Source organism: Brienomyrus brachyistius, chromosome 15, assembly GCF_023856365.1.
Source record: "Brienomyrus brachyistius isolate T26 chromosome 15, BBRACH_0.4, whole genome shotgun sequence".
Taxonomy (NCBI): Eukaryota; Metazoa; Chordata; class Actinopteri; order Osteoglossiformes; family Mormyridae; genus Brienomyrus; species Brienomyrus brachyistius.
Genome location: NC_064547.1, coordinates 10,620,107 through 10,742,002, shown reverse-complemented (window position 1 = coordinate 10,742,002; position 121,896 = coordinate 10,620,107). Strand labels below are relative to the sequence as shown.

The following is a 121,896-nucleotide window of genomic DNA, read 5'->3' as shown; positions in this document are numbered from 1 at the left end:
TAGATTTCTGTACAGATATTTTCTATCATTTTATTTTTTAAATAAAAAATGTATTTATTAGAATGTTTAACAGTGCCGTAATTTGTTTTACACTTCATTCCTATTTTTATAATTATATTGTATTGTTCTTGTCTTCGCGTTTATATGTGATTGTGCAGTCGCAATGTGAGCAGTTTCCTCGGGGATTAATAATGTCTTCTGATTATGGTTATGATTCAGATTGGGACAGTCCACGATCAAAGTAAAATCTGATGCATTAGTCCATGAGGATAATACTAAACCTCGAGATCATGGGAAAGTGACAGGGGTTATGTCGAGATCACAAGAAAAAAATAAGTCGTGATCTCGAGATAACGAAAAGAAAAAAAAAGTTTTTGCATGTCCTCTACAGACTACCGTATATTTGTGTCTCTAGTACTGCAACTCAGTAAGCATCTCGTTACAATTATAGTATTACAATTATATATTAATAAATTCAATTTTACCAAGATGTTATCATCTCGAAATCATTCTCAGTTGTATCCAGTATACACTTTGTAAATCGGGATAATTGCATAAAACTTTTATGCTGGTGCATAAAATCCATGTGGACAAATTATAATTATTGCAATTATTATGGATATAGTGAGCCTAAGCGCCAGAGGAAGACCTTAACCATTCAGGAGAAGGTAAAACTCTTGGATATGCTTTAGGAAGGAAAGCGATACGCGGACGTCGCTCACGATTATGGCTTGAATGAATCGACGGTACGATACATCAAGAAGGATGAAAAGAATATGAGCCTCCGCATCATTTTCCTTTAGTTAAACAGGAAAGAGGGTGGCAACTCCTCCATCGTTAAGACGGAATCACATACGTATACATTACATATTATTATGTTACTCGTATCCTTAGCCCGACATCCACATATTATATGTGTTGTTTTAATAAGTTTACATGTGTTTAAAGTGTGTGGGAGGCGTATTTTAAGTCTTAAACTATATATATATATACATATACACGGTGGGGGCGGCATGGTGGTGCAGTGGTTAGCACTGTTGCCTCACACCTCTGGGAGCCGGGTTTGAGTCTCCGCCTGGGTCACATGTGTGTGGAGTTTGCATGTTCTCCCCATGTCGTTGTGGGGTACTCCGGTTTCCCCCCACAGTCCAAAAACATGCTGAGGCTAATTGGAGTCGCTAAATTGCCCATAGGTGTGCATGTGTGAGTGAATGGTGTGTGAGTGTGCCCTGCGATGGGCTGTTCCCTGCCTCGTGCCCATTGCTTCCGGGATAGGCTCCGGACCCCCCGCGACCCAATAGGATAAGCGGTTTGGAAAATGGATGGATGGATTTATACGGTGTTTCTATATCGCGGATTTTCACCTATGGGTGTAGTACGCATCTTCCGTGATAGGCGAGGGATCACTGTACTCCCATTTTCCAAGACATATCTGTGTGAGCTTAGTTTTTCAAGCCTGACTCATACGAAAACTAAAAACAGAGACTGAGAGCTGTTGAGGAAGAGCATTGTGTGTGTCTGTCTTCAATTCCTGCCAGAATATCAGCTTTGTGTTCATCCAAACAGGCTCAAGTTTCACACTGAGTGAGTATAAACAAACAGAGAGTATTTTCTTATTACTAGGCTACAGAGTGCCATTTTGTAACATTTTTGGATGGTGGTGTGCTGTGGGATCTTTTCAATGTAAAAAATGTGTCGTCACTCAAAAAAGGTTGAAATACACTGGTGTATAGTCCTTTTTACTTTCTTTTAGTCTCATAAAGTACGAATAAACCTCATGGTGGTACGTTAAATTTGAGTCATCGTGGGTGTTTTGTAGGCCTGTTGCTCTGATGCCAAGGGTGAGTTATTTAATGCTAAACATAAAATAAAGCGTCAGTTTCAATCAACGATACAAGTACACCTGGGGTGTACGCTTTCTTTGCTCCTATATAAAAAAAATACCAAGCAGACCAATCATAGTTCTTGCGGTCTGCATCATTGCGACATTTCTAGTTACATTTCTGGTGAGGTACAAGTCAAGCTACGGCGTGCGCTTCGGATCAGGGTCCACGGCTATGTTTTACTTAACGCCATGAACATTTTGACCATTAAACTACACATTACCTGTGAAAAAATGTTAGTGGTTTTAGTGTTAGCTGAACTAAATTTAACAGAAGCTAACTGGTCCGCTGATAGTTTTCATAGTTTGCAGAAATGTTAGTTCACTAATGAAAAAGTTAGCTCCAATAATTAGCAGTTAGCGTGCCCATCACTGATACCTCAATGAACAATAACATGCTAGAAGCATCACTAAATCAACTATGATTAACCAAATCATGGTATCTGATGTTCTGAATAACAGACCTCCTCTTTACAGGAAATACAGTTACTAAAGAGCAAGACAGATATATCCTTAAGCTTAAATTTAAAAATGAAAACATCAAATTTTACAAACATATTTTGTGTCTCACAGTATTGAATTTGTTACTTCATTGCCCTGAAATTCCTACCAGAAAAGTTTTCACTGCTGTGCAAAATGACCTCCATCTATCTAGTCTATCTATCTAGTCCTGCTTCTCCTAGTAAGTATCACAGTGGCAGTAGACACTATGACATTCTGGGAGATCCCTAGGCCTTCTCAATGTGGGAGATTCCTTCAGGGTGTCGTGGGTCTGACTCTACCCAGTAGGACTTGCCCAGAAAAGCTATATTGGGAGAGGACCAGGGACATCTCATAAGGATGCCACTAACCACTCCAGCAAAAGCTTTTCCATCTGAAAGAGCTTGGATCTTTGGCACCAAACTGTTCGAGTACATATTCTCCTGGTAGAATGAGGCAAAAGAACAAGACTTACAAAGACCAGGACTGCCACCTCCAGCCTAGCATAGTGGACACCTTTCCGGCCACAGCTGCACCTTGTAATTTTGTCTTTGTAAATCGTAAGCAGGAGTGGAGACAAGATGTCCTTTTCAGGAGGCCAACAGTACAATTATACACACAGGGTGGTGGCACTTCATAATAATTGATACTGTTATTAATCCCCATGGGCAAATTCTCCTAACGAATGATCCATTCAGCTGCAGTGTCCCCAGCTTCTTCTGCCATGCATGTTATTTCAGAGACATTAGATGAGCTCATCTTGGATGGAACCTTCAGCCAGGCAATTCTAATTGCTCAGCCAAGGTTTCCTGTCGAATAGTGTTGAATTAGCACACAAATCCTATTCCTCTATGCATCGCTACAGTAGCATAGAGGGAGTCCTCTTACCCATTAGGCAAATCCACAGTCCTCAGTGAGTGTCCTCCCTCTGTCTGAGGGCAAAATTCACAGTCCTCAGCGAGTATCCCCACTGTCTTAATGCAAAATTCACAGTCCTCAGTGAGTCTCCCCACTGTCTTAATGCAAAATTCACAGTCCTCAGTGAGTATCCCCACTCTGTCTGAGGGCTTTGTTCCAGAGCTAAGTATAACAAGTAGGTAAGTATAACTATCCAGTACCATTCCATCTCCAGCATTAACTCAGGCACCTTGCCACCCCGAGAGGTAACTTTCTACATTTCCAAGGCAACTAGCCATTTCCAAGGTTGCAATAACCCGTTTTGGCTGAGTGATGATTTTTGTTTGTTCCTTTTATGAAGGTCTTTGTTCAATCATTAGTCTGTCTGGCCTCTTTGAACAGACCTGCTCTATAGGAGACATTCTACAATGAGCTCAAACTCCAGATGACATAACTATACAGATCAAAGCATCCACCCCCACCCCCCCCACCATGTTAAGGTCACATCCCACAGAGCGGTAAAATTACATTTTTAAATATTTAAACTTACATCACTAAGGAAATACAAGTGTGTTAGAGGTTCTGTGTAGGCAGTATTAAATTCCACCCATGACATTAATGCAATGCTTACTGCAAACAATAACTAAATAAATATGGGTATTTATCAAGTTATAAACTGCCTCTTGAGACACAGTTTATTTTGAAGTGAAAGCACCACAGCTTTGCACTGAAGTTAGTGATTTCTATGAGCGGAAATAAGAGACCTTAGGGTGTGCGTGTGGTGAACCAAGTGTGGTGAGCAGAGGACACCTGCCATCAGAATACCTTATATCTGCATACAGCCCACAAAATAATAAGCAGGAGCCTCCAGTTCTGTAATATACATTTTTAATTGTACTCACAGAAACTATACAATTTAACAAGAGTGTAAAACATTCCCTGCAGAACCCACTGCCAGGAAAGGTATGTGTGAAAGAGGATAGACATGCACATCGGACTCCCAGACTCCTTTGCTAATGCTCAGGGCGTCTGCCTGTGGAGGAAAACAGACAAAATAAATAAGGAAGACAGAACAGAACCACAGTATTTCAAATATGCCAAACAGACTAACACCCTGGGATAAACAATACATAAAATGACATTTTCAATGAAAGGGGGCCTGGATTTAATAAAATCTAGGAAAATGAAGCCATCTTAGCTGGTTCCTATTCTTTAGAGAATATTTCCATATGCGTGTCATTTGTTAAGCATTTATGACAAATTAATTAGCTTGATATGCAGGCCTTATTCTTCGATTGTGTCATTTAGTGTGCAGAATGAATATTATGTGATGGGCCATTATGTATGCTCCTTCCCTCTTCCTAGGAAGGAAATTCAAATTTCAGACTAGGTCTGGGTGATACAATGATAGCGATATGTATCATGATAGACAATTCATCAATAGTAATAAGAAAATTGTTTGAATTTTGTTAGTTCCAAATAAATGCATTATATGCAAACCACTAGAAAAGGCACATAAATATGGCAAGTTGTTTGGATGAACAAACCTCAAGCATGCTTTCTCCCTGGCTCATAAGCAGCCTATTATGTCCCTTGAAAATGGAGCATGTTACGAGTGACAACGCAAGCAGCCAATCATTTAACAGGTGTACTGTTCGCTTGTACCACCTACATTTGACATCTTACTACAGAAACAGCATGGACTGACAAAATCAGTGCAGACAGTGAGAATATTATTGTTTTTTTTTTTTTGAAAGACAAGTTAGCTTGTTAGTATAGCAGTTGTTAGGTTGAAGAAACTTATTAATCATTTATCATTTCTGTATAATCAGCAGTGAGTGTAAATATGTATATACATTATTTTGTTTTCCTCTAGCCTCATACTTCAGATTCAAAACCAGAACTTTCTCTTCTTGCTCTCACCTCCCTATTTTGTGAGACCCCTGCGCCTCCCACTGACTATAAATAAAGGAGCCAAGGGGAACCAACCCTTTGTAGCACATTCTGCTGAGAGTGTGGGTACCCTTGTGCAAGTAAAACTAAGTGTGTTGTCTCGTAATTAAGAGTGTGTGCAGAGTTGGGGTGGAAAGCCTGACGCTTTCTCCAACATATACTGTAGTTTGGTCCTGTGTGCAGAGTTGGGGTGGAAAGCCTGACGCTTTCTCCAACAGCAGTTTTGTGTGTGTGGTTGTTTTTTTTAGTCTGACCGAAATAAATCAGAACCACAGTGTGCAAACTGTATAGGAAAACCATTTTGACCAAGAGGAGGAATACAATCTCGTTTTATTACCTTCGTTCTACCTCAAAGCCGAATTTGATTTAGCATGTTACATTACAGTTTATTTTCTCAATTTGTTTACCGAGTTTTAAAGGCTTTTGTACTCCTTCCTACAGATCTTAGGTTTATATACCTCAAAGATTTCTTTGATTTTCTACATTTACAAAAACACTGTTACACTGGTAGGTAGACCTGTGTGTGTTTGTGTGTGAAAATTAAGTGAAATTTTCAAAGAAATTATAAAATGCATTACACTATGACTAAACCTGTTAGTTTCATTGACTGCATGTACTGTACATTAAATAATCAAAACATCCTGTAACTTGTCGACTAAACTGCATTTTCATCAAGACTAAATTAACATATGCTGTCAAAATTAAGTTTCTGATGAGTTCACTCATGTAAACACTCAACTCTTGAACTGACATCAATACAGTGCATTTTTACTCCTGAGTAAATCCTTTCATAATGAGCTTACCATTTACACACCTGCACAGGAAGCATAATTACCAGCGAAATAAGCACATATGCGGTGATTTGTGGCTACTTCCAATCAAGCAATTTAAATTTTCTTCATGAAACTCAAAAGGTTATTGGTACCTGCCAAATCAAAGCTTCAAACAAAGGAAAGTACTACTATAATACTGAAAATGCTCAATTCATCAAGGACAAAATGCAAGTACACAGAGCTATATATCCAGGCATCTTGTTATGCATCATATCCTTGAATTTCCAGAAGTCATGTAGGAACCTACCATAAAGAAATTCTTTCAGTAAATTCTTTCTGAGGGGTTTAAAATGACACTGGCCACTGGCCAAGGAGAAATAAGAGTTGGCTTCCTTGATAACGCACCTGGCCAAATGAGTTATTCATCAATGTACTCAAACGGCTCTGGGGCCTCTGGCTCCTGTTCTTCCTCCTCAATCTTAGGGCCATGCGCAGACACTGGCTCGACGAGTTCTTCCTCCTCCTCGCTGGTGTCCTTCATGATGATGATACCTCCAGTATAGAGCTGTCACAGACAGGATAACCAAGCAGTTTCTTAAATGTCAATGGCGCTGACTCCACACCAGGTTAGCAGAGTCTAGCCAGCTAGATTTCCAAATGCCGCACACAGATCATTCCGGGTGTTATAACAAGCTGACTGAGCCAATGAGCTATGCTCCACTGACTGAATAAAATTTCAGTTGCTTTTATTTGGGGGTGGGGGGTGGGGGTAAGATAACATTAAACCAACTGGAAATTTTACTATGAGGTAATGGAGAGAACAGTAAAGCTAACAATAAGGATTTCTGTTATTATGATGATTCTGAATCATAATAATTAGGGATGTAACAATAAACGTAATATCGCGATAAAACAAATACCTCGAAACCGTTGTCAGGCTATTCCGACATCAACCAAGATATCACATGGTTATTTCGCTTGTATTAGCTCTGTCTCAACAAAATACTGATTGACTGGAGCTTGTTCATGAATCTTGCACCACCAAGGCTCTTCCACAATAATGGAGGGTAACCACACTCCAGCTACTCTTGCTTTAGTATAGGAAAGCTATAGTCAGCACCAGGTACAGTATAGACTGGTACCATTTAATTGGATGCTTGGCATGTAGAAAGAGAGTGAGAAAACACACATTGGAGCTACTGGTACAGGAGATAGAGAGCCAACATCTGCTAAGAAACAGATGCCAGTGACAGATGACATACAGAGTCCTGCAAGAGGACAACATGCCATCTCGGGTCATGCTTCCAGAAAATTCCTCTGACTACCAGAGGAATGAAATTACACCATGGGAGTGGGGCACTGACTGGATATCGTGTTCTTTTACAGCGGAAGCTTATTTACCAAAAAAGGCAGCAGTTTACTGGACAAAAGCATTCAATATTTTTTTCTGCAAATAGGACAATACACTGACTTCAGCTAAGGTTACTTTGAAGCGATGGCTGGGCCAGAAGCACACAGAAAGAGAGGCAGTGAGCGGACATGAGGAGCAGGGCACCACCGCACCGGTTTGAAGGGCTGGTAGCGGCACGTCTCTGGCATGCTCAGCACTTTCAGCTGGGCTGGCATCACCCTGGCTGGGTTCTCCAGCAGCTGGAAGTTGGCCTCTGGCTCCTTCTTCTTCTCTTTCTCTTTCTCCTTCTCCTCGTCCTTCTTTTCACCCTCCACCGTAGGTTCCTGGAATTGCCGAGCAACAGAGAATCACGTTGGAGGTGGCCTATCAGCTGATTTCAGAAACTGGGGCACTAAATGCTCAAAATTCGTTCCTAATATTCCCTACAGTAAGATCCAGAAAGAGATGGGAAATACACCTAGACACTGCACCTAGACACTGCACCTAGACACTGCACCCAGACACTGCACCTAGACACTGCACCCTTGGCCCGCTTTTGGGCTCAAGTTGGTTGCCTGTTTTTGCTCTGTTAAAAGCACAACTGGTTTTTGCTGCTACACTGCAGTTAACCCCCTGGAGTCGAGTGTGTGGTCAGCGACGTAGTGTACTTTTCGCGTCTATTTCAGTTTATATCTCACTGAAATCTTGATGTAGAATCATGAAAAAAAAAAAGCTGACTAAATCCATAATCTGTCGTCTTTTCAAAACGTCCATTGTCTGAGACAGTTTTTCAAATTAGGTTAAATAGGTAAAAAAGGAAAGCATGTCACCTTTCTTTGTTTTACCTGCATCATGCGTGTAGTGCCGCCCTCACCTGAAGATCGCTATTCGCATTTTAAATAGCCGCATTAGCGCGTATTGAAATTGCATTCATATGGTAATTTGATGAACAACGCAGCAGTGAAACGTGATCCAGATACATCCCCACCAGCGCCATAAAAGGGGGGGAGGAGGGATGTGTCACATATAGCTACACCTAATGATACTTTTTGTGTCAATTTAGCGATTTTTTTTCCTATCAACTGACTGATGTAACAACTAATTTGTTCAATAATGTAATAGAAAAATGTATTACTTCATTAAAAATGCCAATATAAATAAATTCCAAATAAATAAATCAATTCCAATTCAGGAATAAAGGGCTCATAGCAAATGTAGTGAAATTTAACAAAAGTAATGCCGTTCAAGCATCACTGGAGATAAGAAAAACTTGTGCAGCTTGAAATGGATATCAGTCCAAAGAGTCAGATCAGATTTCAGGTTCAGGAGATCGGGTGTAGGTAGAATCCGCTTGTAATAACAAACAAGAACATAGTACAAATATCAGTTTGAATAATACTTGGAAAGAGATTACAAGATATCAGTCTGCTAATATCTTTAATAATCAACATATCGGCATCAGTCTGATGTGTCAATAAATATTCAAAGTTAGCAGCAGAGCAAATACAAATACTAAAATAATGGTTATGACTGACATATGATCAGTCACTTTCCATAATGGACGAGAGATTCCGCCGGCTCACTCTATATTTATATCAGGTGTCAATGTACCCGCCTGTGACATCTTTCTTATCCGTTATTAAATCTGGCCCGTAGATCAATACTTTGTTTTTCACAGAATAAAACATTATGTAAGAACATTCTGCTAAAACACACCGCAAAGACTGGCACATTTCACCTCAGGCATCCCCTGCCCCAAGTTCGGCAAGCAGCTATCAGTTTAGCCAGTTATCGGTATCAGTGAAATTAGACAAAAACAAAATGATTCTTGGTATTAGTTGAAATTTTCACGTGAATGCACAACTACTGTATCGTTTCTTAACATATTCTCAGACTTTCAATGTCTGCAGTCTTTTGAACAAATGGGCGATGTCAACAAACACCACAATAAGTGAAGTACTGGCATAAATTATATCGATATATCGATATACAGTCCCACGAACTGTAGTCGACATTTCTAGAGGATTCCCACCAGGAATTTTATGCTGCTTGGGTACCCAACTAATGAGAGTGGCAGAGGGCCCCCTCAAACTGTACTCACAAATCCAGTGCCCTAACCACTAAATTATATAAATCAAAGCCCATGTAACACCCGCTTTAAATCACAAAGCTCAATCTCCATTCCTCAGACGTAATACGTCACTGTATATCTTTCCAAAACTCGACCATGTACAAAAATCTTTCTCTAAAGGATCGTAATGAAGGATAAACGTGTCCTAGAGCAAGTCAAACCATCATATGGGTTTGCTCAGCTGCCTGAGACTCTCACTTTACCCACCACTTCCATCTTCTCCTCCTCTTTCTCCCTCTTCTCTTTCTCCTTCTTCTTGGCCTTGGCTGTGATGGAGAGGACTGCTGTGGAGACCTGTCAGAAACACGAGGGGGTGAGAGACAGCACTGTGGTGAAATGACTTCTTACTGCAAGCTGGGCTCCAAAACAAAGCTTGTGATCTGGCAGGCTGGGAGAATCACCTTCTCTTTCTCCTTCTCCTTCGGCACCTCCAGCGCGGGGGGGTATGCGAAGGTGGAAGGCTTGCAGTTAGACCTATACTGCACCTTCGGCATCTGTACAGGAGAACCAGGATCTGTCAGTCTGCACAGTCACCATGACTTCGTTCAAAATACTATTTACAGAATTTAATTTTCCGTGCACATCCAAAATGTGTGTGTGTGTATAATGCTACGAAGAATTCCCAGGTTGTGTATAATTGATTTTATTATTTTGCTGCCGGCTATAATGTAGGTGATCTCACCTGTAAATGAGCTACTGGGGAACATCTCAAAAAACATTTAGAGCCGTTCTTGCTCCCTGGAAAGACTAAACGCCGAGACCAGCGGCTGCTTTTTCAATGTTTCTGGCACCTCTCCATTTAACAGGTCATGCCAAACCTCCTGGAGGATGGACACCCAAATCCCAGAATGCATCCCATCAAACCAAACGGGTTCTGCCAAAATTCGGCAGCTGTCTGGTGCGCAGCAATTCTTTAACAAGAGGGAATTGTAGGGTAACTAATCAAATTTTAAATTATGATACCAATAATTATCAAAACAAAATAGAAGAGATAAAACTATTATTTTTCTGCATTTCGTTTGACAATGATGCCCCCACTTTGTCTTATGTTCCAAATTCAGCGTAACCCTTTCCAGCCACTTTTAGTTCCTCTGTTGAATTATATTTAGAGTAAACAGACACAACAGGACCACTGAGGCCCAAACCCAGCCATACCTTCAGGTCTTTGTTGAGCCCAATGATAGCAGTAGGGGTGAACGCCAAGGACAAGAAGTGGGAGAGGGGGAACCAGAACCAGAACTGGGTGAAGACCAGCAGGCCCACCACCGAGGGCATGTGGGTGTGGCCTGTGCGGGACTGCAGGGAGATGGTGACATTGCGGCCGCCTGGACAGAAAAGGGTGGGACAGGATGAGGACACAGGGGAACCCGGGAGGAGCCAGGTCATCAAACCCCCTCACCCCACCTCCAGAAAAGTACCATCAATCCACAATTCGCTTGCTTAATATAAACAAAACTGAAAGGGGGGGGGGGGGGAGAGATGACTTACCTGAACAATGCAATAGCAAAACCATATTGGTTATGGATGGGGGAAATAAGCTCTTTAATCAGTTATTATAGAGACAAAAGGGAGGAGGATGGATTTACAGTAACAAGGAGGTCAAAATGCACTGTTGGCGATGAGAGATAACGGCAGGCAGAAGCTGCCCTGAGACAGGGGTGAGGAGGCACTATGATGGTGCTCAGAGAGGGCTGGGACTTCCAGGGACAGAATCAGAATGGGGGAGGGGTCAGGTCTGACCAGCCAATCCCTTACAAGGAGAGGGTTTGGCTCTCATGGTGCCTCTCTGTTTATCCAGTGTCAAGTTTTGATCTCTATTGCAAAAGGTTTCTAAGGAGTATCCACTGAAAGGAAATCCGCCTTTCCCCTCCCGACCTTAAATCACAAAAGCACTGAGCCAAAGGAAAAGGACATCAAAACATGTGAACTACTGCAGACAATGGCCAATCTTTAACACACTAATTAGTCAATCTGACAAATTTACACCCACTCTCAAATTGCAACTGCAAGGTTACTTTGTTCATTTCGTCCTTAGACGAGGGCACTGACAGCATTTGCAGATTCACACCACCCTTTAAAAAGCAGCAGGGCTTCAACTTGTGCTATTTTAAGATTTCCTTCAGTTCATTAAAAAAAACACAGTTCTATAACAAGAGTGGCTAGATGGTCAGATGAAAAAAAGGTTCAGAATGGTGTACAGGAACAACCTCATCTCACAGTACCAGGAGAATTAAAAAGCAACAATTTGTAATTATCTATTGGTGATAATTGAAAGTTTAAGTAGAACACTATCCAGTAGATCAAACACACTAAAGTACAGACCTTCAGTACACAGACACTGCTGTGTGTACCATGAAACATCAGGATCTCCAAGCTAAACACCTGAAATCTCAATGAGGGCAGATAATTAAGCAGCGCTATAATAATCTGACAAGGATTGCATCTACGTAATTACCACCATAGACTAGGATTAATGGTGATAAAATAGTTCCCATTAAATGCTTAATAGCCTATTATGAGATAGTGGTGAGATTGTCATTGTGCCCCCTGCATTGTGTATGAGTGGCCTTTTAGAACAGTAAACTGCACCAAGCCCTGGGACACATTGGTCATTATCATTTCCATGATGGAACTAGGATTCTATATCATCCTTACATTTGTGAAAAGTACCCAACATACAAGCATATAACCAGCTGTCTAAAGGGGTTTTAAAAAAAAAAAAAAAAAAAAAAAAAAAAAACACACACAATCTGCTTTGGATTAGAATTCTCAGCTATGAAAATATGCAACACACAAGGCATTTCGTGTGATGCCATGTCTGCCACCACTTTCAAAAAGCCTTTTGGCAAGGACAGAGGAATACAATTTCTAAAGTATCCCCACTCATAAAACAGGAGGGATTCGGGGAAAACACCCTTCTACAATGGCAGAAATGCAACCTGTAACAGCCTTTAGAAGTAATTTGTTTAGGACTCATCAGCGAGACCTGTGTGACTACTGCATTGCAGTATCCTGTATAGTGGTCACATGACTGGTGACATGAACAGCCCCTAAAAGTCCACACAGAAGATATGTGCCAGAAAACACAAAGGTAAGGGTGAGATTACAGCAATTAACAGTGACACAGTAACAAACCAAAAATTAACTTGCCTGCATCCAAAATGCCCTGCGCGAGGATAGCCCCGAACTTGGCCATGACATCGTCATGTTTGTCGTTGATGACCTTGGAGTACAGCTGCCGGAACTGGTTGACCTGTGCAGAAAGGGAAGGTTCTGAAAGTTCTCCCTGAACGAGTCCCAGGGAATGCAGATACCTGACGCCAGGCACCTGACGAAGCAACCATCTCAGCTTCCCAAAGAGACTTCACAGAGCCAGAATAGAAATCACAAATACAGACTGACCTAAAGCAGCTACCTGTGTTGGTCTGCTCAAAGAAGCTTCCCACAACTCCACCAAAGCCTTTCAAAGTCAAAAGCTTATTCACCACAGCTAGAGCTGGAGAGAATTTGATTACGACGCCCCCATTCATCAAGGCTGGGGATGTACTGAGAGTGACAATGCACTGTGGTGTTTTGATGACTTGCAGCACTTGAGCATCTTCAGACCTCTGAGCTTCGTTTATGGTGCTAAAGATGTTCTCAAGCATATCTGGTGTCACGGACTGAGCGAGAAGAGTAGCTACTTATTTCAATCGCAATCTTCATTGACTGATGTCACTCACCTTGGGGCAGGTGACTTCAGTCTGCTGGATCATGATAAGAGCCGAGGCTATGAGGGCTCCCTGCCGCACATAATTGACTGGGTCGTTGGTCATGGGCTCCAGGAGGTTTATCGCTTCCTGCAGAGGAATAGCTGATTTGAGTAGAGACACGCGACACCCGAGATGGCAAAATGCTTCGACTGACAGCATGTTTGATGGAGCCCAAAGATCTCTAATCTCCATCACTGCTGAGAGAGTTCTGAGAGAGATGACCTAAATCATTTGCTTACTGCAATTAACTTGAGAGCTTCAGTTATAGACGGAAAAACCACTCACACACAGTCACTGGTCCCCAAGTTAAGAAGCAAGTAAAATAGGGCCAGGGAGTCTGATGAGATTAACACATTGTTCGATAAAAGGTTTGGTTTGGTCTGTTAAACCGCATCCCTTAGATCAATCTACAATAATGACCTATAACAAAAGCATTACTGCAGTTTCCAGCAAAGTTCACTTAAAATTTATGTTTCCTCTGTAAATATCTACCTTGGAAACACTACAAACCCAGGATTTCCCTGTTTCCAAACCACACCAACATTAAATTTGTTATCCAATGTACAAAAAAAAAAAAAGATTATCAGCAAGTCATTCTGTAAATTGTCCTAATTTGAATGCAAATAAAACATTTCTGTAAAAATAAGTAGAGGCCCAGCTGTATAAAGTGGACCTGGCACTTGGCCTGAATTTCTTCAGCCCATGGGCTGGTTTGCCAGTGCTGAGCTATTCTTACATCCCAGACGAGGAAGGTGCTGCAGTCTGGGCTCATGCTGGTAACTCATCAGGCTCATTAACTAACCCGGACCTGGCTGACGACGCCTTCACTTGGCTTAGCGGCACTGTTCCCCTAGAAGCCACAGCAAGGTTGCCCCCCCCGTACCTCAAACCGTACTTATTATAGCTCACCAGATTTATTTTAATTCAATTTATTTTGATATACCGTCCTTGGCAACAGCATGGATGTACTTTGTTGCATGTCTCTGGAACAGCACGAGTGTCTGTTCTTCCTGGTGCCCTCATGACCTGCCAGCTCTCACCTTGTTCCCTGTGCCGGCGCAGCAGATGCCCAGCGCCATGGCCGCACCACAGCGCACGTGCGGGTTGTAGCTCTCCGACAGCAACGAGACCACGCTAGGGCACTGCTCCGGGGTCCTGCCGGGGGTGGGGGAGAGGCATTACTAATCATGCTGACATGGAGCATGTACAGTCAAAATTAATTCACCGGGAACTTGTGATGGGCCAGGCAGAAACGGTAAGGAAGAATTTAGCTGAAATGCGTGTTTAAAGGCTTGCAGAAACAAAGGGCTGGTCAAGAGTGTACCATGTCATCACAGTTCAAACAAGCTTTCATTTGGATACCAGAAGCATGGAAAGCATCACATAACATTCTAAGGTGAGCAGGCATGCAAATGAAATGCAGCCAAGCTGAATCATTTTCATTAATGAGCTGTACTCTGAAATTGGAGGGGGTTCCTACTCTCAGACTACACTGTGGACACGCTTATGCCTCATTATGGAGGTGTAACACAAATGGCACTGTCTCCAATGAAAATAATAATCCCTTCATGCCTCTGCAGTAATAATACTGTGGTTTGCTGCCTCTGTACTCCCCACCTCTAAGCGCGATGAAACCAAAAACACAAGCAGACTGAACCACGGGAAATGAGAAAGAAAAAGAGTACTGCAGCTACATTAACTATTTAATATGCGTGGAGCAGAGTGAAATACTGCCATGCGGTGTTAAGCAGCTTTACAGCATTTTCCATGCATTTTTAATAGCACTGTGCTTTTGACTACTAGAATTTCCAGCTCTAAGGGAAGGGAAAATATATAAACTGATGGCAGCCCTAGAATAAGTGATAAATTAAACAATATTTGAGGAAAAATGCAATGTGAGACATCAGGGGAAGAATTTTTTTTCCCCCAAAACAACCAGGTCCTGGTAATTGCTTTAATGGGAGTTTTTGTACAGTACATTGTCTAAGTGAGCATGCAGACATGCTACCGCACCAGGACGCGTTTCCATCACTGCAGTAATGAGTCAGTCAAAGGAACCCATCTCTCTTGGACACCTGGCAGCGGCAGGCCAGCCCTGAGGATGCTGAGGTTCCTGTCTGTGCCAGCCTTCAAGTTCTTGCCACGTCTCTTTTGATACAACAAAAGAGCCCCAGGCGGCCCAAACTCGGCTCGGAGCCTTTTCGTGAGCCCCAGGCGGCCCAAACTCGGCTCGGAGCCTTTTCGTGAGCCCCCAAACGGTCCAAACTCGGCTCGGAGCCTTTTCGTGAGCCCCCAAACGGTCCAAACTCGGCTCGGAGCCTTTTCGTGAGCCCCAGGCGGCCCAAACTCGGCTCGGAGTCTTTTCGTGAGCCCCAGGCGGCCCAAACTCGGCTCGGAGTCTTTTCGTGAGCCCCAGGCGGCCCAAACTCGGCTCGGAGCCTTTTCGTGAGCCCCAGGCGGCCCAAACTCGGCTCGGAGCCTTTTCGTGAGCCCCCAAACGGTCCAAACTCGGCTCGGAGCCTTTTCGTGAGCCCCCAAACGGTCCAAACTCGGCTCGGAGCCTTTTCGTGAGCCCCAGGCGGCCCAGACTCAGCTCCAAACCCTTTTTAAGCCCTGGAAGCTAGATCTATTTCAAGGCTTTAGTAATATTATTCTGTAGATTTAGATTAATATGAATAATATACTATAAATATAACATAAAAATTATCTACCGCCCCCTCCCCCAACAGTCTTGGGCCACTGAATTATCCAACTGCCATATATGCTCCTTTAAAGGCTTACACACACTCAAACACACACACTCTCACTCACATTCACTTACACACACAAGAACATGCACACAGCATTCCTACCTCACCCAGGAGATAAAACCCTGTCAGAACTAAAGGCCATTTTAATTTATGCCTTAGTTTAAGGTATATGTATACCTTTTTTCATTCATTTTATTTTATTTATTTTTGCATTTAAGAAAGTGTTTTCTTTTAAAAAGCAAAACAAATATGTATATAAATGCACTAAAAGGGTTTAGTTCTTTTGTCAGTTGTATGTAGTTCAATCATTGAAAATGTTCCTAAAACGGAAACCCATGAGTTATTCATTTTAAGAATAGCTACAATTGCTCTTTAATAAGACAGAAGTATTTCTTATCCGATTACTCGATTAATTGATGGAATAATCGATAGAATGCTAGATTACTAAAATAATCGATAGCTGCAGCCCTAATTCTAAATCACACAGAAAGATGTTTCTCGTCAAGTGTGGATATGCAAATGTGAATGAAGGCTAATGCTTTGTACAATCCAAGCAGTAACAGGTGACGTACGATTAGCGACCTGAGGCTAATGCACCTATTAGATTATTGGGACTTTGCTCATGTGAGTTGCAGAGGCACAGATGTTTGCTCAGTGAACCTGGGGATAAAAAGCTAGAATTCAGCCGAAACACTGGCATATACACAATCAGAGGGTTTCAGCTCATACAGAAGGCAGCCAAACCGGGGCTGCAGTGACTGGTCATCGCTACTGGCCTGTGTCTTCACGCACCTTTTTAAATTGTCAAGATAGAGCCTGGGCCTTCAAAGGTCTGACGGACTGAAGCAGCAGTCAATGGGGAAGATGGCACTGTGCTGCTAAGTACCACTTCGTCATTTATTTCTCCTTAGACAATAGCTTGCTGAGCTCGTCGGCGATTCAACACCCAATTAAGGCCTCTCTCTTACTTCTCCATTACAAACACAGGCTGCTCAAATGCACCGAGGCAAAAACACAGATAAATATGAGCCCGTAAATCCTGGAAGTACGGCTTTAAACACAGTGCCGGCACTCGGCTGAAAGCAGTCAGCACACATAAATAGTGATCCTTTGTGAGGTCTGCCATGTAACCATGTTTACCCAATGGAGGCATGAGTTTGGCGTAGTGTCACCCCCTGCTGGCTCAGTTGGAGTCTATCAGGATGTGAAAAGCTTCTGGCTTGAGTGTCTTTCAAAAGTTTAACTGGGGATTTAGTTATTCAGTCACTCAAATGTCAGCCAAAAGCCTGTTGCTTTTAGATGCTGTTTACAAATGAATAGTGACCTATAGCGAAGAACAGTGATTTTGAAGGGTGATTAGATAAGTTACACTTGGGACTAGGGGGCTAAAAATCGCCAACAGGCCAAGCGCAGATATTTCGCTATGCAACATGATATTTTTTCGTAAGAGTGTGTTTGTCAGAGCGAAGCTGCCGGTAAATGGTGATACACAATGAGATGGTGGCCTTAAGATGAGCATGTTCATACTAAACGAATCACATGGGCATCGTTAACGTGAGACTAAATCGAGAGCATACTGAGCAGAAACAAAAAAAAAAAAAAAAAAACTCTTTAAAGCCTGGGAATTTTCATCTTTTTTATGAGGCAGGACACTGCAGCCTTCAGAAAGCACTGCGAGTGTGATCATTTCAAGACTCCCAGACTCATCTACAAATGCTGCCATGTGCCAGGATCGAACAACGAAGCCAAACAGAAGGAAAACAACAGGATAGAGAAACATGATCTGCAGCAATAAGCTCAGAAATTCAGGGAAAGGTCCATTATAAACATAGAGACCCACCAAGACTGCCTAACGGAGCACCAGCGGTGATGGCTGCGCAGGCCAGCTGAAGCCAGTATACCGGCTTCACTGGTCTTTCACTGGGGCCAGGATGAATGGCTACAGCAAAGCAGAGCCCAGACTCTTAAAAGGCACAATTAACTCTCATGCAGTTACACTCCAGTGCGCGCTTACTGTTCTGTTTGGGTTCTGTCCAGGTTCTAGCAGAGTTCACAGCCTGACCAGGATGGGATCTGGACCACGGTAAATGTGATAACTGCTCACACCTAAGGGAGGGACATTATACTGGCATGCCAATTTAAGGCAATCAACTGCTATGAGCAGAACATGTTGATAATGCATTACAGTACAGGAATGAAATGGCATGATTAAAGCACTCACTGCTAACACAGCAAATCAGGACTTTTGATTGCAGCAATGAGTGACACCCGTAACAGTGCTTTCAACTGCACTTACAGCCCATTCTAAATTATTTGCATCCATGTCCTGGAATGAAATTCTCTGAACAAACACGATGCAGTTGGTCTAGTCTAAAGCACAAATAACAGAAACACTGGCCCTTTGTTTCTGCTGATTTCTCCCATGTTCCAGTGCGAAAAACAATCCTACCAGAATGTGTCATGAAGGCCAACCAGCTCTTTGGCTCACTGCGAAAAATGGCACCTCTGGTCAAGATACTTTTACGCTAGACTGAAGAGCTGGAAAATGGAATAGTAAGCAAAGAAAGAGTCAAGAATGACCTCAAGCGTCGACCCGGACATGTGGCACGTTTATAAGTCCTGAATCATTTTTAAATTCTCATGGGGAGGGATTCTCCAGGCCGATTCCACTCAGCTCAGGCTCCTGAACATGGATGTCTGGTCAAGGGCTCCAGCAACTCCAGCATCCGACCTACAGTGAGCTGTTAGGCATGAAAGAAGACACCCGCCGAGGTCCAGTGCTTCTCACCCAGGGACTCCAGCACCATCCATCACCACTGCTCCACTGGCCACGCACAACATAATTAAACATCATTTCACTCTCGGTATCTAGTTATTGCTTTTCTCCAGCAGTAAATGTGAAAGGAGGTAAGTGCAAAAAAGTGAGGCGCCGCAAGCGGCTGCTAAGCATCAGTGTAACTGATCATTCCTCAAAGTGACACAACCGATGCCAGGTCTATGTGAGACGACCAACAAAGCCGAACTACCTCCATACGTAAATCAGCACAGTCTGGGACAGGTGATGTCCACAAATACCCAGTGCTAAATGCAAAGGTAAAAGCAAACCATGTACTCCCTGCCGCGGAAATAAAACAGGGTGCTGCCTTGGCACGTCGCAAGGGCAAACACTGAGGAGTGACGATTAAATCATGAGTAGAAAGAAAGAAAAACGTATATCCCTGTTCAGAGTAACAAAGGCAAGAAAGCATGAATACAGCCCAGCTGAACCTAGGGTATGAGACATCTAAAGGGGTTGCCTATCTCGACCCCGTGACCAAACACCAGCATCCCACAAGGAATTTCGTTTACGTTTCAGCATAAACACTTTTGTTATTTTTTTTTAATTGCTTCCAGTGTATCATGTTTCCACTGTCTGTGCTGAAGGTAACATCCCACACAGATGGAGACCAACCCGAATCAGAAATAATGTCAGGTAAATCCCGACCTTCGAAGAATGCGACGCGAAGAGACTGCTTTGGACTTACAGAGGTCTATAAAAAGCAAAATCTATTCTGAAATTACTCAGTGCATCGTAAAAGATTACTGTTTAAATTAAGCTAATGAAACAGGGTTCTTTTAGTGAGCAACCTAGATGACAGCACTGTTCACTGGGAAATGTACAAACCTGACATCCACTTTTATAAATAGGGCAGGGCAAAAAAGATTCATTTTGTTACTTTGGAAGACCAAATAAGGGTAACTTGGTAAATAATAACAGAGCTAAGGAACAATACAAAATGAACATTTTTGGAATAATAAATAGTAAATTTCCCTATTTTTTGGTTACTATATTTGACAATAATTTATTGTTTTAAGCCAAGTGATGCAGATCTTTGGGTTTCATGAACACTAACAGAGGAGGTCTAGCACTGTAAAATCAGTATAGCAGCATCTTAACGTGGCTGGACACTACTGCAGAGAGGGGAGCAGTAACAAGGCAAATATAAAGAGCAGGTCAGCAATGTCAGAGGGAAATGACCTCCCAGAACCGCAGGCACACATCCAGCTGAAAGGCATTTATCTGCTGTCCCCTCACATGGGCATTCAAGCAAATTCCAGGGAGTGGAGGAATGGGGGGACCCAAGTCAACCAGATGCAAAAAGACAGAGAGCGAGAGAGAGAGAGAGAGAGAGAGAGAGAGAGAGAGAGAGAGAGAGAAGGGGGGAGGGAGGTAGAGAGAGGGAAAAGGACACAGGGGGAGAAACTCAGAAGTTATGAGCGGCGATGACAGAGACTCATCTCAGGATCATCTGAGCTAAAGAGAAAGCCTAGCAAGAGATGCAGAGAACATGGCTCAAAGAGAATTAAGAAATCCAGTGAGAATACGGGGATTGTGAATCAGAATTAAGAAATCTGGTGAGAATACAGGAATCTGGGACAAACAGGATGACGGAGTACTTATCTTTCACTGGGCAAAGAGGGATGCACAGTCTGTGAGAATGGTCTGAACTCCAGATCTATTATATCCTGAAGATGAAGCCTGACCCTGAACTGTGAGCCAGAGGACATCGCAGGTAAGAAAGACTCTTAATTTTACCCTGACACCACATTTAAGCACTATATGGAGGTAAGAAAATGTCATTAACAGCAAGTCGTATTTATAGCCAGATATAAAATGTTTACATCTGCTACATTTTACAGATTCCCACAAGCTAACTGCACTGCGTATTGGTAGCTAGAATTTCACAGTAAACGCCACTAATACCTTTTCAGCAAGGGCAGTTACAGGAGTATGTAAACTGAATCAAAGCACTGAATGGGCATCCTGAAAAATTGTTACATTTGCATTACATCTAATGCACTTCAAATGTGAAGATGCATGGCTACTGCAATAATGCAATGTAATAAAAGCACTAGCTCACTTCCTCATGCTTCAAATCTACAAGGAACAACCCAGCCCCAATAACACAGAGCACAGGGATAACAACGCAATATCCTTACAGACTGCACTAAAAAGTAAATGAGGAGAATCTATTAGTAGATTAAAAATATAGAATTCAGTCCAAAACTCCCAGAGCAAATGAAAGTTAACAAGGCAGCTCATTCAGGTGTCATTTACAACTGGTTTTCATGTTTCACTTCTGCCGTGAGTCAGACACATCAGAGTAAATGTGCAGCAAGCATGATGATTGTGGTGTCCTGTCTCCAGGTCAAGGCGACCGCACAAGCCTGAGCAGCAGGGAAACACACGACTGCCTATGAAGCGAGCCAAGGGACTTGCTTAACTGTGGAAGTACAACGTGCTGACGGATTACAGGCACTTTCAGTCAAGAGCAACACCTGGCTAGAGTATTTCAGCCCACACCCAGGAAATGAACTCCCCGTAAGCAGGACCATCAAAAGTGCCCCCCCCAGCCCCCAACCTGTGGGCCCTGGTGATCATGCTGGCTGTGTCCCCTGAGGAAGCCAGAGCAGAGCCCCTAGTCACACACCAGCTGGCCACAGTGACAGATCCCACCACTAGATGCCCTCGCTGGCACCCGACGCCTCGGGCCTCATTAACGGCTCTGCAGCAGGGGGAGGTGGCGAGTTGCACTGGGCCTCGCTGCTCATCATTGTCGTCATCCTCCCCACCATTGGGGGCAATATTCTGGTCATTCTGGCAGTCTCCTTGGAGAAGAAGCTGCAGAACGCCACTAACTACTTCCTAATGTCGCTGGCGGTGGCTGACCTGCTGGTGGGGCTGCTGGTGATGCCCATCGCCCTGGTCACCGTGCTCTTCAGTAAGTATGTACCGGTGGTCCAGCCACACAGTCAAGACACTTATTTAGGACTGCAGCAGCTACTGGATTACATTAATAATAATTGGTAATAAAAAAATTGTTTGCAGCTTGCTGCATAAATTGCATGACATCGCCTAGTAGCTGATGTGCTAATCCTAGTTCATGCTTGACTTTTCCCTTTGTATTGTAACAGATGGACACAAATAATGTAGTGAAAAGGGTAAACTTCTACGAACAGATTTAAAGCCAGGGCAGTATTTTGGTAATATGGTATACTGTGGTATTTAGAATTCTTGACCACAAAATAAGCCTTCCACCATTCATCAAATTTTAATCACGAAGATTTCAAAATCTGCACCTGCAGACAATCGATCTTCTCAGCTCGACGTCCTGCTAACGAGATAATTATCTGTATGCATGCAATCATGTGCATAAATAAGCATAGCTGCATGCTTTGCATACTGCCTCCCCTGAATCAGAGGATTGTGGGTATCATGGACTGTCACTAGCAGAATATGTATACAAAGGGGGAGAGAGGGGGTCTCCAAATGGAATAAACAGAGCATGATTGCCTTCAATAACCAAATCCCACAATAAAAAGCAGACCTCACTCCCAAGTAGGAACAAGGGAAGGAGTTGATCAAAGATCCCAGCTGTGGTATGCTGGAGACAAGACTGTGAACTCAAAGTTCAAACGAACACTTGTAAATTTCTGCCAAACACACAAAAAAATGAACTGGAAAAAAGTTGCAGAGCAATGCGTCTGGGTGTGTGAGCCTGAGAAAGGCCAGTGCGCATACCATTGTGTGACTCAGGCTCCTCTTACACAGGCAGGTAAATATCAGCCGGACACTCCATGTACATACAGAGGGTCGCTCTCTTTCAGTATAGCAAGCCATCCTGCTCAGCGTCTGGATGAAACTCCCCAGTCTCAAATACAAAAAAAATAAAAAATTCAGCTCAACCTCCGGTCCATCACCAATACCCAAACGAGCCGTTATTCCCACTTATTTAGAATGGACGAGATGTGGCAGTGGTCCATTCATGCAGCCCGTGCATGAACAAAAAGGCCGATTATGTCAGACCTTCGAAATCAAACGCCGCAATTCTGACAGACCAGATGGCCTGAGGCAGGTACAGTGTGCGCCTTTCCTTAAGAGCTTACACTACAGGCCATACAAACTGACCAAAAACTGCACGTACACATGGGAATCCCCGTTCTTCACTAGAGTGAAATCACCATTAGTTTGCAAACCATTTCCACTTATAAGGCCCACAGGGCAAAACTATTGGGTGCACTGTAGAGGATGGATTCAGGAAGTCAATAAACATCACAATTAAACAACCTAACACACCAGCAGGATCACTGAGCTTTTACAAGCAAGCTTTATTTACTTTCCTACAACTCAAGTAGGAGTATATCCGCTGGAAACAAAACACACACAAGACAAGGCCAGAAATCAAGTACATAGAAGGATAGTCCATTCTAATGCAGGACACATACACACAAGCCTAGAGAGACCAACTACCCGAAGTAGATGACTGTGGGAGAAGCTATGAAGGAGGACATGCAGGCTCTACATAGGTAATAGGGGACAGGCTTCCAGTACGCTCGAGACACCCAAGCCGAGAGCACAGAAGACCAGTACGCTGAAGACTCCGACGCCAAGGGTACAGCCAAAGGCCAGTACGCTCGAGACACCCAAGCCGAGAGCACAGCAGACCCTCCTGCCCTGACGTGTTCTACTGGCCAAGTATCTTTATATTCCGCGGATTATGGATTTTATGGACATTTTAAGATGGGCTTCTGGAAAGGGTCATTTGGAAACCCTGTTATGGCTCTACCACAGCCTGCTAACTTGAGAAGGAAGCATTCAGCAAAATAAAATACATGACCACCTTCTCGTGAGTGTAGGAGCCATGACTGATCTGCCATTTACTGCTGAAGTAACACGAGGCTTTGAGAAAAGTCTGCTTTGACTACGAATGAGCTTAAACTAGCACCTACTGGCTTTGTGGCAGAAAGTCCAGTCTGTCAACAAGGACTCATTCACATATCCAAACGCTTCCTCCATGTCATTCTCTACACAACACACACCACATTAACATTCTCGTGGAAAAATAACAGCCCACTTTTGTTGTAATAACTCCTTAAACAACTGTCCCATTGTTTCCCTTAAACCCCCCACTTTCCTGGTACACTTTGCCCAGTAAGAAATAACACCATCATCCATCATTCCTAGCAGCAGAAATAAACTATTTTACATTGTCAGGTTAATATTAATGATGTAAAATTAGAACAGCTAGTAACTTAGAGTGGAATTAGTAACACTTGGCATGATGCCAAGTTTGATCTTTAGAAGCGAGTACGGACTGACAATCTCCTGGACAAATAGGCATTTGACATTTTGTCAAGCTCTTGAGACGTCAGACAGCACAGAGAGGTACGCTGCTGGGAGAGCAACGCGACCTTCTGCAGCAGCTCAGACTGCCCACTTCTGGATTTGAGGGACCGTCTGATATTCCCATTTCTCACCTCTTCCCATATACAAAGCATTCCCGTCACTCTTGTGAGAGACAATCAATGCTCAGCTCTCCTGATCAGCACAATTAAATACTTCAGGTCAGCAATGAAGTGAGTGCTTGCTTGCTTGCCCCAGCTTACTGAAGGAGAGGATCATGACATACAGAAAAATTAAGTACGGACGAGAAGGACAACCAGCGTTCAACAGACGTCAACCAAATTGACTGTTCAGGCAGCCTTTGCTCTTTTGAGTTGGGACAATCGTAAGCCTAAACAGCAACGTCACACTAGTTCACAGTCACTAAATCAAAGGAATCTGACAGAAATATAATTGACCTAAACTCTGCTTATTTCCCCAGCATTACAGTGATTACATCAGTAGGTAATTTCTGTACCAGGTGCCTATGTTTCTCTGTACCGCACGAGTGCTGGTCATTTTTGACCACATGATGAGATGCCAGTGAGGGTCTCACAGGTGCCTCTCTCCCTCCCCCCAACCACCACCACCTCCCTGCCTTGCCATAGACTCTGGCTGGCCCCTCCCAGAGTTCCTCTGCCCCATCTGGCTATTCCTGGACGTGCTGTTCTCCACCGCCTCCATCATGCACCTGTGCGCCATCTCTCTGGACCGCTATGTCGCCATCAAGAGGCCCATCCAGCACAGCCAGTTCAAGTCCAGGGCCAAAGCGATGATGAAAATCGCTGTGGTGTGGCTCATATCAATCGGTGAGTATGTTTGATAAACCAAGCAAACTGTAAGACTGCAATGTCTATATTCAAGACCTTCCCCTAACCTAAGAAACTCCTGAAGCATGTTTTTAGAACCTCCTCAAAACAACATCCATTTTCACCTGGATTCCCCTATTCATGACCTGTCATCATGTACACAACACAGCTAATGGCAGTGATACAGATAAAACGATCAACAACTCATCTCTTAAAATGTGAAACGTCAACTGCAGCAAAATGATTCTATTTTTTTTTTTATAAGAATTAAAGATTTAAAAGCAGTGCAAAAGCTTATCACAGGCTTTGGTGCAGGATTAAAATGAAGGCAGCTTATTTCTACAAAGCATGGCGGCAGAGGCTACGGCACCCCCACCCAGGGAAAGCCTGTAGCTTTATTTTAACCATGTGTTCCCCGACACACAGACACACACACACACACTTTCAGGAAAGTACGAAAAACTTTATAGGTGCTTATTAAAATCCAGCAACACAGTGTCCAAGGTTTCTAATGCTAGAAAAAAGCCAGCAGGGTGCTTTTTTGGTAGTTTGTGGTATGAGTTGCAAACATGTTTATTGTCAATTGGTTATGCAAACAACCAGTCTTCAAACGCAATACAACCATCTTGAAAATGTGTATTTGCAAACTTAAAAAAAATCACAATTAAGAAAAATTAAATAATAAAAAAAACAAGTAGCAATAATGGATGTATGGACAAATGAAGAGACCCAAGTTTTCACTGTCATCTGATTTGAAGAACAGAACAGATTCAACGAGATGACGAGAATTTAATGGCACGATTAAAAAAAAAAATCTGCTATAAGGCCGTGTGATATCAGAAAAAGTTTAAATAGGATTTTGCCATGTGATTTCTTTGTGATATTTATAACGTAAAAAATGAGTTAGTCTAGCCAAAATGAACTATAACCAAACAGAACTTATCTACCTAGTGTCACCAAACTGGTGATGCTGCAAAAGGCTAAGAGCACACGCAAAGCTCATACGAGACATTAAACTGATTTTTTATTTTTTTTTTTACATGCACTAGATAATCTTGAAAAGGCAGCATCATTAAATCTGCATCGCTTGCCAAGTTGTGTTTCTTATGACAGATTAAGAATGTTTTTGCAAAACTTAACCTCCCCCATGTGAGAACTGCATGAAAACATATGTCAATTTTCATCACGCCCAGCTCTATAAAATACTATAATATACTATAATAGGGATTTTTGAATTTATTACAAAATGCTTTATGATGTCATTCTCTGCTAGTAGACAAACGAATGGAAAAACAAACACAAATCAAATACTATCACTGAGCAAAAATGTGTTACCTGGTACAACGGAAAAACCGCTTTGTCTCACACAACCTTCAAAAACAGACCCAAAATGCAGTCTGATTAATACAGCCTGTGAACAGAAGAATATACAAGCTTTTACTAGCTGTCGGCGCACAATGTCTCCTGACCAAGCACTTCACCACACATCACCAGATAAGTGGAAAGTAATTATATTCAGATGAGGACAATGCCAGTAATGAAGTACAAGTTCACTGCATTGTTATGGTTATATTTAATATGGGTCAGGTATTAATGGCCTGTTTACAGTGTTTGACGGTTTTAGGCAGTTATTTTCCAGGGGGAAAACTGCCTTACGAAATTGTTTCAAGAGCTCAGCTGCATCTGAAGCTGTAGCTGTAAGCAAAAAGAAGAGATGACATGGGGTGGTGTGCGGGACAGTGGCTCAGCACGGTGTGCCTGTGACTGGAAGGTCACCAGGTCAAATCCCAAGGGCAGCAGTGTGATTTAAGCTTTGTGCACCCTTAGGTGCCAATTGCTCCTGGGACCGTCTGACCCTGCCTTCTGGTTTGCTGATGGTACCGCCAACCATTTACTTCATCACTGGTTGTATTACACTTCTAAAGCTCACAAGAAGAATGAAGGAACACAAAACCTAGAGACTGAATTGTAGGTGAACACAGACTCCCAAAATAACTGCCAGTGCTACGACGTATAGATAATCATATACTAGTTGCTGTAACTGTGTGTACTGCACAAATCATAAGAGGAATAATGGGATCTGCTCTCTTGCAGGTATAGCAATACCCATCCCCATCATCGGGCTGAGGAACTCCTCTCTTCCAAATAACATCACGTTCAGCGACAGCCATGCGTGCGTGCTCAAGCCCGACAGCTTCCATGACTTCATCGTGTTTGGCTCACTGGCGGCGTTCTTCATACCGCTCACCATCATGATGGTCATCTACCTGCTCACCATCCTCGTGTTGAGAAAGAAAGCCTATCGTCTCAGGGCCAGGGTGTCCCACTGCCTCAGCAGACACACTATCTCCTCCGTCCTCCAGAAGGAGTTACCTAAGGAACCATGGTCAGGGAGGGCAGCGGGGCTGGACAGCCCCTGGAGCAAGCAGACGTCCAGCCATGGGGGCCAGGATATCAGGGACGAGGTGCCTATCCGAAGGATGTCAACCATGGGCAAGAAATCCATGCAGAACCTCAGCACTGAACAGAGGGCCTCTAAGGTCCTGGGGATCGTCTTTTTGCTCTTCGTGGTCATGTGGTGCCCCTTCTTCATCACCAACATCACCTCTGTCCTTTGCCACAGCTGTGACAAGAATGTCGTAGGCAGGCTGATGGAGATCTTCGTCTGGGTGGGCTACGTCTCCTCAGGCATAAACCCCTTGGTCTACACCCTGTTTAACAAAACCTTCCGACAGGCTTTTAGCCGCTACATCACATGTGACTATGGCAGCGCACGCCCCCCCAGGGCGGCCCACCAGAGCCACGGTAAGATCTCCTTCCACTCTTCCGTGGCTGAGAACTCCAAGCTGTTCATGAAGAATGGCATAAACTCGACATACCAGAGCCCACTCCGGCGGCGACCAGTACCCACAGCCCCCTCCCCCACCATCCTGCTGGACACTCTGCCTCTCAAAGAGATCGGCAGCAAAGCAGAAGAACAGGTCAGCTACCTGTAGCTTTCAGAAGGCAATAACAGGATACAAACTGAGCCTTACAGTTCTAGGGAATGGCAAGCAGACGATGGAACAGATTCACCAAGAAATTAAACGATACTAAGAGTATCGTCTCAAGAAACAAATAAAATGTATGCTTTTCCCAGAGGGCACGGTGCCTAGCCAGGGCCCTTTGACAGCAGCTCTATAAGCTCTGGATGTGGATTTATATCACCACAATTAATTCATTTTTCTGGTGTAACCTTCCTGCCTTCCTCAGTGCTCTGGGCAGTGGGTTCAGACACCACAGGAGTAATCCTGACACTAAGGGGGCCTCCGCCAATCTGTAACAGCCTTGCCGGGTTACAAATATCAAATCTATAGAATCAGAGATAAGTGCAAACATGCTTTTACAAATAATGCATATGGTAAAATATACAGCACACAAGATGGTCCAAAAAAATAAAAAAGCATATGTTCTTAGAAGAAAAAATTTAACAAATTGTATAATAATTTCACTTTTATTGTCAACATAAACATCATCTTGGGTTTCCTTGCACTGTATTCAGCAGTGGTCACTGTACCTTATCATAAAAAGTGGCCTCCAAGGGGAGTTTATGGGTTAAGTCAGTTTCAAATTAAGAAATCCAAACAAACTTCCAGACATGTTTACGGAGTCCATGTTTTCAAAGCCAGAACACTGATGTCACACATTACTACTCATGCAAGATGTTCTCCAGTGGTTAGCTAACTGAAGAGGGTGCCCTTCAGCAGACCGACAGCTACGTACAGTACATGGACTACGTCGCAAAGTATGAAGGAGGGAAAATCCTTCAACTAGAACACGATCCAAATAATTACTGCCCATTCAAAATCCATTTCAGAAATTCTGTGCATTTCAGCCATCTATCAATTATATCAGCTTGAGATGTGGTGCTCTGGTTTACTGCACCTAGTTAAATGGGCAATAGGCAGCAGTGATGAAGTGTTTTCCCCAGGCAAAGATTTTTGCCATAATGAACAACCAAAGAATGCGTGATGTGGTTGGCACAAATCACCACAGCTGGAAACGCTGGCCAACAAATGCACCCATGTGTAGAGGAGGAAAATTCAGGCCCATGGGATCTAACCAGCTGAGTAAAGATTCACAATCACAGTGCACTCAACTGGTTGGTTGAAACACAACCTTGGTCTGGATTTGTACTTTCCACCTCTGCCCATGTGGCTACTGGACCATGACCAGTGGTTTTGTCAGGCCACAGAAAGGCAGGTCTGCTAATAGTAGAGAATTCCCCGGAAGACCATTCAGCGCTTCCACACTGAATTAGGCAACACTGGAACTTTTGCTAGGTTACATGAAAACAAGAACGAAAAATAGTGCAGGATTTCATTGGCTCATTCACCTTTTATACAATGTCTCAAAGCCTCAGTCCGTAGCAGCTTTATAGTTCATTATTAAATCTGGCCTACAGCTCGATATTGTTTTCCACAGAATATAAAACAATGTAATGCCATTCCGCTAATCTGCCCTAGCAAGCACTGCAAGTTTCACCAATATCAACCTCCCCCCTGCCTGGCAAATGGCTGAGGGTAGAGGGTCCATCGATAGCGGTGATAGAACATTGGTGCTGGTTAAATTTGCCTTGTTACTTAACCTGTAATAAAAATGAATGAAAGAAATATGAGACCTACAGACAGGAAAGTAAGAGCGCAAAACAGAAGACAACTTTCACGTTTAATTAGAGAGATCGAATTGTCCGAGGGAGAAATACCGAGACAAGCAAAAGAAGGTATTCATTAATGTATTTACTGTACTTCAAATGCACCTGTTCCATTTTTGCGTCACTATTTCTCTCTCTTTTCCCTGCTCTTGTGGTCAACCAATCAACAAAGTTTGTCATCATAAGCCTCACTTCCATTAGTTCCTGGTCAAACAAAACTAAAGAACTAAAAAGAAGAGTAGGAAATGCATCCCAGGAAGTACAATTGGTCAGAGTCCCTGACCACCACAATAACCATAAGGTACACTTAGCAATTACTTAACACTGTTTTCAGTTAGGACTAGACCTGGGCGGTATGACCAAAACTTTACGTCATGGTATTTTTTTTTAAGTTATATCAGTTTCGTGGTATACAACGGTATTTATTTTATTTTAAATTTTTTTATATATAACGACGTTAATTACATTTCACAGGATTTTACAGAACACATTTTTGTTTTACATTTTTGCGTTATTCCCACATTAACTATATTATTTTATTATTAGCCATTATTAGCCAGGATGTTGGTGTTTAAGATGCTTCGCCAGGTTTGACGTGCTACTTCACTTCATCGCCACAACTTTGAATAACAGTTTGCTTAGAAGCTTATCGACATTTTTAGCCTTTCCACACTCATCTGCAAAATACTTCCAAACTTTTTTTTTTTTTTTTTTTTTTTTTACACCAAGTGCTTTCAACTGCAGCATATGCCATGTTCAGCCAACTCGGTATGTGTGTGTTAACCGGCGTGAATGCGTTCAGCAGCTATTGAGGAGGGGAGAGGCTGCACTGTAGTGGAGTTGTGTGAAGTGTGGCGAATGACGCGAAAACCACACTGTTGGTATCATAACAAAAATAAACGGTTTTCGGTATGAACCGGAATACCGCCCAACACTAGGTAGGACGCACCCAAAAATGAAAAATGTTCAGTACATCAATATTTAGCCGCACCAAATAGTTGTGAAAATATCATGGACTACAGTATTTTTACAAATAGAAAGAGTACCCTATAAAAATTATAAGTATAATACATAAATCAATAGTTATCAAGTATTATGCACTGTTTATAATTGTATGGGCTATAATTTTATACGACTGGCAGTGCAGTAGGTTTGTTTGCACCAACATTAGCAAAAACATGTAAAGTGTTGCACTAAGACATCGCTAGGCAATAGGAATTTTTCAGCTGCTACAGTATAATTTTATGGGACCACCGTCAAATATATAGTCCATCATTGACCAAAATGTCCTATTGCGATGTATGACCTACTGAAATCACAGATGATTGCATTGGACAAATCAGAAATTTCTCATTCTGGAGAAAGATTTCATCGGCTCATTCATACTTGGTCTCAAAGCACCTGCCCGAATTCATTCAAAGCACCTGTTTACAATTCATTATTAAATCATTACATTGCTCATATATTTTCCACAGAATAAAAAGGAGATCATTCCACTAATGTGTGCAGCAAGTTTCACTGCTGGTAACCCTCCCTCCTCACAGGTCGCTCAGAGGTTAGCTGTTTATTACAACCAATGATATTAGACAAAAATATATCGATATCGCTATTGGTCAAAATTTCGACATGATTGCACCTCCAACAATATGACCGTTACTGAAAAGGGACTGTCACATCAACTTTGCAAGGGCACAGTGCTGGTTTTTAACAAACTCCAAATGCAAAAAAAATGCTAAAACTTAAACCTTGCCTGCTCTTTATTATAACACCTGTTATTCTGCCCCTATTCCCAGTCACATGGTGCAATGAAGTCCTGTCATTTGTTGAGGCAGCTTAAGGGAATGCAATGGGTCTTCTTGCTAATGGAAACATGGCAGAATCTGTCATTTGAGAGAGAAATTGCTTAGGTGAATGAATTGAGATTGTCTTAAAAGTAATCAAGCAGCCCAACCCAAAAGCCGCCTGTCTGACACCCCAGCCCAGCTCTTCTGAAGGGCTGCTGTTAAGACTTTCTAAACATCACTAAGATTTACAATGGGTTTGTCTTACAGTCGATTGATCACAACAATATCGCATAACCTTTTTTGGGCTTAAAATAGGTCCACTGTTCTTCAGTTTGGCCCGGGATGATGTTTAATACCTTTCTGCAGTCCAGTGTGGGAATTTAGACGGAAAGATGAAGGATGGGATGATATAAACAGCAAAAGGGAACATGAGATGAAGAGGCTAAGCAGAAGCAGAGCATATTTCCATGATAAACTTCCCCGCCACACTCTCACCATTCCATGGAGAGTGGATACAATGTCCTGCCGGAACACAGGCGGTGCATACACTGATCCCTTATCAATAATCCAGTGTGGTCTACTGAGGCAGAAAGCGACAGTCACCCTGCCTTACAGTACGATGGGCAAGCCCCTCTGCCCATATCCATCCACTTTCCACAAAGGTGTATGCAGCATAACACTAAAGCAAGCAATCAGGGAAGGGGACATTCAGGACAGGACACAAGTCATTTAGAGCAGTGTTTCTCAACCTGGTCCTTGCGGATGCCCAGAGAGAGGGAGCAAAAATGTGGACAAGATGGAAAGCCCCAAGGACCGTTTGAGAAGATACAGAAATACAAACACTGGCACCCTATTACACTGGGGGTTACACAGTCATTGCATCACCCCCTATGCCCAGGCATTATATTAAAATAAAGATTCGTAATAATCCCCCAGCATTTGAATGACACACTCACCCAGCATTAAGCACAGAAGAGAAAGCTGAAATGAGACTAGCGTGCCAAGTCCAACTAACAGACGTGTCTGTCGACCCATGAAGAAGCAATCTGCACGATCAGTCAGTTTGAAACACTGGAAGTACCAAGCATAATTACCACAAACCAAATGAAAACACCGGGAAGGTACTAATGTTTTGGTTTTGACACAGGCCAAAACCCAGAAGGGAAAAACCTACTTTCACAAGAAGCATGGAAATGATGTCTGAAGCTGATTTGGAATGTTAAAAACGGAAGATAAAATGAATGATTGGATCTATATGACACTTTCCACACAAATTTGGAAAGTATTCCTAAGCCATGAATGGAATTCTCGCTTTGTGTACACATACTTAGAATTAGCAGCAAAGCATGCCACAGCAGAGGAATCAAAACGCAGAAGCAGCAACCCAGTGGTGGAAAACGGTATGACAGCAGGTGAAATGACCATACCTGAACAAGATAAACCCGATTGACTCCACTGCGGCCCGCCTCACATCGTCATTGACGTCACTCACCTATCCAAAAAGCACACACAGTTAGCACAAAGGCACACACCCGGCAGAAACATATTTGTGGGCATGATCAAAGCTACTCTGCAATGTAATTCTTTCCTAAATATTTGAAAATTATAAATAACAGGAATGCCTGAAAATATTACATTTCCTTTTAAGTAACAGCTAGTAGTACAGCAGTAAAGCCTGAAGCCATTACAACATTTATCAATCTTTGATTAAAGGCACAATTAGTCTTTTGACTGGCCAGTTCATCGCAGTCAGTACATTTACATGCACATTAATTAGTACATTAGTACTACATGTTTACATTAGTACATGTAAACATGTTAACCAGACAGAAATCATACTACGTCGAATTTCTCTTTGTCAGACTAAGAAATCCAGATAAAGCGCTTGGGAGTCGATTTACTCCTGCATGTATACATTCAATAGGACTCAAACTGGCCTACGCGCTCTGTACGGTACTTCAGAGTACGTTTTCTCCTACCGTAAAAACTGTACCGGCGCCAAATGACAACACGAGGCGGGGTATTTTGTACTGAAACATGTAGTGCTAATGCAAAAGCAGCGGAGGTAAACTTTAAACTGATTTTTAAACATGCGGTAAGACTGAACGATGCATGATATTAATACCAACATCACATGCTATGCGAATCCAATTCTTGCATCGCTAGTTAGCTAGATTAAGATCAGGCTTTTTCTTTCCTTCAATTTGATACAGATATTATAGCACAGGGAGTTTAAGTCTTGCAACAACTTTTATACTCTGTCATAGGGAGAGAAAAAAAAAAAAAAAACTTAGCAAGTTTTACAATTTTAATGCTTATTTCTTTTCAAGACTATCTAGCATATGTTTTAAAAAAAGCTTAAAAGTCCATCTCCACTGCTTTTGCATGAGTGTTCCCTGAGACAATTATAATCATTTACATCCTCGCTGTTTAAATCACTCCTAAACAGGTTTGAGAGAAATTTATGTTGAACTCCTTTTTGTATCATAAATACCCCAATACTTGACAAAATCACATTGCAATATCTGAAAAAAAATTGCAATACTGTGCTATTACAGTATATAATACAAAATACTGTATTTCATGTTTCTCTATCCTGATCTTGTATAATTATAAATTTATTATTTTTTTTTTACGTCCGTGACGGAGTCAGACATACTTTGGTCAATAGATCGATTCTGCTCTCATGCATGTATTCTGGGACAAGGCATAAAAGGCACAGGGAAGCTATAACCGTAGATTGCCTTAGCTGTCCATGCAAACGTATTGAGTGACCAGATACAAGCACACAAAGCGATGTAATTGACCTTCAGTCAGATATGCAAGCACTGCCATCTATTGGTGGAAGGAGGAATAAAGACCCATGTGGTACATTTAGCGCCAGCATTTCTCTCCATAGAACAGGCAGTCAAAACACAAGGGGGCCCTAAAAATCAGCCCATGGACAGCTCATGTGTCTTAGTAAGAATGTGCTTTTCCTTTCTGCTGTGGCTTAAGGCTGATTAAAAGCTTATCAGCTTATTTCAAATCCAGGTAAGCTGCCTGCAGCATGAATGCCAAAGTAGTCATAAAATGACATTAACGCAGTAAGACCTAAAAAGTTTAGCCAACGGACAAAAATTTCTAAAAAAAAAAAAATTTTCACCTTCACTGTACATGGCACAGTAAATTATAGATATGAATAATGTTCAGTTTCAGTAAAGTCAGGCATTATCAGTTTCAGAACTGACTTTATGCATTTCAATTACAGAAAAGCATTACAATATTTAGAAACGCTCCAGAGGTCTCTATCCATCTTTAATGAAATAACCGTGATTCTCAGATATCCAGCCCATACTTGCGGATTATTCTGATTGGCTTAGACATCAATTTCATTCAACTTCTTGCTTGTTAAACCACCTAACAGACAGTAGCATGACTCAACATTTAAGGAAAACTTATTTGTAAGGTGAAACAAACATTCCTTCAGGAAATATATGCAGCTGATTTCATCATTGTCACAGATGATATCAGAATTGCCTCATCTGAGAAAACGCATAAAAAAAAATTGGCATATTTGACATTATCATCATTCTAAACAATTCCCCTTTCCCAGAGCCTGTTGATAGGAACAGCAAAGCCCCCGAGGACTCTCTTCTTGGCTGCTGCCCTGCAGATGGCCAGTGTGTGGAGAAGTGCCTGGTGTGACAGGGGTGCGGGGTTGTTAGACTCACAGCTACGTGCAGCAGCCGTCTGATGGCTTTGTTGTTGCCAGAGCCGCAGTACGCCATGGCCACCGTGTACATCCCAGAGCGCCGTAGGATGGGGTCCTGAAAAGGGTGAAGCACATGCTCTGCTGAGTGTCTGCCTATGCACTGGAGGGTGGCTACGGCAACACTCATCATTACAGCCAAACGCTACACCGGCTTAACATTCTAAAATACTAGCAAAGCGAGAAAAGCTTAGTGAGACAAGCAAAGCTTTCTGCGTGTGCAGCACAGTCATGGGAGACCTGTGCTAATATTATTATTACTAGTACTACTGATTACACAGTATACCGCTGCAGACGTCCAGCATGACGACAGGCAGTGTACTGATATATGATGGCATCATTATTAGGTGCTTTCACACAGGATATTTTCTTTGGAACTTTTTCCAGAACCACACCGCAGGAACTCAGCCCGACTGCAGTTCCTCCGAGGCAGTTCTGGAACCCTTTTTTAGTGCCTACACCAAAGTAAGTACTTCCATTCGAACACGAACTACAGGGTAGGCACTTAGAGATAGCTTGAGGACTGGTTGGCTAATTTAGAGGTTGCACGGGAGTGCAGGAAAAATGTAAGAGAGCAGACGTCCAGGAAAAATGTAGAGGCAGACAGTGTACTGTTTATATATATATGGTACAATCATCATCATCATCAAAGAAGCACTGGCAGCCACACCTTGTCCCTGCAGAGGCTCTCGATGAGGGTGTCGGCCTCCTCCATGCGGCCATACATGACCAGTGCAATGCCCACAGCCAGCCCACGCAGGATCTTTTCATGTTGCGTCTCCTGGGCGTAGCCGACCATGTCCTCAATGGCCTGGGCCGACTTGGACCCCAGCATGACCAGGCCCAGGGCGAGTCCAGCCGCCTCGCCTGAAGGGAACAAGCCCGACATGGTCAGTCTACCTGCATCTGCATCACCCACCACGCTGAGGTCCATGTGATAAGAAACTGAGGAGTTTAAGGAATGCCTTCTGCTTTGATTTTATAAAGCTAAAGAGCTTTGAAAAGGTGCTTAATCATAAAATTACTAAAGCAGAAGCATGCAGCTGCAGAACAGATGAGATGCAATCAAATCCAATCCAGCTTTATTTATAAAGCACTTTAAACAACCTGTACAGGACCAAAGTGCTGTAGAGTAAATAAATCAAGAAAAATAGATAAAAGAACATAGCAACATAAAAATAAGAACAAAACACATAACAGATCTATATTAAAACAATATAAAAGAACATAACTAACAGACAAAAAAAAAAAAAAAACATCTCATAAGGTGGCAAAGGCCAGGGTAGAGAGATGGGTTTTCAGAAATGATTTAAAAACAGACAGAGGCCTGTCTAATCTCTGAAGGCAGATCTTTCCACAGTCTGGGAGCTGCTACAGAAAAAGCAGGGTCTCCTGTAAGTTTACGCTTAGCCCTGGGGACATTCAGGAGCAGCTGATTGGCTGACCAGAGAGAGCGGGTGGGTGTACAAGGCAGTAGCAGCTCTGAGAGATGGGATGGGACAAGGCCATGGGTGGCTTTAAAAGCAAACAAAAGAATTTAAAAATAAATCCTAAAAGAAATGGGCAGCCAGTGGAGTGAAGCTAAAATGGGGGAAATGTGCTCAAACTTCCGACTGCCAGTTAAAAGACGAGCGGTAGCATTTTGCACCCTCTGGAGGTAAAGGATAGATGAAGCACTGACCCCTATATAAAGTGCATTACGGCAATCCAGCTGGTTGGTCACAAAGGCATGGATTACAGTCTCAGTGTTGCTGAGAAGGAATTGGCCTTATTTTAGCCAGCTGCCTCGTGATGGGATATTTTGCTAGGAAGCACAGCATATAAACAAAGGAATAAATGAAAAACATGCAGGCTGAGCTTCGCACCTGTCACCGCATCGTCCTGGTAGAGATTGGCCTTCAGAAGGTCATACACATCCTGTCGGGCAGTGCCCAGGGCAGCTAAGCCCAGGCCTAGGGCTCCACCGTGACGGACGATCTGTTGGAAGGGGGATGAAGTGATCACCAAAGCCTAGTTTGCATTCAGGAGGAGTTCAGCTTACTCATGGTGTGGACTCACATCATTGCTGGTGCTCTTAAGTTGGCTGAGGAGGTAGTCAATGATGTCCCCCCCATGGTTGGCATGAATGAGTCCCAGGGCATAGAGACCACCCCCTTCCTGGTAGGCCGAGCCAGGGGAGGTGTCTTTGGGGAGGTACGTGGCCATGAGCTGCAGCGCCTCCTTTTCATGTCCCTGTCCGCAGACACACAAAGGTCATGAGCATTCAAAGTTGACCAATCAGCTGCGAGGTGCTCTTTTAAACGGGTTGTCCTTGCCTTGTGAATGACGCCCAGGCTGGCAGTGGCAGTGAATTTGGCCCAGTTAGTAGCTCTCGCTAGCCACTCTAAATTCTCTCTGTTCGAAAGGGAGAGAAAGGAGCCATTTATAATACTCCCAAAAGAAGAAGAGAGTCATTAACAATACTGAAACACACGCAGTCTCCTGACCTAGAGATACTGACATGTTTCAGCGACAAACCTCAAAGCTGCAGAAAGAGCCGTGTCACCATCGTACCTGAGAAACTGGTCGCTGGTGGTGCCGCTGTGCATGAAGGAGTTTGCGATGACCGTCGCTGTGTGACATACCGAATTCCGCACGGCATCCTACAGCGGTGCGAGACAGTCAGCACTCACGACAGTGACTTGCCGCCTACATCGACACAGAGCAATTTGAATATTCACAGGCACCCGTCTCCCACCTTTGTGTTCTTGAGGATCATGAGATCCGTGTTGTTGTTTCGGATGAGAAACTGCAGATGCAGCTCTATGGCCATTTCCCCGCTGAGGATTTTGATCATCTTCGAATTCTGGTCTTTAGGTTCGTCCTTCTACAGCATGGCAAGAAGGAATAAGGGCTGAGGTTACACTGGGGAACGATACAGGCTACAATCACACATCACAGGCCATGACCGAGAACTTTGTCTCGATATCTAGATACGGAACAAAATGAAATTACATGCAGTTTCATGACCATTTCCTTCAATAAAGCCAGAACTTACACATTTGGAATTTATTTAAAACCAGGAGTTCAAATACATCAAAAACTCCTGCACTTACTTTATCAGCCGCCTTCCCAGCAGGAGAGCTCCCGACCTTCTCTTCAGTTTCCATAGTATCGCTAAGTAACAAAAAATACGAACATTCATATTTCAAAACCAAATCTTGCCTTCGAATTAAAGTCTTCTTGCTTTGTTTCAAAGGTGTTGTTCAGCTCTTGCTCAGATACCAAAATCACTTGCATCTGGTGATTCATTGAAAGCTCTACATAATTGCTTTTTTGTTTTGTTGGCTCCTTGACAGCTGTATGTTTGAAAACTGCTATTTGCCGCACCTGTAAGATGCTTTGTATGAAAGCATCTGTAATATAAGTAAATATGAATCACAAGCATAATAATAAGCAGTGTTCTCAGAATCTAACAGGCCACTCTGCGCAGATCCTCTGTGTAGATCTACACCACCACACATACCACCATCTGTGTACTCACCCGTCTTTGTCATGGGTAACCACGGTACCCGTGTTGGTGGAGCCTGGTACCGAGGGGATGGGGGTCCCCACAGTGCGCAGGTTCTGGATGACGGAGGACAGAAACTGCTGGCTGGCACTCTCGTACAGGTCGAAGCATATCTGATAGGCCATCAACAGGTTGTCCTCCTTAACCAGCTTCTCCAGGATGTCACTGACGGCTTGGGGGTCATCCAGGAATATCAGGCACTGCACAGGATAGGAAGAGAGGTCAGGCACAGTACCACACACAGCCATGTACATAGAAGATGGAAGATAGAACCACAAAACTCACAAAGAAATCCAGGATAAACACCAGCTATTTATAACCTAACATCACGATCTCTACTGGCCTCCACAGGATCTCCATCCTCTCTTTTAAAGCTGTCATAGTACAGCAGCAGAGCTTCATCTTGTACAGCCAAAACATCAGCACCTCCATTCCCCCCCCCAGAAACCCCTGAGCACCCAAGGCAGGTTACCTGACAGACATTGATGAAGTCCGGCTTCTCCAGGTTCATGTAAAGCTTGACCAGCACCCTGAGAACTTCATTGCGAAACTGCTTGTTCTGCATCAGCGACATGCACACCTTCAGGCTGTAGGCCAGGAGGCCGCTGACGTCATTCTGTTCGTCAGGGGAAAACAGCACTATATCAGGTCACGGCGAAGCAAATGTCAAGGCCTACATGAAGATGTACAGCTACCTCCCCAAGAATAAACATACAACAGAGCTGGGGACACAAGGAAAGCAATATCAATAAAAATCATTACTTACAACCCAGCTATCTGGTACAGATGAATAATATAATCATACTCAGATCTTAACAAGAGCGATACAGCATTATCACTAGCTGCTCTCATTTTTTTTATATTATTTATACATTGTGTGTATATATAAATGTTGAATCTGATTTAAAATAAAAATAGGGTTGGTCAAATATCAAATGTGTCCCCCCCCCAAACAGATTCAACATCTGGTAAAAACCCAAAAAACATTTAATATAATCAATTGAATTGCAGCCAGCTAAAAACTATAAATCTGGTCAAAGTGCAAAAACTGCTTACAAATTCTGCCCTGCAAAGATATTAAACACAGATGATAGTAGGGCCCTCAGCAACAGTCTGACCGTATACCCCCACTGTGCCAATATGATAAGTTAAACATAATTACAGAGGTAACCACTTGGCCATGCAGCTAAGAAGTAAATTCTTAAGGATCGGAAATTCCTCAAGATATTCTTACAGACTCCAGAATGGTCTTCTCAAAGATGTCCAAGCGGCGCGTCTCCAGGGCAATACCGATAGCCTGCTTGTACTTATGGTCTCCCAGGCAACGGAGGAACATCTTGTTTACGATGCCCTCAAGCCGCGGGTCAATGTTCTTCTTCTCCTCACCATCCGGCAGTTCTGCGTTCTCCACGCGCAGCTTTGTGTAGTGGTCAATGCATTTGGCTGAAGGCATGTCACAAGGAAGCACATCATTCCCAAAGGAAAATCTAACTATTAGATATTCAGAAAGAACCAATTCTATTCCAGTGCTTAAGTTCAGGAAACTCATTTAAACACTTCAGGAATAAATTAAATCACATGCAAAATGCATTTAATCTGCAAAAGAGAAATGCATTTCAACAATTATCATTTCTATCTTTGCACATCTATCATTCCTGACATTTGCACGCTCACCAATAATTGTTTCCACATATTCTGAATCATCAGTGACATTGAACAGGTCCCCAGCTCCGAGAGCGTAGTTCAGGGACTCCTCAAAAGCCCCAAGATGGTAGAAAACTTTGGAAGCCACCAGAGCAGCAAACTCTCTGCTACGAAATGTCTCATCTTCATACAGGACTTCACTAGAGCCATGAGGAGAGAGAAGGAAAATATGACATTCAAAAGGTACCAAGAGATTTCCAAAACTCAACACGGACACAACATTATATCCTGTTTTTCCAAACTCACACCAGAAAACTGGTGATTAAGATGTCTTTGATACTACCGATTCAGTTCCATTTATGGGCCATAACATATTATTGTATTTTCCTGACATTTTTGCATCTGATCAACTACTTGTACATGTGAAAAAGTATTTATTAATACAGTAACCGACAGCTACAAACTTTTCCTACCCACAAGATCAAAATGGTATGACTCAATTCACAGAAAAATCTTTTAGAAATTTCTCGCTATACTTCTACGATATCAAAATCTGTGTTTTAATAAATATTTACAAATTATTACTTACATTTTATCAACGGATTCCGATATCTCAGCCCAAAAGTCATTGACAATAGAGTTCAATTTGTGCAAGGCAAACTCCTAATGTAAGAGAAAAGACATCGGGTAAGTCATTATTCGTCTCAGGATACATTAACTAAAACTATATAATTCAAGCCTTTACCTTCAGTTGGGGCTCGTCTTCGTCCAACAGAGAAATTATTCCCGCTGCGAAAATAAACGCATAAAAGACGGAAGATGAGCACGGCAAAGCCGTTTTCGATGTTATTTGTGCGGGACCGAACGTAAACACTAACGCTAGGCCTGCTACCATTCAATACGGCCAGCTTCAAGGAACAGACAAAAACATCATGTTTTTCCTGTATCAGTAGAGTATTCCGATTGTTCTGCTTATAATGACACTGTATGAAACTACCCTAAACAATTTCAGAGCAGCTGCCAAAAGTTACCCCCGGTGCAGACAGCATTTGACGGCTTGGCTCTGTGTGCCGATAGCCAAGTGTTTTAGCGGTCGCATACTTGCTGGCTATCATCAAGTTAAAATTACGTTTATTTTGAAGACGGAAAATGTTTTATAAAAGACACCCCGACTATTGTGTTCGTTCACCGTGAGATATACGTCGGGAATTAACGGCAACGCTAACCGGCTAGCTCTGACTCAGCTAAATCAACCAGCACTTCCTCGACCTCCTCCGCCACTAACACAAGCCTGCTCGAAAAAATATATGTACATCTATTTATTGTTCAGCCACTTACCCGCTGAAGTTATCATGTTTGACTCTTATGCCACCTCTGTACTGAGACAAAGGAAACGTCTTCTCTACTGGAAAGAGAAAGCTCTGAAAGCTTAAATTATCACCCCGTGTCAGTAAGCGGCACTACCTCCACTGTTTTTTTTTCTTTCAATAGAAGACCTAGGCATGGACCCATTCTTTGTGCATGGTGTCCAATGTGTTGCCTGACTGTTGAATTAAAACTTCCCAATTTTTAAAAACTGCTACATGTAAATGGTGCTATAATAACTACATATAAATAGAAGATCTAGAGCTAAGCATATTTTTTTGCCATTGTGAATTAAACTCTTATATGCTAATTAGAAATTTTAAACAGGAAATGTGTGAACCTCAACCGAACTATGACTCTTGTAGTTGGAGAAATGGAACAAAAAAAACGACTATACATCAATCGGACTGGAAAGACCGTGGGTGTACTTAGAATAAGATGCTGATGGATGGATGGATGAATGGATCCTCCGTCCGCCCGTCCATCCATCCATCATCAGCTTAGCCTGGTTAAGGTCACGTGGTTGGACCGAATCGCTTTATATGTACTGAAAATGGGCTCAATTTGATTAGAATGGTACATTCTCGAGGAATCTCACCCTTCACAAAATAAGACCAAGGATTCAAATTCATTTAAAAATTATTATTTAAAAAGCACATGCTGGTTGAACAAATACACTGAAACACAAATTTAGGTATAAATGTGAATTTAATACAATTAGAAAAAATATTACTCATAATGTTTGATTGCAATAAAACACCCTATTTTAAAATAAAATTACTGTTAAACAGTTCCATATGTTTTATATAAAATAAATGCTACATCTCAGTTAAATATACATATATTTATCAACTGACTTTTAAATATTTGGTAATAATATGTAAAAGACAGGGCTATATATTGGCCAACAAGAAATACAATAAGAATGAAGATCAGTATTAAGAACTGTATCAAGTGTTAAACTAAATGAATACATTAACTAATGTAATTTAATACCCATATTTAATGTTACTGATTAAACTGTTCAGGACAATTACCTTTAAACATTCCACTCAAGGGATGCATTCAATAATAACAGAAAAAGCATTTATTGTGCAAATCATCTATGGCCTTCAAAACTTTAAAAAGGAGCAGATATTTCGTCCATTTTTGAGAGAAAAACATTGAAGATTAAATACAAATCTAGTGCCATTGAGACACGTGAAAAACAATTATTCACCATTAATAAATTAAATATATAAAATGGTGAATGAGATGCTCCTGCAACCTTGGCTGCTGTTTTTTTTTTTAAATAAAAATATAATTGCATATATATATAAAACTAAGAAACGCAGCAATCAAATTAATTGCCTCAAATCATAGATTTTTCACATATTAAAAACCTGGCTTATACAAATCTGTAATGCACTATGAACAGGATCCAGTGTTACCATCGGTGTTATTTTAAAATGGTGCCTTTAACTGAAGTCTGTTAAGTTGACAAAAGATTTTCTGTGGTTGTAATCATTAAGCACATATATTACACTTCTTTAACAAGACTGGGAAATGTGTGCGTCTTTAAATTCCAAAATATACCATGAAGTTGTTTAATTTTCAGTAATACACAAAAGTCATATCGTTGTTAAAGTTATACATTATTTTCCTAATGATAAATTGATTATAGTATAATTCTTATTCAACATAAACTCATGCAAGCTGTGCAGCCTGGCGCTTTAGGGCATAAGAAATGGACAGTTTGGCTCTGCTATCCGCTCATGTTACAGCCCGCCTGCTGCACGTTGGCTGTGGAGGTCTTCGTCAGGGGTACACACTCTTCCACACAGTCTGCTCCACCTAGAAATTTTAAATAAGAGTTAAAAGATTATTTCCCTGTAACCAAACCAAATGTTTCACACTTTTGGTGACACAGTGGCTAAGCAGGTAGCACTGTCACCAACACTCGTAGAAAGTCCTGAGCTGTGTTTTCACTCCAAATGCTGGATTGAGCCTGTTGGGTAATACTGCTGGGTTGTTTTCAATCCAAATACGCAATCCTGAACCAGCATTTCGGCTGCTGGCCTGACCCAGCTGCTGGGGTGGAGGGGGGTTGATGTTTTAGAGCCAATCCTAGCAATGCAGGGACGACACCAGTTTTTTTCAGTCGGACTTTCACACCTGTACCCATGTTCTCACACATAACATTCAAATATCTTCACTGGAACCACTGGAAAATAAACAGTCAAATAACCTCAAACACCTGATGTGATATAGAGAACTTTTTGCTTTTATTTCACCGTGTAATAATATCTATAATAAAACAATATTGTAATATTTGAATATAAAGGATAACAAAATAAGTGGCAGCTCTGTTGAGAGTTGACAGCAACAGATTCCAAATGCAAATAGCACACTTGAAATGAACAGTAGACCTTTAATCTGCTCCTTGTAAATAAGATATTGAGGGAATGACACACCCCTGGCCATGGAACAGCTGAGCAGCCAATTGTCCCATTACTTTTGGTCACTTAAAAAGTGGGAGGCACATATACAAACTGCTGTAATTCCTACACCGTTCACCTGATTTGTATGTAAATATCCTCAAATTAAAGCTAAAAGTCTGCAGTCATTTCATTTCAAATCCATTGTGGTGGTGTAAAGAGCCAAAAAGATTAGAATTGTGTCGACGGCCCAATATTTATGGACCTGACTGTATATATATAAAATCTCCAACATCAGCACAGAACTCGGACTAGAAGAGCCCCAGTTAGTGCTGACCACCCCTACACCTGGCACAAACTGAGGCAGCCGGCACAGCGCCCTGCACAAACTAACCCAGAATCATAGTTAAATTGCTTAACCCAAGAGGCTGTGTCAAAATAACTTGTCTAATATTTACCTAGTGCTGGGCTGCCAGTTAACCCATGCTGGGTTGTGTTGACCCAAGCAATATATTAGAGTGGACCCTTGTCACATTAGCTTTCACCCACAGTCCAAAGTTAGGCTATCCAGTGTCTATGAATTATCCATATTTAGTGATGGTGTGTATACGCCCTGTCGTGAGCTGGTATCCGATCCTGGGTGAACCTCAGCGTTGTGCCCTGTGCTGCCTGACACTGTATGCAGACCAGCCCCTCCAGAGTAACTGGTTAGAAGATACATGTATAGTTTTCACCTTGCTTCCCGTTAATGGAGGTGCTGGTGGCTGCGTTTCTCTGAACTCCTCTGTGAGACCACGGAAAGCACTGTAACATTTCTGATAAGCCGCTCCCTCTGTTCACAGCATTACCTAAAATCACAATAGGTGTAACAATTAAAGTTTGGAAGCAATCGGTGCTCTGACACATACCTCTACGTTTTATCTGTAGGATTCAATTAACAAATTAGATTAAGATTTTATTTACAACCAAGTAAAGAAAATAGGCTACATGCACATAGACTGTTATAACAGGCTATCAATACAGTAAGTAAACATGAAATGAACTTTAATTTTACTTGAGGTACTTAACCTCTGCGAAGAGATGATTGTAGTGTCCTGCAGACATTTTTTTTTATTGTATGCGTCCCATCTGCCGTATTTGGCACGAAAGGTCCGACCCAGATCGTTTCAGAGGAGTGGCTTCTGAACACTGACCGCATAAGTTGATCCAAAACCGCTATGGATGTACACGTTTCTCTGCTTTGACCTCTTAAGTACACCAATCCTAGCAATGCAGGAACGACACCGGTTTTTTTCAGTCGGACTTTCACATCTTTAAGGATTTCCTTCAAGCAGATCCTGTTTTCTATACAAATGATAAATTCCTGCCTAAAAATAAATATTATTATTGGCGAATCGATGGCCCGATGAATGCCGCGGGGATCGCAGCTCTTGTTAAAAATACCCCGTTTCACTGCCGTTGCTTTTTCGGTGTCCTCTTCATCCCGTTTTGCATTCATTTCCAAACCCTGTGGCCTCTGAGGCTGCATTAACTCGCCCCCTTGGGAAGAATGCAAGGCTTTCGCCCTGGATACATAGTTGCTTGTTGAAGTCCTTTCGAAGGATGTTTGATTTTCTTGGCTTTTATCGCCAGCAGACACGGATCCGTTACTTATATTACTCGCCATGTGATTAAAGTTGTCAGTTGCGTCATCTCGGTACTCAAGGAAGGGAGAATGAAATATATCCTTCACCAATTCCTCAACGAGCTGCGGTGGGTTTCCGTCCTGGGGATTCCAGGACTCGCTTACAAGATGTATCCTCTCTTTACCCCCGATTTCACTTAGAATTTGCTGAAACTCTTCGTCTTCCTGTGACTTACCGGCCATCTCCGATTTCTTACTCTCGGATGTCCAAAAGATTTCGCCTAATTGTGCAAAGACAACCGCACGCCGTGAAACGGTAGATTTATTGCATCGGACGTATCAGATACATATGTATTCTAGACTCGAAAGAAAGCAGTGTATTTAGCAGCCCGAAGTAGTTAACAGTTATTTAGAAACTACAGCGGATCGGTGGGAAACACCAAAGTAAAATAGATTACGGGCGGGGCGAATAGAGATCGGGGCGCTAGAGTCGACTGCTGATTGGTCGACGCATTTTGATTGATAGACGGGTTTGCGAGGTGAGCAAAAAAAAAAAAAGATCCTGTGTTTGCCCTGAGGTTAATGTCTAATATGCAGCAAATAAACAGACAGCGTTTTTGCAACCATATTAATGGAAATCAATGTCAGAGTTTGCCACAAGACTAGCAGCAAATCTGAAAAGCCCATTATTTTACGTATTTTAACACAGAATACAACTACATATACCCAAAATTGTCAGTGTCAGTTAGGTTAATCTAATGGATGCTAACCTCATAACTGACCCATGATATCCTTGAAGGTTAACTTTGACTTTTAGACTCAAGGCAACAGTGTCGATGGGCTCATCCTGTCTGTAGTTGCAATATAATGTTTTCGTAACGTTTGTATAATAGACAATATTTCAAATGTGAAGAATTACTGTCACGACATTCCTGACCAAGATAAGCGGTTAGGAGAATACTATTAAATATGAAAGAAAATCTCTAAAATACTAATCGCTAAAATATTACTATTCACATTAAAACCAGAATTTATATGATATCTTTAGTTAATCAGAGGCTCAGTGGCGTGCCTGACTGCAGCTGTTATAGCCAGGTATCATACTGCCATTCACAGCCATGAGGCGCTACAGAGTGCAGTGTGCCATGGTCCCAGACACTGGGCTCTGCCTTTGACAGCCACTACAAGGCATTGCAGTGTAGTATGCCATGGATCCAGACACCAGGCTCTGCCTTTGACAGCCACTGTGAGGTGCTGTAGTGTAGTATGCCATCGTCCCAGTCACTGGGGTCTGCCTTTGACAGCCACTGCGAGGCACTGCGGTTTAGTGTACCATGGTCCCAGACATCGGGATCTGCCTTTGACAGCCATTACGAAGCAGTGCAATGTAATGTGCCATCATCCCAGACACCAAGCTTTACCTTTGGCAGCCACTGCGAGGCACTGCAGTATAGTGTGCCATGGTCCCAGACACCAGGCTCTGCCTTTGACAGCCACTATAAGGCATTGCAATGCAGTGTGCCATATTCCCAGACACTGGACTCTGCCTTTGACAGCCACTGAGAGATGCTGCAGTGTAGTATGCCATCATCCCAGACACCGGGCTCTGCCTTTGACAGCCACTATAAGGCATTGCAATGCAGTGTGCCATATTCCCAGACACTGGACTCTGCCTTTGACAGCCACTGAGAGATGCTGCAGTGTAGTATGCCATCATCCCAGACACCAGGCTCTGCCTTTGACAGCCACACTTTCAAGTAACCATGCCAGAAGTACATGTCCGACACACACCTGTCCAACAAAATAGTAATGACGTTATTAACTAGGAAACAATCATTTACCTGAATGAAGAAAACATGAAGTTTCCTTCATGAAACAGTCAAGCAGGTATTTAATAACTTCATTATTATTTAGATCATTAAAACAATGAGGAAAGTGACCCCTTTTGAATTCAAGGTCAGTAGGAAGCTGACTAATAAATGGGGAATATTTTTGTTTCTCTTTGAGGCTGTTCCCTCTCTATCATGAAACACCAGCTCTGTGAAAGTCCTTCCTGGTAGCCTGAGGCTGCCACACCCATTTACATTGTGCTCTGAGGGAACTTTGTGTTTATATTAAACTGGCTGTGAATTTTAGTCCCTTTCATTCTCCATCTAAAATACCCAAAACCACTAAGATCCTCAAAAGATAGCATGGTTTGATGATCGATAAATGGATGGATGGAAATATTCATAGACACTGGATGAATTAAAATATTAATATTTCCATTCACTCATTTTTGTTTATAGATAAAGATATTTAACAAACCCATGGTGAGTCCATGTGATCATGCTGATGAGGGTTGTCCTGGTATGATCTCAGTTGAATCAGAATCATTATTCTTTATTGCACGATTGCACAATGAAAAACTGTTTTGCTCACTCCTAATAGCAGCATCAGTAAAGAACAATAAAGACATATGCCAAATGAGAATTACAGAAGCAATAAATAAATTAACAATAAACAATAATAAATTACACAAGACCACAAATTCGGCAAATCCAACATATTTATACTCACATTTCATATAATTTATTTCCACATTTTACTTAACCGCTTATAGTGAACACGTCTGCCTGGGCGAAATTGATCATTCTAATCGGATGATCCTCATAACCGATTTTTTCTTCTTCATGCCTCAGTCTAACGCCAGCCACAAAGCTGAACGAATAAGACTCCCCTTCGTATCCGTGGATGTAAGACAAGGCAAACATCTTAAAGCCCTTCTCTAATTTACTCGTTGGTACTTTGGAAAAGGATTTACAAAAGCAATGTACGATGTTGATCATAAGTTTGGGCACGTCCTGTAAACGGCATGTATAAACCAATGCCATTTTTCACAGACCGGAAATGAGCAAAATGAGTGCTAAATACAGTTATTATTAAAGCCATAAAGTTGTCTGCCTGCTACATTGGAATCTCCACTGAGTAAGTGTTTTTGATGGATTTTATTTAACTTTGTTTGACTCTGGTCCTTAGCTCTAATGTCATACTTCTTCACTTGTATTGTTTGTGAAAAGGTTTACCACGATCAAACAGAGCAGCCACTACATTATCATACATGAACAAGCACCTCACAAAACAAAAACATTTTATTTTTTATAATGAAAACTTTTGAATGGTATTCCTAGTGTGTGGATCAGAGACAAGATCTTGACACCTCATTAACTATAATTTGTTCTGTGAACAGCTCAGATACCACCTTCTCGAAAGTCTTCTGCATAAAATAGAAATGCCATTCAGCGCGACTCCACTAAATTTGGATTACCTGGAGTTCCTTTGTCATCAGGAGCTGTATCTTCTGCAGACCCTGTCTAATCACATTGAAGTACCTCCTGCTATCACCCTGGCTTTGCAAGAGCTCTTCGACCTTGTGAGGGCACATCTGGAACGTCCAGCCCCATGTGTCACACAGGAAGTCACTGCCACCAATGGACGACCCAAGATTTTGATTGAAGAACAACCCACACTGATGGGTGTTTCAAGAAGAACAATCTTAAGAAGAATGAAAGAGTATGAGCTCTGTGTTAGGGACACATATAATTCCATCAGTGATGAGGAATTTGACAATTTGGTTTCTTCTGTCAAGAATGATCTACCAAATGCAGACTACAGGATGGTCAGAGGGAGGCTGCAGTCAATGGGCTACAGGGTTCGGTGGAGAAGAGTTGCAGCCTCCATGCATAGGGTTGATTCCATGGGCATCATATCAAGGTTGTCAAGTCTTGGCTGTGTTGTACGCAGAATGTACTCTGTACCAGGGCCCTTGTCTCTGGTACACGTGGACACAAACCACAAGTTGATCCGGTTTGTATTAACATCAGATTTATTTGAAGTTTGTTCTTCTACAGCCCTGGGTGGATTGGTGTGAGGTGGTGGTGGGGCTTTGGAGAAGATTTCCTGCCGATCAACACTGGCAACTTATATCTATGTGTCATGGAGGTCTCGGGACTCACAGATATTCAGAGACATGGATAGTTTACTGGTGTTTTTCAGCAGGAAATAGTTATTACTACATATTTTCACCCCCCCCCCCCACAGAAACTAGATCTGACTATAGTGGAAAAATCTTTTTTTTTTTATTTGTGAGAACTTGAAAGCCCTTAAATTACTTAAATTACAAAACTTTGAAAAAATATATGTTCATTCACCAACAGTTTCTAATCTGGGGTCTAAAGTGGTCAGGCTTGCAAGTGTATTTGGTTATTTGTCTATCCTAGCCTGTTGCAGTGTATATTTCCTGTATATTTTGCATGTAAAAATGTTGTTTGTTATGTCAGTGCTTAATATCATGTAGTCTTCATAAATTTTGTTTTAACCCGACTTAATGGCTTTCTTCATCTTGGCCAGGGACTGCATTTGGAAAGTAGCCACTTGACTAAAATTGGCACATTTTCAGAAATGCCAGCAACAATACTGATAATGAACACCCCTCTAACTGACTCTCAGTTGGTTTAGAAAAAAGACTTTTTAGAGAAAAGAAAGCCTTCCTTTGGTTTAGCATTTTTCTATTTTTTGTTAGCTGTGCACAACATATCAGAAGAATACATTACAATTAAATTAGTTAAGAAATAACAGATTGCGTATATACAATATTAAGGTGATAACAACAACCCTCACTGTCTCTAGGTGCTGGTTCAGACAGGGCATTCTGCAGCAGGGACACCACCCGTCGTGCAGAATCCTGCAAATCTCCTTATCACAACAGCCCACATAACAGAATAACATTAGTGTATGATTCAGTAGAGCTAGTCCAGGTCTGGAAATTAGTTGGGCCAGATTTTCAAACCAAGAAATTTAGCTGGGCCAGACATTTTCAGCAGCCCAGTAAGCAGCAGGTAATGGCATTTTATATAGATTGGACACTCTCTATGCAATGTGCAATACTTATATAGATGGTAAATGTTTACCTGCTTGCACAGATGGTTGATTAGGTAATTAGTGTAAGTGTGTGTGTGTGTGTGTGTGTGTGTGTGTGTCCAATCGCATGTATGTCCAAGGTCCATAGTAAAAAATATACACTGATCAAGAGATGCCCGAAAGTGGATGAAAGAGGACATTAGTAGGGGTATCACTTAGTGTAATGGATGCAGGAAAATGAGCAGGACTGCAAGCCATATAATGACCCACTGTCCTTATCTAGCTCTTAATATAGTATGCATACAGTGATGTATCTACAATGGACAGCTACTATAAGCAGATAGCACAGCACAGGTGCTTAATCTGTATGCTATTTCCATCCATCCATCCATCCATTGTCCAAACCGTTTATCCTACTGGGTCGCGGGGGGTCCGGAGCCTATCCCAGAATCAATGGGCAGAAGGCAGGGAACAACCCAGGATGGGGGGCCAGCCCATTGCAGCTCACACTCACACACCATTCACTCACACATGCACACCTACGGGCAATTTAGCACCTCCAATTTGTCATGCCCGGCTCGTCCGCTCCTCGTGTGTGCCACGCCCCCTGCCTTCCCACGTGCATTTCCTTGATTGTACCCTGCTGTATCTGCTTACTTTGATTAGTCTTGTCTGGTTTTAAGTCCTGGTCTTACCTGTTAGCGTTGTCTGTCATTGATGTTAGTCGGCGTGCCATGTTCCCGAGTCCTCGTCCTCCCAATAAATCCCCGTTTGCCCTAAGTCTGCCTGCTTGCTTGCCTCTCCGCTCATCACCTTACCCTTGCGCCTCTACCGCCGACGTATATCGTGACAGAATGACAGACCACAAAAGGAAAGGCCCCCGGAGAAGGAGAGGACCGGAGGAGACGATCCGCCTGGGAGCCTGTTCGCTCTCCCGGCTATGGATCGCTTCGGAGGAGAATGAGAGGGAAGTACCCGCTCTACCTCCAGCCAGGAAGCTGACCACACACTACCCCCGATCCCGTGTGGAAGTACTGGCTCTCCAGTGAGGATGAGGACGAGGAGCCCTTCCTCTACCCTTACCCGGAGCCGGAGCCGATTCTTCCACCGTCCGTTTTCACGGACATCGCGCCGCCTCCCGCAACCGCCAGGCGCCAGCGAGGGAGACGGAGGAGAACGGCGATCGCCAGTACGGAGGACCTCCCTCCGTTGCTGCCGGCAGACCCCGCTCCCGTGCGGCCGCCGTTGCCGGCGGACCCCGCTCCCGTGCGGCCGCCGTTGCCGGCGGACCCCGCTCCCGTGCGGCCGCCGTTGCCGGCGGACCCCGCTCCCGTGCGGCCGCCGCCTGCGCAGCCGCCGCCTGCGCAGCCGCCTTCGCAGCCGCCTTCGCTGCCTGCTGCAGCTCCCGGGCCGGCGCCCCCACTGCAGCTGCCTGCTGCAGCTCCCGGGCCGGCGCCCCCACTGCAGCAACCTGCAGCTCCCGGGCCGGCGCCCCCACTGCAGCCACCTGCTGCAGCTCCAGGGCAGGCGCCCCCTCTGCAGCCGCCTGCTGCAGCTCCAGGGCAGGCGCCCCCACTGCAGTCGCCTGCTGCAGCTCCCGGGCCGGCGCCCCCACTGCAGCCACCTCCAGTTCCTGACCGTGCTGCAGCTCCCGGGCAGGCGCCCCCACTGCAGTCGCCTGCTGCAGCTCCCGGGCCGGCGCCCCCACTGCAGCCACCTCCAGTTCCTGACCGCGCTCCAGTTCCTGCAGAGGCACCCCCTCTGCAGCCGCCTGCTGCAGCTCCCGGGCAGGCGCCCCCACTGCAGCCACCTGCTGCAGCTCCAGGGCAGGCGCCCCCACTGCAGCCACCTGCAGCTCCAGGGCAGGCGCCCCCTCTGCAGCCGCCTGCTGCAGCTCCCGGGCCGGCGCCCCCACTGCAGCCACCTCCAGTTCCTGACCGCGCTCCAGTTCCTGACCGCGCTCCAGTTCCTGACCGCGCTCCAGTTCCTGACCGCGCTCCAGTTCCTGACCGCGCTCCAGTTCCTGACCGCGCTCCAGTTCCTGCAGAGGCACCCCCTCTGCAGCCGCCTGCTGCAGCTCCCGGGCAGGTGCCCCCACTGCAGCCACCTGCTGCAGCTCCAGGGCAGGCGCCCCCACTGCAGCCACCTGCAGCTCCAGGGCAGGCGCCCCCTCTGCAGCCGCCTGCTGCAGCTCCCGGGCCGGCGCCCCCACTGCAGCCACCTCCAGTTCCTGACCGTGCTGCAGCTCCCGGGCAGGCGCCCCCACTGCAGTCGCCTGCTGCAGCTCCCGGGCCGGCGCCCCCACTGCAGCCAGCTCCTGTTCCTGACCGCGCTCCTGTTCCTGACCGCGCTCCTGTTCCTGACCGCGCTCCTGTTCCTGTCCAGGCGCCCCCACTGCAGCAACCTGCAGCTCCCGGGCAGGCGCCCCCACTGCAGTCACCTGTAGTTCCAGGGCGGGCGCCCCCACGACAGCGGCTTGCAGCACCTGGGCCGAGGTCCCCACTGCAGCGTCCTGCAGTTTCCGGGCTGATGCCCCCGCGGCCTGACCGTGTTCCTGTCCCGGCGCCACGGCAGCCTGACCGTGTTCCTGTCCCGGCGCCACGGCAGCCTGACCGTGTTCCTGTCCCGGCGCCACGGCAGCCTGACCGTGTTCCTGTCCCGGCGCCACGGCAGCCTGCAGCAGCTCCAGAGGCGCCCCCTCCGCCTGCAGCAGCTCCAGAGGCGCCCCCTCCGCCTGCAGCAGCTCCAGAGGCGCCCCCTCCGCCTGCAGCAGCTCCAGAGGCGCCCCCTCCGCCTGCAGCAGCTCCAGAGGCGCCCCCTCCGCCTGCAGCAGCTCCAGAGGCGCCCCCTCCGCCTGCAGCAGCTCCAGAGGCGTCCCCTCCGACTGCTGCAGCTCCAGTCCCTGTCCTAGTCCCCGAGGTGGTCCCGGACAACTCCATCTTGGCTCCTCCCTCTTCGGAGGTGGAGGAGCTGGAATGGGACCCCTCGGGGACAGAACTCGTAACCCCTTGTCCCTCGCCCCGGCGACTTCGACCCCGAACTAGGGTCGGCCTGTCTGTGTCCCGCAGGGGAAGGGGACACAGACGCAGGGCTGGGGTCCCGCCCGCCCTGCCCCCTGGCTCGCCCTCCCTCGCCTGCGCTCTGGCTCGGCTGGCGCCTGCGGGTCCTGGCCCTCCGGGTCGGCTGTCGCCTGCGGGTCCCCCTCCGAGGCTTCGTCGCCCCGCCTCGCTCCCCTCTCCGGAGCCTGGTCGGTCGCCTGCGGGCTCCCCGACGGCGGCTCCTCGGTTGCCTGCGGGGCCCCTACCTCCGGCCCTCCACCGGACGTCGCCGCCTGCTGCGGCTCCCCCCTCCTCCGGGCCTTCGCCGTGGGCCCCTCCAGCTCCCTCGTCCCCTTCCCCGGTGCTCCCTCCTGCTCCCTCCCTGGCCCCTCCGCGGGTCCCTCGCCCTGCCTCCTCGGCCCCTCCGAGGTCCCCTCCGGCTCCGGCCTCCCGGCCGCCTGCGGCCCCTCCGGCTGCCGCCCGTCGCCCGCTGGGTCTCCCTCGGGCTCCCCTTTGTTCCCCCTCCTTGTCTCCCTATGCCCCTGCCTTTGTCCCGCCTGTCTCTGTCCCTTTTTCTGCTCGTCCCTTCGTCCCGCCCGTCTCTGCTCCTCGTGTTCCTCCTGTCTTTGCTGCCCGTCCTCCTCTGTGCCCTCTGTTCACTCCTGGCCCTTGTGTCCCGCCGGTTCCTTCTGTGTCCCCTCTCTTTCTCTGTCGGTCCGTGTTCCCCGTCCTCTGTCAGGTTTTGTCCCTGGTCCTGTCTTTGTGCCTGTTCTGTCTCTCTGTTTAGTTCCCGGTCTTGTGTTCTTGGTTTTGGGTTTTGTTTTTCAGGTCTTGGTCCCCTCGTCCCGTTCGTCGCCTCCTCCTGGGCGCGCCCGGTGCAGCGCGCCTTTGGGGGGGGGCTCTGTCATGCCCGGCTCGTCCGCTCCTCGTGTGTGCCACGCCCCCTGCCTTCCCACGTGCATTTCCTTGATTGTACCCTGCTGTATCTGCTTACTTTGATTAGTCTTGTCTGGTTTTAAGTCCTGGTCTTACCTGTTAGCGTTGTCTGTCATTGATGTTAGTCGGCGTGCCATGTTCCCGAGTCCTCGTCCTCCCAATAAATCCCCGTTTGCCCTAAGTCTGCCTGCTTGCTTGCCTCTCCGCTCATCACCTTACCCGTGCGCCGCTACCGCCGACGGATATCGTGACACCAATTAGCCTCAGCATGTTTTTGTGCTTTGGAGGGAAACCCCACAATGACATGGGGAGAACATGCAAACTCCACACCCATGTAACCCAGGCGCAGACTCGAACCCGGGTCCCAGAGGTGTGAGGCAACAGTGCTAACCACTGCACCACCATGCCGCCCCCTGTATTCTATTTCATTCTATAAAAAGAAACTTACTGTACTGTACAATAAAATATTTCACCACTGCTTCTTCCTCAGCTCCCACTGTTTGCTATCACATGCATCTTTTGATTTCTTATTGCAATCTGTGCTTTATTTTTTTCGTGAAATGTAAGTGCAGTATCTGTTTATTAAGTGCTGTGGTTTAATATGTACATTATTATTTCAGTACTGTGTATACTGTCCTTAATGTCTTGCCTCTCATATAACTTGAGATACGCCAAAATTGACATGCAACAAGTGGTCCTGGTTCCAAATGCGGAAGTTGATGGATACCTGTACTTTACATGCTGTAGGGTGCTGGGTGTCAGACATTGCAATGCACCTTGCTTTGATTTTGACCCGTTAGATCAGAGGGAGGTAATCTTATCCAGAAAGGGCTGCTGTGTATGATGGTTTTCACTGCAACTCTCTGAACAGCGAACCTAACGGTTATCCCAATACCTTGATCTTGCTAACATATTTAAATGTGTACCTATTCAGGAATAGAGTCGTGAAGGCATTCAGAGGAGGACTGATGATTATCAGAGGGAACAAAGGGGCTGGGTACTTGTCAGTATCCAGTAGAACCACCAGACTCCTACACTGAATTGTTCTGGATGTGGCACAGACACTAATCCCTCTGTATTAGGGCATCCGTCTCCAGTTTGTACTCTTCCAGTTAATAGGTAGATTTTCAGACAGATTTTCGCCCTAGTCCAGTACTCATTGACAGCCTAATACACCGTGTTTCAGTTTCTCTTGATAGTCAATACATGTCACAGGATGTACATTACTCTGATGGGCAGGCCCTCTTACATATGATGGAAACACTACAACAACTTAAGAATAAGGGTCAGAAGAGTGAAATACATATAATGAGTGTGTAGCTCAGCAGACTAAGACTCTGTGGCCGTGATCAGAAGGTCGACGGTTCGTGCTCAGAATTGGCAGAATAGCCACATGTCCACAGGCTTTTGAACAAGACCTGAAAACCCTGGGGGCCTCAAGGTAGCAGTCTCTTCACTGTGACCCCCAAGCTTGTTCTTGCCTTTATGGAGAGTAAGATGGGGCAAATTATTAATCCCATGGGGCTTCAGCAGAAGTAAAAACCAGTACAAGGAAAATAGTTGTTAATTTTAGATACTACCTTCTGCTGGCATTATGAGAATATTCAGATTATCATTTTTCGCCATAATTGCAATTTTAACATTAAATTTATGATTTTTCCCATGGTCCTGTGGCCACTTTATATGGTAATTATTGATGAAAACTTTTTTGGAAAGTGAAACAATATTAAAATTGCTTTATTGCGTAAAAAAAAAACTGTTTTTGTTTAGTAAAATAATGTTTTTTCGCTTTTTATACTGCCGTCTTGTGGCAAATTTAAGTACTGCAGTTTGAAAATAATTAAATGATTTCTTGCCGAAATTGCAATACCTACGTTTGGCCACGAGATGGCAGCAAGAAAAGTTAAACTTTATTTTCCCACGGTCTACTAGCAGCTTTGTGTGGTAATTGTTTGTATTAAAAATACATTGGACCAAGTCAAATTATTTTAATGAAGAATTAACATCAAAAAGCTGCTAGTAGACCGTGGGAAAATAATATTTAACTTTTCTTGCTGCCATCTCGTGGCCAAAAATAGGTACTGCAGTTTGAAAACAAATGATTTATTCCCGAAATTGCAATACCTACTTTTCGCCACGAGATGGCAGCAAGAAAATAGAAAAATTATTTTCCCACGGTCTACTAGCAGCTTTTTGATGTTATTTCTTCATTAAAATAATTTGACTTGGTCCAATGTATTTTTAATACAAACAATTACCACACAAAGCTGCTAATAGACCGTGGGAAAATAATTTTTTACTTTTCTTGCTGCCATCTCGTGGCGAAAAGTAGGTATTGCAATTTCGGGAATAAATCATTTGTTTTCAAACTGCAGTACCTATTTTTGGCCACGAGATGGCAGCAAGAAAAGTTAAAAATTATTTTCCCACGGTCTACTAGCAGCTTTTTGATGTTATTTCTTCATTAAAATAATTTGACTTGGTCCAATGTATTTTTAATACAAACAATTACCACAAAAAGCTGCTAATAGACCGTGGGAAAATAATTTTTAACTTTTCTTGCTGCCATCTCGTGGCGAAAAGTAGGTATTGCAATTTCGGGAATAAATCATTTGTTTTCAAACTGCAGTACCTATTTTTGGCCACGAGATGGCAGCAAGAAAAGTTAAAAATTATTTTCCCACGGTCTATTAGCAGCTTTTTGATGTTATTTCTTCATTAAAATAATTTGACTTGGTCCAATGTATTTTTAATACAAACAATTACCACACAAAGCTGCTAGTAGACCGTGGGAAAATAATTTTTTACTTTTCTTGCTGCCATCTCGTGGCGAAAAGTAGGTATTGCAATTACGGGAATAAATCATTTGTTTTCAAACTGCAGTACCTATTTTTGGCCACGAGATGGCAGCAAGAAAAGTTAAAAATTATTTTCCCACGGTCTATTAGCAGCTTTTTGATGTTATTTCTTCATTAAAATAATTTGACTTGGTCCAATGTATTTTTAATACAAACAATTACCACACAAAGCTGCTAGTAGACCGTGGGAAAATAATTTTTTACTTTTCTTGCTGCCATCTCGTGGCGAAAAGTAGGTATTGCAATTACGGGAATAAATCATTTGTTTTCAAACTGCAGTACCTATTTTTGGCCACGAGATGGCAGCAAGAAAAGTTAAAAATTATTTTCCCACGGTCTATTAGCAGCTTTTTGATGTTATTTCTTCATTAAAATAATTTGACTTGGTCCAATGTATTTTTAATACAAACAATTACCACACAAAGCTGCTAATAGACCGTGGGAAAATATTTTTTAACTTTTCTTGCTGCCATCTCGTGGCGAAAAGTAGGTATTGCAATTTCGGCAAGAAATCATTTAATTATTTTCAAACTGCAGTACTTAAATTTGCCACAAGACGGCAGTATAAAAAGCGAAAAAACATTATTTTACTAAACAAAAACAGTTTTTTTTACGCAATAAAGCAATTTTAATATTGTTTCACTTTCCAAAAAAAGTTTTCATCAATAATTACCATATAAAGCGGCCACAGGACCATGGGAAAAATCATAAATTTAATGTTAAAATTGCAATTATGGGGAAAAATGATAATCTGAATATTCTCATAAGGCCAGCAGAAGGTAGTATCTAAAATTAACAACTATTTTCCTTGTACTGGTTTTTAATTCTGCTGAGGCCCCATGGGATTAATAATTTGCCCCATCTTACTCTCCATAAAGGCAAGAACAAGCTTGGGGGTCACAGTGAAGAGACTGCTACCTTGAGGCCCCCAGGGTTTTCAGGTCTTGTTCAAAAGCCTGTGGACATGTGGCTATTCTGCCAATTCTGAGCACGAACCGTCGACCTTCTGATCACAGCCACAGAGTCTTAGTCTGCTGAGCTACACACTCATTATATGTATTTCACTCTTCTGACCCTTAGTTGTTGTAGTGTTTCCATCATATGTAAGAGGGCCTGCCTATCAGAGTAATGTACATCCTGTGACATGTATTGACTATCAAGAGAAACTGAAACACGGTGTATTAGGCTGTCAATGAGTACTGGACTAGGGCGAAAATCTGTCTGATAATCTACCTATTAACTAGAAGAGTACAAACTGGAGACGGATCCCCTAATACAGAGGGATTAACGTCTGTGCCACATCCAGAACAATTCAGTGTAGGAGTCTGGTGGTTCTACTGGATACTGACAAGTACCCAGCCCCTTTGTTCCCTCTGATAATCATCAGTCCTCCTCTGAATGCCTTTACCACTCTATTCCTGAATAGGTTCACATTTAAATATGCTAGCAAGATCAAGGTATTGGGATAACCGTTAGGTTCGCTGTTCAGAGAGTTGCAGTGAAAACCATCATACACAGCGGCCCTTTCTGGATAAGATTACCTCCTTCTGATCTAACGGGTCAAAATCAAAGCAAGGTGCATTGCAATGTCTGACACCCAGCACACTACAGCATATAAAGTACAGGTATCCATCCATCCATCCATCCATTTTCCAAACCGCTTATCCTATTGGGTCGCGGGGGGTCCGGAGCCTATCCCGGAATCAATGGGCACGAGGCAGGGAACAACCCAGGATGGGGGGCCAGCCCATCGCAGGGCACACTCACACACCATTCACTCACACATGCACACCTACGGGCAATTCAGCAACTCCAATTAGCCTCAGCATGTTGTTGGACTGTGGGGGGAAACCGGAGTACATGGAGGAAACCCCACGACGACACGGGGAGAACATGCAAACTCCGCACACATGTGACCCAGGCGGAGACTCGAACCCGGGTCCCAGAGGTGTGAGGCAACAGTGCTAACCACTGCACCACCATGCCGCCCAGGTATCCATTGACTTCTGCATTTGGAACCAGGACCACTTGTTGCATGTCAATTTTGGCGTATCTCAAGTTATATGAGAGGCAAGACATTAAGGACAGTATACACAGTACTGAATAATAATGTACATATTAAACCACAGCACTTAATAAACAGATACTGCACTTACATTTCACGAAAAAAATAAAGCACAGATTGCAATAAGAAATTAAAAGATGCATGTGATAGCAAACAGTGGAAGCTGAGGAAGAAGCAGTGGTGAAATACTTTTTTGTACAGTACAGTAAGTTTCTTTTTATAGAATGAAATAGCATACAGGGGGCGGCATGGTGGTGCAGTGGTTAGCACTGTTGCCTCACACCTCTGGGACCCGGGTTCGAGTCTGCGCCTGGGTTACATGGGTGTGGAGTTTGCATGTTCTCCCCATGTCGTCGTGGGGTTTACTCCGGTTTCCCCCCACAGTCCAAAAACATGCTGAGGCTAATTGGAGGTGCTAAATTGCCCATAGGTGTGCATGTGTGAGTGAATGGTGTGTGAGTGTGAGCTGCGATGGGCTGGCCCCCCATCCTGGGTTGTTCCCTGCCTCATGCCCATTGATTCCGGGATAGGCTCCGGACCCCCTGCGACCCAGTAGAATAAGCGGTTTGGACAATGGATGGATGGATGGAAATAGCATACAGATTAAGCACCTGTGCTGTGCTATCTGCTTATAGTAGCTGTCCATTGTAGATACATCACTGTATGCATACTATATTAAGAGCTAGATAAGGACAGTGGGTCATTATATGGCTTGCAGTCCTGCTCATTTTCCTGCACCCGTTACACTAAGTGATACCCCCACTAATGTCCTCTTTCATCCACTTTCGGGCATCTCTTGATCAGTGTATATTTTTTACTATGGACCTTGGACATACATGTGATTGGACCCACACACACACACACACACACACTTACACTAATTACCTAATCAACCATCTGTGCAAGCAAGTAAACATGTACCATCTATATAAGTATTGCACATTGCATAGAGAGTGTCCAATCTATATTAAAGGTCACTCAAAAGAAGTCAGACTTCAGTAAAGACTGTAAATTTCTCAGCCATAACATAAGCCGTAAATAATTACCAAATGAGTCATCCCATTTCGGAAACATTTATTGATATTCTTTCATAACACACAGACATGAGTTTTTTTTTTCAACTGTCAGCATCCGATCCAAATGGGATTCCCATTTCCTTTCTGTGGGATCCAACAGAACACGGGCTGGCCATCAGTCAACATGCCTTCAACTGTGCAGGACAGGACCCAGTCCAGGCCAAACCTCACGGTGCTGGTGTTGATAAAAAAATGTAAGGAACATGCAGTTGCAGCTCACACACAAACACAGTCCACAGCATCCAGAAAAAGGTCAGGCCTTTTTCTTCTTTAGCTGACTCCGCCCAGACCGCGCCCCCTTCTGGGCGCCTCACACTATGCCTTTGAACTGGCCCTGCAGCTTGGCCCGTTCCCTGTTTCCCAATGCAAGTCATAAGATTCACCCGTAAATGATATTTTGAATCGGAACAATATTTATTACTATTGTTTAGATTAAATATATAACTGTTTAATGATTGAATATAACTTGATATTGTTGTTTGTGTTGTTTAGTTTGAGGTTCTAGTTTCTGTCTTTATCCGCTTTCGTTTCAGTAGGCAGCTGGTTCATCCCAGGCTCAGGGTCTCTCTGCTCTTCATCAAACCCACACCCCCAGTTTGGGAGCACCCTCTCCTTCTCCTCCCCCCACGGCTGTGACCGTTACTCCTTCTTGAGGAGTAACCGCTCCGTACCCTATCCCAGCCCCTATACCCACAGGAGTGCATCACCCAGTGAGCAGCCGCCCTGCCTGTCCCCTCACACAAGCGCACACTGAAATCATGGTCCTAAGCTCTCTGTGTGGGTCACCACGATAGTACATCACACCGACGATTACCCTCTGACTGAATCAGAATCAGCTTTATTTGGCCAAGTATGTTCACACATATTGGGAATAGTCAGACATTTAATCAAAACAATTAAGACAAGACATAAACATACAGGTCTGTTGATATGCGACGTATATAACCTCTGCATTGACAGCACTGCTTCAGTTATCGATTGAAGAGCAAATTTCCAAAACTCACTCAGTCCGATAGCCTAAAGTAATAAGTCATAATCCTATTCATACGTTGCAGTAATGGGAATGAAATCTCACTCAGTGTTTATGTAATCGAGCGATGGAATTTTGTGAAATTTCCAAAAGTCCACAGAAATCTACTGAAAAACATTCCTGCGGACTGAGTTTTTGATATTTGCTTTTCAATTAACACAATTTTCTTCAATCTGAGGTTTAACAGAATTCAGCCATATGCTGTTCAAAAAAAACTCCACAGAACAAAAACAGAAAGGACTTTACATCGGTCTGAAATGAAAGTTGACACAGGCTACAGCAGTGAACAAACCAATCAATGTATTAAAGTTAGGCATTAAGTAACTGGAGGCAACAGAAGGAATACTTCGAAGACCTCCTCAATCCCACCGACACGCCTTCCGATATGGAAGCAGAGTGTGGGGACTTGAGGGTGGACTCGCCTATTTCTGGGGCGGAGGTCACTGAGGTGGTCAAAAAGCTTCTCGGTGGCCGGGCCCCGGGGGTGGATGAGATTCGCCCGGAGTTCCTCAAGGCTCTGGATGCTGTGGTGCTGTCCTGGCTGACACGCATCTGCGGCATCGCGTGGACATCGGGTGCAGTGCCTCTGGACTGGCAGACCGGGGTGGTGGTCCCCCTCTTTAAGAAGGGGGACCGGAGGGTGCGCTCCAACTATAGGGGGATCACACTCCCCAGCCTCCCTGGTAAGGTCTATTCGGGGGTCCTGGAGAGGAGGGTCCGCTGGATTGTCGAACCTCGGATTCAGGAGGAGCAGTGTGGTTTTCGCCCTGGCCGTGGAACAGTGGACCAGCTCTATACTCTCAGCAGGGTTTTGGAGGGTTCATGGGAGTTTGCCCAACTAGTCTACATGTGTTTTGTGGACTTGGAGAAGGCATTTGACCGTGTCCCTTGGGGGGTCCTGTGGGGAGTGCTCCGGGAGTATGGGGTTCCGGGCCCCCTTTTAAGGGCGGTTCGGTCCCTGTATGACCGGCGCCAGAGCCTGGTCCGCATGGGCGGCAATAAGTCGGACTCGTTTCCGGTGAGGGTTGGACTCCGTCAGGGCTGCCCTTTGTCACCGATTCTGTTCATAGTTTTAATGGACAGAATTTCTAGGCGCAGCCAGGGCGTTGAGGGTGTCCGGTTCGGTGACCTCAGGATTAGGTCTCTGCTTTTTGCGGATGATGTGGTTCTGCTGGCTTCATCAGACCGTGACCTTCGGCTCTCACTGGGACAGTTCGCAGCCGAGTGTGAAGCGGCTGGGATGAGAATCAGCACCTCCAAATCCGAGACTATGGTCCTCAGCCGGAAAAGGGTAGAATGCTCTCTCCGGGTTGGGGATGTTACAATGGCATTTTAAGCATAAACAGAGCCTCAAAGTAAAGAAATTATTAATTATTATTGAAAATAATAATATTCTGATTATCGATATCGACTGATATGAATATTTATAATGCGGTAACATTTTTGGCCATATCGCCCAGTTGTATAGGAAATGCAACATATGTATCTGCAGTAACACACAGGGGCTATTTACAATATTCTCTCTATGCTCAGTGCAGTTACTGAGCTCCACTATGTGGATCCATCTCGCTAATGCTATACTGCCCCCTCCCAGAGGTCGACTGTCCCTGCAACCACCACACCCAGTCCTCTGCCATACCCTCCAACATGTTGCCATGGACTAATGGCAGCCGCCAGTGCTTGCTTTCTGAGGACAGCTTACGTGTGGTTCAGTTGGGGACTGTTGGCAGAGCCAGACTGCTAGTGGGTGCTGGGTGGCCAGTAGGCTCTGGTGATACAGATCCCCCCAGGCCTTGGCCCTTCTTCTTCTGCGGCTTTGTGGGGACCTGTTGCTGACCACCAGCAGCATGCCTCCTTGCTGTTTCCTCTGCTGGTCTGCAACTCCAGTGACCTCGGTAGCTGCTGGTCCCACTCACCCATTGCCCTGCCAGTTCACTGTGCTCCTGGGTCAGCTGTGCCTCCAAAGCACCAACATGTCTCTTCGCGGCTGAACTGCGCTGCCTCATGGCTGCGGAACACAGCCTCCGCTGCCTCAATCAGACGCATCTGCCGGTCGCGTTGCACTCCCAGCTGGCCAGCTCTTCATGCAGTCGCTCCCGGTCCCGCTGGCTCCACCGCCACTTTGAGCTCACGGCAGGAGCAGCTTCAGGACATACTGCACAGGATGTGGGTCCTGGCAGGCTGGCATTAGGGCACGCTGCATGGATCCGGGGCTTTTTTTGGACATATGGAAATTCTTTACAAAGAAGCGGAAAGTAAGTCAAAATTTCTCCACAGGACAGCTTTTTTTCCAATGGAAATATTAGTGCAGTTAGCTGGCTAGTCAATGTTAGGAGATGTATCAGCTAGCTTAATGTTAGCTATCATTACATCCAAACCCAGTAGCCTACCATATTGTAATGCCTAGAATGAGGCCAAGTCCGCTCTGAATGAGGACTTATTTTTCAGTCTCTAAAATAGTAAGTCAAGTAGGTTTTATTGTCATTTCAACCATACACACAGTATATAGAGAAATGAGATACCGTTCCTCCAGGACCATGGTGCCACACAGAGCAGGACAAAGACAGAGCAACATCATAGTGCAGACAGGACAGCATAGCAGTACAGATTGACAAGACAGACAGGACAACATACAGTGCCAGTTAACAGTGGTAACATTCTGGATACAGTATTTGTTACTGTATGGTAGCAGCGAAGGTTGTTTGTGCAAAAATGCTGTACAAAAATGCCGTGGTATAATAAATAACAATAAATATTATCTACAGATGTACAGATGTGTATGTGTGTGTGTGTGGGGGGATTGTGTCCAGTTCCAGTTGAGGAGTCTGATGACCTGAGGGAAGAAGCTGTTCCCCGTTCTGGCAGTGGAGGTCCGTCTGCTACGGAACCTTTTGCCAGACAGGAGGAGGGAGAAGAGTGTGTGTGAGGGGTATGAGGGGTCATCCACAATGCTGGTGGCTTTGCGGATGCTGCATGTGGTGTAGATGTCCGTAATAGAGGGGAGAGAGACCCCAATGATCTTCTCGGCCGTCCTCACAATCCTCTGTAGGGTCCGAGACGCTGAAATTCCCGTACCAGGCTGTGATGCAGCCACAGAGAATGCTCTCTATGGTCCCTCTATAAAACATGGTGAGGATTGGGGGTGGAAGGTGCGCTCTCCTCAGTCTCCGCAGGAAGTAGAGACGCTGCTGGGCCTTCTTGGCAGTAATTGAATTAAGTGACTTTTGTAGGTAAAATGAGTTGTTTAACAACCTGTTAAAATACACCAGGATGCAAGCAATGGCATCTAATTCATTAAAACAATTCTGGGGGAGGGTCCCCAGACCCCCCGCCAGTATGTTCCCCCACATTCAAAATGCTTATAATGCCCCTGTCTAACACACAGACATGAGCAAACACAGACACACCACTATTTACAACAAATAACACTAAACACTACACCAGACATTACTATACAGACAACAACGGCACAACAAACGCTAAGTATATTCCATTATTTACTTTATTATTATTATTATTATTATTATTATTATTATTACTTTATGTACACCCGATGTATCCCGCCAGCGTTACAATATGTATAAACACGAGCGGCAGGTTGGAGCGCATTTTAGTTTGGCTATAATGTAATCATGAATAATGTCCCTAACGGCGGACTGTATTTTGTTTCTGGTCCGACCATAATACATGTCGCGCGTGTCCGGAAGTGACGTTGCTTCTTCTGAGCGCTGCTAGCTAACGTGGAATCTGGCGAGTGTTAACGGGCGGATTTCAAACAGTCATCTCATTTCGAAAACAAAAAAATAAGTAAATATATAAAAATAACAACAATCCTCCGTAGAGAAGACCGTAAATGGTGCTAGTAAGTATGCAGCAGTTAGTATTTTTGTGCAGATAATTCTGTAAGTAGTGCTCTTCCCACTTATGCTACTAGTTATATACCAGCATTATTACACTAGCTGGGCGGCAGTAATTTTAATCAGTCACCAGCTAATAAAGGAAGGCGACTGTCGTGCAGTTTCGTGCGGTGTGTTTTATTGGTAGTTTCGGAATTATTCTTTTAAAAACCCGCGTCTATGTAGTAATACTTCGCTTGCAAGCTACTGGATGACTGGTAGATTTTCATTGCACCGTACCTCGCAACAGGTAAAAGTTATTGTTGCTTCAGTATAAAATTAATAGTACCGATGACTGTGTCATTTAAAACGTTTTATATGGGAATCGCTCTGAATTTTCTGTTTTAAGAAAAATGTGACACTGCTCGTGTTTTCGTTTTAGGACACTTTCTCTGTTATGAGACTGACCAAACTTTTAAAGGCTGACGATGGATCGGGATCTGCTGCGGCAGTCGCTATCATATCATGGTCAAAGCCTTTTTTCCCTTATGAAATGTGAGCAAAATGAAAATCCCGATTTCAAATCAATTGTGGCAGATTTGTCCAAGGCTCCAAACCCAAGGTATTTATACCCCCTTTATGCCATGAGTAAAACAGGGCAGCTTCAGACCCATATCACTGGCTTGCTGTTTTATGTTGTCAATTTGTTTGAAAATTGTCTAAATATTTGTTTTTAAGTGTATTAATTCTAGTTTTAAAGGTGTTCCTGATGTTCTTTGCACTAGATACAAACATTTAAACTTAATCAAATGTAATGCATATATAATACTGAACATACGTTTTGCAGTGAAAATGGGGAGTCAGGGAGGTTGGGTTACCCAGAAAGATAGCCCTGGGAAGGAAGCTGAGCAGGTGCTGTGTGATTTTGACTCTAAAGAAGCTGACCAGATGCTGGCCTGGATGGGAGGCGTCCGAGACGGCTTTTCTTGTCGTCCTTTGTGCAGTAGATTTGAAAATGTTTGCAGCTTTTAAACCCAGTCACCCCTCTTACTTGCTGTACTTTTTGTTGATTTTCTTTAAGTAGTTCAGCTTTTTTTATACACAGTTTGGTTTTCTCTTCTTTTTTTTTCTCTGTATGAGCAGATGAACTGTTTTCCCATCCAGGGTGTAGCTGTCCTATCTACAGATTACCTCCATTGGTTCTTTTCACTGGCGTGCAGGAACCAGCCGTACATGACCCGTACTGTGAAGAGAACCTAGTTAGTGTGATTCCAGCTCACTTAGATTTTTCTGCTGCAGAAGAGTTGGCTCAGTAAAGGTTTTGAAGTTGGAAATTCCAAGTTCCATGTTGGAAATTTCAACTGAGACGCCCTACGAGTCGGAGGAACGTTTACAATCCCACTTTCAGAATACATGATGGCTGTGCCCTGCAACAGAAGTGAAAGCTGTAGTTGCACACTGTTTATAAGCACTTGTCTTATTTGTGTTTCGTTAAATTTGTTGTCCACACAGTGTTGTCCAACCGCAGTCTATGGGCATGTTGCTCTGGTGTTTGTATGCACAAAATACAGCGTAATGCACTAACTAGTATTGCTAACAACGTCTGGCCATGAACCTGGCAAGAACTAGTATTGCCTAATTGCTTTCCAACTAATGGTAGTGAAACGCAGTTAACTTGTGTGAGACGTCATACCCAGCTCCAACTTCCGACCTTTGAGGTAAATGGAAGACAGTGTTACTATGTGCTCGTTTCCACTAGTACATTTGTGAGAATAACCATGTTAACATCAAATGTTAGTGGAATCCATTAGCTTGCGTAAATTTGCATTACAAATCCACTCCATTCAACTGTTTTGTTGTCCTTTTTCAGGTATGAGGCTGGTAACTTGCACGTTCCGAGCAATTGAGAGTACATCATGATGTGTGATACTACATGTAATGAATAATTAGTTTTTTTCTTGTCGCTGTGCATTTCAGCCAATCAGATGGTGGTTATGCAGCCAGCTTGATTTAGTCATACTTTCAGTCCTGCTAGTAAGAAGGGCAATGCCATTTTGGGTGCAGGTCGGGTACGGCTTGCATAATTTACAGTGGAAAACTATCGCTTTGCAGTTCAGATTGGTTCTTGGTGGCAGTGGAAAAACCCAAAATAATGGTCAGAAGACTGTTGATATGCAGTTGATGGAATGCATTATTACATGTTCTCTGCGTTTTTTCACAGGAAAGAAAAAAAGACATGTAGCAATGCAGTTGAACAGTTTATCTCAAGGAAGGCAGACCTCCTGTTTGCACCTTCCTGGAAGTCATGTGAACCACCCGAGCAGGAGTGGCAGGAGGAGACAGATGGTAGTGCTTTCATTTTCGTTTGACCACAGGCTGTTGGTATCCCATTTTGCACAACATTTAATGTGTATTCATGTTACAGAGCCCTATGCCATCATGCCCCCGCTTGAGCAGTTCATGGGTATCGATTTTGAGGAGAGGAGGGACTTGTTCTACAGAGATGTTGAGCGTGGTGATGCCGTGATTGGCCGGATCAATGCCATACGGGATTTCGGTTTCTTCATCACTTTGTTATGTCTGGCTGGAGGGCTGGAGAGGGACATCGAGGATCTGGAGCTGACGGTAGGTTGCTGGGTCTCGGGGGCGGAGGGGGGACACTGCTGGGAGGTTTCTCACCCTATAGTATAATCCTTTTTGTTCCTTTTCCCTACCTCAGGCCCTGTGCCCCATACGAGATGTGCCGTCTAACGGGAATCACGATGACCCACTCTCCTACTACCAAGTGGGAGACCTGATTCGAGGTGACTGTTTGAAACCAGTGCTGCGAGTTGAACAGGCCTGTTTTATAAAAAGCACTGGAGGTATGAATGACATTTGCACGCTGTTATTTGTTTTAGCCGGGGTGAAGGACATCGACCGCTACCAAGGGAAGCTGACCGTTTCTCTGCAGCCATCCTCTCTCTCCCAGAGCTTGGTGAAACTGAAACTGGGGGTCATCAGCAGAGAGGACCTGCCGTTGCATTACTGGTATGAATGTAATCTCTCTATGAAATCGTATCAATGCCCCTGGTTTGTGAGAAGCGGAGCCATTGTGTATTGTGGACCATGTGTAAGTTTTGATATTTCTTGCAGTCGTGGGTTAAAGGTAGCCAGCAGTGCATCCGAGACCTATGAGAAGGTTTTGGGGGACTCGCTGGGCTTCTCCAATCCTACCAATGTGGAGTTCCTCTTGGGAAAACTGGGAATTAATGAAACCCAACCCCCTTCATTAATGAGGGGCCTGCAGTGGTAAGGGCCGTCTTTACATATCATTTGTAGTTGTAGACTAATCCTGCCGGCTGAAACTGGTTTCCACACTCCACTCTTTTCAGCAAACATTTTTCCGAGGAGGATTATGGGACGTCTATCCGGAAGAAGCAGTCTGCATCTTGGGCATTAAAATGGTGAGTGGGTCCTTCAGAAATATCGTAATCTAGATTTTAAGTTAAAAGCAGCTCTCAGCAGTTGAAAGCTAAAATGTGCTTCTCTTTTACTGAAAAAGAACCATCAATTGATGTAAAATGTTTGTTCCAGTGTGAAGATCGGGGTCGACCACTTCAAGGCAGGCCGGCATGTAGAAGCTATGAATGAATACAACAAGGCCTTGGAGATAGACGCGGACAATGTGGAAGCTCTGGTGGCACGAGGTGCCCTGTATGTGTCCATCAGTGAAGGAGACGTGATATAACTTTTATCTGTCTCCTGGATACATTTTTCTCTGTCATTGTCTATGTTGGGTGGAAATTGTGGTGTTACTTTTTTTTTTATTCCCTTGTATTCTGTATTTAGGCAGCAATTGTGTGATGCAACACAAAGATATAAGCATGATGTTTTCTCCATTTGCAGGTATGCAACAAAGGGTAGTTTGGTGAAGGCGATGGATGACTTTGAGCTGGCGCTGAAAAGCTGTCCGACCCACCGAAATGCAAAAAAGTATTTGTGCCAGACCCTGGTCGAACGAGGCGGCCAGTGAGTCTTAAAGCTTCTTAGTGTCTTCTGCAGTGTGCCGTCACCCATCAGCGCTCAGTAGGGCTGGGAAACTCCTTTTTAGTTTCACTCATGAGCTCAAAATCTATGTAAATCTGCAGGAATTGGCAGCCAATTATAGTTTCTTAAATGAGCTGAACAAAACAGCAGCAGCAAAAAAAAAAAATCTAAATTGTGATCAGGATTTTTGTGTTCGATGACCTTTCTTTGACTGTGAGGAGACTAGCTCTGCTGTGAACTCTACATGCCTTGGTCTGTCCCGTATTCTGCCAGGCTAGAGGAGGAGGAGAAGCTCGTGACAGCAGAAGGCCTCTACAGGAAGGCGTTGGTGTTGGATGAGACCTTCAAGGAGGCAGAGGAAGCCTTGAAGAAACTTGAGGTGCACATCCAGGTGAGCCATTCTACCCCATTAACAGGGTTTGGGTTTGAGTGCATGTCACCTCGTGTATGACCTTTGACCTGTAAGCCATAGTCAGGGATATACGTAACGGCAACGCAAGTACGCTGTTGATGCATAAAGCGATACGCCAGCAATTTCTTGTAGCAATGCAAAAGCGTACTTCTGTGCATCTGTTATGTCATGAACTTGCAATGCATTTTAATCTTTATATGACTGTGTACTTTATCTGCAATATAAAAGTTAAAATGCCTGGTAATTTCTTGTCATAACAGCATAAATGCACATAAAGTAAGTGCTTTTGCTATGCTACAACAAGAAATGTCTGTGCATATTGCTTTATGCAGTGCTAGTGTACTTGCATACCTATGTGCATACTATCAGACATACTATTGTAGGCTCTGTGGTTGTTAATTTGGTTTAGTTTAATATCAGTGGTTGTTCATTGTTTTTGTTTAAGAATGACAATGTTTATTTGATTTTACATTTCCCCATTGTGATGGATAAGTGCTTCATACATTAGCACTTTATATTTTTCTTTACACTTTGCATCTTACAATTTCAAGAAACGCATAATATTGGTTTACCTTTTTATTGATTATTTCTAGCCATCAGGACTTCTGTCACATGTAGCATATGTGAAGTTGCTATCCCTGTAATACTGATAAAGCGTTTTCCTTGTGTACACATTGCTGTGATTTGGGACCCTGCTTCTTGGCCGCACTGGGTTGCTGTGAATTGCTGTCTCCCTACCTGAAAATACGCCCGGAAACAAACTGCAACGGGACTTGTAATGGTTTGTATTTCGAACTTGGTCTTCACGTGGTAACTATGATTTCTCCTTCAACTGGGTAACACTTCTGTGGTTGTGTTTTCGCTTTTGATTTATGATTGGGTAAAATCACTACGCTAACCATAAATATCATGTGAATGATGGTTTTCTGTGAATGACTTCCTTTCCACCCGACGCTGACGATTCCTTGCATGACGCTAATCGCCTTGCCGATCAATTTGAAACTGGCTGCGATTTTTTTAACGTCACAATTGCCCTGCATTAAAGAAATCACTGAAAGTGAAAGAAGAGGAAGCTGCGAAAGAACAGGAAAAGTCAAAAAATGTGGAGACAAGTGCAGAAAAATTGCGTAAGATCTTAAAAGAAGAAAAAAGGTAAATAGCTAATCGGGTCCGTGCTAATGGAGATGGCGGTTTTTGTCCCACGGGGGGTTTGACCTGTTAGATTCCTGCTCTAAAGTAAGTGAGCATTTCCTACCCTGTCAGCTTGCTTTACAGAAACTCATGAGTGAGGGAAGTGCATGGAGAGAGGTCAGGCCACTGGGAATGTTTCACCTTTCAGCAGTTCCACTCCAAACCTCACACGTTGTTTACACAAACTAGCTTGAGATGCCTTCCCTTATTGTTATGAAGTCTAACTTATCTGTTTTCGGATGTGGTATGCTATCATTACTCAGATCAGTTTTTAGCTGTACATCTGTATCTGACTTATGTACCCATAAGTCAACCAAGTTTTGAATTTAGCTTTTTTCCTCTGTCTTGCTTGGTTTGGTGGTTAGGTATACTCCGGTAGGTTTAAATGTGGTCTGCTTATATCAGCTGTATGGTATCTGTTTCACTAGAATGAAAAAAAGGAGGAGGAGATCATCCTCATCCTCAACGTCCTCATCTTCCACCTCCTCATCTACATCCAGTGACTCGTCTTCCAGCCACAGGAAGTCCAAGAAGAAGAAGAAGCGCAAGCGCAGGCGCTCCCAGCACAGCCAAAAGAAACGCCACCGGAGGGTGTCCTCCTGCGAGCAGAGCGTCGACAGTAAGGAGGAATGGTACCCGGCTCCGGCCAATACCTCCGCCTCTTTCATGAACCAAAAGCAGGAGATGGTTAAGTTGCTAGATGATCAGGATTGGCAGGCAGGCCACAGTAGGTCTCGTGTCAAGAGCAGAAGGTCGCGAGCTTCCGTGTCGTCATCTTCTGAGGTTTTGGATGACGGCAGAGGTAGGTTTGAAGATGACCCCTTTGATGGCGCCCTACAGAAGGAGGAAGGTAGCAGAGAGAAAGAGGGGTGGGCTTTGGGTTCATCCAGCAGGGAGCTAAAGCCTTTAGAAAGGAAGCCGAGTTGTGGGGGGAGAGAGGTGTTCAGAGCTCAGAGGAACCTTGAGGAGAGCTATGGGGGTCATCAAGAAGTTCACGACAGCCCAGAAAGAAGCAGAAGCAGAATGGCTGCCAGCCCGGAGCGTGTTCACAGGCCGGAGAGCCGGGCCAGTAGTCGCCCTGCGCAAGGCTGTAGCATCAGTCGATGGGATGGTGTGAAGTGTGACGATCTCAACAGAGATGGCAGAGACAGGAGGAAGTCTGAATCTCAAGGCAAGACTGCGGGTGACAGATCGCAAAATGGCAAGGGATCTGCAGAAGGGCATGCGAAAAAAGATCTGCCTGCAAGCTTGCTGGACATTTTCAGCCAGATTGCTCAGTTTGAGAAAGAGAAATGCGACAAGATGAAAAAGTAAGAGAGGTTTCCTAAGCCCTTCTAAGTTTAGGAAGTCCATGTTTTGTTTACATTCTGCTTTATATCTACTGCAGTTCTCTGCCACTGCTCTGATTTGCCCTAATTAAATTTGTAAGTGGTGTGAAAAGGATGAATACCTCTGGTATTGTCAACAAAAATGCAAACCTCAAGTGTCTTGTATTATTCTCCTTCCTTGTGCAGAATCATTTGAACGTTATGAAACCTGCTTGGCCTGTAATTAAATATTGGGGGAAACCTCTTAATGCAATTTCAAACAGAAGCCGTTTCTCCCTCCGTGGAAGCTGTGTCTCTAGTGAAATCACAAATGCTGCCAGATTTATCCGGCACTGTCAAGCTAGTGCATCTTGTGACCCCCTCCATGTGCCAAATGCCACCTTATTCTCCAGCCATCTGCTGACAAGTGGCTTAAATAATTACTTGCATATGAACAGTATATTTCCATGTACCCTTGCATAGCTCATAATAAAATTCTCAAGCTCTGTTGATCAGTTTGTTTCTTTTATAACTTTTATCGTATTTTTAAAGCTAATCAGGGGCTAGAGTTACAGAAAATGTTGCTTTTGTTTAGTGTGACATTCCTGTTTTTGAATGTTTTTGAAAAGGAATACAACCAAGAATATAAAAGCAGCTAGCATTAAGTGCCGAAGACTTCTAACTTGTTTAACTTGTAAATTTTCTTTTCCTGACCACATCACCTGAGTTAGCCATTGGACAAGGCCTGTGAAATGTTTTTCTGAAGCTCACTTAATCTGTAAATATTCTGTCACTTTTTTAGCATTCTTTCTATCACTGGGCATAAGCTGCATTTAAGATACTTCAGAAAATGTTATCTTGGCGAAAGTTGCTGCAAAGTGTTCTACAGCTGATTATCCATGGGGATTTTAAAATGGTAGTGACCAGCATGAAAAAAACCCCAAAATATTCTCTGGTTTGCTGTAGGAAAGGTAATCATGTGACCCCCACCTTGACAATAACAGACCTACAAATGTACTGATTACAGACCTCTTTCATATAGTTCGCTGAATAAATGATGCGGACGTCTGCTGAAGGCAGCCCGGCAAACGCTGCCCGAGAGTTGCAGAGGAAGCTCTATTCACTGTTATGTCCGTCACACTTCCAGCAGAAAACATCTTTCAGGAAACGTCGACCTGTGTTTGACAGCTTAATCTGCTTCTTTCAGACACGTGTGCTAGTTTTTCTCAACATTTATTGTATATGCCTATGTACACATTCAGGGCTAACAGTTTAGTATTAGCATTGTTCATTATGTATTTTCTTATTCTTCTAGGCTTGGTGGAGTACACTGCACATTTTACAGATGTGTTCCTACAGTGTTCCATCTTTTGTGCGTGAAAGACGTCAGCTATCTTCCAATTGCTGCACAATCAACCTGGCGGTGATTAAATATAGACTGATGGTCAAAATTATGTCTAAGAAGTGCAATTATGGTGTAGTTTCTAAGCAGGTTGAAAATTGCATAGCCCTGGGTATTAACCCAGACTGAGGCTAAGCATTCCAGGCGGCTGGCTGCAGCTCGAGGTGATGGCTCAGCTTTTTGTGATGTTTCCTCCCCGCTCACCATATATTGTTGACGTTACACGTACCTCGGTATTTGCTCCATTTTTTTATCCTTTCTCAGTGATGTCAGCTGATTTAATGATTACAGACAGCTGCGCCGTTTCCTAAGCAGAGCATGAGCACATGTCAGCTGTACCCCCCAGCTAAGAATGGTTGGATATCTTAGCTCCATCAGCAGCAGCTTAATGGGAGCAGTAACTACGTTATATGCTTCATCAAAATGTTCTTGTGTTGCCCTTATTTTTATATTGTAATCGGACAACTGAAGGGAACAATATTTTTGCTGAATACGTGGTACTATACAGAATATGGTTTTTAGTACAAGATTATATGTTAGTGCTAAATGGTCCAGTGGAGGGCAGTATAAGACAGATTCTGCACCAATGATGCTGCCACTGAAATTGTCAATGCAATCTAGTTGCATGAGATTGGATCAAATATTGTATAACATCTCTGTGTTGGCAATTATTTGTTAAATCGGTTCATACATAAGTACACAAAATATTAGGCTTGTAGTTAGTACCTTTGTATACAAATTTCCTGCTCAATTATTAAATATTTGTTATGAACATGAGGTGGTACTAAATGATGAAAATGACTATACTTTCTTTGAAGTGAAACTGTAACTGCTATGCTGTTTACACCGATATACTAATGCAGTTGTCAGAGGAATAAGTTTTCTGTTGCTTTTATATTCAGAAGTGAAATGCATAGTTATTATGTTTTTCTATAGAGTACATGACTATAACAATTTCACAGTTATTTTTTTAAGAAATGGGGGTCATAAATGGTTACAAATATGCATCAACATTTATGCTAAATTAGAAAAATTGAAAGTGTCATGGTTTTAATGCCAATGAAGTTATGGATCATAACGTCCTGTTATACACCGGTGTCCCCTATAGTGTGGCTCTCACTGGACAGGAGAAATAAGCAGTGATACACAGTGTGCTGGAATGGTGCCAGGTATCTCCTGTGGATGGACGGAGGTAAGATGCTGGTAAAAGCATGGAAGTTTAACCCTGGTTCACCACCAGCAGGGCATGAAGCCTTTTCATGGAGGCCACATACAACACTCACACAAACCTTCACCCTCTAGTTGGTTTCCAAAACAATATGGACCCAAGTCATTAAGATTAATATTACTTTAAAGTTATACATTTGCAGTTTGTTCATTATTTATATATATAGTGAGGCTGAGCTTGTGAAGCATGAAACCGAAAATGCTGTTTTTACACTGATAGCCAAACAGCACATATGCTAGCAGCCGTCTAAATGGGCTAGATGCTCAGGGCTGAGCAGGCAGGACATAGCTTTGTAGATGGTGGGAAAACACAGGGCAAGAATAAACGAAACACAAATGCGCTACAACTGATCTGATTAATTAGGAAGAAGGCAGAAAAATCATTAAAAAGCAAGAAATGGGTGAACTGGGTGTTATGCAAATCAGTGCCAAGTTGATGCCAGCAACTTGGCCAGTGCCGAACATCACTATACATATATGTATATGCACTGGTGGTCAGATCGCCTACAGCTTAGAGTCCATCGACAGCCACCAATCCGCATTTGATGAAGCTGCAGATTCCAGGGGCGGGGGGGACTTATTCACCTTCACATTTTGATGTAAAGTCAGACCCTCATCTTAAAAAGAATGGTGATGAATCGATTCTTTGGTGGAAGCACCAAAGGGCCGGACATGAATAAAGAGATGAGAAATTTAAAATGTGAGCTGGAGGAAGGACATGACTTCCAGCTTAAAATAAAAGTAATACTGGATTCCCAGAGCATGACCACATGAAGCGATGGCACCAAATGTAAAGTGAAATGGTACCGGGACCTTGAAATTCCGGGCTAATTTAGGGGAAGGGAACTTCCGAACCTTGGGTGAAAAAAGGAATACATCGGGCTCGGGAATTGTGAGAAGAAAAGTCTGTATAGTCAGGCTCATTTATATTCTTCAGAGTGCTGGCATTCAAATGGAGGACATTGAATATTGAAATCTGACCAGTGAACTTCATCCATCTTTGTTACTTCTTATCACTGTAATAATTTACCTCTGTTACTGTACAGTGCATGCACAGCAGTTGCTGGCGAAAGGGTGATTCCCGGCTAATTATCTTTATCAGAAATGACAATAGTAAGCTTTATGTACAATGAGAAAGTCATTTTCGTGACATATGACTCTAAATCAGGCACATGGCCACATAGTAAAATTATGGGTTTGAATTCACCCCTGAAATTTGTTTTCTCCCAACCAGCCATGAAGCCAGGTAGTAAAATAACGAGTTTGAACCACCCTTGAAATTTGCTGGACACCCCTTGAAATTCATTTCTGGCTTTGGGCCTGCTCTAAATAACTCGTGCCTAAGCTAGAAAATTTAAGGTTGGCATGGTAAAAAGCAGTAGGCTTCCCCTTGATTGTAACAGTTGAGTTCATTGACATTAACTTCAGTTTCCTTGGAGCTACATTTCCTTGTGCCTTGAACCCAGCCCTTAACAAATCTCTGAAAATGTGATAAAGCACAAGCCCCACAGCCTTGAGCCAATTCCCACACTCACCATGAATTCACACATTATTTAATTTGCATCCCTCAGAAAGAATGTGTGTGGGATTAAAGCTACAGTTAAGCCAGCACAATCCAAACACATTTTATAAACCTTTTGAAACTTTTGTTTTGTGTCTTTTTTTAAATCATTTATAATCACTCCCCAAAATGTGTCATTTGTAGGCTTCACCGGCCAACTGAAGCTCTAGCTACACTGATGACTCTCCTGAATTCTGTTTGCATTCAGTTCAAACCAGTCACATTTATAATGACGTTAGAGACCAGATTTGGGTTTCGAAAATGAACAGCATGAAGCAGAAAAATGTCCACACAAAATACACAGAATCTTGACAATAGAGGTAGATAATATAGAACGATTACGCTTCTAACTTTAGGGGCAAAAACTCAGATTAAATTATTTGAGCCTTTTAGTGATTTTCAAATTATTTCAGATCTTGTACGGAACGAGACTGCAAAAATCATATAAATGCACATGTATAAATTGTATATCATAATTTTTTGTCGTTACAATTAAAAGCTTAAACGTTTTAAAATGCTCTTCATGTCCCAGATTTTCATAGAACAGGCTGTTTTCTTCAGGTTTTTGCGCTCTGCTCCTATTCGGAGCGAGGCGTCTCGAGCCTGCAGTTGGATCCGGAGCTGCCGTGCTCTTTCTCGCGCGGAGCAGCAGCGCAAGCTGTACAAGCTGTAAGGGTAAGGCAAATGCGCATCGGGCGACAAATACAGTCTGAATATCCATATATCAAAAGCATGCAAATTCCATTAAGCTTGTAAACTAGAAAAGATTGGGGTTAATTTAGTAAACACACGGCGGCGGCGCTTACGACGGAGCTATAGAAATACATGGAGATGCAAAAAAAATTTAAGAGTGCAGAATTTGCGAAAAACGCTGACTGCGGCAGCTAGAGCCCCGCCTTGGCTAAATCCAGGAGAGAGATATGAAGACTTTCTAATTTGCTTTCCCTCGAATTTTAATAATAGCTGTGCATAAGTAATTTATGAAAGGCCAACCAGGCAGTGGGCAACGGAAAATTAAACTCATTTTATCTGAAAGCAGGTGGATTTCTATATATCATTAGCATGCATAGAATTTACACAATGTTATTTCTAGTACTGATGGAATGTAACCAAATAATATATGAGTTTTTTGCTTATGCACAAGTGAAATTCTTAGATAAAAGTGCTGCCCTTTTGCAATTTTCTGAAAACGGCAACTAATTCTGGGAAGCTTCTTATAACAGGAGAGACTCATTTGGTTTGCATTAAAGACCGACATAAGTGACATTAGGACTTTTCCAATGGATTAGATTAGATACGTCGCATTCTGTAATATCATTAGTCATTTTACTTTCTTTCCACTTCCTGAAGTAATCACTCAAAAATTTCACGGCTCAAATTCAAAGAAAGGACAGAACTTAATTAATTCATCAATTTGTCAACCCAGAGGGTGAGTCAAAAGTTTACTGACCGAAGTTCACCAGCCATCTGGAGGTGCTGTCTCAGTACTCACAAGATCAGTGAGGAAATGAAACTGAATCTTAACTAACCAAACAAAACATAATACGGCGACAAACAATAGCAATATTGTCTTCATTCGCTATTAATTTTAAACAGTATTTTAAACAAGATTTTAAAAGATTTTTTATAGCGGAACGACTTCTTATACCTCCGGATGTATGTATACCCTGGACTATAAAATGTACCTGGCATACAGTACGGTACATACGGTATATTTTATTTCCTAGTTCATTGCTGGATATTTTCCTGCTTAGTATGACCAAGTATCACAGCATTAATGTTTTCCTCTACTGGCTAAAAACATATATTTTAATATATTAAATTTTACAAATAAAGTCAAACAAGCCAAAGAGCTCAGCTACATCTGATTCCTCTTGTTCCAACAGCATGATGAGAAAGTTGTTTGACATAGCATACTGTATATGGTTTCCTAGCAATCAGTTAACTGCGGTCGGTGGGATGGTGTTCTTCCGGAGCCAGACATACTGGCCTTTGGTGTCTCCGAAGACAGGACATCATGGAGAACGTCACCATGGGGATGTTCATTTCCTGCAGGATCCCGATTACAGCTGTTTTCACTTCACTGGACAAGAGCCTAGGCACAATACTAGAGTCATATTAAAAGCGTGTGATTTCTTACTGAGTGTCAAACTAAAGAAGTGTGTCTTTGCTCAAAGGAATTACAGCCAACGAGCACAACATCATTTCTGAATGTTCCACCTAGTCCACTGAGTGTTCGTGTGCATGTATGTGTTTGTGTGTGAGCGGATGGACTGTATTTGCATTTTTCTGCACGTGTGTATCTCTACAGACGCATGTCTGAGCTCCAGAAGGCGTGTTTTCATTCTGCTTGTTAAATGCGGACGTTTTGCTCTGTCATGACTGTAACGCCTGCTTTAATGGAGGGAAATATTAATATAGAGTACATCTGAACCGAAGCACTAAGCAGATTATAAACATTTATTATGGAGCGTTATCATAATATTCAGTGCAGCATATTGCAAACTTCTGTCATCCAGTTTCAGCCGCACTGCTGAAGATCATAGTTAATTCTGCTGATTTATGGTAATTCTGCAAACCATATCAACCACGACATCAGAAATACTAACAAGCTTAGTATAAGCTTTAGCTGAAATGTTATGAGGTTTGAATTTCTGGAACCACTGTGGGCTGTAGTTCAAAATTCAGGTTCAGCAGAAATAACCTTATTTCTGTCCTTAAAAATTAGTAGGACTGCATATATATGTATCTTTTTTGCAAGGGAAGGAGGTCTTAGCAGGTGTTGGAAATGCACTGAATAGAAATTTTTAGAGAATCAACATTTTTCAACATAGAAATAATCAGTCGTTTCCCCAAACAGTATTGGGCATTAAAATCATGGGGAATTGGTTACAGTTGAATTCGAAGTAATTCAATCACCATTCTATTTTGGTTGTTTAGTACATGACTTATTCAAATGTACATCACGTGTCAAGACAGAAACACGTATTGAAGTCTGTAAGACGTATTTTCCTTCCAAGTAATAGACAATAAAGTGAAAAATATTTTGTAAAAAGACACGCTATGTTGACATACGTCAGAATATGGGAGCATATATGTATCTATGCATGCATGAATGTATAAACAAAAAATTCTGATACATTCTTAAAATACTTATTATAGAGTCTATAGAAGCTGGTCTTAGAGTTTCAGGTCTTTTATGTCCAGGGAAGAGAAAATGGGTTGAGTCTGTCTTCAGCTTAATAGACTCTGCACGTCTGTTGCTCTGGAGGCCAAAGTGAATCGAACACTCCTTTCCGGCAGAGAATAGAAATTCCTAAAAAAGAAAAAAAAACCCAAGACATGACAGTGATGAAAGATACAGGAGGTGAGATGCAAGCAGCAGAGTGCCTATGGGGGGGGGGATGGGGGGGTGCAGATCGACGCCCCTGATGGGAGACCCCTCAGCAAACAGCAGGCAGAAATTGGATTAATCTGAACTCCCCTGTGCCTTTAGTAAAAGAGCATTAACTCTATGGTGCTTTGATCAGTTGAACTGATGGAATATGAAGGGTATCTGTACGTATTTAATTAGCTAATATCTGTCTTTTTAATCTTTTCATCTTATGACAGTGTTAAATGTAATGTGCTGTGATATATCTATGAAAGGAGGCAGCTCTATAAAAACATTTAGGTCATGCGGTCTGAAGGGAATTCATGTATTAGTGATACAGAGACGTCTGCCCGCGCTTTGTAGTTATTTTACTCGTCGTGTCTATGGATGTATGCTGGATGAAAGGCATAAGCGGTGCAGAGATGTGTCAGAAATATACCAGGACTGATGACAAATTTGCTAACTAGAATTGGTGCTGTCAGAAAGGACAGCACTGTATTGCCCGGACAGCCCCGTTACTTGCTCAGGCCATCTAATCCCTACTTGCGCTACACTCACCAAGCTGCACAATGTCTAGAAGTACTGAATGGATCACCTGGAAATGTGAAAACTATTGAGTGTGTTTTTACTCGAATGCTCTGAGTCCTTGTTATGATATGTAAGTGGAATTCATTTATTCCACATTCCACTTATATGACAATTTACGAAATCTTTCTCCACCAATTAGGTGGTGACCTATATTTCTTTTTATAAGTTTTAATGTCCATGTTTCAACATGTCAGTTGTATTATTTATTTATCTAAATATTTATGTTCTATATATTCCTCATTTACAATATGACCAACATTGTACGTGATTGTAACAGATACCCCAGTGGTGTTTATGGAGCCCTGGAGGGCATGTGCACAATGTACAGATAACTCATTTATATTAAACTGATGCTTTTACCCAAACAGGCTTACAGCAGATGGGAGAGGTGCAATTTATGTGTATCTCCTGGCATTTGAACCCCCCGAGCTCTGCACTGTAAGTGCAATGATACTTGAGACCTGATGGAACAATATTAACGCTGTGTTCCATTTGATCTTGGAAGTTGGAAATTCCCAGCTCCTAGTCAGAAATTTCATTTGGAACTCCCACTGATGTCCAACTCAGAACGACGGAGGAACCTCTGCAGTCCGAACTCAGAATTCAGATGGCTGCGTCCTTTATCAACAGAAGTGAAAGCTGTAATTACATATGTTTATTCGCACTTGTGTTTTATTTGTGCTTCATTAAATCGTTCATACAGCCATCATTGTCCAACCATAATCTGTGAACATGCTGCTACAGGTTTTCTGTGTGTAAAATACAGCATAAACCAATTGCCAGCTGATATTGCTAACAACAGCTGACAATAAACCCGGCTAGAACTGGGGCCTGCTTTAGAAATCATAATTTTTTGCTTAACTGGATAGCTTGTCAGATTTAAGATAGTGTGGACTAAATGTAAGTGATAAATGATACAGGCCATTTAAACTGGTGCACAAGTTATCTGGACAGAATGTTATCTGGACAGAAATCTTGCTGATTGAAGCAGGTCCCTGGTATTGCTGGATGGCTTACTTGTTAGCATAATGCTGCGTTCCATTTACCTCAGGAAGTCGGAGCAGGGAATAACGTCATACTGGATTTAACTGCCTTCCAAAACAAGTCAGATTGCTATTTAGCAATACCAGTTCTAGCCAGGTTCATTATTAGTTAGTGTTGATAAATGAATGCAATTAATTGTTGACACACCACAGCACATAGTGCACAACAAAGAATGTGTCCTCTGCTTTTAACTCATATATGACATAATGGCTGGTAGTTATATTTTAGCACCCAGGGATTAGTGGTACCTTGGTTGTTGGGGATTTGAACACACAACTTTTTATTCATAAGCACACCCTCCTAACCATTAGACCACCACTTCCAACCTCAATGCTTTATGGGGTATTTTGCACATACAAACACTAAAGCAACATGTTCACGTTGGTTGGACAGACACAAATAAAACATATACTATCTGGATAAAGGTATTAGGGCACACGTCTTAATCACTGAATTCAGGTGTTTCATTCAGACCCATTGCCACAGGTGTATAAAAGCCATATAGTCAGGTTTACAAACATTTATGAAAGAATGGGCCGTTCTGAAGAGCTCAGTGAATTCAAGCATGGTACTGCCATAGGATGCCCCCTTTACAATAAGTCAGGTCATGAAATTTCTTCCCCGCTAGATATTCTACGGTCAACTGTAAGTGGTATTATTACAAAATGAAAGCATTTAGGAACAACAGAAACTCAGCCATGAAGTGGCAGAGCACGTAAAGTAATAGAGCGGGGTCACCGAGTGCTGAGGCGCATAGTGTGTAAAAGTCTCCAGCTCTCTGTTGATTCAATAACTGAATAATTCGAAACTTCCTCTGTCATTAACCCCAGCGCAAAAACTGTGTGCTAAGAGCTTCGTGGAATGAGCCTCTATATGGCCAAGCAGCTGCATGTCTTATTTGCGTCTCATTGAATTAATCGTACACACAGTACTGTCCAACCATTATCTGTGTACATGTTGCTACCACATAATGCGTTATTATCAACAGCTACTACTGACAATGACTAACAATGAACATGGCTAGAACTGGTATTGCTAAATGGCTTTATGGCCTCCAAGCTAAGTAGAATGCAGCAAAGTCTTTTTAACATGCTCACAAAATACCCAGTCAAGCTCACAATCACACAGTCTGAAAATGCGACAGTTTGCACCCCATATTGGTTTAAAACGGTACACAGCATTTTATTTTTTAATACAGGGCAATAGTGCAATATACAGGATGGGTGTAGACTCTAATCCCCACGTTTACCAAGAGATGTAATGTCATGACTATACAGTACATACATGTTCCTTTACACAATTGAGAGCTGACCTTGGAGTTCAAGTACACGCTGAAGTCATTTACCTGGTAACCCTGGAGCACTTTGTGTAATAAATTTTGCCGAATATCAGTCTGAAGAAAATATTGCTATAAGCTTACACCTTACACACTCCCCCACCAAAGAAAATTGTGACACAATATTTTTCTTACAATTTTGGCAAGTTACCCACAATTGCATTTTGCCAATCAGCTACCAGACTGCTGTTTTTGTGAAGTGGAAATAAGATCCATCAAAGATCAAATCGAGTAAATACAATAATAATAATAATAATAACAAATAGACTGATCCTGTTAACTAGGATAAGCCTGTAAGCACCCCATATAGCTCTGTGACATAACAGTAAGAACAGTGGTACGATTTATCTCAGAATTTGAAAGGGTCCAAATATTCACCCATACAATGTGCCTGCAAAGTTTGGAAAAGACCAGCCAAGTAATTTTTGAATTATCATACTGATAAGATCAAATATCTAAGTGCTCTTATCTTTGGTATCACTATGTGGCACTGCTACAATTTTCATGCAATTTGTCTCAAAATTTGATCAAGTTCAGGTCTTTAACTTTACAACATGTCTATATAATTTTAAAAATATCTTCTTTTTGAGTTATTTTGCTAATGGCGTCGAATGTCTGAAACTACCCCTATCTTTGCTATCACTGTGCAGCGATCCTTCAGTTTTAGGATGATCCTTCGCAATTTTTATCATGTCCAGTTTCTCACCCCAACACTGAAAGGTGCTGTGTCAAGTAGGGTGCAAACTCACACTGAAAGGTGCTGCAGAGAGTTGGGGGCTAATTCATACTGAAAGGTGCAGCAGAGAGTAGGATGCACTCTCACACTGAAAGGTGCTAAAGCAAGTAGGGTGCACACTCGCACTGAAAGGTACTACAGCGAGTAGGGTGCTAACTCATACTGCAAGGTGCAGGAGAGTAGGGTGCACACTCACACTGAAAGGTACTACAGCGAGTAGTGTGCTAACTCATACTGCAAGGTGCAGCAGAGTAGGGTGCACACTCACACTGAAAGGTACTACAGCAAGTAGGGTGCTAACTCATACTGCAAGGTGCAGGAGAGTAGGGTGCCCTCTCACACTGAATGGTGCTAAAGCAAGTATTGTGCAAACTCATATTGAAAGCTACTTTCATCAGGATGGGCCCCTGCTCCACCACCTTCTATATGTCAGTTGCCCATTTGGCCAGCAGGTGTCGCTGGCTATGCCATTTGGGGGGGGTGTTGGTTTTTGTTTAACTTAACGTTCCTTGTCTTGTCTGAGCCGCAATGTGGATTGTCTCTGCATCCTTCTGGCATTCTGTCCGTAACAACTGTGGTCAGTTGGGTGCACACTCACAGCACAACCACACAGTAAGACGGGCTGAGCAGGACCCATATCCACGGAGCAGTCCTCTCCTCTCTGCCTCATGTGAAGGCTCCATATTTCACTCTGGGCACGTTTCCTGCCAAAGTTTTCACTCTACCCCTAAATGTGCCACAGAGTCCGGCTGCACAAATGCAGCACACTGGGCCGGCATTCCGGCTTCCCAGCAGGATCTATTCTTTCAGCTCCCTTATTCATCAAGAGCCATTTTCCCAGCCTTTGAATAATAATTCAGCACTAGACAGAACAGTCACTTGTGGCAGGTAGCTAAAAAAATTCATTAAAATAAACTCTCAGTATTATCAAAATAATACATTTGGAGCTGTTAGCACAGCCCACAAAGAGACGAGGACAGTCTGGTCTCATTAAAGGGAAGAAATAGTGGAATTAGCCTGAATCTAATTACAAGCCACGCTATCTAATGTAAAAACATGCCTGTTTTTTCACTCTCATTCATTTTGACTAGTAATTAGTTTTGGCCTCTAAAATGCCACCCTTTAATCATCCAACCGCAGATGTGATTTTTGGAGCAATTTAATCTTGGTTTAATGAAGAACTAATGGACGCATTGCAAATTACTTTTTTTTTTCCTGTCGAGAGAAAGAGGGGGAAAAAATCTATTTCTTGCTTTTGAAAAGATCAAGAGTATCTTTGATAATAGCCAGAGCGGCCTTGGCTGGGCCGCCGTACCGAGCAAACAAGCTCTTTAACGCGATCCGCAATTCAGCCGAGAGGAGGCCGCAATTAGCAGTGGCGCAGTGAAAATGCACCGCCACAGAGGGGCTGCTTCCCATGGAGCGACCCCCAGCAGCCGGCTCCCCCTCAGAGCCGGGGCGGCGGTGTCACGCAGGAACAATGCAGCGTGATAAATTACTCTCCCAAAAAAGCTGCACTACTAATTTTCAATTATACCTATAAACGGGCCGCAGATTGGAACAGAATTGAACAAGCGGATGAACAAACAGTAATAGATTTGCAGCTATTTCTGTGTTTTGCTTGGAGAAACAGATAAAGCTTATTTAGAGGCAGGACTCTGCCAGCTTTCTGCATCTGAACAAAAAGATTACATGTGAGTATTTTAGACCCTGCAAGAAACTTGAGAAATAGGAAAGTTTCTCGACGCTTGCATGTACTCTTTGAAATTGTTCCTGGCTCAGAGATTTCATGTTTTGATGAAACATTTGAATGGAGTGTAAAACTTCGTCCCTGCCTGATTCACTTTGACCTTGGGGAGTGATCCTCCCAGTAATTAGGTGGGGGCTATCAAGGCTGCTCATTGGTGAAGGCCAGGGAAGCTGACACCCGGTTCCGTACCTTTAAAGCTTGCGGCCTGCTCTTGAATCAGTGGCCATCTGGAGCTGTTCAGCCAATCAGGAACCGTGGTACAGTGTAAATGGGGATTTTGTCAGCTTAAAAGGATGTTAGCTGGCGAGATGACATTAGCACAAGAGAAGTAACTGTTCTGTTAAGCACTAATTAAAACCGGTACTAATTAAGAGAGGTTCGTCTTCTATTACCCTTCACTTTCATTCATACATAAGCAGAGCATCTTGACCCCTGACCCTCTGGGCTTGTGTGAAAGGACCCAGCAGATGGGTGATGGTCAGCACAGCCCCCTAACAGACCTACAGCTCTAGTGTCACACCACACAATGACAGCAGGGAAAAGTCCACTCTGGGCTGTGAAGCTCGGTCCTGCCCTTCTGTGTCTCCTGCATAGGTCATCTGTAGGGACATGGCCTCACTCACTCCAAAACATGGGAGGGGCCCAAGCTTTTATTTCCAGCTGTCACGGTTTCAAGAAGTTTCAGGAAGTAGGGCGTAGGGAAGTCGAGCCACCATCGGCTATAAGGCCAGGAGTTCACCTGGTTAAGGCATTTACACGTGATTCACACAGCATGTACGAATCAACTCATCGCTCGAGGGCTCACTCAGTCATCTGACAGAAAACTAGAACAGGTCAGGAAATTTCAGGTTTAATAAGATTTCATCAGTAAATAGACTTTTTAAGAAGGGTAATACTATGTAATGTATATAAACATTAGGGTGTATTCACGATGCCTGAATGCATTTGTGGGTCTGATTCTCAGCTGCAGAAGGGCTGTAAGGATGATAGTAATTATTATTATTTTGTATGCTGCACATTGACATTTAAAGTCTCGGGCTATTGTAAAAATGGTACGTTACCCACTTAATGGCATCTTAGTGCCAATTTTAGGTTAAAACTGATGTGGAAAACTATGGTAGATATCATAAGAGCGAGTATGTCTCCCTGTGACTGCAGCTTGTGTGCATTTTTGCTACATTTAAAAGAAGATGAAATTCTAATAGAAGCAGCTTAACTTTGCGAAAGCTCGCTTTATATCTGATTACTGGGACACTCATTTTTTTCTTGAATTAAAAAAAAATGGGAAGGCCGAATTGTAATATTGCAATTGCAATGATGGTGCCATAGGAGATTACTGTGTTCCGTAATCATTCATCTCTACCAGTGGTGTTCGGGCTTAGCATAATGGAATCCGTAAACTGGTTTAAATCTGAAAGTGAGGACAGGCTATCAGCTGAACCATAAATGCCTATATGGTAATGGCTCTCAAAACCAGTAAAACATATTTGACTGTCATGCACACATTATTGATTTGAATTAAGGTTTTTTGCGCGCACAGACTCGCAGGCACACGCTTGGAGAGCCTGTATAACTGACTTACTGTGCTGTTTCCGTGTCTTTTTTATATCGCTCTTTTAGGTAATGATTTATGCTGTTGCCTTAGTGCTGTGGATGCTCCTCACCCAACGTTAACAAATATGCACGATGCATGTAAAATGCAACAAGCTTGTGCTTAAGACATTTTTATTTTTTACTCCAAATGAAGGTACCTTTCTGTCCATTACCTAAGGCTGGCAATCGTGTACACGCAGAAAAATACATCCACAAAATCTGCGCCAGCACCGGACAGCATGGTAAATACGCAAGTTTTATGCAGCCGGTCCTTCTTGTTAATGATTCTGGAGAGTACATTTATTTAAATTATAGTGGGCCTTGCCCCATACTAATTTCCGTTAACTGTTATCTGTGATTTGTTTCACAAAACTATTCTGTAATGCGATAAAAAATTACGAGCATGACATGTGATGGAAATCTCGGATTCACCACCGAGACCTCTGTTATCTTTAAATACTGTTTTTAAAGCTACATTATTTCTTCACTTATTTGATATCTGAGTAATTTTCCCCTGAAACAACACAGTTTGCTCCCCGAAGAGTCAATGCATTAAGAAGCACAACAGAAATACAGAACAGCTCAACTGAAAGAATACTGGTGGTAATTAATCCAGTAATCCATTTAGACTTCAGGCAGAATTTTAATAGGAACAATTTGGGTTAAGTAATTTGTTTAAGGATACGGTAGATCTTAGTTTAGGATTTGAAGCTGTTTGGCTCAAAAGCCATGTATCCCTTCACGCCAAATGAAGCGTGTGTAAATGTGAATTGACTGATGCATGATGCTTAGTGTCATGACTCTGGTTGCGCTCATTTCTTAAACTGATTAGTGTATCTCTTTCTTCGGCAGTTTTGTAATGCTCTGCCTCCTTTTAACTAAAACATAATTATACCGCAGTCCTCTCTTCCTTACTGCTACGCCTTGCTCCCTTGGCCGCTTATTTCCTATTAAAGCGCCACTTCCCACAGGTTTTACGTTCTCATTTTAATACCAAATCCGTCATACAGCCTTTTCCGTATCATACGATTTTCACTTATACCTTCTGACTTCCATACTGCAGTGAACTGATCTTCAGGTACATACGTTTCCCAGAAACACTCCCATTGTCTCATAAAGACTTTCTCCTTGTTATAATTAGAACAATGCCGAATTTAATGCGTGTATTTAGGTTTTGGCTGTACGTATTATTGCTCGGAATATATATATGATAATATGATAAACTGTAATCATTCCATTATTAATTTTAAATATGTATGCTTTGTATTAATTACATCAAATTAAAACATTAATTTCATGTGTCTTTTTGGTCCTTTCCAGTGATCGTTTTATTTGAATGTGCACTTCAGATTGTGTGAACAAATAATTGTACAAAATAATAAAATGATGGCTGATTAAAATGACAAAATGAGATTTCTTTTGTTGGGTCAAGAGTAAAAGTTCCGTCAGTTTTCGGGATCATCCCAATGTTTAATTTCTCCGCTAGATGTCACTACGACATGAAACATTACATAAATTTGATGAGTTTTTGTTTGCGTTTTACTTCTATTATAATTTATGAAGGTGTGTAAATGGAATATTTTGACATATGTATGATCACATACATGATAATGGAATGTTAATTGTAATGTATTATAAGTATTTATATATGGCGCTATGTTATATTTCAATATATTATTCATTGTTTTTTGTCGTTTTTAAACGGCTTAACATTAGTTCAATCGTTCAATCTTTTTTCGCAACCTGGCCAAGCTTTTATCCCGCCTTTTCCCTGCCATATTCAGATTGTCATTTATAGCTTGAGCTGCAGGTGGCAGCAATTCGTCATTTTAGCTACCAATAAAAAACAAGGTGGCAGCGTAATGCAAGTTTCCAAAGACATCTAGATATGCAGAAGCCCTAATGCAAAAATCTATGCCATCTTTATGCTACAAAAAAAAATATGAATTGCAATCAGCCAAACTTGTAAACATATTACCAAACAAAATTAATTGTCAGATTTTTTTAATAGAATTTGGTGTTCAGTGGTCATTGTTGACACGCCATACAACAACGAAATGTGTCCCCTGCTTTTAACCCATATGTGACATCGTGACATAGCAGGGGGGGCAGCTAATACAGCACCCAGGGAGCAGTGCTTGGGGGCGGTACCTTGCTCAGGGTACCTCAGTGGTGCCTTGCTGGTTGGGGATTCAAACCTGCAATTTTTCAATAACAAGTGCGTTTTCCTAACTATTAAGACACCACTGCCCCTTGAAGCTAGTTATTAATTAGGGTTATTACCAATTGGGGCAGTATGGTGGTCTCGCACCTCTAAGGTTGTGGGTTCAAATGCTGCCTGTGTGTTTGATTGCATGGAGCTTGCAAGCTTTCCCACTTTTCCACTTTGGTTTCCTCCTGCTATCCAAAGACATGCAGTTTGAATAGTTGGTCTCTCTACATGTCCATAGCGTATGTGTGCATGTGTGTATGTGGACCAGCATCCCATCCAGCATGTATCTGAGCCCTGTGCTGCCTGAGATAGACTGCAGGCCCCACTGTCACCATGACTAGGCTAAGTGGTTGGAATAGAGATGCATGTCTTGATAGGTAGAGTATTACTATGGAAAGCTGACCCAGAGAAACAAGCAATAGTGAAGACAGGGAATTTTGGAGAAATGTCACTAATATGGCACCCACACGTCAATATCAACCAGGGGGCACCTAATGAAATTCCCGAGGGAGGGTTGCTACAAAACAAGGACAGCCATTTAAACCATCTTTTTCAAAAGTGAGCAGAAACATGCAGGATGTCATTGGTAGCAATAGCAGAGGCAGCAGTCATAGCATGGGGCAGAAAATCAGGTGGGCCAGTCCCATAACAATTCACTTGGTGACAAAATCACACTATAGACTCATACAGTATATACTATTATCAGCTTTTGTACTATTCATGGCATTACTGAGACCAAATGAAGAAAGAAAGAAAGAAAGAAAGAAAGAAAGAAAGAAAGAAAGAAAAGAATCACCCTATTTCCCATAACCACTTACCTAGTGTAGCGTCAAGTTGAGCCAGAAACATTTGTCTTTGTACTGCAAGGGAAACAGAGGAGCAGAGGAAGATTATGCAGACTGCACACACACAGTCATCAAACCCCCAGCCTTCAAGGTGTGAATCCACAGCACCACTTGCTAAGCCATGGAGCGCCACCATGTGGGAAAAGCAATGTGCAGAAATATTATTTTATAAATGTAAGTGAACGAGCACAGTAAGAGTCATTTAAAAACATTGATCGTTTAGAACCTTAATTAAACTCTAGTACTGCATTCAGGAAACATACATGTTGTCTTCAAATTCAAGGACTATACTAGACTGAGACAGACTTGAACTGCAACTGGTGAAAAGATGAAATGGCCTCACAGCATTTAAGGTCTCAAACAAAGACTGGGAATCTAACTTACACGCATCACATCTGTGAGTCACTCTTGCTAGTTAAAATGCTGCATCTTAGAAAAACAGGCCTGACATTATAACCTTACTTTTTCCATAACAAAAGCATGGATGAATGAGCTGTTGGCATGAGATGTCTAAAGGTGTGATTTTCCCTGTCTTTTCGCAGTATTAATGCAACGCATTTCTGCTGCTGAAAGCAGCTACTTGAGGGCGGAGCAGGTGATGAAATCCACAGCATCTTTCGCTTCTTTCTCGGGTCCTTAATGTATTTTCCCTGTTTTATTGTCTATAGTCTAGTAGGCAGCTTAGGGCAGTAGTGAATACAGAAGTTAGGTTTAAAGAAACAAGATCCATTCATCCATCCATTTCCCATGACTTATCCGGTAAATGCCAAATTTATAAACCCCCAAAAGCTGTACTTTTTCAAAACAGCAGAAAAACATGAAAAATCACTATGCAAATGGATCGACTAGCTAAAATTGGACATTGCTGTTACAGAACACTTATGAAACTGGATATATCTTAATTAATGGTAATAGTAATAACTAAGTTTGAAGGTGTTTTTTTTTTACCTTTCTCATACAGTATTACAGTTTCATTAATGTTATCTTTAAAATGGCTTTTAATAACAACAGAATAATAAAGAGAATTTGTAACTAACTTTCTTTGTTTTATTATCTCTGAACCAGCAGGTGTCCCTGTCTAGAACAGCATCAGTGAGCATGGTGGGGGGGGCATGTCTGGACCTGAAAGAACTCCTGGCAGCTGAACATTAGCAACATGCTCTGTGTTGATGACCTTTCAAAGTCCAAGCCCAGCCCTTCAAGGTTTTCTTCCCTGTTTTCCGCAGCTCAGTTCTGGTGGCTGTGAGTCACCCTGAGAAAACGTAGACTTCATGTTCACTGCAGATCCACCAGAGCTCGTCTTTTACCGCCAGCACCATCTGAAGCCCTGGCTGATTACAGAGCCCTGACCTTCCCACTGACACAACTTCCACTGTTTCAGTGCTCACAGACTTTTCGTTTCTTGATTTTTCTCCATAACCTACAAAGACAGCAATAATGAAGAAATAAACAAACCAAATTTTATATTAATCTTAAGAAATGTAACTATACTTATAACTGCAGTATGACTTTGTGGGGACAACGTATCTGAATGGCTTTACGGTGTGTTTAAAGAAAAACATTCTCCTGTTGTTTTTATATATAAACGTTTGCTGAACAATTTTAATATACATCTTGTCAATATAATGAAAATGATCACTTTTGATAATAATTGTATCAAACACAGTCCTTCTTTCATGTTTAAACTTCTTTTCCTCACAAAACAAACATGATTTATTGGTTTACTAGCTTCATTTAGGATGTTAGTTTTGAACCTGAATAAATATGTGCCTATCTGGGGGATTCATGAGCTCCCAGCAGGAATTAAAGCACAGTAAATGCACAGGTTTCCTTTCAGTGTTTTGCGCAGGTTGGAGGCTCCCTGCCCGATTGAGCTGACTGTTGCCATGGGAATTTCTGCACTAAAAATGCAGCTGCCTTTCTTTCACCACATGGGGGAGGGTTAAGGGCAGCCAGGATATCTGGGCCTGCTGTTACTACTCCTAAAGACGTGCCAACCATTTTGTAGGTCCGTAATTACCAGCAGGGACGACGGAAGGGTATTGATGGAGGGCGCTAAGCGAGAGGTAGCTAAAGGGCTGTGGATGGTAAATCTACAAATAGCATAATTTAAATCTGTGAAAAATAAATACAGGACACATATCAAGGTTGCATTTCACTACATTTCACGGTGCTCTGAGCCGCTACGCCAGGGATTTCTAACCTTTTTCTCAGGAGACGTTGCTTTTAGAAAGAAAATACTCTGATGAGCTGCTGAATCATGATGGGGTCCCCCTTGACGTATTTTGCAATCTGACCTGGGTCCCCTGCGTCACATTGGAAATGGAGAAGCAACCGATGATGAATGTCTTGCCGATTGGAGACCACTGCTCTACAAATTAAGATACAAAACTGGCGTCCTCCATTACAAATCAAATATGGAGACTCCCAGTGTTTCCATTTTACTAGCAGCACATTCTCAATTCAGAGATGGGACTCGTTTGGAGTGAACTTGTTTTCAGTGGCGACAAATGCTTTACTATTAAAACATATCATGTGCAAAAAGCAAGACATTGATCAGAAAACTGAGCAAGTTCCAATAGAGGTTCAAGCAGAAAAATCGCTTAGGTTTACAACCGGAAGTAGGCCTAAATGGAACGATCACATTATTGCACCTAAGAAACACATCTGTGTTTACGTAATCAGGAAGGTTCATGCTATTTACAAATGCAAGACCAACTGAAATGTCATGTATTCTATTATACAACAATGAATTTATATTATATATGATACATTAAATAGAAGTATGAGGCCACTGTGCTACCCCCAATTCCATCCATCCATCCATCCATCCATCTTTTTTTCTGAAACTGCTTGCCCTGCCAACAATTAATACAAGAAATTATGATTAGTGACATGTTGATATTAGGGGTATAACGATTCTCCAATTCAATGGTTCAGTTCAGACCTCAATTGTTCAGCCATGGTTTGGGTCATACCTCGATTTTTTTTTTTTTGGGGGGGGGGGGGGGGGGGGGCTGGGGGGGTGAATAAGAAAAAATGGTTTTATTAATCGCCAGCAATTTGAAATACTAAAGAGGGTTATTATCCATCTTAAGCTAATGAAATTAGCCTAGATTTTAGTGCAGGTGTGATCACTCAATTGTGATTGGATCAAGGGCAGCATATGGCTTAGTGGGCTAAGCTCAGAATGTCGTCAGTGCGGGCTTGGCTTTGACAAAATAGTTACACATCTCTGGGCTCTTGAGCAAGGCCGTTAACCACCAACTGCACGGGGGCCTCTGCAGGTGGCTAGTGCCATGATTCACCTCACCTAAATACAGTATATGTGTGTTAGAGAGCAAGATGTGGTACGAAATGGGTAGGATTTCCTTAAGGGGATCAAAAAAGCAATAGGCATTTGACAAATGCAGTAGGAATGTCAATAAAATAGGCACAATATATACAAAATACACAGCTTGCCCTATCTTTAAATAGAATAATAATATTATTCATGTGTTATAATGTTAATTATGAGATGAAAATGTGTTTTGTAACATTAGTACATAGAAAGGGCATGTCTTGAAGAAAATGTGCGATTGCTGTGCTCATGATAGGAGAAAGACGCTGAGAAAGAAAAGATGAAGGAATAACAAATATTTGGGCTTTGCTTCAGCAGCTGAGTGCTTGTTTAGTGCGTTTAATCAGCTGTTAAGTCTATATACAAAGTTTGATTGTTGTGACTTTAAAACGATGAGAGTAATAAAATCTATGGATTCATTTGGAAGGATGTAGACATGATAGAATAAAAGGGTGAAATAGAAGAGTGCTATCTATAAGAAAGGCAAATAAAAGCTAAATGGGGGGAAATAGAGAGATGAAAAAGAAGGGATGAAGGACGATGTGGAAGAAATTTCTTGAAGTCGAACGTTGAAGTGTTTCACAATCTTTATTATTTGATGAGCTCAAAGGGAACAGACACTCAGCAATCATGCATCTCGTGTTCTGCTCCTCGAACAAGTGCATAAATCTTTTATAGCCAAAAATGCACCAGTCATCAGACAGTTCAAGGAAAGATCAAACAGTTCAAGAAAAGGTCAGATATCTGGAGACACCAGTTACTTCTGCTTATATAGGCTCGCTTATCAGCTCAGAACAGGATTACCTAATTGTGATCATTCTTTTTGTGGTTTCATTCCCCTTTTTGGAGTTAACTTTGTACAATTACTTCATCTCACTTCCCTCATGTGCCTCTCATTCTCTATTCTACATTATCCTTACCCGATAACATACATGCATTTATAATATTTTCTGCAACAGCTTACTTCTCAGGTCATGCCTTTGCCTTGAACCGGGCCCCTTGCTGAACAAGCATCATTACGGCAAACATGTTAGTTCCTTAATAGAAAATAGAAATCCCTTACTTAAGCAAATTTGCATTAGTATATTGTGCTTGATACATTTAATTAATTCAAGTGAGATTGTATTGTTTCAACCATTATGTGTAAATCAACAGCACCATTATAAATTTCATTATCAATCACTGATTGGATATGTAAATAGATTTGCATAATCATGAACTTTCTATCACAACGGTTAAACTGATGAAAGTTGGTTAAATACTTTTCAGCAGCATACTGGATGTCTTCAGCAAATCTGAAGGTTTTATGTTGAAGATTGGCTGAATGGCAATCTGGAAGAATTTGACAGAAAGAGGGATGAAAACCAGAGAAGCAGATGGAATGTCAAAAGGAGAAATATAGGTACACTTGTCCTTAATGGGTAGAACATTAGAGGTGGAATGGAGTTTCCAGGTGAAAAACTGTATGTTCTGGAAAGAAGAGAAAGTGAAAAATAAAAGTCAAATTAATATGTTAGAGAAGATAGTGATTGCTGTGCATGCCCATAGTGATCGCCATGACGTCTCAGCGAGATGCGCCTGTAACAGAGGGCAGCAGGCTGGGGCTGGGATATCCGTAACATGAGATATCGTGGTTTTGCTCTCGGTTCCAGAATCGTTACACCATTAGCTGATATATTATTTGTCAGAGAACGCTGCAAGACTATGTTCAAAATATTCTATTAGTGATATTAAGTAATAATGGCTCATGGGCTCTGTGGCCACCACCAGTGTTTGGTCTATCTTTATATGATTTCTCTGCTTCACGATCTTTTGCCTTGTGCAGATCATCACTAAAAATTATTGTTTTAATTTTCCATTTTTTGACTCAGTAGAAGGGATCTTTCAAACTTCTCTGCTCTCACGATAGGCTAAATTCCCTCTGTGTTGCGTAGTATGCGGGAATTTAGAATTTAGTTCATGAACCATTCATGTTGGATTCTACTTTATGTCTACAGTGACAGTTTTGACCTGGCACCAGGACAATGTACTGGTCAAATAGATCATAGCTCCTATCCAAATATTTAGTCAGTTAACCACTAACACAAATCACTCAGGCTTATGTCTTTTACTATTTATGTTATGATTTAACTGGATATAAATGTGAAATTATAAATACAAAATCACAAATGCAAAAGGTAAAAATGGCATATATTTTTTATACAGGAACAGCAGCACAACAGCTCAGACTATAGAAGAAAGTATGTTGAATGTATAATTTGAACAAGGTTAGGGTGAGATAAAGAAAATATAATTACTGCAAAAATAATTATGCATAGAAAACAGTTTGTATTCAATGTGAACAAGACCCAATGAGTTAAGGATAAAAATTTCATACTGTAGCACAGGTAGTCAAATGCTGAGCTACTGGCTTTGATGTTATTTCCAGTGTTATGTGATGCCAAAAGAAGTTGGCCCAATAGTATCAGTCAGGTGTTTTGAACTGACAAGAATCCAATCCAAATGATATGGTAACATATGCAGATGGCTGGTAAACACGGAGCATGAGAACCAGTGTGGAAAATGGAACCAGAAATTGCTACAGGAGATGGGAACCAAGAAAACAGGAACCAGGACGTGGAACTGAGACTCTCATAGAACTGGAGACAGTGTGACAGAATACAACAGAAGACAGGAACCCAAATCTGACTGACTGATTAAAGGTAGCTTTTCCTGTATTACACATTCATCAAAACACATGACCAAGCCCAGAGCAAGACTTTCTGCTCTCATTTCAATCCATTTTTATTCAATTGAACTTTATAGCCCTCACTGTATAGCCACTGAACCTGGCACTTCCTGTTTTGGCCATGATAACAGGAACCAATGACGATGGACTGGATGTAGGCAAGGTGTTAGCATCTGTGCTCTGGCATAACAGTCACAACAATATACAGTGATTTAATCAAAAGCAAAATGACATTTGCAAAGAAGAACAGACAATGGGCCAGCATTCTTGCACCTGGGTACAGTGCAACAAACTCTGTGGTTCAGGAGTCCAGTGACAGTAGTAAGACTGCCTATCAAGATTGAACACCACAGTTGAATGTGTTGAAGTTGATAGCTAAGGACACTATTTTCTCCCACCTACAAGATGGCACAAAATTAAAGGGAAAGTTCTTAGAGTTCAACTTAAGTTACTTCTACTGTTAGAACTCCATACATTCATACATCCAATCATCTTCTAAGTACTTGGGATTGTATATTGCTTTAAATAAAAGCATGCGCTAAAAAAGTAAATGAGAAAGTAAAACTTTAACAAACCATGAAAAAAGATACAGATAATAGACTAGTGCAAATTTATAACACGACAATCAAAAACGTAATCATAGTAATTGTGAGATAAAAGTCTCCTTTCTGTGTTATCGGTTATTCCTCAACTGAACGAATTACTTAGTTCATTTACATTAGTACAGAGAGCACGGTAGTTTTATGGATACAAGTATGACTTCATAGCTTAATGGCTGGAGAGGTGAAAGCCGCAGATCGCTCTTTGTGTCTGGGGTTTGCATGTTCGCCCGATAGAGATATTCGGGTTAGCTGGTGCGTATGACTGCACGGTAAAGCTTCACCATATCACCTCCTGTCGTCCTCACTGGGCCGGACCCCTTACCCGGCTCGCGGCAGTAGGGCGCTGGAGCGCGCTCCCAGAATGCACTGCGCGTCCAATATGGAGGAATTGACGGTGGAGATCCGCGGCTCTAACGGGGCTTATTACAAGGTAAATATACTTCAAGGCCACTTCGGAGCGACTGTAAGCGACTTTGGCGAGTGTGGAAATATCGCAGAGAGGGTGAAGAACGTTCAGGCGCCACTTTGCTTTCACCGGCGCGTGTTTTCCTGACATTTAGCGGTGTGTATGTATACTGTCGGCTCCTCTTATGTCCCACAGGCTTTGCTACCAAAACCAGTTCATAAAAATAAACGGTATTTTTTTACCAGTTTGCCGCCCAATATCTTAAGTGTACGTCCAGTCGATTTGCAGTGTTTTAGGTTTCAATTCGGAGCTTTGACGAGGGGCGGTACTCGGGGTAGTCAGGCTAACCTTAGCTAGTCGGCTAACTCCTTTGTTGGCGTTTCGCTGACCTAGCTAAGCCGTCTAGCCCGACAGTTCATGCTGCTTTACAATTTAATCAGTTATGGAGTTTACCAGGTTAGTTTAGTTAGCTAGTATAGACAGTTTGCTCGCCAGTTCAGGCCGGTCTCTTAGTTAGTTAACCACTCACTCAGACTGTTTTCCCGGTTTAATTTGTCCAGTTTCACACTATACCAGCAGCAGCATGTAAACAGTCGGGTTGCCACGGCGACATGGTTTCTTTACTGCTGATTTTATTATTATTGGATCTGTCTTTTAAATAATCGTTCATCCAAACAGCAAACGTAGTTTTAATGGTTATCTATGCCGTAGCATTATGTAGCTGGAGCAGCATTATATTTGGCCGTCGGGAAAGCTTGATCCATGAATTACGGACCTGTCAAGGAACTGATGCCGATTTATTTTCAGGGGTTTAATTTATGTAAGACGTGTTTTTCTTTAATCAGACGAGCTAAATTAACAGCTCTGTGTATCTAGATGGACATGAGTGGCTGCTAGTCATCGAAAAGTGGCCAGTCGTGTTCTGCTCGGCGCTTTTGGTGGTTAGGTGCACTTGGTCAAGCAGCAGCCTTCCCTGATCGCCCAGTTTAAAGCGTCTCCCCCTCCCCCTTTACCCCCAGCTGTCCCCCGTCACTCTTCGCCTGCCGCGCATTCCCAGCTATTTTTGACTTGGACGCGCTGAGATGTAAGAGGGACCGACGTGTTTCTCCTCTTCCCCTATGGCTGCCGCAACAGCAAATGTTTCCATGGAAAACGCCCGCATATTAAAGTCATTTGGTAAAAATAGACGAATTACGTTATGAGAATCTTTCAACGTATATATAATCGTCTGACATGACTTACCAAGTTACTGTTACTTAGTCACGATGCTTTTGTTTATTTTAGTTTTATGTTACCGACAAACATGGCATATAGAGAATCTCTTGCTTATGATTTGGTGTACCTAAAATCAGTCTGGCAGTTGTAGGTTAGGCCTGTGTTGTGGTTTTGTTGTTTCAATCTGTGGAACTGCGGGTTTGAATCCAGCCTCGCCGATGCATGTTTGTGAATATTTGTGCATGTCTGTCTGTGTCTTCCATAGTACAGAGGTATGCAGATAGCTCTTAAGTTTCAGTTTCTGAGCAAAGGTGTGTATGTAAGACTCACTAGCCATTGCATTACTATGACCAAAACGGGATAACACCAGGTTACTGAAAATGAATTGATGGATTTTTTTTTAACAGTTACAGTAAATATATACTAAAACTGTACATTAGTCTTAAAATGAATATTTAAGAAACATCTCATTCAGAGATGGGTCTAATGAAGAGTTCCATTTTCTGTTGTAGGGGCTTGTCAAAGATGTCCATGATGACTCACTCACCATTGTCTTTGAAAATAAGTGAGTATGATCTGTGCTCCTGTCTTTTTTTACATTTGTATTCCGCTTAAGGAAAAACTCAAACTGAAGCCATCCAAACTTGACTTTAGTCTTACTTCTTTAAAGGTCATTATCAGAGTGATAATGTTGAATTAAACTTACAGTTACGGTCTTTCTTTTTAAGCTGGCAACCAGAGAGACAAGTTCCTTTCAGTGATGTGCGGCTACTGCCTCCATTGGATGCCAGGAAGGATATCAGAGAGGGTGATGAAGTCGAGGTAGGTCTTTTATAGGAACATCCATTCTTTGATGCCTTTCAATCATTTTTTCTCCCTGGGCTTGTTTTGCTTTGTTTTGATTCCCCTTAGGTAATTGTCTCTTTTTCCACAGATTTTTTCAAGAGCGAATGAGCAGGAGCCTTGTGGCTGGTGGCTGGCTAAAGTTCGCATGGTTAAAGGAGATGTAAGTAAAATGGGGTGGCATGGTATTTGGCCCTTTTCAGTGTATAAGATTACATTCACTTTTGATATGGGGGCTGCTCTTTGTGAAATGCCTCTTACAGTTGTTTTGTTTGCCGTTTCCAGTTCTACGTAATCGAGTATGCAGCTTGCGATGCCACGTACAATGAAATCGTCACCTACGATCGCCTCCGGCCCATGAATCTGAATAAAGCTGTCACTAAGAACACCTTTTACAAATGCACCATCCCTCTCCCAGAGGACCTATGGGCAGCGTATGTATACTGTGCATCACATAATTCATCGTAGGATTACAGTTGACTTTGAGTCCAGCGTGCGTTACTGTCGACTTTGGGGTAAAAACAGTTTATTCCTTTTAGGTGTGAAAATGAGCAATCACACAAGGATTTTAAGAAGGCAGTAGGAGCCTGTCGCATTTTTTACAACTCAGAAACCCATGAGCTGGTTGTCTTGGTGAGTCTGACATTTTAATTCTCATCATATCATTATTTGTCTAAGGAGGCATATGGGTCTGTGCTCACCGCAGTTGTGCTCCACTCCAGTCTACAAATGAGGCCACTGTCAAGCGTGTTGCCATACTGAGTGACATGCACCTGCGCAGTATCCGCACCAAGCTCATGCTCATGTCCAGGAATGAAGAAGCCACAAAACACTTGGAGGTAAAAACTGGGCTTTAACTAGGACGGCACAGTGTATTGTTTCGGCATCGTCATAGCGATGTGCACTGGTGCAATAATCCTTGCTTTTGTGGTCGCTGCTTTTTGTCTGTTGGCAACTTGCAGCAATACCACCAACATATTTGACAGACTTTGTTGTTAAATAGGTTCTGTTTGGCTGTAGTTTATTTCAGGTAAATTTAATCTCCTTCATATTACAATATTAAGTACAAATATTTCAAATTTTGTGATGTAGTATCGTGTAGCCTTTGCTTTAACCTTACAGAACTAACATGGGAATTGTGCTCTTTCTTGTCTGTACAGCTTTGGGCACTTTCCCACCTCACCAGGTTACAATACTTTAGGTACTTTTCCATTGACGACTTAGGAATTCGACACATGCAAAGCATTGAGTGTATGACACTCACCAAACCGTGAAAGCATCTGACACGTCATGGCATGCTGCTGTGCACTGGGCATAGGAACTAGAGCCGGAGAGGTGTGACATCATTTCTGTTTTGCCACTAGTACAAATTGCGTACCCGATCTGACAAATCACAGGATATTCTAAATGTTATTCTGAGTTAATGTATGGTTACAGATCAGCATAGATTGCTATAAATTTAGCAGATGTCCCAAAAACACCTTTTCATTTCTGATATACCCTTTGCAGTCAAACTGTATTTTCTTGCAATTTAAAAGCTGCCCACACCTCTTCATTGTGCCTCGTATACGCCATGTAGTATTATGCTTTAAATTATCCGGCGATGCATCACACATTCATATTTACTGGTTTTTAATAAAGTAAAAACGGCACCAGCAAATAATTTGATTAAACAATAATATCTCTGACCGCTCTCCCGTAACTAAAAGAGAAACACGACTACACGCATTATTCTAACTTTGCGACATGGAGGTTGCAGTGTTGCTTGCATACTCTTTTATTTAATTGCTCACACACACGAGCTGAGAGACAAATCCATTTGGTTAATTAACTGGAATGATGTGTAAAAATGAAAATCGCAATTTACTTCATCATGTATTTACTTTAGCAGCACGACAAACAGGGTCTGGATTTTACTCATTCATTAGCCAATCATATCACTTTAATGTAGTTGGGGGCGGAGTCCACAATGGTTTGGTCTGGTTCCGGGGCAGGACCAGACTGACATGCTTTCAGCACAGCAATGTGTGCATACATGTTTGTTCCAGTTCAGGAATTTATGCTAAAATTTCCTGCAAGAGATGTTTTCATCATAATTTGATTTTGAGAAAGTATTATTTTTAAAATCGACATTGGAATAGTGCTTAGGTTCTTACAAAAATGTTATTGCAACATCAACGTCAAAGGCATTTCAAACAGCAATTACTTTCAAGATGTATATGAGCCTAAGGAAGTATGATACATGCAGTTGTTGAACTGTTCAAGCGGTGATTGGCATTTAGTCACATCAGTTGCTACAAAAAAAAAACAGATGGGTGGATAAATGTTTTCATAAATAGTAATAATAAGTTTTATTTATATAGCGCCTTTCTCACACTCAAGGACGCTTTACAATGCAAACAATGATACTGAAAAGAATGCAGAAGCAACAGCAACAATAACAGCAGAACAACAACAGGAATGTTACGTAGTAGTGGTTACATTATAGCATTTGTGGAATAACTGAGTCTTCAACTGAAGCTTGAAAATGTTAAGAGACTGCATCTCACAGACTGTGAGGAAGTGCGTTCCATAGTGTAGGTGCTGTCACATAGAATGCCCTGCCACCCACAGAGGATAATCTGAATTTAGGTACAGTGAGAAGGCTGTAGCCTGGTGTGCGAGCAGGTGTGTATGGAAGAAGGTCAGACAGATAGTGAGGGGCAAGTCCATGGAGAGCTTTGTAGGTGATTAGTAAAATTTTACATTTGCTTCTGTAAGTGACAGGTAACCAGTAATGTGATTGGAGTTTTTTGTATGTGTTAACAAACGGGCAGAGTTCTGAACATATTGTAGTTTGTTGAGAAGTTCTGATGGGAGGCCAGAAAGCAATACATTACAGTAGTCAAGGCGGGTAGTTATGGAGGCATGGAATAGAGTTTCCGCCACACTGGGGGATGGATGAAGGCGAGAGATGTTGCGGAGTCGGAATGTCAAATTGGAACCATGATGGAGATTTGAGAGTTTGAGACTTGGCTCGGACTCTATGTCAGAGACTTGGGACTTAACTCTGACTCTAATTTTAAATCTGACTCGTGAACATCTCTGCACCAGTGGAAAACCAACACAAAGAAGTACCATGCTTTTGGTAGTTATCTGAAGTATCAAAAGTACAGTACCTGGTGCAGTGGAAAAGTGCCCTTTGTCATACAAAAAAGGCTTGTATCAGGCTTCTGTCATTTTATCGTGCTGAAGTGAAATGGTTTCCTTTTTTTTTTTTTTTTTTTTTTTAAGAGCACCAAGCAATTAGCTTCCTCTTTCCAAGAGGAGTTTGTGGTCAGGGAAGACTTGATGGGGCTGGCCATTGGGAGTCACGGCAGCAACATCCAGCAGGCCAGGAAGGTCCCTGGGGTCTCTGCTATTGAGCTGGATGAGGATACCGGCATGTTCAGGATTTATGGGGAGGTGAGTTGGACCCTGTGTTTAGGGACGCACTGTTTCTGCTGCGGCCTCCAGGTTGTAACTTCTGCTCCTTTCACATTCGCGTGTCCCCCCCCCCCCCCCCCCCCAAAGAGTGCAGAAGCCGTACAGAAGGCACGACGTTACCTGGAGTTCATTGAGGAAGCTGTTCAGATTCCCCGAAACTTCGTTGGTGAGTGGAAACTTCCTGCACCGGCCCAGTCAGTGGTCATAGGACCACAAAGAACACTTGTGTTCTTCCCTTTGCAGGCAAGGTGATTGGCAAGAACGGAAAGGTTATCCAGGAGATTGTCGACAAGTCAGGGGTTGTGCGAGTGCGAATCGAAGGAGACAATGATAACAAGCTTCCTCGACAAGAAGTAAGCCCTTAATTATCTGGTTAAAGAAGCTATATTGGGAACTATTGTCAATTTTCTTAATGCCTGCAAATTTCTCAACTTTGCACACCTGTGCTGTGAATTAAGCCATAATTGGCTCAGCTTACAGCAGCAGTGTTCATGCCTATAATAGTCTTTTATTCTGTCATAATTTGAGCCTGTCTATCTTGACACAGGGAATGGTTCCTTTCATGTTTGTTGGCACCAAGGAGAGCATTGGGAATGTGCAGGTACTGCTGGAGTATCACATCTCTTACCTTAACGTAAGTGTCTTGCTGCCGTTGTGCGTGCTGCCGAGGAGGACGCCTGGTGCGGGGACTGACCGCCTGTCCTTTGGGCCATAGGAGGTCGAGCAGCTGCGACTGGAGAGGCTGCATATTGACGAGCAGCTGCGGCAGATCGGGATGGGCTTCAGGCCTGCGTCCGGCCGGCCTGTGGACCGCGACCGCGGCTACGGCGCAGATGACGGTGCCTCGGGGGCCCCCCTGCACAGCAGCCGCTTCTACACGGGCAGGGGGCGAGGTCGGAAGGGCCCAAACTACACCTCCGGCTATGGTAATGGGGATAAGATACTAAGTGCTCTGTGAATCATGTGACTCAAGGTTTGACTTCAAAATAGTCTCTTACGAAGAATGAAACGCGTATTTTAAGAAATTGTATAGCTATTTCAGAATGGTTAAACAAAACTTCCAGCTTCTGTTTTTTTTTTTAAATCTTATGAAGAAGTAGAAGTAGCCAGACTGCATAGAGAGACTCATGTTGTCGTGCACTAATTAAAAAGTCTTTTTCTCACTGAATTCTGATGAATTCTGTCTCAGGTGCAACATGAATTAGCTCTTCCCATGCTGAATGGACTCTTTTCAACTTTCCAGTTGTAATTAGCACAGATAAATTAGACATACTTTGACAGTAGTTTAAGGGACAGCTGAGCTGTTGTATTAAGGAACTGCTTTGTTATGGGCAAAGAGGAGTAGAACCAACTAACTGTAAGAGCTTTAAATGTAAATTTATTATGGATAGAGTGTAATGCCATGATGTTCAGAGGAAATATAGCTTGTCCAGCACTTAAAGGAAATAAGTCGGGAGATGCTAGAGGTTTTTTTGGAGATTCGGCTAGCTTGCTGGTGGATTATTTCTCCTATAGGCAGTATATTAATGCTTTATATATATATACTGCGGCCTCTGTATAATATCTGTTTGGATACGGTCACTATTATAGATTCTGGAAATATTGTGCAATTATTGGCCAAAATTATATTTTGAATTCAGTGCTCTTTTTCTCTTACTGTGTGCTGCATTGTTAAGCACCTGTGAGTTTTTTGTGCGGTAGCTAGTGGTAGATGGAGGCCCTACCACTGATCTAGCTTTGGCTCTTGGCCACCGCCTTATATGTATGCTGCATTGCACAGTTTGTTCATACAGATGATACTGGTGCCTTAGAATTGTTTCTTAGGTTGATGTGCATGTGGATATTTTGGCTGTAGGTTTGCTTTTGGATGGATTGGTTGACCGTTGCTTGGCTTCCCACACCCAACAGGTACAAACTCGGAATATTCTAATGCCTCCGAGACTGACTCTGAACGGAAGGACGAACTGAGCGACTGGTCTCTGGCCGGCGAGGACACAGAGCGCGGACCGCGGCAGCAGCGGGACAGCAGGCGGAGGCTGGGGCCAGGACGAGGGCGCGGGGGCCATGGCGCCAGGGGCCGTGGGGCAGGACGGGCGGGACACAGCTCCTCCATCAGCTCTGGTACAGGGCTCACTATAAATTTTGCAGTAGTGGATGACTGGTGACAAACAGCCCAGTCAATTTCGAGACAAGTCAGTTTCATCAACTAGCTTCAAAACTGATTCAACATACTCAGGCAACCAAAACAACACCAAAGGGGACCAAGTTTTGAATGTAGTTTCCTTTGGCTGCTTAAAACGTCTGCAGAGTGCTGTCTATTAGCATGTGAGGTTGTCAGCAGGTTTTTGGAGGAGTTTTCCAGTTTTCCATGTGCTTTACCCTTCCTACTCTTCCTTGACATGGGCTCAGTGCTGAGAGACCCTGACAGCAACCCATTCAGCGTGCTGGACAACACAGAGACAGACCAGACGGCCGACACCGATGCCAGCGAGTCGCACCTGAGCACCGGCCGGCGCCGTCGCTCCCGCCGCCGGCGCACAGATGAGGAGGCCACCCTCATGGACGGCCAGAGCGAGTCCGACAACGCCTCGCTCAGTGAGAACGGCATAGGTAAGCACCAGCGGGCTGTGCGCCCCCTCGCCCCCCTCCGCTCAAATTTCCTTTTTAAAAAGGGGTCTCTGCAAATTTCATTTTGTAGATGATTTTGAAGCAAAGACCCAGCGGCGTAATCGTAGCCGTAGGCGGCGCTTCCGCCCCCCAGAGGAGAGGCACACAGGTAACGGGGAAGGCCCAGGCTGTGTGTGTTTCGAAGCCGCATGACCTGCAAGAGGCTGCTTAGCCAAGAGGCTGCATTTTGGCCTGTGTAGCCTGCAGGGGCCCTCCTTGGGGTTATGTGGACGGTGCATAGTGTGTGCGGGTCATTTAAAACCATATGCATGAATGTCCTCATCCCTATCAAACTGTTAAACCGCTAATACTGTGTTTTGACCTTGAGTTGATTTTTTTTGTGTGCTAGCCTTGTTTTATGTAAGTCTGTGTGTGTGTGTGTGTGTGTGTGTGTGTGTGTGTGTGTGTGTGTGTGTGTGTGTGTGTGTGTGTGTGTTCTCATATGACAATATGTTCTAATATGTTTTAAAAAGGTTGTAACTAATACCAGCCTTTTCCTGTGTTTTTCTATGTGTTGTAAACAATATCTGAACTGCGCAATTAATTTGTTTTGTTCTGTTATGGAGGATATAACAATTGGTCATTGAATACTTTGCATACTATTCCAGTGATTTTTCAGGCTGTTTTTAACAAGCATTTTATTTTTTTGTAGGGCTTTTTATTGAATTTCTTCTGGAGCACACACTGATAGGTGGTGTTTGTGTGGGTTAGCATGTTTTTATGGAAAAAAGGCATTTATGTAGGTATTTTTAATTCTGTGTTTCAGTTACCGTGGCAGATTACATATCACGGGCAGAATCGCAGAGCAGACAGAGGAACCCAAGGGATCAGAAGAAGAACAAAAGAGAACCGGTGAGAGTGGGTGGGGATGCAGGTGTACACAGCAGATAGCAGTGCATAGTAGCAGCTGTCTTTGTTTTCTCATGCATCTGTTACTTAACTACCTGATATGTATGAAGCCTGGATCACACCAAGCCGATTTTTGGTGCGTTGGTGAGAGACAGTGACTAGCCGTCGTGCCGGAGTGTGCAGCACGGTCATGTGGTTTGTCACCGTAGCTTGTCTTTTGGCCATTTTAGCATATTTAATCGGTCTCTGAGCTAGTTGGCGAACCTGAGGTCTCTGATTGGACTGTATGTTAGGGGTGGGTAATATGCCCTAAAATTATTATCACGGTATTTGTCGAGTTTTCGACAAATTGTATCAGGAAGCACAAAATGAAAACATCAAGGCACACAGCTACTGAAACGTACAGTGAAATATTTAAATGATGTGTTATCCAGAGCAACGTGAGCGAATAAGGAACTGGAGGTAACAATGCGTTAGTGTTATCACAACATAGCAACAAAGTTTGCATAATACTGACGTTTGCTCCATGTTGAGTTAAAACCAAACCAGGTCCAAATAACAATAAAAAGTTCCCCCCTTTTTTAGATCGAGTCTCCTCTCCTGTCCTCCTCGACTGTTTCCGACATTACACTTGTCTTTTGTATTTCTCTTTCCCAACCTTTCTTAAATTAGGTGTAGGGTAATGAAGTTAAGTGGCTATTTTTGGCCCGACATCACCATGCATTCATTGGGCAGTGCCTTTTACACGCACCTTGCATGAAGGCAGCAGTGCATGTATATGCTGATTTTGAGAATTTTTAATTTGCTACTTATATATTATAATAATAATAATAATATGTGTGTGTGTGTGTGTGTGTGTGTGTAACCAGGTTATATTTGTTCAATGTATATAATTACACAATCTGTTTATTTTTAATTTGTTTACTTGCTATCACGACAGCGTCAGAGTGTGTTTTAATAGAAAATTCACGCAATGTAGACAAACAGGTTATATACTTTATAGTGTATACTATATAAAGACAAGTATTCAGACTTTGAAGAAAATTCTATGCTATTCTATTTTTTTTTTTGAATAGGTAGTTGTTTCAATAGGGTATTTTCTTCTTGTGGTGTTAAAAGTATATTGCAATCCATGGCATGGCGCACAATCACACCGATAATGACTATGGCACCGGTGTACCTCCCACCCCTACTGTATGTCAACCATCGCCTCTAATTGTACCACTGCGTTCGAGCACAAATTTTCACAATTGACTGGATTTGACAGCTATAGTCTTTTGTCGTTGGCTTGGTGGATACCCAGCTTTACACGTACACACTAGGGAAATATACAGACTTACCACCACTCACACATACAAATGGAAAAAAAATGCATGTACAAATAAATTTTGGCCTTCCTTATGCCGGGCAGCACTACCCTACCTTGTGCACACTGCACTAGCAATAGCTGCTGTGGGAAAGTGCAATAATCATAGCGTTATGAAAGAAAATGGAGCAGTGTGGAGTTAACAATGTATGAGAGACTGTATTTTTGTTTCTTGTGCTATTTCAATTAGGACTTAAAAGCTATGTTCTTCATAGTTATTTACTGTTTATAAATTCTGCTTCATGTACCTCTTGGTATTCAGCTGCACTATGGGTAAAACCCAACTTGTTTACTGATTATTAAATCCATACTTTTGTACTATCTCCCATCTCATTTTGGCAGGATACACAGGACTGTATAGTATGACTGGAGTACAAGTGTATTACATCAGTGAATCATTTTGGTATTTATTCATTGACCACAGGTCATGGTCCTAAGCCTGAGCACTGTTGTTGTCTAAGTCATTTGTGGACATTTCTTTGCTTGTGTAGTTTCTGTTTAGTACAGTTGGAATTAAAGATTATAATAGTCCTACCACAGTGATTCGCCATAGCAGCTATAGAAAATTAATCAACCATTCTGACCAATCAGATTCAAGCTTCACTAGTACCCTGGTATAAGGATGTTGTAATAAAACTGCTCTGCATAGATTCATGTGCCATTCATAGAATTGCAACATGTGATTAGAGACTGAATCTTCGTAATAGTATGATTAAGGAGAGGCTTCTATCTGCTTAACTTTTTGAACTTGGTTAAGAATATTCTCCTGAGACATTTGTATAATCTCTATAAAACTGCTAGTCTGTGAGATAAATTCAGCTTTACCCTCGCCCCCTCCCTCCCTCCAGGGACAAATGGATTTTATAGAGGACCACAGCCCTGCTCTTGTGACAACCAATGGTCCCAAGAACAAATCTGATGAGCCCCCAACAACATCAAATGCTCCAGCTGAGAGAACCACGAGAATTGGTAGCGGGGACGACGGAAAGCAGCAGGCCGTACAGAACGGGGTGTCCTAAGCCTCCACTCCTGGTTGACCTCCGCTTTTTTTTTATATTAGTGCTTGCACAAGCTTGCCAAAGATAGACATGTGGACTTCCAGATTTTTACAGCACTTTTCAGTTCCTTCATAGTGGAACAAAAAAGGGGATGGATCCAAAAAAATAATAATCTGAACATTTACAAGATTAAAAAATTACACCTAATACGTTCTTAAGGACGTGATCAGATGTTGTGCCTTCCAAGAGTAGAAAAGTAAACTTTGGCTGGCTGTAGCAAACCTTTTGTTGAATATGGTGACAATGGGAGAACACCCCAGACGTCCTACTACTTGTTATGAAGAGCGTTAGCTGCTTTTGTTACGTTTTAATATGCAACCACTTCTTATACGAGGAGAAACCAGAAAATGCAGTCTGAGAGATATTTGCACTGAACAGTAACTTTCCCAGTAGAAAAATGTTAGTCTGGAAACTGATCTGTTAACTTTGTTGTCCATTTTTTAATGCTGTCACTACCTTCAGAATACTTGAAGATTGTATTTTCTTTTTCTGCTTGAACACTGGAAAGATAATGGGAGTGAATTCTCAAAGTGGGCTTCATTTGGTTTATTTATTTGAATATGTACAGTATTTAAATTCAACTGTAGTAACTGTAAACACTCCAAACTCAATCCTTTTGCAGGTGTCATTTGGAGTACTGAAAGATCAATTTCCAGATTTTTATTTTTTTGTTCTGTAAGCTATGTTTGTTAGTTCTTTGTGTTTTTTAATGGTCATTTTGGTTGTTTGATGTGCAATATGTTTTGTATGCAGGTAGTTCTTAAATAAAAATTTTTTTCCATCTTGATTACAGTGTTCCTTTAATCGTAACTTGTTGGCAACTGTGCAGAAGAATTTAGCACTATTCTGGTAGCATTGTTCCAGGTCCTATATGTTCTTAATGATAATGTTAACAGAGCAAACAATTGCGAAAAACACCTCTAGCTTTTTGGGATTTGGCTCAGGGGACAGTCACACTTGAAATCTTGTATCTTTACTGTCCCGCTTATTGCATCACTATATTCTCCAAAATAATTGAAAAAGCAAACCTGAGATGCTATTGATTCTACTATGTGCTGCATCTGACGGTAAGATGCACAGGAAAGGCCGTTTAGAATTGGAGGTTTGAGGTTTACCACAGCTTATACCTAATTATATGTCAGTTGCACTTGCTGTCAATTACCACTCCTGCAGCTGACAGTGTCAAGTCTATGGTCATAATGGCACTAGCCTATAAACAAAAGCAAAAACAATATCTCTTGATTACACAACTGCCTTAATTAGTAATTAAGGAAAAATAATTGCCATTTAATCTACTGAGATGAACAGGTGTGAAAATTACTCATGTAATTTGCATATTATTAATGCCGCAATGACCATTTTACATTTTGTCACATCTATAATTTAAAACCTTATTCACTCACTGATGGATGTAATGCTCATTTAAAAGCACAAGTAAGTAGATAGAATTATTACAATAATTAACTAGGTAGCATTTATGTAAGTTTTTACAAGTTGCTATTATTAACTAGGCCAAAAAGTTCAGTTAGACGAAGTTAATTTTTAACAAGTAATGGATGACTATAGCTTGCTGCAACAACTGGGTGGATAGTGTTGAGAAGTATAGGTGTGTTAGGTGTAATAGGATCAAATTAAAACACGATACTATAAAAATACACAAAAAACTGATTTTTAGGACTCATCTTTTCTCATCTTTTATGATTACTTTCTGAAAAATCTCCCTTTTGTCTAACCTAACTAGATTTTCATTCCGTGTCGAAATTTGGGAAAAATGTTTGCGCAACCGAGAAAATACTTGGTTGATTACATGTAGTGGGTGTGAATGTAGAATATAGTGAATGAAACTCGTGCTCATTAGCCACGCCCAATGCCATTTTACTATGGTATATATCACAATGGCAAAACAACCTAACATGGATCTAAGAAGAACAGGAAGAATATAACATTTTGCCTAGTTTATATTAAATTAGATTAAACTTTATTGTTACCCCCAAAGTAACCAGTGCAAATAGTAGAGTAAGCCACAATAGACAATAGTGTATATATACATATATAAACACACACACAGTGCCCTCCATAATTATTGGCACCTTTTGTATAGCTTTGCAAAAAGGGTTACAAAAAATCCACATTTGGGAGAAATCCAGTCTTTCATTGAAACAAATTTAATCAAAAAAGTAAATCATTCATCAAGAAATAATTACTTCCAACAAAACCACATGAAAACACATGTACAACAATTATTGACACCCCAGTATTTAATACGTTGTACAACCTCCCTTGCGTAGTATAACAGCCCGAGTCTTCTTTTACAACATTTTATCGGGTTGGACAATACAGAGCAGAACATCTCAGACCATTCCTCTGTACAGAATCTCTCCAGATCATCCAGGGTCCTAGGCCATCTCTTGTGCACTCTCCTCTTCAAGCTCAGCCCACAGGTTCTCAATGGGGTTCAGGTCTGGGGACTGAGAAGACCATAAGAGAAGCTTGATTCTGCCGTCAGCTTAACCATTTTATGTTGATTTGAACATTTGCTTAGGATTATTGCCCTGCTGGTAGATCCAGTGACGGCTCAGTTTTTGTTTCCCGGCAGAGGCGGCCAAATTTTGATTTAAAATGTCCTGGTATTTCATGGAGTTCATAATACCGTGTACTACAACAAGGTTTCCAGGGCCTTTGGAGGAGTAACAACCCCACAACATCACAGAACCTCCACCATACTTTACAGTTGGGTATTACACCAAACCCACCTTGAATGTTTATTGCCAAATAGCTCCATTTTTGTTTCATCAGACCATAGAACATGGTTCCAGTCAAAATTATAGTAGCATTTCGCAAACTCCAGGCACTTGTGTTTGTAGTTAACTGACAGAAAAGGCTTCTTTCTGGTATATCTTCCAAATAATCTGAATGAAGGTGGCACCAGAGGGTGGTTTTGGAGACATGGTAACCCCAAGATTTTACTTTGTTTTGTAATTCACCAAGTGATCCGTGGGGACTGTTCTGCCACTCTTACAATCCTCTTCACTGTACATGGGGCAAAATAAGCTTGGGTCATCTTCCAAGCAGCTTTGTAACAGTTCCAGTTGATGCCCACTTTTTATTATTGCCCAAACAGTTGAAATGAGCATTTTCAGGTGATGATCTATTTTTTTAATACCTATTCACTGGCTTATGAATGTTAACACGCGTCTCCCTCATTTGGCTTGTGTGTTCTCATATCTTTCCCATGTTGATGGATGACTAAGGGAGTTTGGCTTCTGTGTCACCTCATATACCACTATTTATAGTTGTGGCACACGCATTTTTGCATGTATATACATACAACACACACACACATACATACATTTTCTGAAACCGCTTGTTCTATTCAGGGTCACAGCCGGAGTCAAGATCCTATCCCGGAGGCCATGAGCACAAGGCAGGGAACAACCCAGGACGGGGTGCCACCTCTGCGAGAGCATGTATGTGGGTATGTACAAACATACATTGTTTTTGCAAATTGCAGACTGGTTCTTTGTTTCTCATTAATGAAGGGCTTCTTCCTTGCTTTATGGGACCTCAGTCCTGCTTCTATGAGCCTGATACAAACTGTCCTAGCAGTGCACCTCAGACCTGCACTTAATGTTTCCCATTCCTTTTGAAGGTCACTTGATGTCATCCTACGATTCATGAGAAACTGTTGGATAATTTGACAGTCTCTGCCATTAGAAAATCACTTCCACCCTCTACCTGGCTGGTTTTTGGTCATTCCCAGTGTGTTCCAAGTTTCACCTTGTTCTTGTGTTCCGTCTAAATGTTGAGTCTGGGAGCAGCCTGCCATGTGGCCTCCAGCCAGCAGAACCACGATTAAAGGTGGATTTAAAAATACAGATTAAACAATATATATACAGTGGTCTCTATATACAGTGGGTCAACGTAGATCTTTGCTGTAGTCCTGGCTGTTTTGCTATCTGTAGCAATATTTTCGTCTGTCTGTGACGAAGCATTTTTAGTACATGAGTAACTTATGTAGATTCTCCAATGATGTTTCTATTCATAATGTTGTTTCCTTGCATAAAGCGACCACTGGACAACGTGACAGTCCATATGTTTATTTATCTCCTAATTTGTTTCCCAGAATGAGTTGAAGTTTTTTCGCTGTAGAATAAGCCTAGGTCATCACCATGGAAATACCCTTCTTTTATACAGGTTTGTAGCCCATTGCAAAAAATCCTTGTTGAATATGCATGCTCTTTAAAGACACTTATGGTTGCATTCTTAAAACTGAATATTAATGCAGTGTATTAATGATAATAATGAATAATAATAACTTAACGTTGAGATAAAATTATGTGTATTATTAGACCTACTTTTTTTTTTACTTGTTAATACGTAATAACATTGAAATAGTTTATTTCTACTTTGTGGTGGTAAGATACTGAATTAAATGTACTTTTTTTATCAGCTTAAGCAAGAAATATACAGATTTCCTGATTTTAAATGAAGCCTCTGTGGTCTCTGCTCACCTGCAGAGCAACGGCTTGCTGGAAAAAAAATAAATGAGCAACCAGATGTAAATGGAAATACCTGAATAGCAGTTCATCGTATCCTTTGTAGTTAATGCTAGTTAGCAATATGCTTCCTCTGTTGTTGATGGGGCTGATATCTGAGCCTCACCTGAGGTTGTAATGACGTGCTTTGTCATGCAAATGAGCTTTTCTCGAAAGATAAGGTGCAGTGTGTCCTTGCTGAAGGGCTGAGAGGGACAAAGCCATTGACAGGGATGAAGCAGAAACTGCTGGAATTGTGGAGAAAAAGGTATGTAGGTACTTTCATCGTCTGTTGCGGGCAGCTGTTCTACTGACTTCTATGTGAATATGAGGATGTACATGGATTACTAAGAAAAACCAACTGATTGATCAATGAAATTTTTTTTGTGTCATTGTTCTAGCTCTCTTTTTTTACAATGTCGTTTTGTCCATGTCCTTATCCCTGGACTCCTGTCATGCCGTTAAAAAATTCACGATTTAAAATGTTTCTGCTTTTAGATTCATCTATGACCTATTCATACAGGTCCAGCACAAAGGTCCTGGATGAGAAGATGCAGGGGGAAATGGCAGTTTCCTATCTGAAACAGCAACTGTCTCCTGCTGATGGTCCATTTTGACTGAGGTAGGGAGAAAGTGAAAGTTGGCGTGAATCTGGATAATCTGTAAGTATTTGATCTGCTCTGCATTGTGGTATTGGAACATTTATCATTTGTTTTGTTCCTGTATGTGAAAGGAAGGGTTTAATGGTTGATTTGCCCTTTGAATGTACATGATCCTATAAAAAAATGAAATACTGTCCCTTCGCCATGGGTCACATTGCTGTTTTTATTTGCTGATATTTTGAATGCCATTTTACCGCACTGCCCCTCTTTGGAGTCCCCTTCATCACATTTCCCTAGTTTAGATGTGAAAATATACCTTGTCCCCAAAGCATGGATGTGGGGCTGTGTGTTAATCAAATCTCTTCCAAAAAATCCTTATTTGTCATTGCCATCATGTGGCAGTGACATTTCTTTTTACGAGAAATATCAATGAATTTGAGATACACAGATTTTGTCAATGTTACCTAAAAAGCACAAGGATGTTTGAAATCTTGTCCTCTGGAAGTCTAATCCTCTGATAAACTACAGTGACTAAATAGTTTCTTTTGCTCTTACATCAGGAAGTCTATAGTGTCACCAGTGCTGCCAGGTGGCCTGGTATCAGGACACAACAGATGTTAATTGCTTCTGGTACAGTATATGTTGGAACCTTTGGCTCAGGCCTTAACCAACGATTAAAATTTATTTTAAAAAACCCACGATGTGATCTACTTAGATTTCCAGAAGGCCTTTGATGCTGTCCCTCACAAACGGCTCTTGCTTAAGCTCAAAGCTGCAGGGATTTTAGGAACTGTAGCAGCTTGGATTGAAAACTGGTTAACAGACAGGAAGCAGCGAGTAGTTTTTAGAGGCACAATGTAACAGTGGGCCTGTGTTCATAGTGGGGTACCGCAGAGTTCAGTTTTAGGACCACTATTGATCCTAATTTACATTAATGATATTGATATCAATACATACAGTAAACTGGTTAAATTTATAGAGGATACCAAGGTGGGTGGTGTAGCAAATACTGAACTAGCAGCACTGAGGTCGCAATTTAATTTGATTTAATTTGCGACTGGGCCGATACCTGGCAGATTAAATTTAACGTAGATAAATGTAAGGTAATCCATGCAGGGAGCAGAAATATAAAAGTACAGATATTTTATAGGTCCCACTGAAATAAAGGTAGCTGATTATGAGAAATACCTCAGTGTGTATGTTGATGCTTCCATGTCCCACTCTCGCCAGTGTGGGGAAGCAATAAAAAAGGCCAATAGGATGTTGGGTTACATCTCTATGTGTGTGGAGTTTAAGTCAAGGGAGGTTATGCTACGATTATATAATTCCTTGGTAAGATCCCACCTAGAATATTGTGTGCAAGTTTGATCACTATACCTTAAAAAGGACATTGCTGCCGTGGAAAGGGTGCAACGTAGGGCTACAAGAATGATTCCTGGTCTTAGGAGAATGTCTTACGAGGAGAGGTTAGCTGAGATGCATCTGTTTAGCCTCGAGTAAAGGAGTCTAAGGGGGGACATGATCCAGGTATATAAGATTCTAATAGGTCTGGATGCTGTTCAGCCGAATGGCTACTTCAATATTAGTTTAAATACTAGAGCGTGTGACCATAAATGGAAATTAGCTGGAGAACATCCATCCATCCATCCATTTTCCAAACCGTTTATCCTACTGGGTCGCAGGCTGGAGAACATTTTAAAATTAATTTGAGGAAGCACTTTACACAGCGTGTATTTGGAGTATGGAATAGTCTTCCTGTTAGTGCAGCGCAAGCTAAAACTTTGGGTTCCTTTAAATCAGAGCTAGATAACATTTTAACAACTCTGAGCTATTAGTTATGTTCTCCCCAAACGAGCTTGATGGGCTAAATGGCCTCCTCTCGTTTGTAAATTTTTTACGTTCAGCTAGGATAACCTGGTGGTGAACCATGAACACGTGATGGGTGTGTTCAGATAATCACAGTTGTTAATGTTACTACTGTTGTAGTTGTATATGGCCTTCAGGGTGGTGTGGCAGGTTTTTAAATGGATGCAGGCATAGTGATCAAGAGGGTAAATCAAAGGGCATGTTGGGGCATAATGGGCATGTTTACATCTTATATGCAAATGCTTTAGCATCTTCACTGCAGGACATGTATTTCTTTTGTCTTCTATATTTATATACTTCTATATTCTGTATTTCTTACGGCTTTAAGGATCTTAAGGAAATTCAGTCCTGGAATTTTGAAATTTATATACATTTAGTGGTGTAGTGTTTCTCCAAATCCATTCATCTTTAGCTAATGAAACTAGCCCAGCTTTTACCATAGGCGTGATCACTCGATTATGATTGGACCAAAATAGTCACATGACACATGCAGTTGAAAGACCATAAAATAGGTGCAATGTATAATATTCGATAAACATACAGCTTATTTTAAATAGAATCATTTAAAATAGAATAATAATATCGTAATTTACATGTGTTGCATAGTTAACAGCTGCATACTGCCCCAGTGCATGCTACAAGTTACAGCCCAATGAAGCCAACAGGACCACATCATTTGTAAAAAAGCAAAGAGATGATGCTGAAGTCACCGAACTGGACCCCCTCTGTCCCGTGGCTATGCCTAAAGGTTATGAACAGAATTGCTGACAAAAGGCAGCCATAGCAGAGTCCAAAATCCACCAGGAACACATCTGACTTTCACATCTGTACTATTGATAATGCAAATGAAACTCTCACTCTAGTTATATAGGGACCATTACAATAGATCCCACACCCCATACTCCTGAAGAGCTGGTGTAGTGTTCTGTGACCAGGATGGAATCTACATTGTTCCTCCAAGATTCGAGGTTCAACCAACAGATGGACCCCCCTCTTCAAGACCCCAGCATAGACCTTCCCAGGGATGCTGAAGAATGTGATCCCTCTGAAGTTGGAACGCATACTCCCTTCCCTCTTTTCTTAAAGATTGGGCCTGCAATCCTAGTCTGCCAATCCAAAGGTACTGTCCTCAGTGTCCACGCAATGTTGAAGAGCCATGTCAGCCAAGACCGCCTAACCACATCAAGAGCTTTTAGGAACATAGGGTGAATCTCATCCACCCGTGGAGTCTTACCACCAAAGGGTTTTTTTGAATACTTCAGTGACCTCAGTCCTAGTGATGGGTAAGTCCTCCTATCTGACTTTAATCCCCATTTGAGGTGAACAGTTCTCCATCCTTGCTATAAACAGCATGGGTAAAGCCCAGCTTCCTTTGCCTGAGTCACTTGATGGTTTGCCAGAATATTTTCAAGACCAACTGACAGTCATTTTCTATGGCCTAATCAAACTCCTCCGGCACCCGAGTTTGCTTCAGTAACTCGCTATCAGGCCTCCTGGTCCTAGTCAATCAACTGCTTCAGGAGTGCCACAAGAAAGCAAAACTTGGAAGGCCTCCTTCTTCAGCTTGACAGCTCCCTTTACCACTGGTGTCCATGACCAACTTTGGGGATTGCTACAGAGACAGGCATCAAAAACCTGTCGTCCTCCAGAGCAAAGTGGGATACATGCGTGAGCTACTAACGCCTCCATTTTTAATGCCATGAGTCGTCCCACAGATATGACGTTTTTTGTTGTTGGTGACACAGTTGACACGTGTAAAAACATATCAATGTGTGCATGCGTGACGTTTTGGAGGATCGATGCGTTCACATTCCAGTCAGATACAGGTCACTTGTAGTTATGAATGTGAACCGTCAAGATAGACAAATCTGATCTGAGCAAAAAATCGGAACTGATGGATGTGGCTGGCAGTGTGAACGTAGCCTAAGAGGGCTGGATACCGGTGTTTGGTGCAAATGCACAGACAACAGTCAGAACCCGTTCCCTGACTCAAAGTCAAAGGGAGGTCACCCTCTTATTCACCAGGGTAAACTCCAATGTACTGGCACTAGGGCACGGGGCTATAAGTAAACCCACACTTACTCGGCACTTCTCCCCAATCCGAGTGGGGTCACATGATCATTTCTGTTAATCTTCATAGGGGATCTATGTGAATAGCACTTTGTTTGGCCACTGACAGAGGATACATTTGCTTTGGGAGATCCTACCAGAGGCAATTGCCCCTGACAACAAAGCTACGATCACAGATTTGCACAAACCACAATAAGACAGTGATTCATGGAGTGTGTTCCAATAAATTAGTAATATCTAGCTAGATAATTTAACTGTTTAGATGACCTATATTTATTATTTATAATGGTTACAGGTTTCTTAGTACAAGCGAAAATCAATATAAGAACCCAAAAGATGGTTGTCACCGTTGTCTAGCAGATGGTTAATTTCCATATTGTTAAGTAAGTTTCATCACTTAATTTTTACGATTCTTGCTGAAGACTTATTGGTTTTATTGTTCAAGAAATTTACAGGCAGATTTGTTTTAACAGTTTGGTGATTAGTCCACACTTTAAGGGAAAAAAACCCCCTAAATTAGGGATGTAACTGTACACAAAAATCAGTCCAGTATGTACTTCAGTTTGGAACAGAAACAAAGCATAAATTGCTTCTTTTTTTCTGCATTAAATTGTGGATTTTTTGTTTAGTTTTGTGGTGTTAAACAGACCATGTTACAGTGACTTCTTAATGCCATGATATGGTCAGCATGGCATTATATGTCTTTGATATTGTTATTTAGATTTTATATATAAAATTAGCAGCTCTTCGGGCCAAATAACTCTGCATATTATAATTTCTCAATGGATCTGTTGGACATTTTGAGATAAAAGGCCTGTCTTTAAGCAATGCCTTTGTTCATGGTTTCTGTACTGATGAATTTTGGAGCACTCAACATGTAGCGTACATATAGAATTGAAATTTGAGTGGAGTAACAACCCCAAGCTCTCAGCATTCCAGCTAATAAATGGACTGCATATGCAATACTCCCATTTTGTGTTTATCCAATTGGAATTAAGCAAGCAGAATACATCCTCTTCTATACTGAATACATTCAGCAAAAACAATATGGCATATTCAGGTCTGGGTTTACTGCACAAGTTGAATACTATTTAAGAGAATACTGAAATAATGTGTTCAAGAATAATGCATATATTCCCTAGTGGTGATTAAATGAATGGGGCAATATTTCATTTTCGGAAGGGGTTTGTTAATGCATATTTACAGGTTTACTTGTGGAACTCATGATTACGGTGAAGTGGCACAATATTATGAAATAATACAGCTCTAGAGATCAGTACTGACACTCAGTGTTGGTTCATTAATTGAATTATTGTAATTTGATTAATATTGTTAGTAACATCGTATAACATGCTACATTTACCATTATATAGTTTTGTTGCCTCTGTATTGTGCAGAACTGGAAAATGACAATAGTGATGTATGCTTCTCTGAGCGTTTAAATAAATCATGGAAGAGACAGAACGTTTGTCAGATTTTTTCGGAGAATTCCGTTTTATGTACACTGAATGACATTTAATCACCTATTGGTCTCCTCACACTGGAACAGAAAATACCAAACTGGCACTGTTATGCTAAAAGTCCTAATTACTGACCCTCTCATTTGCATAATTACAATGATTTCCACCAGCAAGGCTAGTATGGAGATTGTAAATTGTGATGGACCTGAGAAAGCCGGAAAAAAAGATCTGGTTTAATGATGAATCTGTCGTTCAAGAGTTAGGCAGGCTGGCTTGAGTTTCAATAGGATTTCAAAAAGCCAACTATGTGCTGAAATGAGAATCCCCCCCCCCCCCCCCAAAATCATATGGAATTACAGTCCTGGGTGCATGTGCCTACACACAAAAAAAGCCCAGAGGAAGCAGCTATTTCTGTTGGTTTTATTAAACCAACCAAGCAATTTAATTCTTTTGTTCCGGAGAGTTCTACTTCATTGATTAACAAAAGCAGGGATATAATTTTTTCAGCCTTTTTGAAAAGCCTGAAATGTCAAGCCTTTTAAAGCAGATTATTCTGCCTCTGTGCAGTGAATACAGCCAAAGTAACCTTTTGTCTACAATTAAATATTCCAGCATAAATATAAAAGAAAATCAGAGATGGGGAAGATTGACTCACTAGAGATTGGAGAGGTAGATTCACACAGAGATAGTGCAAACAGCTTCCTTCTAATTAAATATGCCAGAGAGTCTCAAAGCATTCGCTTTCAGCCGCAGAGAGAGGAAGCCGCCTTAGAATGTAAGGAAGAAATATATCACATCATCTGTCTGTCCACATTCTTCCTTTGGGCATCTAAAGGTATTTCGGGTTTTTTTTGAGGGTTTGATATTTGTTTATTAAAATATGAAAGGTGATATCTTCTGGGAAACGGCATAAACATATGCATGCAGTAAAAGTTCTGGAATTGTTTATGATCTAGAAGCAGATAATTCACAAAACAACACTGAAGCTTTCATGGGACAGTCGTTCTGTTTTTTAGGTCTATAGCTTGACTTTTATTGTGTTTGGTCCAGTCTTTTCTCGGTCATTGTTTAACAGATTAAGCTTACCTTGAAATGCAGATCTGTTGAGAGTTGTGAAGACATGCATAGATGCAGATTGCTAATTAATTTAGACAGGATATAATTTGGTAATATTTTAAATGTGCACGTCAAAGATTTTTGTTGGACTGTCGGAAAAATAGTGCTTATTTAAGGATCACGAGTTACATGGCTGTTTTAATAAATGACATAGATTAATGAAGGACTTTTGTAAACATTTTATATTATTTATATTGTGAAAGGCACCTTTCAGTGATATTGATGTTTGTGCTGTTTTGCATGTTATTATATTGTATTTTGTTGTATGACCCAGATTGTAAAAATGAAGAGCAACATTTTAGATAGCAAAATAATTGGTTAAGTAACTGGTTTATTTAGTTTGATTGGAATTGAAAAATGCTTATTCTTTATTTGGTCATAGTCACCTGAATCTAGGAGATTTTTTTAGGAGATGTTAATTACACTAATTATTATGACCTTTGTGAAGCAATCCAGCATCTGCCAGCTGTTTTTAATGCATAAAATGTCATTTATGTCTTTTTAAAATACTCACTGTTTAGAAGAAATGTTCCCTGGATATTCATTTAGTTAAACAGCTAGAAGTCTGACACAGTTTGCCACCTCTCAGAACTTGTTCTGTGGCTCTATAGGAGTAACTTTCATATTTGTTGTTCTAATATTTAAGTGTTTGTGTGTGAGTACAATGTACTCTTCTGTCAGTTTTATACATTTTCCTTGTTATATGTTTAACTTGAATTATTTGAATTATGTCATATTTAGGACATTCGGGTCATTCAGGCTTAGAGATGGCTCGAAGTTCAGTTATTAACTGACTACTTTCTGCCACATCACTCAAATTAATTACCGTTTCAGCCAATAAAGTTTCATTTCAATAACGTTTATAATATTCATTAAGGACTTGCAATAGCATGTAACTGTTCAGCTTAAACCCCATTGATGACGATGTTTTTGACTTTTTCCTGTATGTACTAACAAGTCTGAGATTGAACCTTGGGACGCTGTCTGAGAATGTAGATTGAACATCGTTTATGTGTATACAATACATCAGTCACCTTTTTGAGGTCGTTATGTTTCAATGAGATGTAAGGACATCGCTGACGGTTTGATAGCCCGTAATGAGAGAAGGGCTGTGGTACGTATCTTTGGGCGTGTTCTTGGTGGAGGAATACGGCCGGGTGACACCAGACGTAGCCTGCAGAGCCTGATTTAGCCTTTTCGAGGAGCGAGCCCTCGGCGCCGCCTCCTTTACGTCACGGACCGCTAATATTAGCCGAAGGGCACCCGGTGTCTGCCTCGGGGTCGGTAAGTGTTTGCAGGTCAGGTGTAATTATTCAGGCGATGCGTTCTCTTACCGCTGTCCCGCTAAACTATGTGGCGATCGCACTTTAAGTACGTAGCACCAACTATAGTTATGTTTACAGCAACATCATGTTCAACACTAACAACTAATAAAATCTGCCATTTTGATTACTTTGGGGTCAAGTTAGGGCTGGGTATGGGTTAAGGTTGTCATACCTGTTATTAGATTTATGGC

General features: G+C 42.4%; 5 protein-coding genes across 12 annotated transcripts; 3 read left to right on the top strand and 2 right to left on the bottom strand.

The window, feature by feature from the left end:
- Positions 1 to 4,130: 4,130 nt before the first annotated feature.
- psmd1 (proteasome 26S subunit, non-ATPase 1) lies at positions 4,131 to 41,937 on the bottom strand. Its single transcript, XM_048977470.1, has 25 exons — positions 41,781 to 41,937; positions 41,188 to 41,231; positions 41,032 to 41,105; positions 40,473 to 40,642; positions 40,033 to 40,241; positions 39,271 to 39,414; positions 38,772 to 38,998; positions 38,344 to 38,404; positions 37,986 to 38,114; positions 37,802 to 37,890; positions 37,564 to 37,642; positions 37,307 to 37,480; positions 37,114 to 37,225; positions 35,919 to 36,115; positions 35,211 to 35,306; positions 32,925 to 32,989; positions 14,299 to 14,413; positions 13,229 to 13,345; positions 12,657 to 12,759; positions 10,662 to 10,831; positions 9,908 to 10,000; positions 9,714 to 9,800; positions 7,549 to 7,719; positions 6,391 to 6,550; positions 4,131 to 4,292 (listed from the first exon to the last, which is right to left on the bottom strand). Exons 1-24 carry the CDS (start codon positions 41,794 to 41,796, stop codon positions 6,404 to 6,406), a joined length of 2,889 nt encoding a protein of 962 aa, XP_048833427.1. The 5' UTR covers positions 41,797 to 41,937; the 3' UTR covers positions 4,131 to 4,292; positions 6,391 to 6,403.
- htr2b (5-hydroxytryptamine (serotonin) receptor 2B, G protein-coupled) lies at positions 20,423 to 28,726 on the top strand. Its single transcript, XM_048977475.1, has 4 exons — positions 20,423 to 20,561; positions 21,197 to 21,770; positions 24,820 to 25,020; positions 27,115 to 28,726. Exons 2-4 carry the CDS (start codon positions 21,512 to 21,514, stop codon positions 28,014 to 28,016), a joined length of 1,362 nt encoding a protein of 453 aa, XP_048833432.1. The 5' UTR covers positions 20,423 to 20,561; positions 21,197 to 21,511; the 3' UTR covers positions 28,017 to 28,726.
- A 559-nt stretch (positions 41,938 to 42,496) lies between the features above and the next one.
- On the bottom strand, positions 42,497 to 46,308 carry LOC125709224 (uncharacterized protein C2orf72 homolog). Of its 2 annotated transcripts, none has more exons than XM_048977477.1 (3): positions 45,668 to 46,308; positions 44,959 to 45,072; positions 42,497 to 43,640 (listed from the first exon to the last, which is right to left on the bottom strand). In XM_048977477.1, the coding sequence occupies exons 1-3, from the start codon at positions 46,089 to 46,091 to the stop codon at positions 43,552 to 43,554; spliced, it is 627 nt and encodes a 208-aa protein (XP_048833434.1). In that variant the 5' UTR covers positions 46,092 to 46,308; the 3' UTR covers positions 42,497 to 43,551. The 2 variants fall into 2 exon arrangements, with proteins under 2 accessions (XP_048833434.1, XP_048833433.1); XM_048977476.1 differs by having other exon boundaries at positions 45,293 to 46,306.
- A 19,142-nt stretch (positions 46,309 to 65,450) lies between these two features.
- ttc14 (tetratricopeptide repeat domain 14) lies at positions 65,451 to 73,035 on the top strand. Of its 5 annotated transcripts, XM_048976303.1 has the most exons (14): positions 65,451 to 65,612; positions 66,029 to 66,208; positions 67,808 to 67,932; positions 68,012 to 68,211; positions 68,306 to 68,390; positions 68,487 to 68,616; positions 68,722 to 68,877; positions 68,961 to 69,032; positions 69,163 to 69,282; positions 69,475 to 69,597; positions 69,889 to 70,006; positions 70,703 to 70,808; positions 71,073 to 71,179; positions 71,647 to 71,784. In XM_048976303.1, exons 2-13 carry the CDS (start codon positions 66,075 to 66,077, stop codon positions 71,156 to 71,158), a joined length of 1,455 nt encoding a protein of 484 aa, XP_048832260.1. In that variant the 5' UTR covers positions 65,451 to 65,612; positions 66,029 to 66,074; the 3' UTR covers positions 71,159 to 71,179; positions 71,647 to 71,784. The 5 variants fall into 5 exon arrangements, with proteins under 5 accessions (XP_048832260.1, XP_048832259.1, XP_048832261.1 ...); XM_048976302.1 differs by having other exon boundaries at positions 71,073 to 71,792; XM_048976304.1 differs by lacking the exon at positions 71,073 to 71,179 and having other exon boundaries at positions 71,647 to 71,773.
- Positions 73,036 to 97,149: 24,114 nt separating this feature from the next.
- fxr1 (FMR1 autosomal homolog 1) lies at positions 97,150 to 109,518 on the top strand. 3 transcript variants are annotated; one of them, XM_048977085.1, is made up of 18 exons: positions 97,226 to 97,292; positions 98,288 to 98,444; positions 98,996 to 99,048; positions 99,212 to 99,305; positions 99,418 to 99,489; positions 99,612 to 99,760; positions 99,866 to 99,959; positions 100,049 to 100,165; positions 102,600 to 102,770; positions 102,879 to 102,957; positions 103,035 to 103,144; positions 103,339 to 103,425; positions 103,507 to 103,717; positions 104,700 to 104,912; positions 105,201 to 105,401; positions 105,490 to 105,567; positions 106,225 to 106,310; positions 108,522 to 109,518. In XM_048977085.1, exons 5-18 carry the CDS (start codon positions 99,475 to 99,477, stop codon positions 108,690 to 108,692), a joined length of 1,782 nt encoding a protein of 593 aa, XP_048833042.1. In that variant the 5' UTR covers positions 97,226 to 97,292; positions 98,288 to 98,444; positions 98,996 to 99,048; positions 99,212 to 99,305; positions 99,418 to 99,474; the 3' UTR covers positions 108,693 to 109,518. The 3 variants fall into 3 exon arrangements, with proteins under 3 accessions (XP_048833039.1, XP_048833041.1, XP_048833042.1); XM_048977082.1 differs by lacking the exon at positions 98,288 to 98,444 and having other exon boundaries at positions 97,150 to 97,292; XM_048977084.1 differs by lacking the exons at positions 98,288 to 98,444; positions 105,490 to 105,567 and having other exon boundaries at positions 97,150 to 97,292.
- Positions 109,519 to 121,896: the final 12,378 nt, after the last annotated feature.

Excerpts from the sequence above, each read along its gene's own strand:
- htr2b (XM_048977475.1), top strand. The coding sequence starts at position 21,512 with ATGCCCTCGCTGGCACCCGACGCCTCGGGCCTCATTAACGGCTCTGCA. Across the intron at positions 21,771-24,819 it reads CCTGGTCACCGTGCTCTTCA|ACTCTGGCTGGCCCCTCCCA; the intron begins GTAAGTATGTAC and ends GCCTTGCCATAG. Across the intron at positions 25,021-27,114 it reads GGTGTGGCTCATATCAATCG|GTATAGCAATACCCATCCCC; the intron begins GTGAGTATGTTT and ends GCTCTCTTGCAG.
- psmd1 (XM_048977470.1), bottom strand. Across the intron at positions 40,643-41,031 it reads TCGGAATCCGTTGATAAAAT|TGAAGTCCTGTATGAAGATG; the intron begins GTAAGTAATAAT and ends TCATGGCTCTAG. Across the intron at positions 37,226-37,306 it reads TTAAGAGCACCAGCAATGAT|ATCGTCCGTCACGGTGGAGC; the intron begins GTGAGTCCACAC and ends CCCTTCCAACAG.
- LOC125709224 (XM_048977476.1), bottom strand. The coding sequence starts at position 46,091 with ATGGCCGGTAAGTCACAGGAAGACGAAGAGTTTCAGCAAATTCTAAGT. Across the intron at positions 45,073-45,292 it reads ACAATCATCTCTTCGCAGAG|GTAATGCTGTGAACAGAGGG; the intron begins GTTAAGTACCTC and ends TTGTGATTTTAG. Across the intron at positions 43,641-44,958 it reads CTCCATTAACGGGAAGCAAG|GTGGAGCAGACTGTGTGGAA; the intron begins GTGAAAACTATA and ends TAAAATTTCTAG.
- ttc14 (XM_048976300.1), top strand. The coding sequence starts at position 66,075 with ATGGATCGGGATCTGCTGCGGCAGTCGCTATCATATCATGGTCAAAGC. Across the intron at positions 68,391-68,486 it reads AGTGGGAGACCTGATTCGAG|CCGGGGTGAAGGACATCGAC; the intron begins GTGACTGTTTGA and ends TATTTGTTTTAG. Across the intron at positions 69,283-69,474 it reads CTGGTGGCACGAGGTGCCCT|GTATGCAACAAAGGGTAGTT; the intron begins GTATGTGTCCAT and ends CTCCATTTGCAG.
- fxr1 (XM_048977082.1), top strand. The coding sequence starts at position 97,224 with ATGCACTGCGCGTCCAATATGGAGGAATTGACGGTGGAGATCCGCGGC. Across the intron at positions 103,145-103,338 it reads ACAAGCTTCCTCGACAAGAA|GGAATGGTTCCTTTCATGTT; the intron begins GTAAGCCCTTAA and ends ATCTTGACACAG. Across the intron at positions 103,426-103,506 it reads ATCACATCTCTTACCTTAAC|GAGGTCGAGCAGCTGCGACT; the intron begins GTAAGTGTCTTG and ends TTTGGGCCATAG.